The 144179-nt window shown below is 40.7% G+C and overlaps 4 protein-coding genes across 4 annotated transcripts; 1 reads left to right on the top strand and 3 right to left on the bottom strand.

Moving 5' to 3' along the window:
- Positions 1–22738: 22738 nt before the first annotated feature.
- LOC123257603 lies at positions 22739–24505 on the bottom strand. The gene is made up of 2 exons (XM_044717348.1): positions 24410–24505; positions 22739–23923 (listed from the first exon to the last, which is right to left on the bottom strand). Exons 1-2 carry the CDS (start codon positions 24503–24505, stop codon positions 22739–22741), a joined length of 1281 nt encoding a protein of 426 aa, XP_044573283.1.
- A 41207-nt stretch (positions 24506–65712) lies between these two features.
- LOC123257602 (uncharacterized protein K02A2.6-like) lies at positions 65713–67834 on the top strand. The gene is made up of 4 exons (XM_044717347.1): positions 65713–65890; positions 66322–66466; positions 66551–67039; positions 67105–67834. Exons 1-4 carry the CDS (start codon positions 65713–65715, stop codon positions 67832–67834), a joined length of 1542 nt encoding a protein of 513 aa, XP_044573282.1.
- A 1522-nt stretch (positions 67835–69356) lies between these two features.
- On the bottom strand, positions 69357–121617 carry LOC123257601. The gene is made up of 5 exons (XM_044717346.1): positions 121510–121617; positions 120920–121434; positions 70684–70726; positions 70490–70597; positions 69357–69484 (listed from the first exon to the last, which is right to left on the bottom strand). Exons 2-5 carry the CDS (start codon positions 121364–121366, stop codon positions 69357–69359), a joined length of 726 nt encoding a protein of 241 aa, XP_044573281.1. The 5' UTR covers positions 121367–121434; positions 121510–121617.
- Positions 121618–134375: 12758 nt separating this feature from the next.
- LOC123257600 lies at positions 134376–143856 on the bottom strand. The gene is made up of 5 exons (XM_044717345.1): positions 143069–143856; positions 142765–142899; positions 140323–142671; positions 140048–140268; positions 134376–134500 (listed from the first exon to the last, which is right to left on the bottom strand). Exons 1-5 carry the CDS (start codon positions 143854–143856, stop codon positions 134376–134378), a joined length of 3618 nt encoding a protein of 1205 aa, XP_044573280.1.
- Between the last annotated feature and the right edge of the window lie 323 nt (positions 143857–144179).

Below are 144179 nucleotides of genomic sequence, written 5' to 3'. Positions count from 1 at the left end.
ATAGAAATGGGTCGTCCCTTTTGGGAAAGCACAGCGCCAATGCCGTACGCTGAGGCATCTGTCGTTAGATCAAATGGCAATTTATAATCGGGGTATCTGAGGATGACGTCCTCAGAGGCCAGGATGTTCCGAAGCTTTTCGAAGGCCTGCCGTTGTGGCTCGGTAAACTGTACCTGGATGTTTCTGGATCTGTATCTGCTGACATTTCCATGTTCCCCTTTTAGGATACTCGAAATGGGCCTAGCTATTGATGCAAAATCTTTAATAAAGCACCTATAGTAGCCAGCCAAGCCCATGAATGACCTTACTTCAAATACGTTTTTAGGCTCCGGGAATTCCTTGATGGCCCGGACCTTTTCTGGGTCTGTTCTAGTCCCTTCACTGGTGACTATAAACCCCAAAAAATTAACGCTTTCTTTGAAGAAGACCGATTTCTGCGCCGACACTCTCATGTTGGCGTCGTGCAGGCTCTTTAGTACCCAGTCTACGTGCCGTATGTGGGCGTTTTCGTCCTCTGAGAAGACGATGACATCATCGACATAGACATAGCAAAATTTGCCAATCTGCTCTCGCAGTATGTCGTCGATGGTTCTTTGGAAGATGCTGGCAGCATTCCTCAACCCGAATGGCAGTCGGCAGAACTCGTATTTTCCCCCGTTTACGGAAAAGGAAGTTTTTTCACGGTCACGTTCCGCCAGTGTAATCTGGTGGTAGCCAGACTTCAAATCGAGCGTTGTAAAGTACTTAGCCTTGCCCAAATTGCCTAGTATCATGGAGATAATTGGCATGGGGTAGCGATCCGGTATTGTCCTCTCGTTTAACTTTCGAAAGTCTAACACCAGCCGCATTTTACGGCTGCCAGACTCGTCGGTGCCCTTTTTGTCTACTACCCATATTGGGTTATTGTAGGGGGATCTCGACTTCTGGATTATGCCGTTTTTTAGGAGGTCTTGAATTTCGCCATTTACGAAATCGGCTGCCCCCATCGGGTATGGGTAGGGTCTGGCATAAATGGGCTCCTCATCAACTGTTCTAATGGTCGCAACCACTGAAGTGTTGTAAGGTAACGCCTCATTTGGGTTAGCGAAGGCATTTTTCCTGTCGCTTAGCATTTTTGAAAATGCTTTTCTGACTGAAGGTGGTGCACTGGAGCAGTCCACTTCAGTAAAATTTACGTTGGGGCATGCTTGGAATTCTAGCTTTTCTATTTCGGAACCCCATTTGAGGTGTCCGGAGGCTAGGCAAAGCGATGCCCCTGCCTGTTTTAACAGGTCAAGGCCGATGATGGCATCAAAGGAGGACAAATCTGGTAAAATGAAGAACGTGGCCTTCAAGTTGAATAGGGATATGAAGCATTTCTTTGTGATCGTGGTAACGCCATGGATAGAATGTATCGCAAATGGTGAATCCACTGGGCGAACGCCTTTCAATCCCTCGTATGGACGGATGAAATTTTTTGACGCGCCCGTGTCTATTAGAAGCTTCATTTCCAGCCCCGCTACTCTTCGTCTGATGACGGGTAGCAGGGACTTTCCCCTAAAAAATTAATGACGTCAGAGTCGTATTCCCTAATGGCGTCGTCGTCAATCTCTTGAGTCGCGACTGAAGCTGTAGCGGAATATTTCCCCTCGGATTCACTTGTGACCTGCGCGACATGGTTGACCCTCTGCCTTTTGTGTGGGCCCGATCGATCGGACTCTACCGGCTTCCTGTTTTGGTATGCCGGGGCTAGGGACGGCTTGAGCATCCTGGAAAGCGATGGGTCAATGTCCATGGGTTCAGGTGTGCTTCCGCTGTGTGGGGCAGAGTGCACTTGTGCTTTGTGCTGCTCCTTTTTGTAGTAAGGATTTTTGCCAGTATTTGTCTGGGCATTCGCCGGCGGAGGAGCCTGACGGTGGTCTTGTGTTTTTGGATAGTGTTTTTTATCCTTGTCCTCCTGGCTTCTGGCAAACGAAGCCGCGAAGGAGTACCTCTCGTGGTTAGCTTCTATTTCCTGTGCCAAAGCGAGGGCTGAAGGCATATCTTTTGGCTTTGCCGAAAAGAGGACATCCGTAAGACTACGCTTAAGTCCCGAGATAAATACTCGGAGTGCGTCGTCCCGGAATTTGTCGCATAAAACCTTTGCCGCCGGGGCTTCGTACGACATGGTGGCTTTGTTGGTAAGTAAGGTCAGTTTTTTCTCGACCTCGTCGTAGTACTGCAGTAGGGTCATATTTCCCTGCCTGAGAGTACCCATTTCTTGCTCGATAACGTGAATCTGGCGTTTATCACTGTACGTGAAGTCGAGTCGATTTATAATCGCGTCGAAATTCAGCACAGTGCCAAACGAGGATAGCACGGCATCGGCAGGGCCTCTTATTTTACTCCTAATAATTATAACTGCCTGGTAATGCCGAGAGCTATTTACATAGTTCCTAAAAATATAATATGCGGCTACCGCCGCTTGCCGCCAGGAAACGTATGCTTCCTGCGTTCCCGTAAATTCGGGCAGGCACTTGACGGCATCTAGGGGCTCGTCACATTTTACGTTGTCTCTAATTTGTATGGGTTCATATACTTTGATTACGGGGGCTTCCGCTTGCGCGGGGGTGACTTGTACTGCGTTGACTTGTTCGGTCAGCCGCTGTATAGCCAGGCGAAGTTCATTTTCCCTACGCTGGCTCTCAATATTGGCTTCTTGGACGGCATGTTGAACGGCTGCCTGTATGGTGGCTGTCATTTGTTCCATGCTGAAAGCCATTTTTGCGTGTCGTAGTGCTCTAGCGTTCTTTGGTGTGGAAGATCTGGCCGGTCTTTCGGACTCTGACTCAGAATCACTGGAGAATTGTCTTACGCTTCTATATCGTCGGAAGGGATTGCTCATGTGGAGCTGTAGCTACATATGTATAGAACCCGAGAAAAAAAAATGTTCATGCTCGAATTGCATGCCCACAGAGGCGATTGGTAGGGTGAGGGGGCTCGCGAGGGCTGAGCCGTTGTTTTAGTTGCATATGTGTGCGGGCTCGTTGAGCTGCACTATTGCTTTGCCAAGTAGGGGCAAGGTGAGGGGTATGCGGGGACGGAGCCTCCGCTATGACACAAAGATAAGAGAAGAAAAAAAAATAAACAAAAATAACAAAATGCCACTGACTGCATGCGCGGCCGTATCGTATTCCCAAGAATGGAGTGGGGAAACAAAACAGAAAGGGAAAATAAATAACCAAGACTGTGCAGCTAATACCAAGAATTTTTGTGTAACAAAAGAGACATATAAAAGCTGAATTAAATGCACACAATTATATGAATTATTTTGAATGAAAATTAAATTTGGAGCTGGTGACTTTTTTTTTTATCTTGGTTAAGAATTTTCTATTCTTCAACCTTTGTTGTTGCATAAAAACATTTATTTATTTAATTATACAGAAAAATAATAAATGCAAACAAATATTGGGCGATAGATATCCCAAAAGAAAATGGTTCATATAATAATTTGTAAAAAAATTGTATTGTTTTAAGAAATTTGTACAAAAATGCAACGCTAAACCGTCAGCCAATTTTATTTAGGAATTTATTTATTTATTTTATTTTATTTTTTAAAAAAAAGGTTAACGGAGTGCAGTTTTTAGTTATGAGTGTAACACATTTTCACTATTACTACCAATGCAGACTTGTTGAAAGGGTTGCGAATGAAAATGTCCACTTACATGTTTTCACGATGGGCGCCAATTAATTAAATTAAGGAGGTGATAGTTATTTATTCTCCGCTGTAGAGGGTGTCTTCAGTGATGATTATTTATTCTCCGCTGTAGAGGGTGTCTTCAGTGATGAGGATATTTCCAGTGTAGAATGGTTTGGTATTCCTGGCGGTTGCCGAGGGTTCTTCCTTCTGAGGAGAGTTTATGTTGGGAGTTACTAACCCGTTATTACTGCCTTGAGGCTGAGTAACCAAGCAAGAGCAAATGAATTGAATATTACGGCTTGTGCCGGAGTTAAGTGAAAGAGTTCTTTATTCTGAGAGACTCAAGTACAAACTGAAACTTAAAGCTAACAAAAAGTATTTCATAGCGGCCACGCAAATATGCAGTGTTCGCCGGCTATGCACGAGCATCCGGCCAGACGCTGTGTCAGCAGTTTGGCCAGAGCGAGTTCTTAAGCAACCGGACATTGCCGTCGCGCGGTTAACTTCAGTTAACTTATACTCGACCCAATGAACAATTCCTACTATGTCACTTCAAAAGTTCATTCACTTTGTCATTTTTGTAACACTGTGTTATTGATGAATAGAGGAAAAGAAAAGTAAAAAAAATGGGGAGCTATTACTGAGACTAAGCGGTCAATAGTCAGCTGCTAGCAGCTAAGTGACTGATTCCAATTCTAATGTCTCAGGTAGCCCACCACTTTTTTTCTCCACCAGTCGTCACTTTCGAACCGAAATGTCACTGGACAGGATATCCGCCTAAGGCTGAGCTTCCTGTGCTCCAAATGACGATCCAGAAACAAAAATGACAAAAGACGTGCAAGAAACTAGATAGTTGTCAATAAAGTTAGTGATGGTAACTCTACTGACAACTGACCCAATTAATCGTTTAGGAGAAAAATAAATAAATTTAGGTTATAGAAAGAGACAGTTACGGTTTAAATTGTAGTAAGTTTCCTAGACTTAATATCCTTTCAAATTTTTCAAATAAAATAAAAAAATAAATAATAAGATCTTACTAATAATTAATTATTACTGCATTGGGCAACGAACTAGCAGGCTGGATGTTGATCTCCCGCTATAGCCCGCACGTTTGATGGTTCAAGCTCTGGCTCGTCGGTGGCGTGGTGTTAGGGGGTTTGGCCAATCACGGGTGCCTTGTGAGGACTTATTATTATTTAATTTAAATAAACGTGCGAAAAACATGATGAAATAAGCTACAGGATGAGCTATGACCGAAAACTGTGCAATTTACAAAAAGAAAGGAAAGAAAAGGAGAAGAAAAATTCGAAGGATCGGTCAATATATCACTCTTTGATGTTCTAGGAGCTAACGATGCCCTCCCTTCCTTGTCCGTGGCTTTTCAGAGTAACTAAAAATTTCCTACGATCCCTTTGTTGGCAAGCGCTACTGAGGCGGGTTTAGGAAACCATCTTTCACGTTTCTTTACATCTAAGATTTTGAGTAAAATTAAGTAAAAAGGAAAAATAATATATATGTATAAATATGTGGTGTAAGGATGGTTTAGATATATAAAAATTGGTTTTCAAAAGCAAAACAAAATTCGTTAAAAATAGAATATATCATTAATTAAAGGGTATAGATGGTAAAAATGGTAAAAAGTGAAAGCTTATCATAGAAATATGAAAAATTTATCAATTGAGTTACTTCAATGTAGAATCATTGAGGTTTCAAGCAAACTCACTCTTTTTCTGCGTCCACCGTCGAAAGCTTTCGCTGGTTGCTGCGCTGTGAAAAATATCGCACAAAAAAAAAAAAAGGTAAACAAGAAAGGAAAGCGAACTTCATTCAGGCGGAACCGAAGTTTATATCGAAGTTATGGCGCCACGCATCTTATATTATTAGATATGTACATAAAAAATCGTATATAGTTGGCCGATCCTTATTGAATTTGGCATATCGACTTATTTTGCCCAAAGAGGAATCCAATAAAACTCCCATCCTTGAAACTCCAACTTGAAAAACAACGAAATTATGGGATTTCCGATCAATCAGGTATATGGCAGCTATAGGATATAGTCGACCGATCCTGGCTGTTCCGACTTATATACTACCTGCAAATAAAAGAAGGAAGTGGAAGGATCTACTCGATAGCTTTAAAACTGAGAGACTAGTTCGCGTAGAAATAGACATACATATATATACTTTATAGGGTCGAAGATGTCTCCTTCACTGCGTTGCACACTTTTGACCAGAATCATAATACCCTCTGCAAGGGTATATAAGCTCATTACAATTTTTTCATGACTTCTTATGCTATCCCTCTCATTTCTCTCACTAGAGTTAAATGAACCATCTGGGGAACATTTGGGAGGTATGCTCTATCGCACCTTCACTACCGAGATGATACCCCGCGTGCACCTTTTTGGCTTTAGTGACCAAAACTGCCACGTGGCTCCCTCACCGACTCCGTCCGTCTCGCTTACTCCTTCATCCCAACGTGGCCTGAACTTGGAGCTTTTTCTCGTCTGTCTCGTTCACCAATATCGCACTAATAACAGATGATTATTTTGCAGATGTAGCGGAGTGCAGGGATTTTTATGGAGGGATTTTTTTTTAATTTGAAACTGATTTATAACAATTTATAACTACTTAGTTACTAAATAGCCAAGGTGTCACCTAACTAACCAATTTTTCTGAGCTAGGTCGGGGAGAGGTTAGGTTTACTTAGGGGCCACATATTCACACCTAACCCTCTAGCAAAGATTTTCTTTCTATGCTGACTTAAAGAAGTTTTCTTATTAAAACGACACTGAAGTCTCCTTGCGCCGAGGACCTCCCTGCAACCGCACCAAGGGTTTCGCCAAAATTCCATCGCGACTTCGATGATTGTGGGCCGCGGACTGATCTGGTCCCTGAGCTTTGCCTCTTTCGCTTAGGTATTCTGCACTTGGGAGCGATGGTGTTGCAGGCCAGAGTCAGTGCCAACTGATTAAGTTTCAAATTTTCACACTTTATCTGCTTCCCACTTTTATATGAAGTTAAGTTTTTCAACTTTAAACTGCACTGGTCTGAGTCTCGATGTGAAAAGAAAAGAAAGCCGAATGATACGAGGAACCCAGGGCCAGCTATTTGGGAGTTTTTGCAGAGTTTACCCGGTTATAAATTTCTCCACCCATTTCTCTCGCTGAGTAAGAGCGCTGCCACTAACAGCCCCTAATCCTAGCCGTTTCTTCACGACCGTTTTAGAGCCAGTCGCTTCAAAACCGCATAAGCAATCCATCCGAAACAAGCCTTCACATTTTAGACAAACGATAGTTTTGTCATAATTACTCTTGGTGACCTGGAATGCCTTGATAGTTCCTAAGGCTTCACTTTCAATTAAATGATTAAATTTCTCGATAACAGGAATGTTCACATCTCTGTGTACTAAGGACTTGAAAAGACTTATAAAATTTTTGAACTCCGAATAATTTCCGCTGAATTCTGGTGAAACTAGGAAGTTGGGCTCAAGTTGGGGCAGCAGAAATTGCAGTAGCTGGACGGGAGCCTTCAGCTGGAATGGCATTACATAAGGACAAATCCTTGCCTTGGTTGTTATTGCTAATTTTTCCAACTTGGCTCCAAATTCATCCATTTCGTCTAATTGCTCGATCTGGCCTTGCAACTCATTTGCTTTAAAAATTGTCTCATTTAAAACCTGAAGCCTGCATTCTAGCTCGGTCTTTTCTAGAGAAAGTGATGCAGCTCCCAAACGTTCCTCTAACCAGCGAATGCTTTTTCCTTTAACATTTAATGTTCTTTTTAAATCATTAAGGGTCGTGGAATTAAGTTTCGGTTTATTACTCTCCATTCTATACAAATTATTTCTTTTCTAAAAATAAACGAAATCGATCAAAATTTCAATATTTAAAAATTATTTATTTAAAAATATTTTTTTTAATTAATAAAATTAAATACATTTTAATTTCGATACAAAAACGAAAACAATAATAATTACTGTTGGGAATAATGTTCGTATATTCCAGTAACAGAAGTGGTTAGGTGCATCCAAGTGATTTGATAGAACTAAAAACTCAAGTTAACATGTTTATGCTTATAAATATGTATGTTCATAAGGGAGTAGAAGATTTATAGCTCGCTCACTCTGAGTAGATATAGGTTGCCAGATTGGTATATTATAATTACTAACATAATTCAACACTTTTGCTTAATCATAATATAATAATCTGAATATTGAAATTTTTAATATAGACCAAGTTGTCTAACGAATTCGCAGTGTTTCTGTTTACATAAATTCTTTGTTAGTAAGTCTGCGACATTCATTTCAGTATTTACATATTTCAAAGATATTTCATTAAACTTGACTTTTTCTCTGATGTAATGGTATTTAATATCTATGTGTTTAGTACGTTTATGTTGGACAGGATTTGTTGCGATATGCTGCGCACTGGTGTTGTCACAATTTATAGTCATGGGATATATATTTGGCCACTCAAGTTCTGTCAGTAGCTTCTGGAGATATGCAGCTTCCCTAGCTGCCGTTGCCATTGCAATATATTCAGCCTCTGTGCTGCTCAAGGCGACTACGCTCTGCTTTGCTGACGCCCAAGAAAATACGCCTCCAGCCATGAAAAATGTGTACCCTGAGTATGATTTCCTGTCCAGCTTGTCATTTGCCCAATCAGCGTCGGTAAAGCCATCGACTGAGCCATCGGATTTGCAGTAGTGAAGACTCAGATCTACGGTTCCAGAAAGGTAGCGTAATACGTGCTTCGCTGCAGATTCATGTTCCACGTGTGGGTCTGTGTTTCTTTGCGACAATTTGCTTATAGAGTGCAAAATGTCTGGTCGGCTTGTAACTGCCAAATACATAAGCGAACCAATTAGTGATTGATAAGTTTTTATATTTACCTTTTTACAACTTTCGTTCGGGCATTGAGTTTGGAAACCAGAGTCAAGCGGAGTTGACGCGGTTCGGCAATTTTCCATACCAAATTTTTCCAAAAGTGCTAGAATGTATTTTTTTTGATTTAGCCGTATTTCGCCCTGCTTGCCATCTCGCTCTATTTCCATTCCAAGAAAATAGATTAATGGTCCTCCGTCTTTCATATCGAATTTAAGGGAAATCAGCTTTTTAATTTCTTCAATTTGATCCTCACTTGGACAAATTATGATGAGATCATCTACATAGACTGCAATGTAACTGTACTCCTTTTGCTGCTTTCGTGTGTATAGGCATGCTTCGTTTTTACAGCGTTGGAAACCAATAGCTTTTAATGCCTCATTTAGAGTGTCATTCCAGGCCCGTCCGGACTGTTTGAGTCCATAAATTGCTTTTTGCAGTTTCAAAACTTTTTGGGGATTGTTCTTGTTGACAAAATTTTGTGGTTGTGTTAAGTAGACATCTTCATCTAGCTTGCTGTTAGGGTATGCATTAGAGACATCTATTTGGTGCATGAATAATTGTTTTTCCACGGCGATAGCTAATAACATGCGAATTGTCTCGTACCTTATAACTGGAGAGTATGTTTCTTAGTAATTCACACCAAATTGTTGCCCACAGCCTTTGGCAACCAAGCGGGATTTAAATCTCTCTATTTCGCCTTCTCTGTTTCTCTTGATGCGAAAAACCCATTTTGAGCCGATTGGCTTTATACCATGAGGGGGATCCACCAATGTCCACGTTTTATTAGCGATTAGAGCGTCATATTCAGATTGCATCGATTTTTGCCAGTCCCTTTTGTATTCGCTGTCGAGGGCTTGCGTTACGGATTTCGGTGTTTCGAAATCTTCAAAAGAGTTTAGATTGTTTAATACCTGATACTCTTTTCTAGGTCTTCCAGGCTGCCCATTTCTTACGATTTTTGGTCTGCCAGGGCATCTTCGACCTTGTTCGCTCACATCTTCTTCATCAGATTCTGGTTCACTTGCGCTTACAAATCTCTCTCCATCATCGGTGTTGTCCAAACTGCTGCTACTGCTAATGCTATAATGATCGGGCTCCTCCACGTCATCTTCAGGCTCATCAGGTTCATCAGTCATAGCTATTTCATTTTCTGCTGGTTTGGACTCAAAACGAATGATGTTTGTTGCGAAGTCATTAGTATTATGATTTTCAGGTTGTTTATTGGAAAACTCACCTTCAACGAATTGTACATCTCTTCTCTCCACTATTGTGCGTTTATCTTTGTCATATAGGCGGTATGCCTTTGCTGTATGAGAGTAGCCAACAAAAACGTATTCTTTGCCCCTAGCCTGGAGTTTATTTTTTACAGTTTTATCTAAGGCAAAAACCTTAGATCCGAAGATTCGAAAATGCTTTACTGATGGCTTGCGTTTGTACCATATTTCGAATGGAGTACAACCATCTAAAGCTCTCGTTGGACATCTATTTCTAATATATGCGGCTGTTTGCACCGCTTCTGCCCATAAAAATTCTCAGATTTTTGCATGAGTTATTAGGCTTCTTGCCATTTCAATAATTGTACGGTTTGCGCGTTCAGCAACACCGTTTTGCTGGGGTGTATAAGGGATAGTTAATTGTCTTTTAATTCCGCATTCATTTAAATAATTTTCAAAATCTCTATTTATGTATTCTCGACCATTGTCACTTTGCAAGCATTTTATTCGTTTGTTCGTTTGGCATTCTACGTAAGTTTTAAATAACTTGAACTTATTAAAAACTTCATTTTTCGTATGCATAAAATAAATGTGTATTTTTCGCGAATAGTCATCTATAAATGTAACAAAATAGCGATTACCTCCTAATGATTTGGAGTTCATTGGTCCACATACGTCGGTATGGATTAATTCGAGTAATTCTTTGGTCGATCGATTCGCTTTTTGTGGAAATGGTTTTGCACATATCTTAGCTTTGTTACATGTATCGCAATTTATATTTACGCTAATGTTTTTGATATTCATTCCAGTCACTTGTTTATCATTTTCTAATTTTTGTAGGCTTTGAAAATTTAAGTGTCCAAACCTATTATGCCATTTTATTACATTTTCGTTCAACATATAAACCGCATTGCTTTGCATTTTTGTTTTGAACGTGTATAAATTTTTGTCTCGAACAGCGATTAGCATTGTTTTTCCATGTTTGTTCTTTACTACAGCTTCGTTGTGCCCAAATGTTATAAAGTTCTCCCATTCAGCTGCTTTGCACACTGACAAAAAATTCATTTGCAAATCTGGAACATACAGCACATCTCGGAGTTCAATATCTATACCTTTAATTTTGAACGTTACTGTGCCAATACCTGGTGACTCTATATATTTTTTATCTGCTAACATAATAATTGATTTTTTGCTTTTGAGAGTTTTAAACATGCTTTGTACACAACACATATGAGAGGTAGCTCCACTGTCAACACACCATGTATCAAATTTTTGGCTGACAACGCCGCTTTGAGAGTGCATTAGACAATTATTTGATTGCTGCTCTTTATCTCTCTCATTCTTTGGTTTGCTTCGACACTCGCTGGCACGGTGGCCATATTTCTTGCAATTGTAGCACTTGCCCTCAAACGGTATTCTGGCGTGATCTCGGTCGTCACCCTTATCTGTATTCTTTTTGCGGTTTTTTTGGATTTTGTCTCTTCTATCAATTTTTCTTTGATCTTCATGATTTTTTGCATGCACATGTGAGTAAACCGTTTCGTTTGTTCGATCTCGTTCATCTCTTTCTTCTCTTCGCGCCCCTTCTTCTAGAAGTTTCAGTTTTACGTTTTCAAATGATGGTAATTTGTCACGTGTTTCGATTGCCACAACAAAGTTTTCAAAATTATTTGGCAAACTAGTCAACATCATTATAACTTTCAACTCGTCATTGATATTAATATCTAATTCGGCCAATTTGTCTGTGATTTCAACAAATGAGTTTACATATTCAGCCACATTACCACCTTGGCTCATGTTCAGACGCAAAAGTTTTTGGTAGAGTTGAACTTTTCTCACTGGACCAACGGGCATGTAAATTTCTTTGAGTTTAAGCCACGCTTCAGAGGACGTTCTGCAAGATTTAACATGCATCAGCTGAGACGGTTTTATATTCAGTATAATTGAAGCTAACGCTTTTTGGTCAATATTATACCACACCGCAGAGTCCGTTGAGTCTGTTGGTCTTTTAAGTTTACCACTGACAATGTCCCATAGATCAGAGGTTATTAACACACTGCGCATGACCATACGCCACATATCATAGTTATTATCACCGAGTTTCTCAATTTGCAGAGACACACTCATTTTGGTAAATTCAACAATTTTTATACTTTGAGCTCCTTTAGAAAATTTATATTTCAGTTTAAATTTCGCCAATTCACTTCACTCCGAATGACCGGCGCTTCTGGGCCCATAACCTTTTGTTGGGAATAATGTTCGTATATTCCAGTAACAGAAGTGGTTAGGTGCATCCAAGTGATTTGATAGAACTAAAAACTCAAGTTAACATGTTTATGCTTATAAATATGTATGTTCATAAGAGAGTAGAAGATTTATAGCTCGCTCTCTCTGAGTAGATATAGGTTGCAAGATTGGTATATTATAATTACTAACATAATTCAACAATTACAATTTCTGAAAAGCTTTACTAAACCAGCTGAACCTGCAATAGATACGTTTTAAACATAGAAACAGTTTTAGATAGCCATGACTTCTTAAAAATATGAGATTAAAAACTCCAATTTAATTGACGAAAATATTGTTTAACCACCTATAATAAATTCAATAAAATTATTTCGAGTTTTCCATTAAATCTAAAATTAAACAAAAAAGGAAAGCTAACTTCGGGCGGAGCCGAAGTTGATATACCCTTGCAGTTGAGTCGCAGTCCGCTAGGTGGCGCCACGCATCTTATATTATTAGATATATAGCGGATCGTATATAGTTGGCCGATCCTTATGAAATTTGGCATATCGAATTATTTTGCCAAAAGAGGAATCCATTGAAACTCCCATGCTTCTAACTTGAAAAACAACGAAGTTATAGCATTTCTGATCAATCAGTTATATGACAGCTATAGGATATAGTTGGCCGATCCTTATGAAATTCAAATCAGATTTTTTTCCCCAAAATAGAATCAGTACCATATCCCATCTTTCTAACTTAAAAAACACCAAAGATATGCCAATTTCGATCGTTCTATGACAGCTATAGGATATAGTCGGCCGATCCTTATGAAATTTTGTACATAAGATATTTTGGTCAAACATAACATGTGTGGAAAGTCCCAACCCTCTAACTTAAAAAACACCAAAGTTATGGCATTTGCGATCAATCAGTTATATGGCAGCTATAGGATATAGTCGACCGATCCCGGCCGTTCCGACTTATATACTGCCTGCAAAGGAAAGAAGGGTGTGTGCAAAGTTTCAACTCGATAGCTTTAAAACTGAGAGACTAGTTTGCGTAGAAACGGACAGACGGACATGCTTATATCGACTCAGGAGGTGATCCTGATCAAGAATATATATACTTTATAGGGTCGGAGATGTCTCCTTCACTGCGTTGCACACTTTTGACCAAAATTATAATACCCTCTGCAAGGGTATAAACATGGTATGATCTACTGATTTCAATAAGAAAATAAAAATCTTTCATAGGAAAATGTTTGGGAAAAAATCATAGAAGACCAAAAATTAATGTAGAAAATCCGAGATTTCAACTTTGGATGAGTATTCCAAAGATATGGTAACTGCTAGATACCATTTTTTAATTTTAGTTGGTACACATGCATTTCAAAAATCATATTTACTAGAAACAATGATGGTCATCGCCATTACACGGCCTACATAATTCAATATATGGTAAAATTTGATCAATTTCTTCTCTTAGGTGTACTGCGGGATCTATGGGTGATAGAGCCTATGTTTGTTCTGGACTTTGGTTCAGGGGGGCTTAAAGGTTATGGAGCAGGTGAAATTATGCGTGGAGATTTTGTGCTGTGTAATTAAATAATTTAATAAATATTACTTTTTTTTAAATTTTTATTTTTAAAATTATTTTATAAAAAATAATTTATTAATTTTCAACCAACGAAAATAATTAATTAATTAATTGATGGTCGAACAAATCGATAGTCGAGGCGCTGAGTATTTAAATATTTGGTCGACAGTGATACCGAACACAATATACCCAACCAAATTGTAGGGTATCGCGTCACTTGGCGTTCCGTTGAACAAAAGGTGCCAAAATGCATATAGGTGCATACATACACGATAAGTTTACCTCTGCATCTATTTGTATGTACACCAAATAATTTAGGCACAAAATATGTAAAATAATTTTTGGCTGCACTTTAACTATTTATTCGGCAAATATTTTTAAGGACGTATGCTCGACTATTTTTAAAGTACGTGTGCGCCAAGAATTGAAAAGAGGGTGCACTATTCGAACACAAGACTGATTTTATTTGTCTTTTCTCGACTTTCAATTTTTGGCACAAATACCTGCGGTTCTTATTTCGGATCCTTTAATTCTGCTACCACTTTCCTTGTACAATCGATGCAGGTGCAGGGCACCTGGGGATGATGTTTTCCTTTTTTTGTTTGTGGTCGGATCGAATTCACAAGAGAGAGCAACTGAGTTTTCTTTCGCTCCCGCTTCGCCCTATGCTACGAGAACCCACCAGAACAACAGAGCCCTTCAGGAAAAGGATGGATGCAGAGATGGCAACCGGAGGATCGAAGCCAAATGAGGCAGCAACAGCCGAACCAACATTGAGCGGTAGACCCAAGTCTGCGACAGCCGAATCAGCAAAGGGCAGCGACGCCTAGGCAAGGACAGATAGAAAACCCAGCGCAGGCATGCAACAGGTGCGGGGGCATGGGCCATTAGGCGAGTGGATGCAGGAACACCAGAATTTTGTGCAGGATGTGTGGCGTAATAGGGGTAAGGAGCAAAGAGTGCAGCCCTATAGAGAAAGGCAGAGATCGCAAGATGTTGCCTCTCAAAACTAGTTGGTAAAGCCGGCCAATGGGAGCCACCAAAATGAAGCGGATGCCAGGAGGATAGGCTGTCGATAGCAATAACTGGATCCTCGAAGGTATGGGAGAGCGAGCGGAACAAAAGGTTCATTAAGGAGGATCTAGTGGCGTTCGCAAAGCAGAAGAGTTGTTCGAACGTGACGCAGCACAAGATCAATGCAGGGGGAGATCAATGCAAAGGTGGAAGAGCTGCTTGAGAAGGGATGTAACGAGCCTTCAAATAGCGTTCATAGATCACCCATCGCGTGAAATGCGCGTGGACTTCCGAAAAATAAACGCAAAATCGATCTTAAATCAGCAGCCTCGACCTTAAAGACGGCTATTTGCATATCCATGGAGGAGGAAAGAAGGAAATACACGGCCTTTACGGTACCAGGGAAAGGTCTGTACCAGTGGAAGGTGATGCCGATCGGTTTGCATTCAGCTTCGGCAACGTTCCGAAGGGCTTTGGACCAGGTTATAGGCCCGGATATGGCTCCGCACGCATTTGCATATCAAGATGACATCATTGTGATCGGACGCACAAGGAAGGAGCATAAGGCAAACTTGAATGAAGTATTCCGTGGATTGAAGCGGCAAACTTAAGGATAAACACGGACAAGTGTCATTTCTTCAGCGAAGAGCTATTTTACCCGGGCCACCGGATAACGAGTCAAGGAATTGGTATGAATCCTGAGCTGAAACCCTCAAAAACCGTGAAGAGGGTACGCCAGTTCATTGGGATGGTGTCGTGGTATCGGCGATTCGTCCCAGAATTCGCAAGGGTCGCAAAACCAATAATCGACCTCCTACGGAAAGGGACAAGAGTGGATGGGTAGACACCAAGAGGCGTTTGATAATCTGAAGTCGCGGTTGGCAGACAATCCAGTGTTGGCATGCCCGGATTTCTCCCCGGATTTCGCCCGGAAATTTTTGCTTCAAACAGACGCCAGCAACTACGGCGTGGGTGTAGTTCTGACGCAGGACACTGATGAGGGAGTATGAGTGGTCGCTTAAGCGGAGTAAAGAAAAATTACTCGGCGACTGAGAAAGAGTGCCTAGCAATAATATGGGCAAATCGGCAGATGAGACCATACCTGGAGGGGTACCAGTTCGACGTGATCCCCGACCATATGGTAATGAAATTGCTGAGTAATATAGAGAGCCCACTGAAATGGATTGCGAGATGGGTCTTGGAGCTGCAAAAATACGACTATGTTATCAGCTACAGGAAAGGTAAGGTGAATGTGGTTGCAGATGCACTTTTCCCCCAGCCGATAATAGAAAAGTTAAGAAGTGGCACAGCGCACTGAAGAGGAAAATACGAGAAAACCCACAAAAATGTCCAGAGTACATAGAAGAGGCAGGCTGATTGATATGATTGATATGGGACAGCAGGTGCTGAACAGTGGAGATTTGGCCACGGAGATGGTCAAGGAAACGGCCCAGCGATGGAGATCAAAAGTGGCGGTGGATCGCGCAGCGATGCTGAGAAAGGCGGCACGCCGGAGATGCCAGCAGGGCCACCCGTCGGATCCGGTGGGCCGGAGGTGGTAGATGCCCGAATCAGGAGGATGACAGGGCCACGAAAGTGGGTGCGATGTTTTCGGGTGCGTGGGGAATTCAGCGGGGTACGCGACACCCTGATATATTAAATTAAAAACAAGAAACGAAAGCTAACTTCGGCAGAGCCGAAGTTGATATACCCTTGCAGTTCAGTCGCAGTCCGCTAGGTGGCGCCACGCATCTTATATTATTAGATATATAGCGGATCGTATATAGGCGGCCGATCCTTATGAAAATTGGCAGATCAAATTGTTTTTCCCAAAATAGAATCTGTACCAAATCCCATCTTTCTAACTTAAAAAACACCAAAGTTATGCCAATTTCGATCGTTCTATGACAGCTATAGGATATAGTCGGCCGATCCTTATGAAATTTTGTACATAAGATATTTGCAACATAACATGTGTGGAAAGTCCCAACCCTCTAACTTAAAAAACACCAAAGTTATGGCATTTGCGATCAATCAGTTATATGGCAGCTATAGGATATAGTCGACCGATCCCGGCCGTTCCGACTTATATATTGCCTGAAAAGGAAAGAAGAGTGTGTGCAAAGTTTCAACTCGATAGCTTTAAAACTGAGAGACTAGTTTGCGTAGAAACGGACAGACGGACATGCTCATATCGACTCAGGAGGTGATCCTGATCAAGAATATATATACTTTATAGGGTCGGAGATGTCTCCTTCACTGCGTTGCGTCATACCGTCCCATTAGTCTGCTGACAATATTCTCGAAAGTGTTTGACAAAATACTCCTGAAGAGAATGTTGCCAATTTTGGACGAACATTCCATCCAGGAGAGGCCACAATACTGCACAGCTGCATTTCTTGACGTTTAACAAGCGTTTGATCGAGTCTGGCAGAAAGGTTTATTGTACAAGATAAAAAAATTGCTACCTGCTCCGTATTACTCAATAATCAAATCATATCTTAATAAAAGATGCTTTAACGTGCAGCAGAAAAACGATTCATCAACGTAACTTCTCATTAATGCAGGCGTCCCACAAGGAAGTGTATTGGGACCAATCCTCTACACTCTATATACGGCGGATATGCCAGTCACAAACAACTGCACTGTTGCAACATACGCTGATAATACAGCCGTTTTGGCCACAAGCTCATCTAGAAATGAAGCTTCTGAACTTCTGCAGCGTGAGATAAGTCTAATTGAAGACTGGTTCCTTCGATGGAAAATTAGAATTAACTCCCTAAAATCTGTCCAAATAACCTTTTCATTGAGACCAGGTAATTGCTCAAATGTGTTACTTAACGGCTCGCCAATTCCACAAAGTACTTGTGTCAAGTATCTGGGCTTGCATCTCGACCGCAGATTAAAGTGTTAAAAAGTTAAATCGTCAAATGTCAGCAACTCAGACTTAAAACAGGTAAAGTTAGGTAAAGACAGGTTAACCAAAAACATTGTGCACCGATTGGTGTTAAATTAAATGTAATATACTGTATTTGTTATAAATTTAAATGAAAATAATAAATCCGAAAAAATTTTTATTTTATACCTATTGATTTCTGCTTAATATGAAGTGTAAGAACATTTTACTACCACGTACACAACAACGTACTACCCCTTCGAATCTCAGTCCAGTGAATTTGTATATCAACATCAACATTTTTGTCTTTGTTTGTAGTAGTAGAAAGTCAAATAAGGAGATCACTATATTTTTTTACAAATACCATATGTGTGAAGAAGTCACAGCAACGCGGGTCCGGGTCAGCTAGTCTTAATATATAAGTTAACACGCGCAGGCAGAATTTAGGAAAAGTGCCAAGTTGCACACCGGATCCGGTGGCCCGCACGCGAAACGAGAGAGGTGCTGACCACGCATTCCAAGGGCAACTGTCCGCGGACCGGCTCGGGCACTTGCGCAACAAGTGATCGTTGCTGGCCGGATACGGAATGCTGACACTGCAACTGGGCAGCTGCGCCGCAGCCCAACGAAGGCTTCGAAGTAAAGCTCGGGTAGTATTCTAATTTAGTCTTAAGTAGAACTCCTCAGCCTTAGCTCGCGTTATATTCTTTGTCAGTAGCACTAGCCCTAACGGGCTTGTGTGAAACAAATGAATCAATAAATTAAATATTATAAAATCCAACAATAAAAAATATTATTAACTTATATTTGTCAGTAGCATTTACCCTAACGGGCTTGTGCGAAACAGATGAATAAATAAAATAATATAAAAAACTACACCACAACACTACATATAAACAAAGTGTAAAATTCGGTTACAAGAAAAAAGTAGTCGATAATAAAAGAAATAAACAAGTGAAAAAAAAAGAAGCCGAAAAGAAAATCAAACCCTCGAACACGTAAACAAAGATAGGACTCATAAAACTTACCAAGTGGGCGATTAGGTTTTCCTGAAAGCAAACAAACGCCTGGGGAATAAGCTTACACCACTGTGCTCAGAAGAGGTTATTGATGCAGACCTGGGGACCACGGTCCTTATTAAAGGGAGAGTGGTCCACAAGGACAATCTACGTTAATCGTCCTCACAAAATTTTGACCTACCCCCTTGTTCTTTCTTTATTCTTTCTAGGTTACAGAAATATTTCTTAATTTTCATACTAATGGCTGTTAAGAGGACGCGACATTAAAACTAAACGATTACACGAGCGCGGACTATATCCCGATAGAGGACAATGACATTGTAATCTGGGAAAATTACGGATACCTACAGCACGCAACGAACATGACTACCTACGAGGACTACGCAGACCAGACAGAAGCAATGACGAAGACAACGGACCTTAGACATATTCGCAAGTTGGTGACCACCCTTAAGTTCCACCATAGGGCTTCTAGAAGTATCAATCTAATTGGTACAGCTCTCAAGGTTATTGCAGGTACGCCTGACTTTAATGATTGGGAGCAGGTAAGATTTATTCAGGACAGGTTAATGAGGGCAGATGAAGGTCAGACAGAATTAAATATTAATTAATTAATTATTAAATTTCAAGAACGTCTAAATGAGCTCGCTAACGCAATGAATCAGATTCAGAAATACGAAACAAATAAAGAAACACACTTGTTGGAAATCATTTTAGCCAAGAATAGAATCATCATTACAGACCTAGAAAACATCCATTGCTAGGGCCTAACCCTAGCAAAATTAAATATTGTAAGCCCAGCTATTCTAGATGGTGCCGATGTAAGCGAATTCAGAGACAAACAGCCTATTAATATTAATATTAGTTTGGTAGAAATATTAGAAGTATCTAGCATAAGTGTTTTTCAAAATTTTGACATTCTGCACTTTCTCATTAAATTTCCTAATCCTAAGCTCGTATGTAAGAAAATAACAATCTACCCGGTTCAACGCCATAATAGAATCCTGAACTTCGAGAGCGGGAATTTAGTTGCCGAATGCCCAACACGAAACCTCAATATCGGCGACTGCAAGACAACGGTAGGTGCCGCCTTCTGCAAGGAACTAAAGAACGGCACATGTGCTCAACAGATAGTCTCTGGGGCCACCGCGCACTGCTCCACGCTCCCAGGTCATCTAGATCCAATCACCATTGTGGACCACGGAACCCTCATCATCAACGATGCGAACGTAACGGTGACCGATGACCAAGGCCGGGAACAAAAGGTGTCCGGAACCTACCTGTTAGCGTACTCCAACAAGGTGGCGCTCAACGGAACCTCGTTCATAAACCAGCTGGGCAGCTCACTGAAAAATCCTGTCGTATCGGCTATGACAATAGTAAACGTCACTGCTCACTACAATCGGCTCAGCCTCCCGTTTCTTCATGAGCTTAGCTAAGTAACCTACACCACATCGGGGCCCTCAGAGAAAGACTGTCATCGGGAACCCGTCTTAACATTTGCCTTATTCTACTGGCTGCCCATTCCCTATGCTCAATCCTGTGGATCGCAAAATATCACCTGAAGGCCAATCGCCGCAGGAAATCCTAGTAGATTTCCTCGGGACGACGACCATTTAAAGGAGGGAGGAGTTAACACGCGCAGGCAGAATTTAGGAAAAGTGCCAAATTGCACACCGGATCCAGTGGCCCGCACGCGTAACGAGAGAGGTGCTGACCACGCATTCCAAGGGCAACTGTCCGCGGACCGGCTCGGGCACTGCGCAACAAGTGATCGTTGCTGGCCGGATACGGAATGCTGACACTGCAACTGCGCCGCAGCCCAACGAAGGCTTCGAAGTACAGCCCGGGTAGTATTCTAATTTAGTCTTAAGTAGAACTCCGCAGCCTTAGCTCGCGTTATATTCTTTGTCAGTAGCACTAGCCCTAACGGGCTTGTGTGAAACAAATGAATCAATAAATTAAATATTATAAAATCTAACAATTAAAAATATTATTAACTTATATTTGTCAGTAGCACTTACCCTAACGGGCTTGTGCGAAACAGATGAATCAATAAATTAAATAATATAAAAAACTACACCACAACTCTTATTACTAACTTATATAAATCTCGTGTCACAATGTTTGTCCTCAATGGACTCCTAAACCACTTGATCCCCAACCGTTAAGACGAATGAGCTGTGGACTGTAGAGTTATATGTTCTTGTCAGTTTCGCTGTCTAATTGGTACTAAGAAAATTTACATTTGTGGAACTTAACGATAGGTGTGTGTGTGCAGGTAGTTGGTATAGAAAATATAAAGATGACAATATGGGATAACTTATAAACTATGTATCGATAGTCCATTCCTAAACATCCCGGGCCACCCTGAAACATGGTTTCTGAACTGAGTAGTTTCGCAATTTTCGTTATTGGCCGGGTTTTGAGCCGGATGATCCTGACTGCTCGAACCATATTGTCCTTTCCTTGGAAAGTGTCGATCACCTTCGCTAGTTGCCATGATGCTGGTGGTGTGTTGGACTCCTTGACGAGCACAACGCTGCCGATCGAAATGTTAGGGGTTGTCGTGGTCCACTTAGGACGCTGCTGATGCTTCGCCTCTGCTGACAACTGCAAATGTTGGATTCGTCCATCCACTCTTAGCAGGTTGTCCTTGTCGATGATTGGTGAGAGCTTGACCAATTGAGATTGGTTCCCTAGAGCCTTGGTTGCGCGTAATAACAGGAACTCCTGTTAAAAACCAGCTTGAGCGTGTTGCAGCCATCTAATCCTTGCTGCCTTGATCTCATCGAATGTTAGAGAGTTCGATGTTTGTTTCGAAGATGGGTGCTTCATGCGATGAATGAAGCGCAAAACGTAAGCAAGTGTGTATATAAGCTTCAGCCAAGATGAGTTGCGATTGAGAAGCTTATCCCATGGGTTGTCCGTCGTGACATTCGTCTGCGCAGCTAGGCAGGTAGTTTTGACTTCGTCTTGTATGCGTTTGTCTGAAAGAGAAGTACAGTTATGAGTATTGTTCAACCTTTCCAAGAATTGTTCCTTGTCCCTCAGCCATGAAGGACCCTTCCACCATAATTGGAAGTCAATGAGCTCGGATACTCCCAAGCCACGGGATGCGCAATCCGCTGGGTTCGATTTTGATTCTACATGCCGCCATGCATGCTTCGGGATGGTTTCGAGGATTTCTGAAGTGCGGTTCCCAACAAACGTCTTGAGTTGGGCTGGTAAATACGATAACCATGACAGGACTATCGTCGAATCACTCCATGCGTAGATCGTTACGTCGTTGTTCATTAGTCCAGCTTTTATGGATTGCAGAAGTTGACTCAATAGAAGTGCGCCACATAGTTCCAGGCGCGGCAAAGACTTCTGCTTCAAAGGTGCCACTCTTGTTTTTGCTGCAAGTATGGCGACCGAAATGGTTCCATCGTCGTTAACCTCTCGGCTAGGATATTTCGATAGGTTTACATTGTACGACAATGTGTCCTCTCCAGGGTGCCAATGCAGCACTAGCACTTTGACTGGTGATTGTGAGGAATCCGTGTTATCCTCCGATTCGATGCGTTTGGTATTCGATACCCATTTCCCGAGCTTTAGGTTAGCACAGGACATCAGTTGGACGAGTTCGTCCCTGTTGCGTAGCAGCTCATCCTCACTATTTGCTCCAGTGAGCACGTCGTCGACATAGAAATCTTCCAACACGATTTTTGCTGCATTCGGAAACTTGTGCATATGGTCAGCAGCTAGTTGCTCTAGCACTCTGACTGCTAGAAATGGTGCGCAAGATGTTCCATACGTCACCGTGCATAGTTGGAAGTGCTTGATAGGATCTGAGGGATCCTCTCTCCATACGATTCTCTGATAGTCTCTATGTTTTTCGCTCACCCAGATTTGACGGAACATCTTGACTATGTCCGCTGAAAAGACGTATTTGTACATACGGAATCACAAGCACACAGCAAATAGGTCTCGCTGAATACTCGGTCCGATCGAGAGCGTGTCGTTTAACGCCATGCCTTTGGCGTCTTGATATGAGCCGTCGAAAACCACTCGAAGTTTCCAACCCAATACGGGATGATGTGGCAGGTAGAAATTCCTACCCTTGGGGATTTCGCTCGGTGGGATTGCTCGTATATGACCTAGCTCCTGGTATTCCCTCACGAACTTTACTTTAGAATACTTTACTTTACTTACTAACTTTAGAATAACCCATCCGAAAATTTATGATATAGCAATGAGCTTTCCTTTGTCGTCGTAGATCTTTCTCCCAGTTATAACACTCCAAACGTGTTCGCTGCCCAAAAGAATGTCAATTGGGGCATTCGTGCTAAATTGCGAATCTGCCAATTGCAGATCGTTGTAAACTCGAAGTGCAGACTCGTCGATGGCCTGCCTTTCCAATGATGATGTAATCTTTCCAAGCACATGAGGCTGGACTACCAGCTGATCTTGTGAAATACGGGATTGGATGCTTATAGTGCTGCATCCCCTTGTAGTGTCTGCTTTGGTTGATGAAATTCCCGTAATCAGTATGCGTGATGGCGTACGAGCCAAACTAAGTGTTTGTATACAGCGTTCAGATATGTACGACAGTTCTGAACCCGTGTCCAATAGGAGTCGGCATGTTACCAAATCTCCATTTGCGTTGCGAACGTTGACCATGGCCGTAGGCAAGGTGCTCCTGTTCCATCCAGTTGATTGTTGTGTATTTGCACTGCCTTGTGCACATACAATTGCTGCAGAACCTTCTGCTTGTGCGATGTGACTCGTAGTCACCGTTGAGATGTGTGCGCTAGGATCCTCCTGATCCTCACCAGTTTGAGTGATTGTTCCAATAGCCTGTTGCGTGCGTTGCAGGTGCAACAGTGAGTGATGCTGACCTTTACATTGTCTGCACTTGAACGTCGATTTGCATTTCCTGACCCCATGACCAGGTTTTAGACAATTGTAGCATAGAGCTTTGTCCTTGGCAAACGAAACCCTCTGTCCTGCTGACATATCCAAGAATTGTTTGCATCCATACAGACGATGCTCTGTAGAATGACATTTGCTGCACTTCTTTCCTTTAAGTACAACCAGCGAATGTGTGACCTTCCTTGTCTTGTCACCGATTGAGGCTGTAGTCTTGCCTCCGATTGTTTCACGCTTGCTGAGCTCTAGTTCCTCGCAACGTGCATCCAAAAATTTGAAGAATTCCTCCAGTGTGGGTGAGTCTGTCTCCACACTGCGCTCGATCCACCTGCGTCGAGTATCTGCATCCAGCTTCTCCAGCGTCAAGTAGATGATCCAACAATCTCGTCCTGTTTCCTCTATGGCATCCAGACCACGCACTATTTCATTTGCGCCGTCTGACATCTTCCGTAATGTTGTTGTATCCGACCTGGTTGTTGTTGGCAGCTTCATAAACTGCTCCAATAGTGAATTCACGATATGCCGTGGACGATTATATCTTTCATTAAGTCGCTCCCACGCAGTGTTGTAAGCTGAATCCGTAATAGCCATATGTCGTACCAGATTCGCAGCCTCGTCGATCAGAAGAGATTTGAAATGATGATATTTGTGCGTATTTTTCAAATTCGCCTTGTTGTGAATTGTGCTCTCATATATGTCTTTGAAAGCTGGCCACTCTGAATAATTGCCAGCGAACCGTTTAATTTGAATTTTAGGCAATTCGCTTTAAGCTGATGCCCCTACCATTTGAGCACTACCTGAATTCGCCGCGTAGGCGTCTCCTCCTTCAGGTCTCGACATGTTTGCAGTGGCTCGATTTGCCGCCAACTGCTCGAAGAGTTGTTGTTGTTGTTGTAGCAAACTTATTATTGCGTCGTTGTTTTGCAGCACGCCGCTGCCGTTTTCACTGTTCCCAATTGATGGACTAGGTCTTGTACCTACCATCGCCGAAAGTAATGCATCTGCCCTTAGATATTTTTCCTCGTAGAATATGTTGTCATGCTCCGGATCCACATAGCCATCTACTTCGTCGCGCATTTCATCACCAAATCTATTGAATTCTTTCCATGTTGTGTCGAGATGCTTCAGCCGCGAAGACACCTCTGCCCGTGTGGCGTTCGAATGTTGCGCGTCCTCAGCTCAAGCCAAGCTCCGTGTGATATTGGCCTTGAGTCTGGCGCGCCCTTTTGTCAATGCTTTTAATTGCTCCATGCCGAGAAACAATTACAAATGAGAACCAATGCACAGAAAACTACAAAACAAATCCGGATGCGAAGGACCAAACAATGATCCCCAACCGTTAAGACGAATGAACAGTGGACCAGAGCAGTGGAGCAGAGTTATATGTTCTTGTCAGTTTCGCTGTCTAATTGGTACTAAGAAAATTTACATTTGTGGAACTTAACGATAGGTGTGTGTGTGCATACATGTTGTGGATTGTAAAGCTAGTTGGTATAGAAAATATCCCCAACCGTTAAGACGAATGAGCAGTGGACCAGAGCAGTGGAGCAGAGTTATATGTTCTTGTCAGTTTCGCTGTCTAATTGGTACTAAGAAAATTTACATTTGTGGAACTTAACGATAGGTGTGTGTGTGCATACATGTTGTGGATTGTAAAGCTAGTTGGTATAGAAAATAACTTATAACTTATAACTTATAAACTATGTATCGATAGTCCATTCCTAAACACCACTTAACCGATTATAATAAAATTCTCACACCATGTGCAGTTCGATCCAACTTGAGAGATATGATAGTTTAAATCTCAAATTGTAGTCGCAACTCCAAATGATTCTAACAGATGGCGTTCGCAGCTCCGAAAAGCTGACTCTGTGAATAGTGAACGAAATACCGTATGATCCTAACAGATGGCGTTCGCAGCTCCGAAAAGCTGACTCGGTGAATAGTGAACGAAATACCGTTTAAATTTTTGGTGTCATATGTTACTTAGACTGAAGTGTAAATTAAATTGAAGATAATACAGTGAATATGCCACCGAAAAAATAGAACCTCAACAACGCGAGCAGCAGAGGTTCACGACGCAAACGTGTTGAAAGAGCTCAGCAATTACCACAACAAATCGAAACAATGAATGCAGCTCAAAGAATCAGGACTGCAGAAAGTCGTGAACAAGAATCTCAAGAACACCGTGACGAACGTCTGCAACAGAATATTACGAGAATAAGAGCGGCACGAGAACGAAACATAGGTACAGTACGAGTACTAGATCTTCGAAGGCAACGGATCAGCCGCTCATTAACACGTGCATCATTCGTTCGGCTTGCCTTTGAATATACACCAGATATTAACTACTCAACGCATTCAAAAATAGCTATCGGTGGAATGGATAAAGTATGTCAGGCATTGAAATTTCGGAATGAAGCAGCCGGCAAGTGCTGCGCATCAGGCAAAGTTGTGCTGTCACCTCTACCCGCTCCGCCGGAGCCTTTATTATCCCTTCTTACTGGCAATTCAGATGATTCCAAATTATTTTTGCGTAAGATACGCAAATTTAATTCTTGCTTTCAAATGACGTCATTTGGGGCAACTAAAATTTTTGATCGTGCATCCGATGGACGTAATTTTGAAACTACATTCAAAATTCAAGGCCAGGTGTACCATAAAATCGGTTCACTGATGCCAATGCCTGATAACAATCCGAAATTTCTTCAAATTTATTTTATGGGCGATTGTGAAGAGCGCGTGACGACTCGGTGCCTGTATAATTTTATTGAACAAGCAGAGGAAAGAGATATTGTGATATTATTAGAAAATTTTTTAGAAGATCGCAATCAACAAATTCAGTTGATGAAAAGAGTTTCGCCACGACTGCGAAATGACAATTATCAAATCGTCATAAAAGCCGACAAAGTACCATTAGGTGAACATGCTGGTAGATTCAACGCTCCAACTGTTGATGAGGTTGCTGTTATCATGGTTGGTGATCCAGTTGACAAAAGATCTAAAAAAATTACACGGCGAGACAACACTGTCAGTATGATTTCAGATTTACACCGTTCATATGACGCACTACAATATCCATTGATATTTTGGCAAGGACAAGATGAATATCACCTTAATATAAAACAGTATGATCCAAATACCGGTAAATTTGACAATTATCTTTTTACTTTCTTACTGTATGTATACATTTTAATTTCGTATTGCATTTAATTTTTTATTTTCTTAGGTGATTACAGAAATAAGAAAGTTAGCTCAATGAACTACTACGCACACCGAATAATGGTTAGACAACGTCAAGACAATTATATCCTTCGATATCGTCAGCTGTTCCATCAATACATTGTTGATATGTATGCTAAGGTCGAAAGCGAACGCTTGCGATTCCTTCGATTCAACCAGGCAAAACTAAGATCGGAAGAATATATTCACTTACGAGATGCTGTTGCTCGAAACATCGATGGAAATTTAAATCCCAATGACATCGGTAATGCTTTCATTTTACCTTCAAGCTACATCGGCAGTCCTCGGAACATGCTTGATGACTTACGTACGTCATTACGGCCGACCGGATTTATTTATTACATTCACATGTAATCCGAATTGGGAAGAGGTACAAACTTTACTATTGCCAGGACAACAATGAATGGCTTCATCGTTATGATTTAACTGCACGGGTGTTTAAACAAAAATTGAAATCAATAATTGATTTTATTGTTAAATATTAAATTTTTGGTATCACACGTTGTTGGCTGTATACGGTAGAGTGGCAAAAGCGAGGTTTGCCTCATGCCCACCTTTTGTGTGTGGCTTAAAGATAGAATCCGTCCTGAAAAAAATCGATCAAATAATTTCAGCCGAAATTCCAGACCCATTAATTGATCAATAATTATTTGATATTTTCACCAAACACATGATCTATGGGCCATGCAGTGCTTTCAACATGACGTCACCGTGCATGGAAAATGGAAAATGTAAAAAAACTTCCCAAAGCCGCATATGAATGCACGATCACGGACATTGATGGTATCCCCGCAGAAGTACTGAGAATGGTGGCCACACATTTACAATGCGACTGCCGAACTTTCCAAATCAAGTTGACTTTGATAATCAGTGGGTGGTACCATACTCACCACTAATTTCAAAAACTTACAAAGCTCATATCAATGTTGAGCTTTGCAGTTCTGTTAAATCAATTAAGTATATTTGTAAATATGTAAACAAAGGCAGTGATTTGGCCATATTTTAAGTACAAAACATGAATAAAAATGACGAAATAGCACGATACCAAATGGGCAGCAATGAAGCTATTTGGCATATTCTCAGCTTTCCCATCCACGAAAGAGATCCTGCTGTCCAACATCTGGCAATACATCTTGAAAACTGTCATCGTGTATACTTCACTGAAGAAAATGTTCTCCAAAGAGCGTTCGAAGCTCCGAAAACGACTCTAACTGAATTTTTTACATTGTGTCAAAAACCTGATGTTTTTGGCCAATTTGCGAAGACGTTGGTGTATGGTGATGTTCCACGTTATTTCACATGGAACAAATCCAGTAAAAAATGGGAGCCACGGAAACAAGGAAAACCACATCCTTCCATTACAGGCATATTCAAAGCAAAGACATTGGGAAGACTTTACACGGTACATCCAAAGCAACGTGAGTGCTTCTATTTACGTTTGTTATTGGTGAATGTTCCCGGACCAACGTCTTTTGAATTTTTACGAACAGGTAATGGTCGAGTATTCAATACGTACCAGGATGCATGTCGTGAACTGCGATTGCTAGAAGACGATAACCACTGGGACTTAACGCTTGCTGATTCTGCGTTGACATCGACACCGAATAATATTCGTCAGTTGTTTGCAATTATTTTGACGACATGTATTCCTCGCAAGCATAAACTTTGTGGGAAAAATATAAAAATTTTATGACAGAAGTCATCTTCCATCGAATAAGACAAACAAATCGATGCCAAAATATAGATTATACACCACAGATGTACAATGAAGCATTGGTCTTGATCAAGGATTTATGTGTTCTTATTTCAAATTTACCACTTAATCATTATGGTATACCATCAGCTAATCGTCCAGCCACCGACTTAGTCAATACCGATTTACAACGGGAAAATCAATATGACCATGGAAGTTTTGCAACAATTATCATTAACAGTGAACCATTACTGACAGCAGAACAAAAAATTATTTATGATCGGATTATGCTGGCTGTTGCTGCTGAACAAGGCGGTTTTTTTTTCTTGGATGCACCCGGTGGAACCGGTAAGACATTTTTAATATCGTTGATTCTTGCCAAAATACGGTCGCAACAAACAGTACGGGCGAACAGCACATTCAACATTCAAGCTGCCATTGGACGTTTATAATAAACCAGATGCAATGTGCAACATCAAAAAGAATAGTGGAATAGCTACAGTGTTGCGGAAGAGTTCTATAATAATTTGGGATGAGTGCACAATGGCACCCAAATATTCACTTGAAGCATTAAACAGAACTATGCAAGATTTAAACAGCAATAATAAACTTTTCGGTGGTTCTATCTTACTTTTGTCTGGTGACTTCCAACAGACCTTACCGGTTATACCTCGCTCTACTTTTGCGGATGAGATTAATGCATGTTTGAAACAATCTTTCTTATGGCGAAGTGTTGAAACATGGGAATGGGATTTGGTACAGATTCTATTTTGGGAAAAACAATCTGATTTGTCGAATTTCATAAGGATCGGCCGACTATATCCTATAGCTGCCATATAACTGATTGATCGGAAATCCTATAACTTCGTTGTTTTTCAAGTTAGAAGGATGGGAGTTTCAATGGATTCCTCTTTTGTCAAAATAATTCGATATTCCAAATTTCAAAGGATCGGCCAACTATATACGATCCGCTATATACCTAATAATATAAGATGCGTGGCGTTATCTAGCGGACTGCGACTCAACTGCAAGGGTATATATAAGGGTTTTCCTTTCTGGTTTTTATTATATTTGCCTTCTGCACGTTGCAGAAGGGACTCTCCGAGGTCCTGGGCAATCGTTTGGGCAGGTCCTTTCCTTTTTTGGTAGCGGCTTGGGAGATGGAGATTTTATTATTTGATTTACTATTTTTTATTTTTGAGTGAGCTGGAGTTATTTGTTTTATTTTTTGTAAGCTTGTTTTCAAGAAGTTGAGTCCTTCTTGTAATTTTTGGGCAGTTGCCCGAAAAGGCGGTTTCCGTTCCTAAAGAGAAAAGAAAAAATTTTAGCTGGTTTCAAAACGAAGTCGAACGCACACACATAAAACAGTGTATGTGAATGTGTGAGCACGCATATATATAAAGTTCAGTTTAACCGCGGAAAAACCTTCTTAATGATGCGCTTTTCTGCGAATGAACAACCAAAACAGTTCACATAATGAACAACATAATGAGAAGTCTATATGTTGCAGGACTAGTGGTGTGAGTTAATGGGATTAGCTTAACTTTTATTTGAATACACGTCCTTCTTCTCTTTTTAAGAGAACAGTTAGATGGTTGGTTATATTCGCTTATTTCTTAAAAAATCTTTTATAATAGCTTGTAATTCTAAAAATGACCGAAGTGTTTTTGGTATCGGAAGTTTTTAATTTCCTTGATTTTTTCGATGTTAGATTAGCTCGTTAATTTTATATTTTACATCCCAGGAAATTTTACTCTTTTTGAAAGGAGAAAGGAGATTTCTCCGACCCTTTATATTCTTGATCAGGATCACCCCCTGAGTCGATATAAGCATGTCCGTCTGTCTGTCTGTTTCTATGTAAATTAGACTCTCAGTTTTAAAGCTATCGACTTGAAACTTTGAACACATCCCTGTTTGCAGGCAGTATATAAGTCGGAACGGCCGGGATCGGTCAACTATATCCTATAGGTGCCACTCATTAATCGGAAATGCCATAACTTTGTTGGTTTTTGACTTTTGGAAAATATGAGATTAAAAACTCCAATTTAATTGACGAAAATATTGTTTAACCACCTATAATAAATTCAATAAAATTATTTCGTGTTTTTCCTTAAATCCAAAATTAAAACATGTTATGATCAACTGATTTTAATAAGAAAATAAAAATCTTCCATAGAAAAATGTCTGGGGAAAAATCATAGAAGACCAAAAATTAATGTAGAAAATCTGAGGTTTCATATATGAATAGACCCCATAGTAACAAAATCGCTGGAAAACGATCACTGAGCAATGCAAACATACAAAACACAAATAAAATGCAATGCCAATTTAATGTACAATCAGAGGTGGATGAAGAACAGGAATATTTTCAGACAGCGAAAGGGAATGGAATAAATGAAAGGAGAAAGAGGTTTTAAGGCAGTTTAAATTTTCAATATTTATTAGGGGTTCAATTTAACTTGGCCCAACATCCTCCCCCAATCGAAGGATGGTCCTTCAATAACAAATCTGAAAGGGCAGCAGTCACAACATAACAATGGTTATTCTGTGGATTGAGTAGCTCTAGGTATCGTGTCCAGATACTACCCAGCCAAATCGCGTATTCTGAGCAATGAGGAGCCCGAGGCCTAACTGGATTAGGCCATCTGACAACAGGTCAAAGAATAAGCTGGCTCCAATCAGTCGGGATCAGCCAGATCTATGTTGCCTTCCACCTCGACACATCTATATTAAGGCTTGGTTGTCAGTCCGTAATGTGTAAAGCTACAACAGCCTAAACATTCACAAAATACGTGCTAAGGCGGGACTTCACGCATATATTAAGAGCATATATTAAACTTAGCGTTGCAGAACATTTAAAGCAGCAAAGCTGAAGTTGACTTGCCAGCCGTGACGATATGACTTGTGAATGCACTTTATGCACTTGTGAACCGGAATCCAATATCACTCGGCAAAGCAGGAAGGCTCCAGATCGACCACGAACGAGTACATTGGTGGTTGGCAGAAGCACTAGCTCAGCATTACGATTCTGGGTCACGCGGGTAGAGGTGACAGCACAACTTTGCCTGATGCGCAGCACTTGCCGGCTGCTTCATTCCGAAATTTCAATGCCTGACAATATTGACATACTTTATCCATTCCACCGATAGCTATTTTTGAATGCGTTGAGTAGTTAATATCTGGTGCATATTCGGGCAAGCCGAACGAATGATGCACGTGTTAATGAGCGGCTGATCCGATGCCTTCGAAGATCTAGTACTCGTACTGTACCTATGTTTCGTTCTCGTGCCGCTCTTATTCTCGTAATATTCTGTTGCAGACGTTCGTCACGGTGTTCTTGAGATTCTTGTGCACGACTTTCTGCAGTCCTGATTCTTTGAGCTGCATTCATTGTTTCGATTTGTTGTGGTAATTGCTGAGCTCTTTCAACACGTTTGCGTCGTGAACCTCTGCTGCTCGCGTTGTTGAGGTTCTATTTTTTCGGTGGCATATTCACTGTATTATCTTCAATTTAATTTACACTTCAGTCTAAGTAACATATGACACCAAAAATTTAAACGGTATTTCGTTCACTATTCACCGAGTCAGCTTTTCGGAGCTGCGAACGCCATCTGTTAGAATCATTTGGAGTTAACAAATAATTGTGACTGTCAAATAATAACAGACAAATAATTAGCAATTAATTAAAATTGCGACTACAATTTGAGATTTAAACTATCCTATCTCTCAAGTTGGATCGAACTGCACATGTTCCCCAGGGGGGTACCACTTATATGGGTGAGTCGACCCTCCAAAGTTAGTGGGTCGTTCATACATTTGGACTCGATTGGGGTACTCTAAATGGGTCAAAACAGGATTTTTCCTACACGTTAAAACAAGGGACATCAGAATTCATTTTAGAGGTATGGTCTCTTGAGCAAAGTTTCTTATTTTGATCCCTAGAATCCAAAAATCATATGTGCCTAAGAGATTTTTCAATCGACCCACCCTAATAATTAGCTTTACGTGTAATAATTAATAAATGGAAATAATAAAAAAATCAAAAAAATACGACTATAGTCGAGTTTCTTGACTAATGATAATCGCTACTCATATTTTCAACCCAAACCCTATAAAGTATATCTTCCCCAAAAAAAATAATTTGGGGAATTTGGGGATAATTAATTTTGTATGTTGTGCATTTTATGTTTTGAAAAAAATAACTCAAACCATCCAGTGGCATAGCAGAATGAAAAGAATCTGTTATTTAAATTATGCACTGGAATAATTTGGAAATACAAGTTTTGCAAAAAAACATTTTTGGTTAAAATTTTTTAGAGGCGAAGAGGCATGCCACTCAATTTCATAAAGTCTCTGATATCCACGTGTGAAAAAATATAGCAAGCTAATAATATATTAAGTATCACAATATACATTTTTACAACTCCACTAAAAACTTCTCTAAAGATAAAATTGGTTTTCCAGATATAAATTAGCTATTAAAATAGTTCGGCATCAAAACTGTTCCTGAACTAACGGAACAGAAATATGCAATTTGTGACGACGGTAAGGGGCATAGCAAAAATTTTAAGCAAACTTGATCTGCGTGGGTATGATAAAAATGCACATACAATATATTAGGCTCTATATAGTCTCTGAGATCCACGCGTTCAAACAACCAGACGAACAGACACATAGACAGTAAGGCGAATATGTATACCATATTACATAAATTACATGAATACAATATACAATGTACTCTACGAGAACGGGGTATAATAATAATAACAGCTCAACTGCCCCACAACTTCAAGGGTATATAAACATTGGCAACGCCCATGTTTTGCAATCCTTCATTAATTTTTCTTTTGGATCCATAGTTTCACCCTTGAGGGAACAAAAAAAGCTTCCTTTATTAAAGGGTTGCTGATGTTTGGTATAAATTTAAAAGTATAATTTTTAGTGTCTGCTGTAATTTGACTCATAAAATATTCACTTTTAAGTTTTGACTATAAAAAAGGTTGTGTGTATAAAGTGCCATTGATTTTACACAGAAATGTTTTTTCCTCCATCACATAAAGACGTTCGAAAAAGCCTCCGCTTACCACCTCAATGTTCGTGGTTAAAGATAAATGGCTCATGGCCCTTATCAAAACAAAAATGTGATGGATTTTATTCGCGACACACTCTTTTACAAATGGCTTACACAGTTTGGGCGTGGTACGTCATAGCATCCGTTGGAGTTACAATTTGTTATCAGACGGGCTTTTTAATGACACATCTTTCTGATATTATAATGACTACGGAAAACTGCTGTACTACATTCATGGGAGCTCTAAACTTTATAAGGCTTATTCATTTACGCCTAAATCAAACAAAGTTTCGAAATCTTATTGGAAGTTTTTACCACGATATTTGGATTCCAAAGTAAGTAATCGAAGATATATATTTTTCCATCAATTGAATAAAATTGTTAATGAATGACAAGATAGGACGGCTAAAGTCGAGTTCTTTCTCCCATCTTTCACCAAATGTTGGGTGGTAGGGGGCACGTTGCAAAAATTTCTTGACCTGCGTTTCATTCACAGCAGTCTTCGTTCCTACCTCTCATACTCTCTCTTATACTAGAGCTCTACCTCTTATAGTCTATGAGATCCACGCGCTCAAATGACATACGGGCATGGCTCTTTCGACTCGGCTGTTGATGCTGATCAAGAATATATACTTCATGGGGTCAGAGATGGTTTCATGTCATTGTTACATTTATTCACACGAATACAATATACCTTTGTACTCTACGAGTTCAGAGAATTTCAAAGAGCATAAGAATTTCTATATTATTCTTTACCATACCATTAAAGAAATGAAAGAAAATACGACCACTTTCACTCGCCTTTGCAAGGGTATAAATAGGATGGGCCAAGTCGGAACAAAAGGCATACTACTTTCAAACGAAAATATCCATTCATTATTAGGCATTGGAAAAAATCCTTTAAAAAAATTAAACGTAACTATGAATCCGTATTACCATTTCTGGCCAATATAAATATAGTATCCTTTGAGTCGCTCAATCATCTTCGTCATACACCTGTGAGCTAAATTTACTGGAACATACAATTCACATAATTGCAATAAATGTAAACAAACTGATGATTCTAAAATAGAGTTATCTGTTTTGATTAGATCTACTTTGACCTCGAAAATCATTTTATTGTGCTAAATTAACTGGACTACCATGCTTAAGGAGTAGAGGACACAAGTTTCTAATATCTAATTCCTCAAGTCACACGTGAAGTATCAGACAGACCAAAGATGTAAAGTTTTTGTTATGTAGGTGTCATTTTATTCTTTTGACTCATTTGCAATTTAAGCACAATCTTTGCTTTATTAACCAGTGTAGATATGTGGTCTGAAAATATAAGATTCAAATTGAATAGGACACCCAGATCGTTAACCTGGGTTAATCGTTCTAAACCTTGTATACCAAGTCGGATACGTTAAAGCGGACGGATAAAAAATGTATTAACAGTGCTATTTCAAGTACTAATTTTAGGAGAAGGCTTTCGGTCAATTACACTGTGTGACAAAATTTAACAAAATCTTTGTTTAAGTTACTTTTTTGATTGTTTTCGGTTAAGGTGCATAAATTATACACAAAAATATCTATTCCAATTTATGATAAAAAAACGCGAGATTTTGCATATTTCACAGCCTTAAACTCACATATTGGGAAGATATTTTTTTACCGTTATAAGCTTTTATGCAAGTTCAACATCTATTATTTATAATGTATTAAGCAAGTATACCGTTAGGCTTTTATCACAATACTTTAAATTTTTTTTCTCCCAGCTCTATACAAAACAAGAAAGGAAAGCTAACTTCGTGCGGAGCCGAAGTTGATATACCCTTGCAGTTCAGTCGCAGTCCGCTAGGTGGCGCCACGCATCTTATATTATTAGATATATAGCGGATCGTATATAGGCGGCCGATCCTTATGAAATTTGGCAAATCAGATTATTTTGTCCAAAATAGAATCTGTACCAAGTCCCATCTTTCTAACTTAAAAAACACCAAAGTTCTGCCAATTCCGATCGTTGTATGACAGCTATAGGATATAGTCGGCCGATCCTTATGAAATTTTGTACATAAGATATGTTGATCAAATATAACATGTGTGGAAAGTCCCAACCCTCTATCTTAAAAAACAACGAAGTTATGGCATTTCCGATCAATCAGTTATATGGCAGCTATAGAATATAGTCGACCGATCCCGGCCGTTCCGACTTATGTACTGCCTGCAACAGAAAGAAGGGTGTGTGCAAAGTTTCAACTCGATAGCTTTAAAACTGAGAGACTAGTTTGCGTAGAAACAGACAGACAGACAGACAGACAGACAGACGGGCAGACGGACATGCTCATATCGACTCAGGAGGTGATCCTGATCAAGAATATATATACTTTATGGGGTCGGAGATGTCTCCTTCACTGCGTTGCACACTTTTGACCAAAATTATAATACCCTCTGCAAGGGTATAAAAAGCGACTATGGAACTTGCTACGCGAGGATACCTCTTAAAAAACCAAAAAAAAATCAGGAAAAAAATTTACTTTTAAAAAATAATAGTTTTTTGTCGCACAGTGTTATAGTATTGGTTTCGATTAATACCCTTTGACTGGGATGATATGGTTCTTCAGGATTAGAAAAGGGCAATGTTTTGGAAAGAATAATTCCATCAGGATCTGAAACACATGTCCAGCAGCCAATCCAAAAAGTTTCTAACGTGTTTAATGTGACATATAACATGTGTGTAAAACATGTTCGCGGGGACGTCGTAGTGCGTGTTCAGCAATAAAGACTGTAAACTATTCACATTAGACCACTTGCGTTCCGGCATATTAAAGTCACCCCGAGCTTACAGTTAAACAAAATCAGAAAAAAAATTAGAAATGAATCGAATAGCGAACAAGTGCTTCCAGTATGTAGGTGATTCGGTCAAAGGTGGTAAAAAGGAAAAAAAAAGTTATGTAAGAACATGTAACGTATCAAGATTAACCTGACAAGATGACTTAAATGCAAAGATATTCTATGCATATATCAAACTCTCGTGATTTGACTTCTTCAGATGTGAGTCTACAGAAATTAACATTCTTCCTTCCCTTCGCAGAGGTCCATCATGTCTTAAAGTGGTGCACTTACTGGGAAAAATTTCGGAGCTAAAAATCTCCGATGTTCCGAAGCGTGCTTTAGTCCCTATAGCCCTTATAGCTCCTATTTTGTGTGGTTGGCTACCTTCCCCAACTATATGACCCCGGTAGTCTACCTGTTAAATGCAATATTGGCCTTTGTTTGTGTTCAAAGAAAGGCCTGGCTTACGTATTTGGGTGGCCACTTCGGATTATAAAATAAGTGAGATACAACACTATTAGAAAGAATCAACAGATCATCTTAATAAACAAAATCAGCTTGATGTAGTATGGAACTTTCAGATTAATTAACCTGCTCATCGCTTGGGATGCGTGCGAAACCTGTTTTTATTCAAGAACTTTTTTGAAAGCATATTGCCAAAATGAGTTATTAATGTCAATCTTAGATATGCAGTAAATCGGTGGAAGATGTCTTAGGAGTCCTGCCATATTGAGAATAGAAATGGCATTGTTCGTCCGTAGAGCGTTATGCGGCAACTACGTCAAACTTGAACTCACGGGAGTAACGGTAGGTCCCGGAGTCGTAGTCAAAGACCGTAAATAGTCTTGACTAAATTTACCTGGATTCTGCAAGGGACTGTTCGGGTTGGCCAGACGCTTGCGGTGATCAGGCTGGAGTTGATGTGCTTGAAGTCCTGGGGTGGTTTTCCTCAAGTACCGGTGGTATGGTGGTTCGGCTGATTCCTTATCGGCCGGTCCTACTGGCGGTCCATTTCACGGGAGCAACACTCGAAGTAGGTTAGATAGCGCGGGGTCTGCTGGTGGTCCGTTTCACGGGAGCAACACTCGAGCTAGACTGGTATGCCGCGGGGTTTCCTCGTGGTCCGTTTCACGGGAGCAACACTTGGAGTAGTTAGGTAACGCGGGGTCTACTGGGGGTCCGTTTCACGGGAGCAACACTCGAAGTAGACTGGTATGCCGCGGGATCAACTCGTGGTCCGTTTCACGGGAGCAACACTAGATGTAATGAGGTGATGCGGGGTCTACTTGTGGTCCGTTTCACGGGAGCAACACTAGAAGTAGTCTGGTATGCCGCGGATTTTTCTTGTGAACCGTTTTACACAGGATCACTCGAAGTAGGTTGATTTTAAGTGCCGTGGTTCAGACACTAAGTAACGAGACGATTGACTCTGATTTCGGAACTGTCTTTATTTCAGAAGAATAACTCTTATATAAGATGCTAAATTATACATCATTAAATCTAAGAAAGGTCAAAGTTCTGGACGTGCTAAAACTAAGGTTAATGCCAGGGTCACCCACCTCTGAGTCTGCTGACTCAGGAGTTGTTTGTTCACGTACTGCTTTCCACACGCATTTCGGCTTCGCTGGCTGGTTTCGGCTTGCCTCGGTCAGTCGGTCATTCTTCCCGCTGATCACGCTGATTCTGCTTCCGGAGCCATCGACTATGGCGAGTTAGTAGGTTGGGTATTGGCTTATGCTTATATTATTAATAGGCTAGTGGGTCTGATGCTTGTATATCGTGACCAGCTGATGCATCTTGATTAGGTAGTAGGTCTTGGCACTAGGTGCCAACAGGCATCTCTCGTTAATTTTTTGTAACCGCACCTCTCTACCTATTTCGTAAAAAACATTTATATGATAAATTTAAGTTTTATTTTTCTAAGCTTATAATTTATTTTTACTTTATCTTTTTGGATAACTTAAGTACCACGTATATAAAAATTACATAGCCCAAAAACGGATTTTTAGGGTTGGGTAACGTGGAATAGTCGAAAGGGCGTTATGCTCTATCTTTCCTGAAGGGCCGCCTTTTTGGAGTTCGACAACCAAGTTTTTAAGTCATGAGTACTTAATATTAAGTTACAAAAACATAACACATAATAAGCAAAATACTAGCATATAAGTTAACACCTAAAATGTCAAATACTAGATTATACTAATAAACGCTAAGTCCAGCCACACGCGCATAAGTTCTTAATAACAACTGCAAAATAGCAGTTGCAAATTCTAAGCCGACTAAAAATACCATAATCAGGATAAAGTATAGCCAAAACAATATGAGACAGGAGATACAATTCAGGTAAAAATCGACAAAAGACTAGGTACCAAACTTACTCCACGCTATAAAAAAGAAACAGTGTAAGAAAATAATATCACTACAATAAAAACTCAATCCGGGAAAATATTACACAAGAATAACGTCAGAAACTAACTTTCAGACTATTCATACCAACTTGCCTCAGCCTGTCTACAGTCCTTGATTATTCAAATTCACAAGTGATCTCACAAGTGATCACTTGAGACTGGACTTGCGGCCAAACAAGAGGGAACATTCAAAATCATCCATACATTCGACCTAAAAGAATACGACAATACATTTGACGAACTTAACAAAGGACTAAACAGCCTCACACCATCACACCATCTATACCCCTACCTGTCTTACGAATTAAATCAGATAAAACAAAATCTTCTCAAACTAAAAACAAGCAATAGACAAAAAAGAGCAATAGAAATCGGCAGGAACACCGGACCGCCATGATCATGAAATACTAAAGAACAAAATAAACGGACAATTAGAAAATAATAATAAGCAGGTTATAATAAATAAAAAATTAAGTGAGAAAATTAATCAAATAAGTAACGTAACGAATGCCATTTTAAAAATAACTAAAAATTCAAACGAAATAATTAATGAAGCGGCAATTATCCTCAGATATAGAATTCAAATAGTAAAAGAAGAAATATCTAATATACTACACGCAATAACTTGGGCCAAAACAAATATTAGAAACTCTTTTATATTCTCAACAATAGAAACCAATATTTTAGAACAAATTTTTAATAAAGGAAATAATCTGTTTATTAATATGGAAGAATTACTAGAATTTTCAAAAGTCAAACTTGCATCGAATAATAAAGCTCTTCTGTATATCATAAGTATCCCAATAATAAGTAATGAAATCTGTAGAACATGTGCCTAATTTTGAGGAATTACTACCAGGAACACTGATGCTGAACGACTTTAACGGAATGGTGTCTGTGGACGGAAAGAACCTTAATCTTCAAGGATCCTTCATCATCCAGCACAGGAACTCCACGGTACAGATCGGCGAAAACATCTATAGAACGGAAGAGGTCACTGTGGTAGACCCCGAACCTCCGCTTTTCCAACTGTCAGCGGTAAACTGCTGTACTCAAAATCGAAAATTAATATTATCATTGACCAAGAATGAGCAGCTCAAGAGTAACTGTATTCGTTAAGTCTCTTCATGGAGATTTCATACAGCGTATAAAAGCATGCGTTCTTCCCCACATTATTGCTGAGCAGCTGACCACTTACTCATCGTAATTTGGAAATATACAATGGCCGTCCATTAAAAGATCCCCATTTCGATAAGCCTGGAAGGATAGATCTTTTTATCGGCACCTATTACTCGCTACTCCTTCCAGATCATCAGAAAGTCGGAAGAGATGGTGAAAGTTTACATGTGCCATATGGAGTCTGCGTCGGTGAAGAAACTGATGCATTTATTGAACGGTTTTGGAAGTTGGGCGATTTGGAAAATCGAAAGAAATATCAATCTTCGTGAAACATATATTGTAAAATGTAAACAAAACAGACAAAATAAGATGGTACTCTTACTTTACACACTCCAAGATGTAAATGAGGTGACCCCAGCCCACCCTACCATGGCCAGTTCTCTGTGCCCAGTTCCCAGTGCGATCCTGCATCAGATCCCTTTGCATTGTTGAACCAACAATTGTATGATCTCTTCCATTGTATGTTTGGAATTCATATCGTGTTCAATGCTTGAACAGTAGGTATTATTAGGATTGGGATTTGGATTAGGATTTACTAATATTAATATTTATTAATCGAAATTACGAATATTTATTGCTAGCAATTTATTTTGATTATCTTCATACTTCATTGTTCAAACTTTTTTATGTACTGCAATTGTTTATTTTACTTATTCATTTACTTTCTTTTTATTTTTTTTAGGACTTAAGTTTATTTTCATCATTATAATTTCATGATCAAATTTCGGTTCTGAGTCGATCGTCTCGACTATATATGCAAAAAGGGTAATTGTTAAGAGGAGCCCCGTAAATACTGGTGTTACTCCAATGAGTTCCGTTTAAAAACTGTTTTTATTTCTTACAATTCTCTTACAATCATACATGAAAATCTTTAATCAATTTAAAACTACTTATCAACGGACTGCACGCTGACATGGTATGTGCTTCAAGTGCATCACATAAATATTTGGTAAGACTGCAGGAGATCGTCTTTCAAACCATGTTGTTAATCACTTATTCCCATGGGTCCGATCTCCTACATTCTATGTTAAAATTCTTATCGTGTTCAATGCTTGAACAGTAACACTTAGGTAGACTTTGGCTCACGTGCGATATTCCAACGATTAAAGTGCTTTCAAATGTTGGGGGTGTCGTTAAAAAAGTTTGTAAGCAAATTCAAGCCCAAGGCGACTTGCAAAAACTACCTAAACAGCACATACATATGTACACCAGCACATTAAAGTCGCTTTTTTCTATTCGAGCTTCTTGCTCGTTTGTAATATAAACTTTTTTTCTAATTCACTTCAAATTTTTTCTGTTTATATTTGTATTGGGGACCGAAGACGGTTCAAGATATATCAGCCAAAATATTCAAATTTGTCAAATTAGAGCAAAAGTTTGGTGGCCTGACAAAAGCTGAATAATTTTCAATCGATATTTGACCAAGCTTACGTAGCTAATCGATTGCTAACGTTTACGTGAAATAGTGTTGGTAAGCGTGGGTGCAAGATCAGCTGATCAATTAAAAATTTTTCTCGTTAGCCGGCACACATTTTTTTTGGGTTCCGGATTTCCAAATTCTTTTCGAATTAGAACAAGGAACCAGAAGGACGTGCTTAGTCAGTGGAGTCATAGTCAGAGGACATAACCGCAACCACGGGAGCAAATTACACGGACGGACAAAGGAGAATTTTGAGAGCCTAAATTTGGCAAGTCCGTGATGTTGCAGTTTGCATTTAAGTTAGCTAAATCTTTGCAAAGTGGCTTGTAGGGAAAGGATTAATGTGTTTTATTTAGATACGAGGAAAGAAAGTCTGTGGCTGTTCTGACTGTTCGTGTATAACCCAACAAATCTCCTTTGCCGAATTTCTGGTGGGGAAAATTAAAGTGAGGGAAAGTCGCAAGCAGCAAAAGCGAAGGCAACAACCCCCACACCAACACACAACAAACCCCACGCCAACACACACACACACCCACACCCGCACCTATTCCTGCGCGGGAAATATTATAAGTCGCAGATCCTCTGCCGCAAGTGAATTATATTTTTAAAAAAAAATTCTGTAACATCCGCTGCTAAACATGTGCTAGGGAAGGTAAGTGATCCGAGATCGGATTTAAACTTATTTTTGTGTGTATATAAGGTATACACATTGTGTGTACATATCATATAGCTGCCATATAACTGAACGATCGGAATTGGCATAACTTTGCTGTTTTTTAAGTTAGAGATGTGACTTGGTACAGATTCCATTCCAGACAGCAATACACAATAATCAGACCCACCTATTGGCACACCTAGTAATTCTTAACAATAAGCACAAAAAAATATCCAACCCAATAACCCAGCACTAGTAGACGACGCCAGAAGCGGAAATCAGCGGGAAGAATGAACGATTAACCGAAGCAAGCAAAGCCAGCTAGATAAGCCGAAATGCATGAACAAGCAATCTGAGTCAGCAGACTCAGAGATGGGTGACTCTGGCATTAAGATTGGCATTAACACGTTCATAACATTGACCTTTCCTAGACTTAGTTATGTATAATTTAGCATCTTATATAAGAATTGTTCTTCTAAAATAAAGATAGTTTCGAAATCTGAGTGAATCGTCTCATTACTCAGTGTCAAGGTACGGCACTTAAAACCAACCTACTTCGAGTGATCTTGTGTAAAACGAACCACAAGTAGGACTTTCTTAAAACAACCCTAGTTCGAGTGTTGCTTCAGTGTAAGCCGGACCACAAGTAGGACTCTCTTAAAACTATCTACTTCGAGTGGCTCCAGTGTAAACGGACCAAAAGTAGAACTTTCGTCGTAGAACCTACTTCGAGTGGCTCCTGTGTAAAACGGACCATAAGAAGACCTTCGGTATTTAATCTACTTCGAGTGTTGCTCCCATAAAACGGACCACAAATAGAACCCGCGTTACCTAAACTACCGTGAAACGTACCTCAAGTAGGAACCGCGTTATCCAACCTACTTCGAGTGTTGCTCCCGTGAAACGAACCACAAGTAGAGTCGGCCGATAGGGAATCAGCTGAAACCCCGTACCATCTGTACTTATCTCACATCAACTGTAGCCTGATCACAGCAAGCGTCTGGTCAACTCGATCAGTCCCTTGCAGAATCCAGGTACATTTAGTCAGAACTTTTATACGTTCTTTGACTACGACTCCGGGACCTACCGTTATGCCCGCGAGTTCAAATTCGATGGCACAACGCTCTACGGACGAACACCCTTAGCCATCACCGGGAGAAACCTTAATATATGTATTATTCAATTGAAACACTCCGACGTTTACGTCTTGTAGAACATTGCTGTCTGTTAACAATTATTAATTTCTCTGTTTTGAACAATCATATGGCACTAAGAAAATATCACCGCAAACTAATCGACGAGCTTTGGCCCATGATGACTTTTTCTCTTCGCTCGAAGATTTACAGAGACGGTATGATGGATTCCACAGACCTCTTGGGGCAGAAATTACCCTTCCTATGATGGCCTCTTCCGGCTCCAAAGCTGGAGTACTCGGCAATGACTTATAAAAACTGCCGTCCCCTATAAAAAAAAAAACTTCTGCGTGAAGGCCTATTCATCCGTACTGCACTACACACACTTACCCATAATCGTTTGGTAACACTCTGAATTGGACCAAAATCTAAGATTTGGATGGGTTCACTCTTACTTAACGGGTTCACTTTTATTGCAGCAGCTTAGGCTGCGTAAATTTTTGTGTGGCAAGCTCTATACTTGTGGGTGATTCTTATCTTGTTATAACCTTTCTCGTGTATCTTCGTCAGAAATACATCCGCGCAGTGCAGGGCATCGCACTGGATGTAGAAGGGCTTAGTAAAATCTAGGTTTGTAAGGACGGGCGCAGTGCAAAACATGCGTTTATCCATACTTTGTCCATGAGCCGTGAAATTGTTTGTCCGGCATTACACAAGCTCAACGGCATTACCTTAAATTGGTAAAGTGGGCGACCTGGAATCGTAAACGCCGTCTTATCCATGGATACTGGATCTAGCGGAATTCGCCAGAATGCATTAAGTCGGGACTGTATCGTCAGGAGTCGGGAGAACACCGTCTATTTGTGAAAGCGGATACACATCCTTTACGGTCATCTAGAAGTAATCAGGAAGAAAGCAGCTGAAACATTGGGAAAACAGCATGAGAGGAATGAACGACATTACAACCTTAGGGCGCGAGAAGTATCGTACAAGGTTGGCCAGGAAGTATATCGGAGGAATTTTAAACAGAGCTGTTTCCAAGCAGGTTACAATGCTAAGCTGGCTCCCTTATTTGTAAAGGCTAGAGTGAGAAGGAAAATAGCGGGCTCAATTTACGAACTAGAAGATTTGAATGGAAAGCTTGTCGGTCGGTACCATGGCAAAGATATTCGTCAGGCTTAGCTACAAGCGATCAGCCTTGTGGGTTGAGAAGTTAAAATGCAACCCCAAGTCTGATTTTGGTCGGGGGGGATTTTGTAAAAGGCTTGTAGCAAATAGTTTTGCTTAGGAGGTTTTGCTTAGGACTTATTGTCAAACTGTCGCAAAGAACCGGGCTAGTTTTTAGTGGCAGCGCTGCTCCCCAGCGAGAGAAATGGAGAAATTTAGAACCGGGTAAACTCGTTAGAATCTCCCGAATAGCGGGCCCTGGGTTCCTAGTAGCTCTCGGCTGAAAGCTCTTTCTTTTCCCATCGGATCCCATCCCATCCCATTCTTTTCCCATCCCATTCCCAAAAAAAGGAAGAAAAAGTATAAAGGTAAAATTATATTACCTAGTGCAATGTAATAGAAATTTGTGTGGTTGGCGCAGTCTCGGCAGGTAAGCGTTCGGGGGTTAGCTGAGGAAATATAAGAGAGGAGGATTTTAATTCCGCGTTCTTTGGCTAGGTTGGAGTGAACACCGCTCCCAAAGTCAGGAACCCTAGGCGAAGAAGCAAAGCTCCGGGACTGGATCAGTTCGCAATTTTAAGGCAACGGAGTCGGCGTGAGCCCGGGAGTGAAGTGGTCCCTGGTGCGGGTTCAGGGAGTTCTGCCTCGGCGCGAAAGATTATCGGAGAAAGAAAAAAAAAACAATTTTATTTTTTTCGACTAAGCTAATTAAAAAAAAAAAAAACACAAAAAAAACGGTCTATAAATAGTGGAATTTGTGACCCTCAACCAGCCTAATCGGTCCCCAACGTAGTGTTAGAATATAAATTTAGAGAATTTCTAGTTTAAGTCGTGTAATTCAAATAGTTTATGAATGTAACCGCTGTCTATAAACCCCCCTCACCGCTCGATCCAGCTCCAAACGCACCTTGCCAAAAAGAGAAGCGAAAAAGCTCCAAAAGTCTCATGTAATGTTCCACGATTAAGTAAAGGAGTAATGGAGACCGGCAGAGGTAGCGAGGGAGCCGTTGCGGTTTTGCGGGAAAAAGCGAATATGCTATAACACGCGATGGAGAATCACCGAGGAGAAGGAGTGACAGGGCATAGCTCCCCAATGCTCCCCAGGGTTCATTGAACCCTTGTTAGAGTGGTGAAAGGGATAGGCATAAGAATTTGCAAAACAGCTGTATTGAGCTTATGTTAAGTTAAAATGTTATTTTTTTTAAAAAGAAAAGAAATATTGTCAATTTAGGGATTAATTGTAATTATGGTGGAGTGAGATAAAAAACCAGAAAGCAACAAAAAATTTCCCTAAGTCAGGAATTCGCGGTTACAAAGTTATGTTTAATTTAGAGAAATATCATTTTTGTGCGATAAACATTTTTTCACAGCGCAGCAGCCAGCGAAAGCTTTCGACGGTGGATGCAGAAAGTGAGTGAGTTTGTTTAACCAACAATAATTCCAAACATTTTTATATTTATAATTCTAAATTGAGATAACCCCATTAAACCCTTTAAATATTACCTTAACCCTTTAAATATTACCTGGCAAGCGATCACTTTTACCATTTTTACCTTTTAAACCCTATATTTGAGGATGAACCATAATTTTTACGATTTTTCTTTGAATTGAAAACCTAGTTATAAACGTTTGCATATTCATACTTCCTCACTTTTTCTTAAAGCGAACGGACGTGTTTTTTTTGTGCGCACTGCGTTTTGAAAAATCTTTATTTATTATAATAATTATAAACAATCCGGTGTTTATTTTTATTTATTTACATAAACCCGATTCTTTTCATCCCAAACATCCGATTCGCTTCGCGTGTGCAGTGATATATTTGGAGGTAAAATAATAAATTTATTAATATTCTTCCAAACATAGCACTGCTCTGCTTCTTCATCCTTTACGGTGTTGCTTCTTTTGTCTCACACTAGATTCTTATCTATATTCTTTGCTCTTATACTAACTCTCACTAATCGCCCTCTTTATTCTCCCTTTTTCGACTCTTTGGCACAGTGGTTCACGGTACGTCAATAATAAAAATAATATATTCATAATGGAATTTAAACTTGTCTGTGGTTTGAAGTCTTGTAATAAGACAATCTCTTCATCCCAGCCTACCATCCACTGCTGGCTATGTGAAAACGTTTTACACGCTAAGTGTGCCGGGTTCACGGCCTCAGTTTCGGATGCCATCTCACGTAGGTCTGGTCTCCACTTTTGCTGTGACGGTTGTCGTGCTGTTCAGGACGAAATGAGATCGTTCATGAGACAGACTAAAAGTGGATTTAAAGAGCTGGTTAGCGGTTTTCGTAAAATCAACGACCAACTCTGTGCGCTAGATACACAGTTTAGTAGTCTTCAACTACTAAATGAGTCTCCAAAGCGTAAGAAATCTGCTTTTAGTGATGTGCCCGTGGCGAAAAGTCTTCAGCCTATTCAGCCGACAACTATGCAGCCGCTCATATCTCTGGCCACCCCAAGGGCCGGACCTGGGAAAAATTCGGTTTCCGAATATCTCAGCATAAACGAGCAATTTTCCGATATGTCCTCTGTGGCATCGCTTCAAGTGATACCACCAGACCCAATAATTGAAACCCCCTTAAAAGTCACCGAACAGGGCAATCAAGCTTCCGGACCCCCGGTACGAACTGATGCTGCCATACTCGTTACGGCGGCACCAAAACCCTTGCAGGTGATCCCACCATCGAAACACATATTTGTTTCCCGGCTTGCCCCTGATACTTCTGAGATTGATCTCTCGGCTTACATCAAAGCCAAATCAAAAGCCGACATAAAGGTGGCAGATATAACTAAATTTAAATATAACTACACCAGGCATACGTCATCTTTCAAAATACGTGTGCCCGCGCAGATGTTCAAGACGATTTGTTCCGCCAGTTTCTGGCCAGAGAACATTTTCGTCCAAGAACATCAGCCAAGTACGGTGAAGAAAAAAATGACCAAACCTGTGGGAGTGAAACTCCCACATGTTAGAGCCACTGACCAACCTTCCACGTCAGCTTCAAAAAACTAATGCCTTCACTAACACTTACCTATCAGAATACTAGAGGGTTACGAAGTAAGCTTCCCAAACTGTATTCTGATAGTTCTTTCTTTGCATCTCACATTATAGTCTTTACAGAAACTTGGTTAAAGCCGGAGATCTTAAGCTCCGAAGTTTTTCCAAGTAAGTACACCACTTTTAGACGTGATAGAACTCTGCGAAGGGGAGGAGGAGTGTTAATTTCTGTAGAATCCAATTTCGCTTCTGAAGAGATTAAATCACAAGAGTTTGGTGACATAGAATTTCTTTGCATTAAAATCATATTGTCCGATAAATCATTATACGTTACGTGCTCCTACGTACCCCCTTCGTCCGAACCGCCCACATACTGGCAACATTTAGACGCTATTAGGTTTGTTTTTGATCGTCTGTCTGATGGTGACCAGCTAGTAGCTCTGGGTGACTTCAAAATCCCAGAACTCAGGTGGTCCAATGTTAAAAATTCACCGTCTTTATTGCTGAATTCGCACCATGACTTCCCGGCGGGCATGTTCGACATGTCACTCGGGCAAATTAACCACGTTAGAAATTCTTTAGGTCGGCTGCTGGACTTGTGTTTCGTTTCTGATCCTGATGGAATTACTCTTTCCAGAACTTTACCACTTTCCAACCCAGAGGATCCATATCATCCCACTCTTGAGGTTTTAATAGAAAACAATAACGTAATTGGCCTTAAGCCTACACTTAAATCTCATAAAGTTCGTTTCTTTCGTAAGGCTGACTTTATGAAATTAAATAAGTTAATTTTGGAATTTGATTGGTCCAATCTACTGGCATGTGAAGATGTAAACATTGCCTTAATTAAATTTTATTATACTTTGAATAAATTTTTCGACGTTTGCGTGCCATGGAAATATCCGTCCGTTTCAATTAATCCGCCTTGGTATACAAGGCACCTAGGAAATTTAAAGATCGTTATGAATAGACTTTTAAATAAACATAAAATATCTGGCTGTACAGTTAGTTATTCAAGATACTTAGTAGCTCGGTCCAATTTCACCGTGCATAACGCTGAATGTTATAGGAGTTATATACGCCGCTGCCGGATTCAGTTTACTCAGGATCCGAAGCAGTTTTATAACTTTGTAAACACTAAGCGCAAACATGTATCTTCTCCTCCTATGCTTATGTTTGAGAACTCATATGCGAACACTGATCAGGCAATGGCCGATCTCTTTGCACAGTTTTTTCAAACAACATACTCACCTAGCACCAGTACAGGTCAGCCTTACACTTATAATATCCAATCAGCCAACCTTATATTTTGCCCTTCTTTTGATCAAAGTGGTGTGTTATTGGGTCTTCTTAAAGTCAAGCCCGTGTATTCGCCAGGCCCCGATGGAGTACCAGGCTGTGTTCTGAAGAACTGCGCCGAGGCTCTGTGCAAACCGCTCCTTAAACTCTTTAATCTTTCGCTGGAGACTTCGATCTTTCCCCTTATGTGGAAGGAATCTTACATTATTCCTCTTCATAAAAAAGGGAAAAAATCCGACGCTGCCAATTATAGGGGCATTTCTAAATTGTCAGCAATTCCGAAGCTTTTTGAAAAACTTATCACTCCACATTTGCAACACCTATGTAGTTCAATAATATCTCCATGCCAGTATGGCTTCATGAAGCGCCGCTCCACCACTACCAACTTACTGGAGCTAACATCTTTTATCACGGATGGGTTCCGGAATGGCTTACAAACAGATGTCATTTACACTGACTTCAGTAAAGCATTTGACTCTGTCGACCATTCGCTTCTTATAAGTAAACTCAGTCTTTTGGGATTCCCAACTGACCTCCTTATCTGGATTTCGAGCTACTTATCTGGAAGAACCCAACGTGTCTTCTTTAAAGATGTTACCTCGCGTCTAGTCCGCGTCACATCTGGGGTGCCTCAAGGAAGCCATCTTGGACCCTTACTTTTTACACTTTTTATTAATGACTTGCCCCTTGCCTTAACTGATTCACTCGTACTTATGTACGCTGATGACGTTAAGCTTTGTCTTCAGTATAAATTCACTAGTGCCCAATCTAGACTTCAATCCGATTTGGATAAATTTCAAAATTGGTGTTTTGCAAATAACCTAAAGCTTAATGGATCGAAATGTAAACTCATGTCCTTTTATCGAACTAGTCCTCACCAGGCTATGTACTTTCTCTATGGGAACGCTTTAGAATGATTAACTCAGGTTAACGATCTGGGAGTCCTTTTAGATTTGAAACTTAAATTTACCGACCATATATCTACCATGGTTAATAAAGCTATGGGTGTGCTTGGCTTTATTAAAAGATGGTCAAAAGAATTTAATGACCCGTACATAACAAAAACGTTATATACATCATTGGTTCGTCCGATTCTTGAGTATGGATCGTGTGTCTGGAGTCCTCAATATGGAGTACACCGAGATCACATTGAATCTGTACAAAAAAACTTCCTGATTTTCGCCCTTAGGGGACTTAATTGGGATGCAAATCTTCACCTTCCCACTTATCATAGTAGACTTTTATTAATCAACTTACCATCATTAACAAATCGTAGAACGATGCTGGGTGTTATGTTTCTATATAATCTTATATATGGTAATGTAGACAGTCAGCATTTACTAACACGCTTAAATTTTAACGTTCCTAGTAGAAGGACTAGAAACTTCCATCCTCTACTCCTTAGCCATTGTAATTCGACATATGCCCAACACGATCCGTTCAGGGTATTATGTTCGGACTACAATGGTCTCTACCACACCTTGCCACTTTGCTCCACTAACAATCTTAAATCCTTTATACTAAACGCCTTATCTATGCAACACTCTTCCTCGTAATATCTTACCCCTACTCTTCTCCTAAACGTTCTCGGATCTATCCCCGCGATTCGAGCCGTACGTTATGCGGCAGCGTCCCTCGGTCGGTTGGACGGGAGGTGGGCTGTACGTATGCAGTGGGAACCGCGCGAAAAAAAAAAAAAAAAAAAAAAAAAACCATTTTATTAATTTAAATTTTGCCATGCGAAGAAGCTTAAATACCCTCAACATTTTAATATGTCCATTTTAATAGTAATAAATTATTTTACAATGTCTGCTTAAAACCCAATTTTTTTGATTTCCTAAACCCGCCTCAGTAGCGCTTGCCAAACAAGGGATCGTGGAAAAACCCTTAAGAATGCGGAAAAGCCATGATCACGGAAGGGAGGCATAGTTAGCTCCTAAAACATCAAGGAGTGATTCGGACCTACAAATTTGTGTCTGCTGTTTTTTTTTTGTCCTTCTTGTAGTATGTCTCAGTTTACGGTCTTAGCTCATCCGGTAGCTTATTTTTTGCGCGGTTCCCACTGCATACGTACAGCCCACCTCCCGTCCAACCGACCGAGGGACGCTACCGCGAAACGTACGGCTCGAATCGCGGGAATAGATCCGAGATATATAAGCGAGGATTAGGAGAAAGATATTACGAGGAAGAGTGTTGCACAGATAAGGCGGTTAATATAAGCGATTTAAGATTGTTAGTAGGGCAAAGTGACAAGATGTGGTAGAGACCATTGTAGTCCGAACATAATACCCTGAACGGATCGTGTTGGGCATATGTCGAACTACAATGGATGAGGAGGAGAGGACGAAAGTTTCTGGTCCTTCTACTAGGAATGTTAAAATTTAAGCGTGTTAGTAAATGCTGGCTGTCTATATTTCCATAAATAAGATTATATAAAAACATGACACCCAGCATCGTTCTACGATTTGTTAATGATGGTAAGTTGATTAGTAAAAGTCTACTATTTCGTCCTATTTTGTTCGCACGTTTGTTTAATTAAATAATAATAATTCCCGACAAGGCACCCGATATTGGCCAAACCCCCTAACACCACGCCACCGACGAGCCAGAGCCGGAACCACGTAACGTGCGGGTCATATCGGGAGAGCAACATCCAGCCTGTTAGTCGTTACCCATTACAGTAATGAATTATAATTAAAAAGATATTATTATTATTTTGGCGCCCAATCGTGAAGCTAAATTTTTTTTTGGAAAAGTTATAAAGAATATTAAGTCTAGGAAACTCACTAAAATTTAGACCGTAACTGTTTCTTGCTATAATCAAAATTTAACTAACTTTATTTTCTCCTCAATGACTAAATTGGGTCAGTTGTCAAAAGTTAGGTGGGGGAGACATCACCTTACTTGGCGGCAACTATCTAGTTCCTGCAAGTTCTTTTGTCATTTTTTGTTCCTGGATCGTCATTTGGAATACAGGATGATCAGCCTCAGGCAGATATCCTGTCCAGTGACATGTGGGTTCAAAAGGGACGATTGGAGGAGAAAAAGTAGTCGGCTAACTGAGACATAGGATTGGGATTCATTTGCTAAGCTGCTAGCAGTTGGCTACTGACCACTTAGTCTCAGTAATAGCTCCCCATTTCTTTGTTTATTATTCTTTTCCTCTTTTTCTCTTTTCACCATTAATCTTTGGTTATTCTTGAAGAACTATATAAGCCGCTTGGAATGCACGTTGACTTTACTTCAAAGTAGAGCTCGTGACCACGGATAAAAGCTCTGTTGAAAACCAATTCTTTAAGTAAAAACGAGCGATTGATTTGCATGGAGAACATGAGGAGTCATATTACACATATGTTTTCATGTCCACAAATCATTGTTTGTTTCCAGTCTACGTTCTTATTTTATTTACATTTTTGTGAAGATGGTCGATAGCTGGCAGCGTTTCAGAGTGCGTAGGTTGAAGGAAATCAAAATTACGTTTAAATTACAAGTATCCAAAATTTTAATCATATTAAACTCATATTATTTTATTTATTTATTTAATTAATTATTATTTATTTTATTTATTTACCTTATATTATTATTTACCCTTTTATTATTACCTCATTCATTTTTGGTAGAAGTTGGAATTTAAAATAAGTAAACGTAGACATTAATGGGTCTAGATCGATCGCCTCAAAAAGAGGGACATCCTCCTAGTTCTGAGTGTAAATTGTGTAGCTCTGAGATCAGGGCAGCTGATAGCTACAAAACCAAGTGTCAGCATGTATTCCATAAAGCGTGCCTGAGGACACACTTAGCAGTCAAAAGAACTTGTCCGATTTGTGAGTCAATCTGTATCGACCAACGTATTTCGCAACCTCCGACTTCAGCAATTCAAACTAGGCAGCGTACAAGGCTCGAAACAATTTCGCGCAGTTGGACTTATCAGATTCAACTACCCAGGAGCGGTCTAGGCAGGATCACAACGCAGGCGATAATACACCAGCAGAAGAAATGAGTCAAATAACCGCAGAAATTTCTGCAGCCGTAAAGGCAATGCAAAACGAGCTACTAACACAGCTCACTGAAAGGATGGCCAACCTAATACAAACTGTTGAGATTCGAGTTTTTATTCAGAAGAAGTTAATCATATGCTTACAAGCTCTTATTGATGAAGAAGAAGAAGAAGAAGCTTAATTACAATCGTTATCGATAAGGTCTAATTCACAATAGCTTATTATAATATTATATACTATACGGAATATCTAATTTACACTAGCTTAAATATAAGTAACTCTAGATTATTATATTTATACAATTCAACACGCCTCCTTAAATTTATAATCTAGAATACCTTTTTTTACTTCATTTGTACTTCATTTGATTACCATTAGCTTTGTCACAGTTTGACTTATAATATTTTACAAGTTGTTACAATAGTTTTAGCGATTGTCTATTATTAAAAAATTTAGTTTTACATAGGCTTTTGGTTAATATATCTGCTAAATTTTTATCTGAATCTACTTTTACAATATCGATTAAGCCTTTATTATAGCTCTCATTTATGTAGTGATACTGAACTTCAATGTGTTTCGAATTTTTTGTAAAGTTCCCGAATTTAGCTATAGCGATTGCTCCTGTATTATCTTCGTAAATTTTTATGGGTTGACTGAATTTTTCTTTAAATGAATCCATTAATAAATTTCTAGTAAATAATATTTCAGTTACAGCTTCTGACATAGCAGTATATTCAGCAAAAGTTGAACATTTTACAATTGAATTTTGTTTTCTTGTCTTCCAGAAGATTGGGTTTCCTTGGAACCTTATAACAAAACCCGTTGTTGATTTTCTATCAATACAATCTCCTGCGAAATCAGAATCTACCATACAGTCTAGAATATCATTATTTAAATTATCACAATAAGTCAGTTTTAAGTCTTTTGTCCTATATAAATATTTCAATACTCTTAAAGCATATTTAAAATGAGTTTCGTTATAACAGTTTTGGAATCTGCTGAGATAATTCACACTATATGTTATGTCCGGTCTTGTGCCTGTACTTATGTAGAGTAATTCTCCTATTAAGTTTCTATATTTTATATGTTCAGTTGAGACAGATGCTTGTTCTAACTTTAAATTTGTTTCCATGGGTGTATCGTATAATCTTGAATTTTCTAACATGTATTTTTCCGCTAAAGACTCTATATATTTTGTTTGACATAGTGTCATTTTAGTTCTATCATTATTATAGTCTACATCTATGCCAATATAGCTTGAAATTTTGCCTAAGTCTTTCATAGAGAACCTTTTCTTTAAACTAGCTTTTACTTCTTCGATTTTGGAAAAATTTTTGCAACAAATTAACAAGTCATCTACAAAAACTAGTAAGTGAATTGGATCCTTTTTTGCAATATCTACATATAAACAATAATCGTACTTACTTCTTATAAATCCTAGGCCTGTTAAGAATTCATTTATCGTATCATACCAAGCTCTTGGGCTTTCTCTAAGACCGTACAGTGCCTTTTGTAATTTATATACTTTGTCTTCACTCATTTCATACCCTAGCGGCATGTTTATATAGACTTCGGTTTTTACTTTGCCATTTAGGAAAGCTGTTTCTACGTCCATTTGTTCTATATATAAATTGTTTACACAGCTGTATGATAATAGTGTTTTTAAAGTTTGCATTTTTCCTACTGGCGAATATACATTATCAATATCCTCTTTTTGTTGAAAACCTCGAACTACTAGTCTCGCCTTGAAAGTGCCATCACCTTTTCTTTTGAAAACCCACTTCACATCAATGACTTCTTTATTTTTAGGTCTATCGACAGCTATCCAAGTTTCGTTCTTATTCAGACTTTGAATTTCGCAATCCATTGCTCTAATCCAGTCTTCATTATTCTTAGAGCTTATCGCCTCGTGGAATGTATTTGGAACATTCGCATCAATATGATTTACATATATGTAATGGGTTGTTGGACTACCATATCTATCTACCGGAATTTTTTTCCTACTTGATTTTCTCAATGTTTGAATATTATCTAAGTAATTGTATTGACTCTGATTCAGATTTTTGTTTTCTAACTTTGCTTCTTTTTCAGATTGCTCCTCTTCACATATTTCAGATTCTGTCTCACTAAGAACCTTATCTTTACCATTGCTATATACTTCCTCGTATTCTCCTAAGCAGATTAATTCCGTTTTGTCTTCGATTATATCGACATGTCTAACATTAATAACTTTATTGTTCATTAGTACTCGATAACCGTTTTGATTGTAACCTACAAGAATTCCGACCTTAGCTTTGTCATCCCATTTGCTTTTTCTTAAAACTTCTGGTATTCTAGCAAATACTCTGCTGCCGTAGATTTTTAAATTCTTAACATTTGGCTTAATGCTGAAGAATATTTCGAAAGGTGTTTTGTTTTCTTGTGTGTTGGCTATTGATCTGTTCTTTAAATATGCTACTGCTTTCATAATTTCGGGCCAGTACTGCCTATTTACTTTAGCTTCCCGCATAAGACATCTGCCCATGTCCATAGCTGACCTGTTATATCTTTCTGCTACGCCATTTAGTTCATGTACATATGGAGGACAAGTTAGTATCTCTATTCCTTTATCTCTTATGAAAGTGTAAATGTCTTTGTTTAAATACTCCTTTCCGTTGTCACACTGTAATTTTTTCACACATTTGTTAAATTTATTTTCTACGAAGTTAATATAATCTTTGAAACAATTTACCGTGTCTGATTTATTTTTGATACAATAAAGTCTAGTGCACTTACTATAATCATCTACGAATGTTAGAAAATATTTTTCTCCACCATAGCCTGTAGTATGCGGTCCATTTAAGTCTGTATGAATTGTTTCGAGAATTTCTTTAGATTTTATTCTATTGTTTTCAAATGGTTTATTGGACATTTTAGACTGTAAGCAGTTCGCACACTTCATCTCAGTTTTTTCTAGCTTATCTGGCAAACCTTCTAATAATTTTTCCGAAACTAATTTATCTAAATATTTAAAGTTTATATGGCCAAGTGCCCTATGCCATTTTTCTTTATTTGTTAGTTTTAACACATTTGTATAGACTTCTTTAATACTACCAGTTTCTTTTGCAATACCTTTTATCACATACAAGTTGTTTACTTTATTAGCTACGACTACTAATTCATTATGCTGATCATATATTTTTGCATTACTGTTTTTTGCAACAATGATATTGTTTTTCGTTATTCTTGATACGCTTAATAAATTCTCCTGAATTCCATTTACATAGTAAACATTTTTTAACTCTACAGTTTTGTTTTTATAGTAGGTTTTAAAAGTTAGTTTGATATTACCAATTTTGGTAGCTTTTAAAGTTTTGCCATCTGGCAGCTTAACGTCGACAGCAATTTTTAGATCCTGATAACTCACGAAATATTTGTCGCTTTTGATTATATGGTCCGTACAGCCGCTGTCCAAGATCCACTTTAATTGATAAGCATTTTCGCTTGGGTCCTTGAAGTCACATCCACTTGGTCCATTAGCTGCAGGATGATGTAACTCGACAGACCATGCTGCGCTCGATTCGTTGCCTGAAGTCTCGTTCACGTATCCTCGGTGAGATCCCCTGCCTCTGCTGTATGAGCCTCGTGATCTGCCATGGAAATTTCCCCGTTTTCCTCTTCCCAGGTTGTGAGAAAAACCTCTGTTTTGTCCAGTTTGAATAGCAATTTGGCTTGCTTGATTTCCTTGATTGAGATAGCAGTTTTTTTTCTGGTGTCCATATTTGCCACAACTGAAACAGACTCCTTTAGCATTTGCGTTGAATGTACTCACGCTTGATCTTTTAGACGTCTCGCTTTTGTTGAAATTTTTCTCTTTTATTTTGCTTTTTACATATTCAACTGTTCTTTGTTGCTCTGGTACAATATCTATAAAATCACCAATATAGCTGTAGTTCGGCGGCAATGATTTTATAAGATATCTCATTTTTTCTGGTTCTTCCAAAACTCCACCTGCTGCTTTAAAATCATTTATTGACTTTTCAAAATCAACAAAGAAGTCGTCCACTTCTGTATAGTTGCTGAGTTTTATTTCTTCTATTTTGCCTCTTTGTATGATCTGGAGCGCCGTTGATTTCGTTGTGTAAATACTATCAAACTTTTTCATCATCTCATAGGCTGATTTGCATTCACCTATGTATTCCAACTGTCTGTCAGTGACTGTACTCATAATCATCATCCTCGCTTTTAGATCTCTCTTAGTCCAGTCCGCTTCAGCTTCCTTATCGGTCTTCATGCTTGTTGCTTGTTGTTTGCATTCTTTGTATTCCAGCAGAACCATCAATCTCAGTTTCCAACTTGTGAAGTTTGTTCCATCGAAGACGGGTATTAGGGTGTCTTCAATTCTTGCTTGAGCAGCCATAGTTATTGCCTTTTTAATTTCTGTATTGTTTTCGTCTATGTCTTTTTCAATTTTTATAGCAACACCTTGCATTGATCAGTTTTTTGAATTCAGTGTAGAATTCCTAAAGCACTTTTAAAGCTGTTCTGTTTTCTTTTATTGTCTTTTATATTTCTTTCGCTTTTAGTTGTAGTTCTTCACTTGGTCTTTGTCACGTTTTTTGTTTCAAAATTTTTAATCTGTTCGCATCCACGTGTTCCTTTGTAATGTATGTGAGTATTTGCTTACTATGATGATCGATTTAATTAAATGCCTTCAAACACGCTTCACTTTAATGCAGATGTTCTTATTTTTGGTATATGTATTTTTTTCTTTAAATTTGAATCTTTTCGTTCGTCGTGCCACTTTTTCGTAGATTTGTGTGTATGAGTTCGCAAGCTCTTTACTTGGACTAAAACTTTTCTTTTAACTGTTTATTTTTATTTTATACCAAAACTATTCACTTTTCCTTTACTTGTTTAATAAACCATGTTTAATCAACCTTGTTCAATTAACCTTGTTCTGCTACCATGTTGAGATTCGAGTTTTTATTTGGGAAAAGTTGATCTTATGCTTACAAGCTCTTTCTAATGAAGAAGAAGAAAAAGAAGCTTAATTACAATCGTTATCGATAAGGTCTAATTCACAATAGCTTATTATAATATTATATACTATACGGAATATCTAATTTACACTAGCTTAAATATAAGTAACTCTAGATTATTATATTTATACAATTCAACACAAACAAATGTAGAAGCGCAAATGAGCAATATAGATCAACAAAGGGCAACGATCAATCCTAATACAAGTAGGAATTCCTCCCTAGAGCAGGTTTTGGGTATTAACGTACCACATACATTGCATTATACGGTTCATCAGAGACCCACTAGCTCCAGATCCCTAAGCTCGGATTTGGCACAAAGACCCGACAAAGTGGGGCACATATTATCGAACTGGAAATTAAGGTTCTCGGGATCGGGAGACACAATAGGAGTAGATAGTTTCATCTACAGAGTCGAGGCTCTGACACATCAGACATAGGGGGATTAGAGGGGAATTTCTCACTCTTTTGCGGGAATGCAAATATGCTATTCGAAGGAAAGGCCTCTGATTTCTTTTGGCGTCATCTTAAGACCGTAGGAGTGGTGCGATGGCAGGAGCTTTGTGCAGCCTTAAGGAAGCAATTCCGGGATTCAAGAACTGATGTCGATATTCGTCAAATGATAAGGGACAGAAAGCAGAGGAATAAGGAATCATTTGAAAGCTTTTATGATTCCATTTTAAAGCTTACTGACAGACTTAGCAAGCCCATATCCGACGAAACTCTAGTGGAAATAGTGCGGCGTAATTTACGTCCAGAAATCCAGCATGAGATTCTGAATTGAAACTTCGATTCTATGGAGAATTTGACGGATACGGTTAGGTTAGGTTAGGTTAGGGCGGTGATGCAAGGGGGTCATAGAATACCCCCTCGCTTCCACTTGAGCCGCTAGGGCTCCCCCCCCCCTTCCTGTCTACCAGGGTGCATATATATGCCTAGACTACCTATGGCGGCCCATGGTCCCAGCCTGCTTTTTTAATGAAGGCAACCAATCCGCGTGGAGAGATCTCTGAGAGATCGCTAAGGTCCGAGAGTTCTTCGGACCCGAAGTGTTTGAGTCTGCTGCGTCCGAGTGCCGGGCAGTGGCATAAGAGGTGCGATACCGATTCTACCTCCTCTTCATCCCTGCAGCTCCTGCAGAAATCATTGTGGGGGACTGCAAGCCTGGCCGCGTGTTCGCCTATCAGCCAGTGCCCAGTGATTGCCCCAATCGCTAGGCTGCATTCCGGTTTAGTCAGAGCAATAAGTCTCGCCGATCTTTTCTGAGAGCGTGTCGGCCAGATCAAACGTGATGTTCTACAGGTCTGGAGATTACTCCATTTCCTATTGGCTGACAGGTCGAATGCACTTTAGCCTGCAAGTAGCCAAGGGTATGCCTACAAGTTCTTTCTCCGGTAGGAGAAGGTTGGTAGTCCCTGCCCTAGCTAGTTCATCTGCAGCACAGTTTCCCTCGTGGTCCCTGTGACCGGGAACCCAGATGAGGTAGATGTCATGCTGTTCAGCCATCTCGTTGAGAGATCTGCGACAGTCATTGACTGTCCTGGAGTTGGATGAGAATCCGACAAAAGCCTTGAGCGCTGCTTGACTATCTGAGAAGATACATATTGTGCCCCGATTGCCCCTTAGAGCTGGGGATTCCAGTGCTTCCCTAATGGCTACTACTTAAGCCTGAAAAACACTGCAGTTGTCAGGGAGTCTGAAGGACTCCTTTAGGCTCAGATGCTCGCAAAAGTAACCGCCTCCCACCTGGCCGTTAAGTTTTGATCCATCTGTGTAGATATGAATGGAGCCCTCCGGTCCCGGTATCCGGGCATCCCATTCCTCCCTCGAGGGGATTAAGACTTTGTAGTTAGTGGTGGGTTGGTCGACGGGCACACAGTAATCCTGGAGATTACTCCATTTCCTATTGGCTGCCAGGTCGAAAAACTCCCTGCACTTTAGCCTGCAAGTAGCCAAGGGTATGCCTACAAGTTCTTTCTCCGGTAGGAGAAGGTTGGTAGTCCCTGCCCTAGCTAGTTCATCTGCAGCACAGTTTCCCTCGTGGTCCCTGTGACCGGGAACCCAGATGAGGTAGATGTCATGCTGTTCAGCCATCTCGTTGAGAGATCTGCGACAGTCATTGACTGTCCTGGAGTTGGATGAGAATCCGACAAAAGCCTTGAGCGCTGCTTGACTATCTGAGAAGATACATATTGTGCCCCGATTGCCCCTTAGAGCTGGGGATTCAAGTGCTTCCTTAATGGCTACTACTTCAGCCTGGAAAACACTGCAGTGGTCGGGGAGTCTGAAGGGCTCCTTTAGGCTCAGATGCTCGCAAAAGTAACCGCCTCCCACCTGGCCGTTAAGTTTTGATCCATCTGTATAGATATGAATGGAGCCCTCCGGTCCCGGTATCCGGGCATCCCATTCCCCCCTCGAGGGGATTAAGACTTTGTAGTTAGTGGTGGGTTGGTCGACGGGCACACAGTAATCCGTACCCCCCTCAGGCATGAAATGGTGTAGGTCCAGTCTGGTATGACCGAAACTATTTTTGCTCCATAGATTTGCTTCCCGCAGTCTTATTGCGGCCAGAGTGGCTGTCTTTACCCCCATAAGTTCAACTGGTAGTAGGTCAAGTATAGTGTCTAGGGCATCACTAGACTGCCTGTTATACAGACTTCCGCCATGCGCTGCATCTTCCTGAACTTTTCCCTGCATGTGGAGTTGTCTAGGGCGTGCCACCAGACAACAACACCATAGAATAGAATTGGTCTGATGATCGCTGTGTATAGCCATCTGACCATCTTCGGGGACATTCCCCATTTCAGGCCTACCGCCTTGCGGCAGGTATAGAGTGCTATTGCCGCTTTCTTAGTCCTATCAGCGGTGTTCAGCTTCCAGTCCAGTTTCCTGTCTAGTGTGATACCTAGGTACTTCGCACTATCACTAAGAACTAGTGTTTCTCCTAGGAGCTCCGGAAGTCTTAGGTTAGGTATTTTGTACTTCCTGCTGAACAGCAAAAGCTCTGTCTTGGACGGGTTGACTTCCAGCCCGTTCTTTTGCGCCCAGGCGGACAGAACTTCGAGCTTCCCTGTCATTATGTCGCTTAGCGTCTGTGGGAATTTCCCCACGAAGTCAATAGCAACATCGTCCGCGTACGCAATGATCTTACATCCGCCATCCTCTAAGGATCGTAGTAGGCTGTTAACCGCCACGTTCCATAGTAGTGGTGAGAGTACACCTCCTTGTGGGATGCCCCTCTTGACGTATCTTCGAATAGTCGAACCTCCAAGTGCAGCCTCGACACTCCTGTTAACCAGGATCTGCCGTATTAGGTGAGTTGATCGATTGTCTATTCCAATTCCCGTCAGTGCGTCGATTATTGAGCACGGTAAGATGTTGTTGAAGGCCCCTTCTATGTCTAGAAAAGCCACAAGTGCGTATTCCTTGAAATTAATCGCTCGTTCGGCGATCATAGTGATATCGTGCAGGGCTGTTTCAGTTGATCGGCCCCTTTTGTAAGCATGCTGAGAGCATGAGATGTCATTTGGGTTAATGTTAAGTTGTAGATGGAGACTTAAGAGTCTTTCCATAGTCTCAAGGAGAAAGGAAGACAGACTTATAGGTCTGAAGTCCTTGGGGGTACAGTGGGATGGTTTCCCCGCCTTGGGTATGAATACAACCTTCGTGCACAGCCATGCCTTTGGTATCATACCAGTAGTGAAGACTGTGCTGAAGATTTTCTTAATCCATTTCCTTAGGTTAATACCGGCTCTGGATAACTGAGCTGGTAGAATACCGTCCGCTCCCGGAGATTTGAAGGGTTTAAAACTGTCTATTGCCCATTTAAGGTTTCTGTCACTAAGTAGGTAGTTGAGCGAGCCCTGGTGACCCTGGCTACGCATCACCTGGGTTGTTCCTTCCGATGAGCAACCCGGGAAGTGTGCGTTGATAAGGGTCTCCAGGGTTTCCAGGCTTGAGGTTGTCCAGCACCCCTCCGTGTTCTTAATGTAACCTGCGATGGGGGCTGTAGTAGAGAGAATCTTTCTTAGGCGGGCGGCCTCTGATGTCTCCTGAATGTTGGTGCAGAAATTGGCCCAGGCAACCCTCTTTGCCTTGCGCAATTCTTTGTTATATTGCCTAAGTTCAGCTTTATAGGTTTCCCACGCCTCGTCTGTGTTGGTACGGTGCGCGTGGTTGAAGGCCCTACGTGCATTTGTTTTGTAGGGGGCTAAAGACGAGGTCCACCACGGAGGCTTCTTCGATCTGTTGCTACCTATTCTTTTCTTTTGGCAGGCCTTGTGGTAAACTTTTGCACTAGTCGCAATAAGCTTGTCTACCATGGCGTTGAGCCCCTCATAGGTCTCGATGGTCTCTGAAGGCGGTTCGCCTAAGGATCTATCTAGTATATTTTTATAGAGCTCCTAGTTTGCCTTTCTAGGATTTCGTACTGCTTGCTTGGTGAAGTTTTCAAAATTTACTACTATCTCAATATAGCGATGGTCTGAAAATGAGTGTTTGTCAAGGACTCTCCAGCTGGTGATTGCATCAGCCAGGGAGTGCGAGAATAATGTGACATCAAGAACCTCCCTTCTGTTCTTGACTACGAAGGTGGGTTCTGAACCTCTGTTACCCACTAGAAGCTTAGAGCTGAGGATAAAATCGAAGATTGACTCACCCCTCTCGTTTGTGTCAGTGCTTCCCCACTGATTGTGATGAGCGTTGGCATCGCATCCTATTATTAGGTCGATGTCCTTCCTTTCGCTGTCTTCCACAAGCCGCCTGAGTAGCGAATGGGGTGGAGGTCCTAGGTGGTCGTGACCCATATATGCCGAGCATATTCTTAGATGGCCGTCTGGGCCCTCTATCGATGCGGCTACGTGATCTTCATTGCTGAAATTTGGTAGCAAGAAGGTATTAAGGCTTTTCTTTGCGAGTATGCATGCTCGCTTTTTACCTGTTACATCGGCTGTGTACAGCCTGAAGTCCGACGCCCGAGAATCCTGTCTCCGTGGATCCAGGGTTCTTGGATGAGGGCCACGTCAGCTCCATCCTCTGCAAGATGGAGCAGGAGGGCAGCGGAAGCCATCTTACTGTGATGGAGGTTTATCTGCAGGAATGTCAGGGACATCCTTTAGATTCTCCACCACAGTAACCTCCGCCTCGGTGTCGGAGCCCAGCAATGAGTCCTCCTCCATGTCGACGCCACCAAGAATCCTCGCCAGGTCACTCTCCTCTGAGGTGTACCCTTCCAGAATGTCCTCCTCCACGTCTGACATTCCTTCTGGGCGGACCTCTTCGGTCGGTTCCCCCGAGTCTAGCTCTTGTGCGTCCATCTCCAAGTCGATGCCTCCAGGTTTACTCTTCGCATCCGACTTGTAGATCCTCACCGCAACGTGCTCGAACCCGTATTTGATACGGCTACCAGCACCCTCCAGGATCTTCGCAGTCTCCTCATTTAGAGTGAGGACAACCTGCCTTCTCAGTCCCACTGCTTCCTCCACCTTGGCGACTCTCCAGTCCGCCGTAGGGAGTGTGGGATTGCACATTTTGAGCATGGCCAGAATGGTGGCAGGGTCCGCCGGCTTCTCTGTCAGCCATACGCGGGCCCTCGGTTTGCTGGGGATCTTGTCCCAGTCCACCGCCTCCAGTCTGGCTCCTGGGTAGACCTCCCCAAGCGACGCAATCATTCGCTTGTAGAGACTTACAGACCTCGCATCTTGGCACGCTATCACCTTGATGCTACCCTGGTACCACCCTGCGTCTTCGCAGTCCGGTGGAGGTCCTCCGCTCTTGAGCATCTCCTCCATGAAGCGCCCATGCAGCTCATTCACCACCCTCCGCCAAAGCTCCTTGGGGATCAGGCCATCTTTGGAGCCATTATCAATGACCCCAATGATGGTCCTGCCCTTGGTAACTTCGGCGAAGGATCTGTTACTCTGTGTCTGCACCTTCTTCTTCTTAGCTAGGGGCGCTCTACCGTCGGTCGACCTCTGCCTTTTCGCACTCTGTGCACTCTCCTTGGCAGAGTCGCCTACTCCTGTCGGCTTCTTAGGATCCAATCTGGCTCCCGCTCTTGCTGGCTGAAAGTCAGGCAGGATTTCCCTCGCCCACTTTATTATTTCAGCCTGATCGGGATTGGACTCCGCCGATGGGTCTGCCCTCATCAGGATGAAGGCCGCTCTTCTCCTATCTTTATAGGAGCCCTTCCGCTGCAGGGGGCCAGCAGTCGTCGGACCGGGGCCTTCCTTAGGGGTGCCGCTCGAAAGGAGCTCGATTCAGGGATCTTACCCCCCACACCGTTCGGTGGTCCCATAGTGGGCCCCGTTTTGGGGGTCGGTGCCTTGGCATCTCCCCCTACACCGGCGCCGCTCGCCTCCGGATGTTGTCCTTCAGTGGGGAGCTTCGCCATCCCAGCATCTCTTTGGCCTCTATCTGCCTTGGAGATTGACGGATCCGAGATCCCATTTTCGGACTTTCTTACGGAGTTCCGTTCTCCACTGTTTTTTTTCCTTTTAATATTATTGTCGTTCATTTTTGGACCCACGAGTAGGCGGGAAGGGGTTCGTCTATCATGACATAGCCCGCTTGTCATGATAAGCCTGGTTAAAACTGAGGGGTCGGCCGGTCCCCCAGAGTCCGCATATTAACGTCCGTGCATCCCCCGGACATGCATCCCTCGGCATATGCTGTTCCACCTTGGATTGGGGTGATTTGAGGAAGGGAGTTTTCTTCTCCCCGCCCGACTACAATTCGCCAGCATCCTCGGCAGAGACATGACCTTACCGGGACCTGTTACCAGCCGCCCTCACGTGAAGAGTATAGTCACACTACCATCGGTGTACACAGTTACGGCACATGAGCTCATGCGTTTCTCCCCTTGTTGTACCCGATTGGCTGACGGCCCCAATCGGGGCCGTATCCAAGGGATACGGTTAGGAAAAGGGAATTCTTTATAGAAGAGATGCGTAAACACCACAGTTGCCAAAAACCACTCCCGTTAAGAAAACCTATTAGTGAACTTTGCGAAGAGGCGGAAGGCGACGATGCAGTAGAATTTGGGGAAAATGAGCTTCAAGAGGAGATAGGAGCATTTAGTTGGAGGCTTGGAGGACCAGCATTAGGTAGAGGGGAGGGAGCGCTTAGTGTAGAAAATCCACCTTCCGGAGATTTGGGATTGCAAGTCTGGCATACGAAGCTGGAAAAGTTCCGAACATTAAACTTGCCAATACTAAAGAACGAGGCTAGGTTTGTCTCGCGAAACAGTCGGCGTCAAAAAAATTACTGGAAGACAATAAAAGAAATTGCTAGTATTAGGAAAAATGTTGGCGACAATAGGCCTTACGCAGAGGTTACGTTGCTAGAAAAGAAAAGAAGAGGGTTGCTAGATACAGGCGCTGCTATATCGTGTATAGGTGGGCAGCTGGCTGAGGAGTATATATGCAGTAGAAAGCCTTTTAAAAAGGTTTTAGCTGGTGCATGTACTGCCGATGGAAACAAGCAACAAATAATAGGAAAATTTAAGACAGAGATAGAATATAAAGGAATTAAAAGGGAATTAGAATTTCATATAATCCCCTCTCTAAGGCAAGATATTTATTTAGGAATAGATTTTTGGACAGCTTTTGAGCTGTTGCCGCCGACCCTAGCTATCTCAGAGATTTCAGGAGATGCGGAGCAGCACTCGATATCGAGATGGCAGCAACTTAAATTAGAAAAAGTTATTAAAAGCTTTCCATCATTTGCTTTATCGGGACTGGGTAGGACCTCCGTTTTAAGCCATGCAATAGACACGGGGACAGCGAAGCCCATTAAGCAACGGCATTTCCCAGTATTGCCGGCCATTGAAAAATTGCTATATGCCGAGGTTGATAAGATGCTAAAACTTGGGGTTATTGAGGAGTCCGACAGTCCGTCTTCCCCAGTAGTACTGGTCCAAAAGCCAGGCAAAGTAAGAGTATGTCTCGATAGCAGAAAGGTTAACGCAGTGACGGAAAAGGATGCATATCCGCTTCCTCAGATCGATGGCATACTTAGCCGGTTACCTAAGGCAAATTTTATAAGTAGCCTTGACTTAAAAGACGCGTTTTGGCAAATCCCTTTGGACCCTCTATCGAAAGCGAAAACTGCATTTACTATACCTGGGCGGCCTTTGTATCATTATAAAGTTATGCCTTTTGGCCTCTGCAACGCTCCACAAACCATGACGAGGTTAATGGACAAGGTAATACCTGCATCACTCAGAAACGAAGTTTTTGTATACCTGGACGATTTACTGGTTATCTCCGATACGTTTAATAAGCATTTGGAAGTTTTGGAGACTGTAGCGAAACGGATCCAAGAAGCTAACTTAACCTTGAATGTGGAGAAGAGCAAGTTCTGTAGGAGAACCGTAAAATATTTGGGCCACATAAAAGGTGAGGGTGGTATTCGAACGGACCCTGACAAAGTCTCGGCCATTACAAATTTTCCGTTACCAACATCACTCAAGGCGTTAAGAAGCTTTTTGGGATTAGCCGGTTGGTACAGGAAATTTATAAACAATTTTGCATCAGTATCGGCTCCTTTGACCGATCTTTTACAAAACAAACGTAAATTTGTGATGACCCAAGAAGGTAAAGAGGCATTTGAGAAGTTGAAGGCTATGTTAGGAAGTTACAGACCCCAGACTTTGAGAGACCCTTTTTCATACATTGTGATGCTAGTAAGACTGGAGTAGGAGGGGTCCTAGTGCAGAAGTCTATTACTGGGGACGAATTACCTATAGCCTTTGTATTAAAGAAATTAAATAAAGCGCATAGGAATTACACAGTTACAGAGCAGGAGTGCCTTGCGGCTTTAGTAAGCATTAAAAAATTCCGAGCTTATGTCGAAGGACTAGAATTTACCGTCATCACGGATCACGCGTCCTTGAAGTGGCTGATGTCGCAGAACGATGTAAATACTAGATTGGCACGGTGGGCTTTAAAGTTACAAGGGTTTCGATTTGCAATCCAGCATCGAAAGGGCACGCTAAATGTTGTTCTCGATGCTTTGTCTAGAGTTGAGCATGAACAGATAGCGGCAATAGATTTTAAGAACGGGTTGCTGGTGGATATCGACTCACAACATTTTAAGTCCGCTGAGTATATGCAGTTAATGGAGGGAATTAAAAGTAATTTGGATAACTTTCCGGATCTTAGAATCGTGGATTCCTTGGTATATCGACGCACCGAATATTCGAAAGGCGAACTGCTCAATGATGCGTACGCGTGGAAATTGTGGATACCGAAGTCTATGATTCAGGAGGTGCTAAAGAAATCGCATGACGATCCATTAGCGTCTCACGGGGGTGTTCACAAAACGTTGGAGAGACGATATTATTTCTGGCCAGGAATGGTGAATGACGTGAAGGACTACATTTCAGCCTGTGAAAGTTGTAGGATGACTAAAGCACCGAATAGGGCGTTGAGGCCACCTATGGGAAAGGCAGTCGAGTCGCAGAGGTTTTTCCAGCGTCTCAACATTAATTTTTTAGGCCCCTATCCTAGGTCTCGTAGTGGGAATATAGGGATTTTTATTGTGTTGACCATTATTCCAAATTCGTTTTTCTTAGAGCCGTGAAGAAACTTACAGCGGATGTTGTACTAAAGTACTTAGAAGAGGATCTTTTTCACACCTTTGGTTTTCCTGAGAGCATTGTTTCCGATAATGGGTCGCAGTTTAGATCCGAGAAATTTCAAGGTATGCTTAGGAGTCATCGTATCACGCACACTTTAACTGCGGTGCACGCTCCTCAGGCTAATGCTTCGGAGCGGGTAAATCGCTCTGTGATTGCTGGCATTCGTGCTTATATTCGTAGCGACCAAAAGGACTGGGATGAAAATCTTAGTAAAATCAGCTGTGCGCTGAGGTCAGCAACTCACTCCGGTCTGGGATCCACAACTTACTATATGGTTTTTGGACAGCAGATGATTACATCTGGGGCAACATACTCCTTATTGAGGAAGTTGGCTATGCTAGAGGACAAAGCAGCTACTTTTAGCCGTGAGGACTCTCTAGAAGTAATCAGGAAGAAAGCAGCTGAAACATTGGGAAAACAGCATGAGAGGAATCAACGACATTACAACCTTAGGGCGCGAGAAGTATCGTACAAGGTTGGCCAGGAAGTATATCGGAGGAATTTTAAACAGAGCTGTTTCCAAGCAGGTTACAATGCTAAGCTGGCTCCCTTATTTGTAAAGGCTAGAGTGAGAAGGAAAATAGCGGGCTCAATTTACGAACTAGAAGATTTGAATGGAAAGCTTGTCGGTCGGTACCATGGCAAAGATATTCGTCAGGCTTAGCTACAAGCGATCAGCCTTGTGGGTTGAGAAGTTTAAATGCAACCCCAAGTCTAATTTTGGTCGGGGGGGATTTTGTAAAAGGCTTGTAGCAAATAGTTTTGCTTAGGAGGTTTTGCTTAGGACTTATTGTCAAACTGTCGCAAAGAACCGGGCTAGTTTTTAGTGGCAGCGCTGCTCCCCAGCGAGAGAAATGGAGAAATTTAGAACCGGGTAAACTCGTTAGAATCTCCCGAATAGCGGGCCCTGGGTTCCTAGTAGCTCTCGGCTGAAAGCTCTTTCTTTTCCCATCGGGACACCATCCAGAGAGGTACCTTCACCTAAGCCCAGGAAAAAGGGAAAAAAAGGTCTAGTGAAAAAGACAAGTTGTGAAACAGTTGCAATTTAAAAAAAAAAGGAAGAAAAAGTATAAAGGTAAAATTATATTACCTAGTGCAATGTAATAGAAATTTGTGTGGTTGGCGCAGTCTCGGCAGGTAAGCGTTCGGGGGTTAGCTGAGGAAATATAAGAGAGGAGGATTTTAATTCCGCGTTCTTTGGCTAGGTTGGAGTGAACACCGCTCCCAAAGTCAGGAACCCTAGGCGAAGAAGCAAAGCTCCGGGACTGGATCAGTTCGCAATTTTAAGGCAACGGAGTCGGCGTGAGCCCGGGAGTGAAGTGGTCCCTGGTGCGGGTTCAGGGAGAAAGAAAAAAAAAACAATTTTATTTTTTTCGATTAAGCTAATGAAAAAAAAAAACAAGAAAGGAAAGCTAACTTCGGGCGGAGCCGAAGTTGATATACCCTCGCAGTTCAGTCGCAGTTCGCTAGGTGGCGCCACGCATCTTATATTATTAAATATATAGCGGATCGTATATAGTCGGCCGATCTTTATGAAATTTCGCATATTGAATTATTTTGCCCAAAGAGTAATCTGTACCAAGTCCCATCTTTCTAACTTAAAAAACACCAAAGTTATGCCAATTCCGATCGTTGTATGACAGCTATAGGATATAGTCGGCCGATCCTTATGAAATTTTGTACATAAGATACTTTGGTCAAATATAACATGTGTGGAAAGTCCCAACCCTCTAACTTAAAAAAAACCAAAGTTATGGCATTTCCGATCAATCAGTTATATGGCAGCTATAGGATATAGTCGACCGATCCCGGCCGTTCCGACTTATATACTACCTACAAAGGAAAGAAGGGTGTGTGCAAAGTTTCAACTCGATAGCTTTAAAACTGAGAGACTAGTTTGCGTAGAAACCGACAGACAGACAGACAGACAGACGGACAGACGGACAGACGGACATGCTCATATCGACTCAGGAGGTGATCCTGATCAAGAATATATATACTTTATAGGGTCGGAGATGTCTCCTTCACTGCGTTGCACACTTTTGACCAAAATTATAATACCCTCTGCAAGGGTATAAAAAGCTCCAAAAGTCTCATGTAATGTTCCACGATTAAGTAAAGGAGTAATGGAGACCGGCAGAGGTAGCGAGGGAGCCGTTGCGGTTTTGCGGGAAAAAGCGAATATGCTATAACACGCGATGGAGAATCACCGAGGAGAAGGAGTGACAGAGCATAGCTCCCCATAGGTTCATTGAACCCTTGTTAGAGTGGTGAAAGGGATAGGCATAAGAATTTGCAAAACAGCTGTATTGAGCTTAAAAAGAAAAGAAATATTGTGAATTTAGGGATTAATTGTAATAATGGTGGAGTGAGATAAAAAACCAGAAAGCAACAAAAAATTTCCCTAAGTCAGGAATTCGCGGTTACAAAGTTATGTTCAATTTAGAGAAATATCATTTTTGTGCGATAAACATTTTTTCACAGCGCAGCAGCCAGCGAAAGCTTTCGATGGTGGATGCAGAAAATGAATGAGTTTGTTTAACCAACAATAATTCCAAACATTTTTATATTTATAATTCTAAATTGAGATAACCCCATTAAACCCTTTAAATATTACCTTAGCCCTTTAAATATTACCTGGCAAGCGATCACTTTTACCATTTTTACCTTTTAAACCCTATATTTGAGGATGAACCATAATTTTTACGATTTTTCTTTGAATTGAAAACCTAGTTATAAACGTTTGCATATTCATACCATTTTATTAATTTAAATTTTGCCATGCGAAGAAGCTTAAATACCCTCAACATTTTAATATGTCCATTTTAATAGTAATAAATTATTTTACAATGTCTGCTTAAAACCCAATTTTTTTGATTTCCTAAACCCGCCTCAGTAGCGCTTGCCAAACAAGGGATCGTGGAAAAACCCTTAAGAATGCGGAAAAGCCATGATCACGGAAGGGAGGCATAGTTAGCTCCTAAAACATCAAGGAGTGATTCGGACCGACTCTACAAATTTGTGTCTTCTGTTTTTTTTTGTCCTTCTTGTAGTATGTCTCAGTTTACGGTCTTAGCTCATCCGGTAGCTTATTTCGTCCCATTTTGTTCGCACGTTTGTTTAATTAAATAATAATAATTCCCGACAAGGTATTATTATTATATTGGCCAAACCCCCTAACACCACGCCACCGACGAGCCAGAGCCGGAACCACGTAACGTGCGGGTCATATCGGGAGAGCAACATCCAGCCTGTTAGTCGTTACCCATTACAGTCAAGGCATTTACTTTGCTGCTGTCGAGGCAAAGTCTGACCTTACCAGGTTTTTGCACCAGAACCACTGGAGAGCACCAGGCGCTGTCTGATTCTTCTTCAACCCCCAGTTCCAGCATTCGATCGACTTCACCATATAACAGCTTCTGAACAGCTGGAAATACGGGGAAATGTCGTTGCTTTATGGGATTGGCCTTGCCCACACCGATATGGTGCGACAAAAGATTTTTTTTTCCCAACCCAGCGGATGCAAAAGATGCTGGGAAAGATTGTGAGCACTGAGCTTCGAAATTTGAATATTTGGAGGTAATAAGTTTCCAAAAATCTACGCCTAGGTAGAGGTTCTGTAAACATTGTTAAAGACTCTGTGGATACGAACTTCTCTCCCCAGAATTTCCTGCGCAAGCTGACTCCCAATACAGCTCATAGATGCCCTAGTGTCCATAATCCCTTGGATATTCTGATCTAATATTTTTATCATTGTATATGGACGATCGGCATTATTGCTGCGGAGCGCACACAAATCCGTAGTGATTCTTCGGAAACTTGTTAATCTATTTGTAATTCGTGATTTATTTTTGGCTTCAGATTTCTTAAGATAAATTGGTTTATTGCCAATGTTCCTAAAAATATTTATGTTCTGATGCCATCCCTTTACAGGAACAATATCAGGTGTAAATGAGTCCTTGACAGGACTATTCTTAACGTAACTTATAGTTGCTCGTATTTGTCGACTGAGTCTGTTAAACACACCGAGAACGAGTTGTTTGGATGTTCAGCTGCTAGTTTTTTTGGCATCTTTGGCATGCCGGCATATAGGTGTTGCGTGCCCCACATCCATAGCAAAACACTTTACGAGGAGCCGTGCAATCGTGGTACCTGTGGCCGTTCCTAGAATTCCAGCGTATTAATGATATTGATTCGATGGACCTCTCCTCGTCTTCAAAGAATTCTGATTCAGACTCCTTATACTGATCTTGAAGAAGTTGTGAGACATGGCTTTAAAATGGAGTCGACTCGCTTTAAGATCGACTCCGTTTGGATAACTAAAATTTCGTGTCTGATCTCAGCTCGCAAATTTCGCCGTAAAATCTCTGTTGGGCCAAGCAGCCACCCAACAGAGATTGGGCAGCAAAATTGTTAGCACCCAACAAGCTGTAAAATGCATTTAAAATAATCATAAAATGCTTAGCTGTAGCTCATGTTATCAGCATGCATTCTTCTCTGTTTTGTCTCCCAGTTTCGCATGCGCTTTATTGTTATTTGTAGCGTATGCGCTTTGGGAACCTTTTTGGTTTTTGTTGTGATTTGGAATTGATTGGAGCAGCATAGATTAGGGTTAAATTAAGCCGAAATATTGAAAATCTGATTTGAAACGCGTATCTTTATTCGGCTTATACAATCTCCATTAAAGATTTTTCATTTAAGAGGCAGTCTAAGCTATCTGTTAATTTGAACCATGGCGTCATAAAACGAGTCGAAACTCTCTCTTTCCTTCTGTTTGCCATCTCTAATTAATTCTCGTATATCAACATCCATTTCAGTATCTCTGAATTGACGGTGAAGTGTGGCACACAATTCGGCCCACTTTAAAGATAGCAACGATTTATGATATTGCCAGTAAAAGTCATTGGCTTTGCCCTCAAAAAAAGCACTTTCGTTGCTTGACCGGTTAAAGCGTGTACCATATAAATGAAAAAATTAAACCGCTTTGCAGGTAGAGCAGTTTTCTTGCTTTTGTGATGTGTGCTCATACTCTTTCTATGAAACCCGTGCCCACATTTCGTCTTGTATTACTCTTTGCCAGGAATGCGCGAATTGCATAAAATACAAAAATGAGATGATCCTCCAGCTTCTTCATTATCTGATTGGCTTACACCCATAGCTTATTATTTTTCCCTGAAACTATAGTTAGTCAATTTATAGTCCTCAAGCTTAGCGCTCCGAGTTGAAGACATAATTTGGAATATTTAAAGATATAAGCTCATAAGCCACTTGATTATGTCCACAAAAAGAAATATGTTACTATAAAACAATTAACTCCATGCCTAGCCAAGAGCTCATTGTCGAAGCTCTTTCTTATGTTTCATAAACATTTTTATGTTACACATAAAGCAGCTACATAGGCTGCTCTACTATTAATAGTTATGTTTAGGATTGTACTTCCAAGTATTTCATACTCAAAATTCAATACTAAAAATTGACTATAGATCTACTTTCGAAATTGTGCCCAGACTTTTGCTCGCACGCATTAGCTCTGTCAACCTGCAATTTTGACTTGCTAGACCTTTAGCTACTTCACCTATTTTTCGCTAGGTCATGCGTGGTTAGCCAAATAACTATTTGATCGTAATTGGCCAAAATCCAAAGCGCTTAACTATTGTGGTTTAACACAAATGAAGGAGACAGCTTTATCAAATATTTTCTCGTGGTGAGTTTTTATTATTTCTGAAAATGTTACCACTGCATTCCAATGCGACAGAAAGTTGACACGGCTGACTAAATAAAATAAAAATAATACAAATGGAAATGAAAAGAGAAGTTTGTTTGTTTTGCTATTGAGTGAACTTCACTGTACAGTCAAGGCCCACGTTGAGCGCGATGATATTCAGATATTTCTTATTATTATTCATGTAACGAACAACGGGGAGCTTTGCAAACCTGCATGCATTAAATTCCGGATCTAGCTCGTCAGCGAATGGTGTGGTGTTCTGTAGCGGTTATAGCTTTTAGGTGCTCTTAGCTATCTGTAAATAATCAATTTGAATTGCGGGATAAGAGATAGCATAACAACGGACAAAATAAGATGGTACTCTTACTTTACACACCCCGAGATGTAAATGGAGTGACCCCAGCCCACCCTACCATGGTCAGGGCAATCCCTATGCGATCCTGCATCAGGCCCCTTTGCATTGTTGAACCAACGACGGATCTTGGGTCGACATAGAATTAAAACAGGGTCTTCTTCCCTGTCGAAAGAGATAGAATGAGATAGAAGAATTAGAATAAAGTCTAACATATTTTTTGTTTATCGCGTGTAGTGGTATACGCGTGTAGTGGTATACTTGGAGGTAAAATAATAATTTAATTAATTTTCTTTCGAACATAGCTCTGCTTTGCTTGTTTATTGGCTTCATACGGTGTTGCTTTACGGTGTTGCTCTACGCCTAGGTAGAGGTTCTGTAAACATTGTTAAAGACTCTGTGGATACGAACTTCTCTCCCCAGAATTTCCTGCGCAAGCTGACTCCCAATACAGCTCATAGATGCCCTAGTGTCCATAATCCCTTGGATATTCTGATCTAATATTTTTATCATTGTATATGGACGATCGGCATTATTGCTGCGGAGCGCACACAAATCCGTAGTGATTCTTCGGAAACTTGTTAATCTATTTGTAATTCGTGATTTATTTTTGGCTTCAGATTTCTTAAGATAAATTGGTTTATTGCCAATGTTCCTAAAAATATTTATGTTCTGATGCCATCCCTTTACAGGAACAATATCAGGTGTAAATGAGTCCTTGACAGGACTATTCTTAACGTAACTTATAGTTGCTCGTATTTGTCGACTGAGTCTGTTAAACACACCGAGAACGAGTTGTTTGGATGTTCAGCTGCTAGTTTTTTTGGCATCTTTGGCATGCCGGCATATAGGTGTTGCGTGCCCCACATCCATAGCAAAACACTTTACGAGGAGCCGTGCAATCGTGGTACCTGTGGCCGTTCCTAGAATTCCAGCGTATTAATGATATTGATTCGATGGACCTCTCCTCGTCTTCAAAGAATTCTGATTCAGACTCCTTATACTGATCTTGAAGAAGTTGTGAGACATGGCTTTAAAATGGAGTCGACTCGCTTTAAGATCGACTCCGTTTGGATAACTAAAATTTCGTGTCTGATCTCAGCTCGCAAATTTCGCCGTAAAATCTCTGTTGGGCCAAGCAGCCACCCAACAGAGATTGGGCAGCAAAATTGTTAGCACCCAACAAGCTGTAAAATGCATTTAAAATAATCATAAAATGCTTAGCTGTAGCTCATGTTATCAGCATGCATTCTTCTCTGTTTTGTCTCCCAGTTTCGCATGCGCTTTATTGTTATTTGTAGCGTATGCGCTTTGGGAACCTTTTTGGTTTTTGTTGTGATTTGGAATTGATTGGAGCAGCATAGATTAGGGTTAAATTAAGCCGAAATATTGAAAATCTGATTTGAAACGCGTATCTTTATTCGGCTGCTATTAAAAACTTTTAATAGCATAACAATCTCCATTAAAGATTTTTCATTTAAGAGGCAGTCTAAGCTATCTGTTAATTTGAACCATGGCGTCATAAAACGAGTCGAAACTCTCTCTTTCCTTCTGTTTGCCATCTCTAATTAATTCTCGTATATCAACATCCATTTCAGTATCTCTGAATTGACGGTGAAGTGTGGCACACAATTCGGCCCACTTTAAAGATAGCAACAATTTATGATATTGCCAGTAAAAGTCATTGGCTTTGCCCTCAAAAAAAGCACTTTCGTTGCTTGACCGGTTAAAGCGTGTACCATATAAATGAAAAAATTAAACCGCTTTGCAGGTAGAGCAGTTTTCTTGCTTTTGTGATGTGTGCTCATACTCTTTCTATGAAACCCGTGCCCACATTTCGTCTTGTATTACTCTTTGCCAGGAATGCGCGAATTGCATAAAATACAAAAATGAGATGATCCTCCAGCTTCTTCATTATCTGATTGGCTTACACCCATAGCTTATTATTTTTCCCTGAAACTATAGTTAGTCAATTTATAGTCCTCAAGCTTAGCGCTCCGAGTTGAAGACATAATTTGGAATATTTAAAGATATAAGCTCATAAGCCACTTGATTATGTCCACAAAAAGAAATATGTTACTATAAAACAATTAACTCCATGCCTAGCCAAGAGCTCATTGTCGAAGCTCTTTCTTATGTTTCATAAACATTTTTATGTTACACATAAAGCAGCTACATAGGCTGCTCTACTATTAATAGTTATGTTTAGGATTGTACTTCCAAGTATTTCATACTCAAAATTCAATACTAAAAATTGACTATAGATCTACTTTCGAAATTGTGCCCAGACTTTTGCTCGCACGCATTAGCTCTGTCAACCTGCAATTTTGACTTGCTAGACCTTTAGCTACTTCACCTATTTTTCGCTAGGTCATGCGTGGTTAGCCAAATAACTATTTGATCGTAATTGGCCAAAATCCAAAGCGCTTAACTATTGTGGTTTAACACAAATGAAGGAGACAGCTTTATCAAATATTTTCTCGTGGTGAGTTTTTATTATTTCTGAAAATGTTACCACTGCATTCCAATGCGACAGAAAGTTGACACGGCTGACTAAATAAAATAAAAATAATACAAATGGAAATGAAAAGAGAAGTTTGTTTGTTTTGCTATTGAGTGAACTTCACTGTACAGTCAAGGCCCACGTTGAGCGCGATGATATTCAGATATTTCTTATTATTATTCATGTAACGAACAACGGGGAGCTTTGCAAACCTGCATGCATTAAATTCCGGATCTAGCTCGTCAGCGAATGGTGTGGTGTTCTGTAGCGGTTATAGCTTTTAGGTGCTCTTAGCTATCTGTAAATAATCAATTTGAATTGCGGGATAAGAGATAGCATAACAACGGACAAAATAAGATGGTACTCTTACTTTACACACCCCGAGATGTAAATGGAGTGACCCCAGCCCACCCTACCATGGTCAGGGCAATCCCTATGCGATCCTGCATCAGGCCCCTTTGCATTGTTGAACCAACGACGGATCTTGGGTCGACATAGAATTAAAACAGGGTCTTCTTCCCTGTCGAAAGAGATAGAATGAGATAGAAGAATTAGAATAAAGTCTAACATATTTTTTGTTTATCGCGCGGTTCCCACTGCATACGTGCAGCTTACCTCCCGTCCAACCGAACGAAGAACGCTGCCGCATAACGTTCGGCTCGAATCGTGGGGATTGATTTGAGAAAGCTTAAGAGAAGAGTAGGAGTAAGATATCACGAGGAAGAGTGTTGCAGAGATAAGGCATTTAGTATAAGGGATTTAAGATTGATAGTGGAGCAAAGTGATAAGATGTGGTAGAGACCATTGTAGTCTGAACATAATTCCCTGAACGGATCGTGTTGGGCATATGTCGAACTACAATGGCTGAGGAGCAGAGGGCGAAAGTTTCTAGTCCTTCTACTAGGAACGTTAAAATACTAACCTAAAGCGATGCTGGCTGTCTACATTACCATATATATGATTATATAGAAACGTAACACCCAGCATCGTTCTACGGTTTGTTAATGATGGTAAGTCGATTAATAAAAGTCTTCTATGATAAGAGGGGAGGTGAAGATTTGCATCCCAATTAAGTCCCCTACGGGTGAAAGTCAGGAAATATTTTTGTACAGATTCTAGTGATCTAGGTTTACTCCGTATTGAGGACTCCAGACTCAAGAATCGGACGGACCAATGATGTATATAACGTTTTAGTTATGTTCGGGTCATTAAATTCTTTTGAACATCCTTTTATAAAACCAAGCCTACCCATAGCTTTATTAACCATAGTAGATATATGGTCGTTAAATTAAAGTTTCAAATCTAATAGGACACCCAGATCGTAAACTTGAGTTAATCGTTCTAAGGCGCTCCCATAGAGAAAGTACATAGCCTGATGAGGACTATATCGATAAAATGACATGAGTTTACATTTCGATCCATTAAGTTAAGGTTATTTGCTAAACACCAATTTTGAAATTTGTTCAAACCGGATTGAAGTCTAGATTGTGACAGATGTGACGCGAACTAAGCGCGAAGTAACATCTTAAAGAAGACACGTTGGGATTTTCCAGATAAGTAGCTTAAAATACAGATAAGGAGATCAGTTGGGAATCACAAAAGACTGAATTATTGTGTAAAACGTTTTTACTGAGCCGATAGTGAATATTAGGCTGGGATGAGGAGATTGTCTAATTACAAGACTTCAACGCACAGACAACTTTAAATTCAATTATCATGGATGGGGAGATTAAAGAGTGCGATTAGTGTAAGTTAATAAACTGCAAAGAATAGAGATAAGAACCTTTACTGAGCGACAATAGAAGCAACACCGTATGAAGCCAATAAACAAGCAGAGCAGAGCTATGTTCGAAAGAAAATTAATTAAATTATTATTTTACCTCCAAGTATACCACTACACGCGCGAAACGATACGGATATTTGAAATGTCAAAAATTGGTTTTATAAATATGAATAAATAAAAATAAACACCTGATTGTTTAAGGTTAATTAATTAAAGATTAAATAAAATTTCATTGCGGAAATTGCGGATTCGTTGAAGCGGAGAATATTTCCACGGCACGCAAGCGTCGAAAAATATATTCAAAGTGTAATAAAATGTAGTTTCACTGCCACAGGTTTAGTAATTTTTTTTCACCGTACTTGACTGATGTTCTTTATTTGAAAGATGACATGTGCCTGGTGTATGAGTATTTAAATTTTGTTATATCCACCACCTTTATATCAACTTTTGTTTTGGCTTTGATGTAAGCCGAGATAGCAATCTCAGAAGTATCAGGTAAGCCGGAACACAAAAATGTGTTTCTATGCTGGGATCACCTGCAAAGATTTTGGTGCCGCCGTAACTAATACTGCGGCATTAGTTCGTACCGGGGGTCCAGACGGTTTATTACTTTGTTCGGGGACTCTCAGGGGGCTTGAGTTATTGGGTCTGGTGGTATAACTTGAAGCGATGCCACAGAGGACATATCGGACAATTGCTCAATAAATCTATGATATACGGAAGCCGAATTTTTCTCCGAACATTTATAAATAAAAACAAATAAAAACAAAAAAGGAAAGCTAACTTCGGGCGAAGCCGAAGTTGATATACCCTTGCAGTTAAGATTGTGCCATTTCCGATCGTTCAGGTCTATGGTGGCTATATCGGTTAATCGTTATGCAATTTAGCAGAACAGATTAAATTGCCCAAAATGGAATCCGTAGAAAGTCCCATCATTCTAGCTTAAAAGACCAAAGTTATGCCAATTCCGATCGTTCAGTTATATGGAAGCTCCTCCGGAGACAGACGGACAGACAGACATGCTTATATCGACTCAGGAGGGTATATTTATTAATCAAAATTATGAATATTTATTGGTAGAAACTTATTTGGATTATCTCTATGCATCATTGCTTATTATCATTACTTATTCATATACTTTCTTTTCATTGTTTTTAGGCGTTTATTTATATGCAAAAAGGGTACTAAGTAGGTAGACTTTGGCTTACCGGGATATTCCAAAGATGAATGTGCTTCCAAATGTTGGGGGTGTCGCAAAAAAAGTCTTAAACAAATGCAAGCCCAAACCGATTCACAAAAACTACCTTATTAGCACATACCACCTCATCGAGACCGAATAGAAATTAACATTTAGGAGTTCTTACTCAAGTTCGCCTTTTTCTATTCGAGATTCTTGCTCGTTTTTAATATAAACCATTTTTATAATTCACTTCACATTTTTTATGTTTATTTTTCTTTTAACTTGTGTTTTAACTTTATCTGGTTTAACTTTGTTCAACTAGGTTTTGTGGGTTTACTAGGCATAGATTTTACTTCATGTATAGTTTTTGACTATTATATTATATATAATATATCTATAATATTACTATAATATTATATTAGACTATTACGACCTCATTTGCTCTACTGAAACTGGGCTGCATTTGTTTTATTAAATGTATCTGACTCATTTTATTAAGTGCACTCGTGTTTAACCTCTTAGTCATCATCGAAAGGTACCTTAATTTAGGTACTATTCAATTCAGACGCTCCGACGTGTACGTCTCGTAGAACATAGCAGTCTATTCACAACTATTCTTTTCTCTGTTTTGGTCTAAGAAAATATCACTGCAAACTAATCGACGAGCTTTGGCCCATGATGACTGTTGGGACTTGAGCCAGCATCAAATATTGTAATTATTACTAATTAGTTCTGTCAGTGCAACTAGCCGCAGCTGTTCACTAATTGCCCGTTATAAGCAGTTTCATATTCCTTGATTCTCTCAGATTCGCATGCGCTTTGTTGTTCTTTTGTAGCGCATGCACTTTGGGATCTTTGGTGAAGCTCTTAGTTTTATGCACTTGTTATTCGCCATTGTTTTGGATCGACCGCGGCATTTGTTTTGGAGCTAAATTGACCCATAATAGATTTTGAAAATATAAATTGAACCATGTCTTTTTAATTCGGCCGCTATCAAAACGCTGTAACAATGACTGATGGGGTTCTTTTTGCTCTTCGCATCAAGATTAACAGGGACAGTATGATCGATTCAGCAGCCCTCTTGGGGCAGAAATTACCGTTCCTATGCTCGCCTCTTTTGGCTCCAAAGCTAGGGTACTCGGCAATGACTTATAAAAACTGCCGTCCCCTATAATGAACTGAATGAAGGCATATTCATCCGTACTGCACTTCACTGACTTACCCATGATCGTTTCGTAACACACTGAATTGGGCCAAAATCTAGGATTTGGATTGGTTCACCCTTACTTAACGGGTTCACTTTTATTGTAGCAGCTTACGCTGCGTAAATGGCGCTTCAATATACTTACGAACAACGAACAACAAAAAGAAGCCTGGTTATGTGAGTACTTGCAAGTGCTCCAGAATCGGCACAAATGGAAGCATTTATATTAGGATAGCTTTTTCCAATTGAAAACCGTAGCACCATGGAAATAAGCTAATGCATCACTCTCAGAAACGTAGGTTACCTTTTAACATTGTTGGAACATTTAGACAGAAGATATGACCAAAACTCAAATGAATCCACCTGCAAATGGCTTACAACGGATGCAGAGTCTGATAACCAACGTACAATTGATGTTTGCCATAGAACAATCAGCCCAATTTTTATATCACCTATACAGCTACGAGACCAACTCGACTAAATTCGGGATACCTTCCGAGCAGATCTTTTCAGCCGCCTCCACTGATGGATCCACATGGCAGTACAACTGACACTTACGCAATCTTTCCAATAACAATACCACTTGTTAGAGTGTTCGAGTTTATTCTAGTTATGTACAGTGGGATTAAACTTATATGTTGTTTTTAAGATGTATAGATTATAAGGAATTTTTTTGTTGTAGCTATATTCATGGGATCTACTATTTCTTCTAAGGTTTTTTTGAGGAATTGCTGTCTCTGTTCAAGTTTGGTGTTTGCTATACGGAGTCCCATAAATAATATTTAATGTTATATACTATGTTAATGAGTTTGTAGTGTGTAGATGTGTTGTTCCAGGTTAAGTCATTTTGGGCTTACATGTGATTAAACCTGATAACCTTCCACTCTCTCCTTCGCAAAATCGCCATTATATGCAACAATAAACGCGGCTTCGTCCGAAAACATGCATTTATTTGTCGCCCTTACCACAGTTTTTCTCCCCCTAATCGGCCAATACTAAGAACGTATCATCGCAAATAACAATCGAGGTCCAGCGTGTAGGTTGGACTCATGAAAGCTAATGAATATGCTTCGCGTTACCGGATGGCTCCTTGGCACAAATATTGGTTGACGTTCATTGTAATTCAAGAATGAGTTCTTGAGTCGCCCGTCTACTCGAAGCAATCCAAACTGATCCAAAAAGAGGGATAACGAAGCCAACGAACTGGAGGAGGCAACCATTCCCTTTGTCTGCAACGTCCTTTTTCATCACCCAAATGAGCGCGCTGAACTGTTCACAAAAGCATGCGAGTCCCCGATTTGAGATCGTGAACGGTAAACAGAATCCGTCTGCCAAACCTGGAAACTATGTTCCGTAGGCTTCAATGCTGGCGTCACAGAAGCCATGAATCTTCAAAAGAGCTTTAGAAGTAAGAGCCTCAGGCAGATTTCCTGGCACTCCGTATAGAAAACCTGAGGCATGCTTTCATCCCAAGAAAACTGCTTCCAGCACAGCTTCTGCATGAATATTTTTGCTTTAGTAATGACTGGACCAACAAGGCTAAACGGATCGTACAACAGCGCTATTGAAGATAAGACCGAACGTGGGGTTGGCTTTGACGTTGACTGAAGAGCAGAAAAAAAAGCAGCAGCTGATCAGTAGAAGGATCCCAAGCCAGTCCTAACGTCTTCATAAAGTTTCTGCCGTCTTCAGAAGTTAAATAAGACTTCCGATCCTTTTCAGGCTAACCAGCCAATACGCTAGGGATATTGGAGCACCACTTCTGCAGCTGAAATTTTCCCAAAAATGTCAAAACCTTCTCCTTGGTATTGCCACCAGAAATAAGATCGTCAACGTAAAAATCCCAAGCAAGATTTCGAATCCCAATGGAAAGCCTTCGACTTCGTCCTTAACCAATTGGTGCATCACCTTCCATTGGCTAGCAGCACCTCATCACAGAATTGACTGCAGCTACCGATGAACGAGAAGCAGCGTCGTTGGGTACGGAAAGCTCGGGAGAGTGTTGTTGATTTTGAATACCAGCTGGCGAGCAGCCACCAAAATGCACAGACTATGATGCCTGCATTCACACGCACGGCAGCTAGAAACATTGCAATGTCGAGATAGGTAACCAAATCCAAGGCAGGAATTTTTTATTTTGGAATGGCCATCACAGATAATGTATGCGAGTTTGTAATCATAAATGCAGAGTTAACTGGATTAAAAGTTCTACGCCACCCTAACGCAGGATTTGGTGCATATGATGTCGTCGGAAAATCTTTTCTCTTCAGAGACCTGCATCTCTTCTCAAGGAAACTGGCGATAGACTCTCACGTTGGAATGGAATCCAAACAATCCGAGTCAGCCTGCATTTCCTTCTACTTAGAATGGGTGGTATCATCAACCTCTTTCAACATCACTTGGATAATGCAGCAATTTATCCGACATCTCGCGAAGCCTCGTCGTTGGATTCTATGGCTTCTATCTCATTAACATGAGCTTATAGCCGGCGATTACTAAATCTTTTGTTTAGGAGCTCCAAGGCGACGTCATAGTTTTTGTCCATCAGCTCCAACGATCGCACAGTCTTTAAGACAGACTCACGAAGGCAAGAGCGCAATCGCTGAAGCTATCCGACTTATAAATGGGGTTGTGTCCACCATTGCGTAACCTCCATTAAAAGTGGGAAGCTTCAGCGGCGGCAAAGCCTACAAAGTTCTGCCAAACGACGCATTAAAATTGGTGGTGGAAGTATATTTAAAAAAAGAATGGAAGTTATTATTAAGTGATGAATTTGACCAGAACTTAAAGGGTTAATGGATCTGTATATAAGTTTTGAGGCCAATGAATCTATTGATTTTTTCCATAAATTCGTACAGGGCGATACATTTTTTTTGTTTTATTTATCGATTATAACTTTGTGCTTATTGTTCGTCCGTAGAGCGTTATGCGGCAACTACGTCAAACTTGAACTCACGGGAGTAACGGTAGGTCCCGGAGTCGTAGTCAAAGACCGTAAATAGTCTTGACTAAATTTACCTGGATTCTGCAAGGGACTGCTCGGGTTGGCCAGACGCTTGCGGTGATCAGGCTGGAGTTGATGTGCTTGAAGTCCTGGGGTGGTTTTCCTCAAGTACCGGTGGTATGGTGGTTCGGCTGATTCCTTATCGGCCGGTCCTACTGGCGGTCCGTTTCACGGGAGCAACACTCGAAGTAGGTTAGATATCGCGGGGTCTGCTGGTGGTCCGTTTCACGGGAGCAACACTCGAGCTAGACTGGTATGCCGCGGTGGTTCCTCGTGGTCCATTTCACGGGAGCAACACTTGGAGTAGTTAGGTAACGCGGGGTCTACTGGCGGTCCGTTTCACGGGAGCAACACTAGAAGTAGACTGGTATGCCGCGGATTCTTCTTGTGAACCGTTTCACACAGGATCACTCGAAGTAGGTTGATTTTAATTGCCGTGGTTCAGACACGAGTAACGAGACGATTGACTCTGATTTCGGAACTATCTTTATTTCAGAAGAATAACTCTTATATAAGATGCTAAATTATACATAATTAAATCTAAGAAAGGTCAAAGTTCTGGACGTGCTAAACTAAGGTTAATGCCAGGGTCACCCACCTCTGAGTCTGCTGACTCAGGGGTTGTTTGTTCACGTACTGCTTTCCACACGCATTTCGGCTTGCCTCGGTCAGTCGGTCATTCTTCCCGCTGATCACGCTGATTCTGCTTCCGGAGCCATCGACTAGTGCCGAGTTAGTAGGTTGGGTATTGGATTATGCTTACATTATTAATAGGCTAGTAGGTCTGATGCTTGTATATCGTGACCTGCTGATGCATCTTGATTGGGCACTAGGTAGGTCTTGGCACTAGGTGCCAACACGGATGCATCTTGATTGGGTAGTAGGTCTTGGCACTAGGTGCCAACACTTATATAACGACACATGTTTTTCCAGGCTAATTATTCATTGGTTTTTAATATTTGTAGATCGGTGTCCCACCAGGCGACCTGTTTGGATGAGTTTGGGTGATAGCACAAAGATGGGCTTTGTGCATGGTTCGTTTCTTGGTTCATTTTTTGGTTGAGTGGTCTGTAGGCGCAAAATTTTTTACTTATTTTTTGATAGAGAGGCCTTTAGTTGGCTTTATCAATGGTGAACATAGGCTTAATGACGGCTGAATCAGCTGAATCATTTTCAAAAAGTTGAATTGAGATCGGGATGTGGTCACTACCTGAGAGGTGATAGACAATTATCCATCACTGTGGACGGAAGACCACGAGGTGACGACCACGAGGTGCCATGCCTTGGCGTGCGCGAGAAAACTCTATATATAGCCGAAGAATTAAAAATTTTCTGTAGGCAACCGATCTAAATGAATTATATACCAATCAAAAGATATTGTTTCAATTAGATAATTTTTGTCGAAACATATTCCAAAAGTTTGGGAGAAATTAGGGTGAAAGTAAAAAAAATTACACTAAAGTGGGGCTGGTGGACACATTTTAGTCCCCAGGTAGAATATAGATATATTATTCGCATGCTCGAGCAAAATACGCGTCAATCGACCCGATCCGACATTTCATTCAGAAGTTATTCGAAAAATTCGATTTTTTCTTCTTCTTCCAGTTTGCGTTGGTTTGTCTGTTTGCACTATTTTTTTCTTAACAATCCTGAAAAAAATTGGAAAAGTTTGTTACTATCATATGAGCAACTATTGTTCTACAACTTTTTGAAATACCTTAAGCTTAAAAAATTAAAAAAACTTTGTTAATTAAAAAATGCATAACTTTACAATTAAGAAAGATATTAAAAAGAGCTTTACACCGTTGAAAGGGTTTTTTAAATATCTATTTCACTTTCTTTGGGACCAAACGTCTATATAGTACACAAAAAATACACTGAAAATAAACTTTTTTTTACGGCTTAAAAAATTATTTTTCAAAATTTGCTCATTTGATCCTTTTTATATTGCACCTGGACGCAACTTTTGATATATCGCTCATATCTGGCAAAATTCGTTAACTCAAGATATAGTCCTGTAAGTGCAGGACTTTTGTCCGGCCTCCTGTGAAGCTTGCAGTTACTTATACATGTGTGGGTATTTGATTGGCAACTTTGCTTTTGGAAAGTGCATATATTTGGTCAATACCCTAAAAAATATGGATTATATCTTTTCAGATTTTAGTTTATTTATTTACAAATAAAATCCAAATAAAACAAGAAAGGAAAGCTAACTTCGGGCGGAGCCGAAGTTGATATACCCTTGCAGTCGTGCCATTTTTGATCGTATGGCGGCTATTGGATATAGTTGGCCGATCCCTATGAAATTTGGCGAATAAGATTATTTTGCTCAAAATGGAATCTGTACAAAGTCCCATCTTTCTAATTTAAAAAAAAGCAAAGTTATGCCAATTCCGATCGTTCAGTTATGTGGCAGCCATAGGATATAGTCCTTGCAGAGGGTATTATAATTTTGATCAAAAGTGTGCAACGCAGTGAAGGAGACATCTCCGACCCTATAAAGTATATATATTCTTGATCAGGATCACCTCCTGAGTCGATATAAGCATGTCCGTCTGTCCGTCTGACCGTCTGACCGTCTGTCCGTCTGTTTCTACGCAAACTAGTCTCTCAGTTTTAGAGCTATCGAGTTGAAACTTTGCACACATCCTTCTTTTTGCAGGCAGTATATAAGTCGGAATGGCCGGGATCGGTCGACTATATCCTATAGCTGCCATATTGATCTGATTGATCGGAAATGCCATAACTTTGGTGTTATTTAAGTTAGAGGGCTAGTTTTTCCACACATGTTATATTTGACCAACATATGTACAAAATTTTATAAGGATCGGCCGACTATATCCTATAGCTGTCATAGAACGATCGGAATGGCATAACTTTGGTGTTTTTAAGTAAGAAAGATGGGATTTGGTACAGATTCTATTTTGGGAAAAAAAATCTGATTTGTCGAGTTTCATAAGGATCGGCCGACTACATCCTATACCTGCCATATAACTGAACGATCGGAAATGGCACAACCTTGCTATTTTTAAAGATGCTTGGGGCTTCCCAATATTTTTATTAGACATTTTTTTTATGGTGAAATTCTCATAAGGATCGGACAACTATATACGATCCGATATATATAATAATAATATGAGCTTCTGCTTAACTGCAAGGTTATAAACTTCGACTCCTCTCGAAGTTCGCTTTCCTTTCTTATTTTTATACTCTTGCAGAGGCTATTATAATTTTGGTCAAAAGTGTGCAACGCAGTGAAGGAGACATCTCCGACCCTATAAAGTATATATTGTCATGTAAACCCACACATACCCTAACTTTAAGTTCATGTATGTACAGTTAGTACACGGAAGCTAAGCTTCCACTAAAAAGCTTGAAGCCTAGCTTATGCTAAGATTAGTAATTAAAGGGTTAGGTGGGTCTGGCGGAAAAAAAAAAATCGTTTTTTTTTTATTTTTTTATAAAATTCTCCAGAATCTTGAGAATATACTCCCAAATTTTCAAGTCGATTGGAATAAAAGTTTCGGAGATACAGTCCTGAAAAGGTGGACGCTCGAGGTCAGCTATAGGCAGAGCGCAAACTTTAAACGTGTTTTTCTCAAAACTGTGTTTTTGAAATCGGTTGTCAAGATTTCTCGGAAACTACTCAACCGATCTTGATAAAATTTTGCACAGGCCTTCGAGATACGATTATCTAGAACTTGAACGAAGGATTTTTATTTTCGTTGATTACAACTATTTAAAAACAAAAAATGTTCGAAAAATTTCACCAAAATTTGAATATTTTTGCAAAAAGGTGTCCCAAAAATCCAATTTTTGTTTGATTTTGTTTTTCTTCGTTCAGTTTCTAGTTTTAGGTCTGTACTAAAAGAAAATATTCGGTTTTTTTATTTCAGATGATTCTGTTAGGAATTGTGCTGTCAACGCGAAAGCACCTTTTTTGCCAGGAGTCATGGGAAACGACGTCTCAATGGCTAACTTTTAAATATTTTTTTCTCAAAATTTCAGAAATTCATCTTTAAATATGTATATTTAATAATCCTAAAAGTTCCAATAAAATATTTCATTCTTTAATTAAAAAAAAAAAATTTGTAAATAGGCCATTTTTTGGCCTCCCAGACCCACCTAACCCCTTAAGCAGACTTGGAACAGTACGCATGTACAAATAAATTAATTGTAAGACTAAACTGAAGTCTTTTTTTGTGAAACCTTTGTTACTCGACAAGGAAGTCGAAAGAGGTTTTTTATCGAATACTACGTCACTATCAGCCTATAACCGACTAAGAAGTCGTGGCTGAAGGCATCGATCTACAATTTTCATAGCTGAGACGAAGAGGTCCATAACCTTTAGGCTCCCCTGAACCAAAGTCCAGAACAAACATAGGTTCTATCACCCACCGTTTCCGCGGTACACCTAAGAGAAGAAATTGATCAAATTTTACCATATATTGAATTATGTAGGCCGTGTAATGGCGATGACCATCATTGTATCCAGTACATATCATTTTTGAAATGTATGTGTACCAACTAAAATTAAAAAATGGTATCTAGCAGTTTGAATGCTCGAGCAAAATACGCGTCAATCGACCCGATCCGACATTTCATTCAGAAGTTATTCGAAAAATTCGATTTTTTCTTCTTCTTCCAGTTTGCGTTGGTTTGTCTGTTTGCACTATTTTTTTCTTAACAATCCTGAAAAAAATTGGAAAAGTTTGTTACTATCATATGAGCAACTATTGTTCTACAACTTTTTGAAATACCTTAAGCTTAAAAAATTAAAAAACTTTGTTAATTAAAAAATGCATAACTTTACAATTAAGAAAGATATTAAAAAGAGCTTTACACCGTTGAAAGGGTTTTTTAAATATCTATTTCACTTTCTTTGGGACCAAACGTCTATATAGTACACAAAAAATACACTGAAAATAAACTTTTTTTTACGGCTTAAAAAATTATTTTTCAAAATTTGCTCATTTGATCCTTTTTATATTGCACCTGGACGCAACTTTTGATATATCGCTCATATCTGGCAAAATTCGTTAACTCAAGATATAGTCCTGTAAGTGCAGGACTTTTGTCCGGCCTCCTGTGAAGCTTGCAGTTACTTATACATGTGTGGGTATTTGATTGGCAACTTTGCTTTTGGAAAGTGCATATATTTGGTCAATACCCTAAAAAATATGGATTATATCTTTTCAGATTTTAGTTTATTTATTTACAAATAAAATCCAAATAAAACAAGAAAGGAAAGCTAACTTCGGGCGGAGCCGAAGTTGATATACCCTTGCAGTCGTGCCATTTTTGATCGTATGGCGGCTATTGGATATAGTTGGCCGATCCCTATGAAATTTGGCGAATAAGATTATTTTGCTCAAAATGGAATCTGTACAAAGTCCCATCTTTCTAATTTAAAAAAAAGCAAAGTTATGCCAATTCCGATCGTTCAGTTATGTGGCAGCCATAGGATATAGTCCTTGCAGAGGGTATTATAATTTTGATCAAAAGTGTGCAACGCAGTGAAGGAGACATCTCCGACCCTATAAAGTATATATATTCTTGATCAGGATCACCTCCTGAGTCGATATAAGCATGTCCGTCTGTCCGTCTGACCGTCTGACCGTCTGTCCGTCTGTTTCTACGCAAACTAGTCTCTCAGTTTTAGAGCTATCGAGTTGAAACTTTGCACACATCCTTCTTTTTGCAGGCAGTATATAAGTCGGAATGGCCGGGATCGGTCGACTATATCCTATAGCTGCCATATTGATCTGATTGATCGGAAATGCCATAACTTTGGTGTTATTTAAGTTAGAGGGCTAGTTTTTCCACACATGTTATATTTGACCAACATATGTACAAAATTTTATAAGGATCGGCCGACTATATCCTATAGCTGTCATAGAACGATCGGAATGGCATAACTTTGGTGTTTTTAAGTAAGAAAGATGGGATTTGGTACAGATTCTATTTTGGGAAAAAAAATCTGATTTGTCGAGTTTCATAAGGATCGGCCGACTACATCCTATACCTGCCATATAACTGAACGATCGGAAATGGCACAACCTTGCTATTTTTAAAGATGCTTGGGGCTTCCCAATATTTTTATTAGACATTTTTTTTATGGTGAAATTCTCATAAGGATCGGACAACTATATACGATCCGATATATATAATAATAATATGAGCTTCTGCTTAACTGCAAGGTTATAAACTTCGACTCCTCTCGAAGTTCGCTTTCCTTTCTTATTTTTATACTCTTGCAGAGGCTATTATAATTTTGGTCAAAAGTGTGCAACGCAGTGAAGGAGACATCTCCGACCCTATAAAGTATATATTGTCATGTAAACCCACACATACCCTAACTTTAAGTTCATGTATGTACAGTTAGTACACGGAAGCTAAGCTTCCACTAAAAAGCTTGAAGCCTAGCTTATGCTAAGATTAGTAATTAAAGGGTTAGGTGGGTCTGGCGGAAAAAAAAAAATCGTTTTTTTTTTTATTTTTTTATAAAATTCTCCAGAATCTTGAGAATATACTCCCAAATTTTCAAGTCGATTGGAATAAAAGTTTCGGAGATACAGTCCTGAAAAGGTGGACGCTCGAGGTCAGCTATAGGCAGAGCGCAAACTTTAAACGTGTTTTTCTCAAAACTGTGTTTTTGAAATCGGTTGTCAAGATTTCTCGGAAACTACTCAACCGATCTTGATAAAATTTTGCACAGGCCTTCGAGATACGATTATCTAGAACTTGAACGAAGGATTTTTATTTTCGTTGATTACAACTATTTAAAAACAAAAAATGTTCGAAAAATTTCACCAAAATTTGAATATTTTTGCAAAAAGGTGTCCCAAAAATCCAATTTTTGTTTGATTTTGTTTTTCTTCGTTCAGTTTCTAGTTTTAGGTCTGTACTAAAAGAAAATATTCGGTTTTTTTATTTCAGATGATTCTGTTAGGAATTGTGCTGTCAACGCGAAAGCACCTTTTTTGCCAGGAGTCATGGGAAACGACGTCTCAATGGCTAACTTTTAAATATTTTTTTCTCAAAATTTCAGAAATTCATCTTTAAATATGTATATTTAATAATCCTAAAAGTTCCAATAAAATATTTCATTCTTTAATTAAAAAAAAAAAATTTGTAAATAGGCCATTTTTTGGCCTCCCAGACCCACCTAACCCCTTAAGCAGACTTGGAACAGTACGCATGTACAAATAAATTAATTGTAAGACTAAACTGAAGTCTTTTTTTGTGAAACCTTTGTTACTCGACAAGGAAGTCGAAAGAGGTTTTTTATCGAATACTACGTCACTATCAGCCTATAACCGACTAAGAAGTCGTGGCTGAAGGCATCGATCTACAATTTTCATAGCTGAGACGAAGAGGTCCATAACCTTTAGGCTCCCCTGAACCAAAGTCCAGAACAAACATAGGTTCTATCACCCACCGTTTCCGCGGTACACCTAAGAGAAGAAATTGATCAAATTTTACCATATATTGAATTATGTAGGCCGTGTAATGGCGATGACCATCATTGTATCCAGTACATATCATTTTTGAAATGTATGTGTACCAACTAAAATTAAAAAATGGTATCTAGCAGTTACCATATCTTTGGAATACTCATCCAAAGTTGAAATCTCAGATTTTCTACGTTAATTTTTGGTCTTCTATGATTTTTCCCCAAACATTTTTCTATGGAAGATTTTTATTTTCTTATTGAAATCAGTAGATCATACCATGTTTTAATTTTGGATTTAAGGAAAAACTCGAAATAGTTTTATTGAATTTATTATAGGTGGTTAAACAATATTTTCTTCAATTAAATTGGAGTTTCTAATCTCATATTTTCAAAAAGTCATGGCTATCTACAACTTCTGTAAAGCTTTACTAAACAAGCTGAACCTGCAATAGATACGTTTTGAACAAAGAAACAGTTTTAGATAGCCATGACTTTTTAAAAATATGAGATTAAAAACTCCAATTTAATTGAAGAAAATATTGTTTAACCACCTATAATAAATTCAATAAAACTATTTCGAGTTTTTCCTTAAATCCAGAATTAAAACATGGTATGATCTACTGATTTCAATAAGAAAATAAAAATCTTCCATAGAAAAATGTTTGGGAAAAAATCATAGAAGACCAAAAATTAACGTAGAAAATCTGAGATTTCAACTTTGGATGAGTATTCCAAAGATATGGTAACTGCTAGATACCATTTTTTAATTTTAGTTGGTACACATACATTTCAAAAATGATATGTACTGGATACAATGATGGTCATCGCCATTACACGGCCTATATAATTCAATATATGGTAAAATTTGATCAATTTCTTCTCTTAGGTGTACCGCGGAAACGGTGGGTGATAGAACCTATGTTTGTTCTGGACTTTGGTTCAGGGGAGCCTAAAGGTTATGGAGCAGGTAAAATTATGCGTGGAGATTTTTTGCTGTTGGCCTGTGTAATATGAAAAAAAAAAAATAAAATAGAAAATATATATACATAAATAAATAATTATAAATAAAAATTTAAATGAATGAGAATAGCTTAGCCACATTTAAGTCAACAATAAATTGCATAAAATTAATTCAAAATTTTGATGGTACTGATACAAATGAACTACCAGATTTAATAGCACAAATAGAAACAGTTCTTCCAACGTTCAGTGTTTTCGACGCGCCTACCAAAAGCATTTTATTTGGCTTTATAAAAAACAAATTTATAGGACTATGCAGGCCAGTGCTTCATAGACATGGGAATAGGCGGTGATGCTAGGGGGTCATAGAAGACCCCCCCGCTTCCACTTGAGCCGCTAGGGCTCCTTGTGTTACCGCTGGGGCAAGGGTTTCACCTAAGTGTTGCGTTCTGTAATTATTGGTGGGTTGGACGATGGGCACGCAGTAGTCCGTGCCCCCCTCAGGTAGGTTCAGTCTGGTATGACCAAAACTATTCTTGCTCCATAGACTCGCCTCTCGCAGTCTTATTGCCGCCAGTGTGGCTATCTTTACCCCCATCAGTTGTACTGGTAGGTCAAGGATGATATCTAGGGCGTCGCTAGGCGTAGTGCGTAGACTGCCTGTTATACAGACTTCCGCCATGCGCTGCGTCTTCCTGAACCTATCCCTGTGTTGGCACCTAGTGCCAAGACCTACTACCCTATATGCACACTTAGTAATTTGATCCAATCAATATGCATCAGCATGTCGCAATATACAAACCCACTAACCGATTTTCTCACCTATAAACAATTAGTAATAAGCATAAAACTATATCCAACCTATTAACCCAGCACTAGTAGACGGCGCCAAAAGCAGAAGCAGCATATCAGCGGGAAGAATGACCGACTGACCGATGCAAGTAAAAACCAGCCAGCTAAGCCGAAATGCGCAAGCAGTACATGAACAAACAATCTGAGTCAGCAGACTCAGAGGTGGGTGACCCTGGCATTAACCTTAGTTTAGCACGTCCAGAACTTTGACCTTTCTTAGATTTAATGATGTATAATTTAGCATCTTATATAAGAGTTATTCTTCTGAAATAAAGACAGTTCCGAAATCAGAGTCAATCGTCTCGTTACTCAGTGTCCACGGCACTTAAAATCAACCTACTTCTAGTGATCCTGTGTAAAACGGTTCACAAGTAGAATCCGCGGCATACCAGTCTACTTCTAGTGTTGCTACCGTAAAACCGGACCACAAGTAGACCCCGCGTCATATCATTACTCCGAGTGTTGCTCCCTTGAAACGGACCACGAGGAGATCTCGCGGCATACCAGTCTAGCTCGAGTGTTGCTACCGTAAAACCGGACCACCAGCCGACCCCGCACTATCTAACCTACTTCGAGTGTTGCTCCCGTGAAACGGACCGCCAGTAGGACCGGCCGATAAGGAATCCGCCGAACCACCATCCCACCGGTACTTGAGGAAAACCACCCCAGGACTTCAAGCACGCCACATCAACTCATGCCTGATCACAGCAAGCGTCTGGCCAACCCGAGCAGTCCCTTGCAGAATCCAGGTAAATTTAGTCAGGACTATTTACGGTTTTGACTACGACTCCGGGACCTACCGTTACTCCCGTGAGTTCAGGTTTGACGTAGTTGCCGCATAACGCTCTACGGACGAACACCCTGCATAAGGAGTTGTCCAGGGCTGGCCACCAGACCACAACTCCAAAGAATAAGATTGGTCTGATGATCGCTGGGTATAGCCATCTGACCATCTTCGGGGACATTTCCCATTTCAGGCCTACCGCCTTGCGGCAGGTATAGAGTGCTATTGCCGCTTTCTTAGTCCTATCTGCGGTGTTTAGCTTCCAGTCCAGTTTCCTGTCTAGAGTGATGCCTAGGTACTTCGCACTATCGCTTAGAACTAGTGATTCCCCTAGAAGTTTCGGAAGCCTTAGATTTGGTATCTTGTACTTCCTGGTGAACAGCATGAGCTCTGTCTTGGACGGATTGACTCCCAGCCCGTTCCTTTGCGGCCAGGTCGACAGAACTTTGAGCTTCCCTGTCATTAGGTCGCATAGCGTTTGCGGGTATTTCCCTATGAAGGCGATAGCAACATCGTCCGCGTACGCAATGATCTTACAGCCGCCACCCTCCAAGGATCGTTGTAGGCTATTAACCGCCACGTTCCAGAGTAGTGGTGAGAGTAAACCTCCTTGCGGGGTGCCCCTCTTGACGTATCTTCGAATAGTCGAACCTCCAAGAGTAGCCTCGACACTCCTGTTGACCAGGATCTGCCGTATTAGGTGAGTTGATCGGTTGTCTATTTCAAGTCCCGTCAGTGCATCAATGATTGAGCACGGCAAGATGTTGTTGAAGGCCCCTTCTATGTCTAGGAAAGCAACAAGTGCGTATTCCTTAAAGTTGATCGCTCGCTCAGCGATCATAGTGATTTCGTGCAGGGCTGTTTCTGTTGATCGGCCCCTTTTGTAAGCATGCTGAGGCATGAGATGTCCCTTGGGTTAATGGTTAGTTGGAGATGGAGACTCAAAAGTCTTTCCATAGTCTTAAGGAGGAAGGATGAAAGACTTATAGGTCTGTGTGTGGTGATTGCATCAGCCAGGGAGTTCGAGAATAGTGTAATGTCAAAAATCTCTCTCCTGTTCTTGACGACGAAGGTGGGTTCTGAACCTCTGTTACCCACTAGAAGCTTAGAGCTGAGGATAAAATCGAAGATTGACTCACCCCTCTCATTTGTGTTCGTGCTTCCCCACTGACTATGATGAGCGTTGGCATCGCATCCTATTAGTAGGTCGATTTTTCTCCTCTCGCTGTCTTCCACTAGCCGCCTAAGTAGCAAGTGCGGTGGGGGTCCTGTTTGGTTATGACCCATATACGCCGAGCATATTCTTAGATGGCCGCCTTGGCCTTCTATCGATGCGGCTACATGATCTTCATTGCTGAAATTTGGTAGCAAGAAAATGTGAAGGCTCTTTTTTGCGAGAGTGCATGCTCGCCTTTTACCTGTTACATCGGCTGTGTACAGCCTTAAATCCGACGCCCCCAAACCGAGAATCCTGTCTCCATGGATCCAGGGTTCTTGGATGAGAGCCACGTCAGCTCCACTCTCTGCGAGATGGAGCAGGAGGGCGGCGGATGCCGCCTTACTGTGATTGAGATTTATTTGCAGGAATGTCAGACACATCCTTTAGATTTTCCACCACAATAACCTCAGCCTCGGTGTCGGAGCCTAGCAGTGAGTCCTCCTCCATGCCGACGCCCCCAAGAGCCCTTGCCAGGTCACTCTCCTCTGAGGTGTACCCTTCCAGAATGTCCTCCTCCACGTCTGACATTCCTTCTGGGCGGACCTCTTCGGTCGGTTCCCCCAAGTCTAGCTCTTGTGCGTCTGTCTCCAAGTCGATGCCTCCTGGCTTATTCTTCGCATCCGACTTGTAGATCCTCACTGCTACGTGCTCGAACCCGTACTTCATACGGCTACCGGCACCCTCCAGGATCCTAGCAGTCTCCTCATTTAGAGTGAGGACGACCTGCCTTCTTAGTCCCACTGCGTCCTCCACCTTGGCGACTCACCAGTCCGCCGTAGGGAGTGTGCGATTGCACATTTTGAGCATGGCCAGAATGGTGGCAGGGTCCGCCGGCTTCTCTGTCAGCCATACGCGGGCCCTCGGTTTGCTGGGGATCTTGTCCCAGTCCACCGGCTCCAGACTGACTCCTGGGTAAACCTCTTCAAGCGACGCAATCATGCGCTTGTAGAGGCTAACAGACCTCGCATCTTGGCATGCTATCACCTTGATGCTACCTTGGTACCACCCTGCGTCTTCGCAGTCCGGTGGAGGTCCTCCGTTCTTAAGCATCTCCTCCATGAAGCGCCCATGCAGCTCGTTCACCACCCTCCGCCAAAGCTTCTTGGGAATCAGGCCATCTTTGGAGCCGTTGTCAACGACCCCAATGATGGTCCTGCCCTTAGTAACTTCTGCGAAGGATCTGTTACTCTGTTGCGTCTGCACCTTTTTTTTCTTTGCTAGGTGCGCTCCACCGTCCGTCGACCTCTGCCTCTTCGCACTTTGTGCTCTATCCTTGGCAGAGTCGCCTACTTCTGTCGGCTTCTTCGGATCCAGTCTCATACCCGCTTTTGCTGGCTGAAAGTCAGGCAGAATTTCCCTCGCCCACTTTATGATCTCAGTCTGGTCGGGGTTGGATTCCGTCGATGGGTCTGCCCTCATAATAATGAAGGCCGCTCTCCTCCTATCCTTGTAGGAGCCCTTCCGCTGCAAGGGGCCAGCAGTCGCCGGACCGGGGCCTTCCTTAGGGATGCCACCGGTGCGAGAGGAGCTCGACCCTGAGGTCTTGCCCCCCACACCATTCGGTGGTCCCATAGTGGGACCCGTTTTGGGGGTCGGTGCCTTGGCATCTCCCCCTACACCGGCGCAGCTCGCCTCCGGACGTTGTCCTTCAGTGGGGAGCTTCGCCATCCCAGCGTCTCTTTGGCCTCTGTCTGCCTTGGAGATTGACGGATCCATGATCCCATTTCCGCACTTTCTTGGGGAGTCCCGTTCTCCACTATTTTTGTTTGTGTTTTTGTTTAGATTCATATTTGGACCCACGAGTAGGCGGGAAGAGGTTTATCCATCATGACATAGCCCGCTTATCATGATAAGCCTGATTGAAACTGAGAGGTCGGCCGGTCCCCCAGAGTCCGCATATTAACGTCCGAGCACCCCCGGACATGCATCCCTAGGCATATGCTGTTCCACCTTGGATTGGGGTGATTTGAGGAAGGGAGTGTTCTTCTCCCCGCCCGACTACGATTCGCCAGCGTCCTCGGCAGAGACATGACCTTACCGGGACCTGCTACCAGCCGCCCTCACGTGGAGAGTATAGTCGCGGTGTACACAGTTACGGCACATGAAATCATGCGTTTCTCCCCCTATAGTACCCGTTGGCTGACGGCCTTGGGAGCGGTTAAAGCATATAATTTTAAAACATTTTGGTGAAAAAGAAACTAGCGACGTTTTAATGGATACATTAACGTCCTAAAATAAGACACATTTTTAAAACAAGTGGTGATGAGGAAAATATGATAAGGTTCATGCAAGAAAAGTTGCCTGAAAAGGCCTAGTTGCTGTATTCTCAGAAAACCTAAGTTTATTTGCAAAATTTCAAGAAATTTATAGACAGTTTTTTTCAAATAATAGAAATTTAAGAATTCTCAAGTCGTGTATATGTACTATTAGAAGATATAAATGATAAAGAAAAAATTCTAAAGATATTTGAAAACGAACACATAATAAATAATCACAGAGAAACGAAGATACAAACGAAATATTTGTATCTATAAGAGAAAGTATTTTTCTGATATCAATTTTAGTGACGAAAATATGCCATATAGGTGTACAAAATTGCAAATAAAAAATATTCTTGTTCGGCACGTGCAATAAAAACAAAAAAAAAATCAGTCACTTGCCGAATTAGCAATGCAATTTTGTACACCTATATAGCATATTTTCGTCACTAAAATTGATATCAGATATTTTGGGTTTCGCATGCAGGTTTGTCCCCGGTACTTTACCTCGTCAAGAGGTTTTTTATATGATTTAGAGTATAGGGATAGTCCGAGGGAAGCTAAAGACAGGTCAATATGGGCACAGGTGTGGTGTGTAGTGAAATAGGTTGGGGACCCATTATTAGGTTTGGTAAGCAGGGATTGGTTTATAAATTTAATCAATAAGTTTCCTCGTAAGTTATTATTTTGTGATCCCCAACTTTTGCCCAATCGCCTGTTATTGGAAGAGGGTTGAGAATATTGTTGTAAGTGTCATTTTGTAAGAAATGATAGTGAATTGAATTTTAGATTGTACAGTTACGGCGATTGAGTGGGTTTGTTATTGTTGTAAGAAGTTGTGATGTAGGAGAGCTTCTATGCCATAAAGGTTGTTCGAGTTATTTATGTTGTAGAGAGTGAATTTAATTGAGATGGGGAATATTGGGAGAATAGAGGTGTGTGTCTTGAATGGATATTATTTTAGGGTTGTGTTTTTTTATGAGTATTTTTAGGTGGTTATACTTTTTGAGATAACCATTTACGTTTAATTGTAATATTTTTAGCATGTTAGGATAATAACATGAAATAATAAGCATGTTCGTCCGTAGAGCGTTTTGCGGCCACTACGTCGAACTGGAACTCGCAGGCATAACGGTAGGTCCCGGAGTCGTAGTCAAAGAACGTATAAAAGTTTTGACTAAATGTACCTGGGATCTTCAATGGTGTGCTCGGGTTGAACAGGCGCTTGCTGTGATCAGGCAGAGGTTGAGGTGAGATACTGGAAGTCCTGGTTGGTTGTCATCAAGTGCAGAGGTATGGGGTTTCGGCTGATTCCGTATCGGCAGGTCCTACTGGCGGTCCGTTGTACGGGAGCAACACTCAGTGATGGCTACGTATCGGCAGGTCCTACTTGTGGTCCGTTTCACGGAAACAATACTCGAAGTAGGTTATGTAACGAGGGTCCTACTTGTGGTCCGTTTGCACAGGAGCAACACTCGAAGTAGGTTCGACGACGACAGTTTTACTTGTGCTCCGTTTACACAGGAGCAACACTGGAAGTAAGTTGGTTAAGAAGGGTACTATTTACTTGTAGTCCGTTTCACGGGAGCAACACTCGAAGTAGGTTGGTTTTAAGTGCCGTTACTTGACATTGAGTAACGAACCGATTTACTCTGATCTGCAAGTGATTTTTTATAAGATCAAATAATTACATAAGTTGTAACTTAACTAAGGTTAGCTGGAAAGGTCAATGTTAACGGATGCTTTGTACTTGGTCTGGGTCTTCTGACTCAAATCATATGATATTGGGTTTCTGCTCTGCTCGCTGGTTTGCTTGCTCCGGTCAATCAGTCATTCGTACCGCTGATATTGCTGATTTCTATTTCTGGTGCCGTCTTTTAGAGCTGAGTTATTAGGTATTGGCACTAGTAAGTGACTAGAAGGAGGAGGATTTGAATTGGAGGTGACTTCATCTCCTAGAATTCCCTTGTTTACTGTGTGGGGGTCAAAGAGGTAGGAAGAAGAAGATCCAAGAAATTATTTTGTATCAGCCTTCACCAAGGATAGTCGGAAATACCGAATTCGAAATGTAGGGTACGGAGCGTAGCGACAAGTGCAATATAATCGTCCCGCTCTGGCACACGGAGACACCTTGGTATGCTCTCTTTCTGGCATACGCATGCGAGAGCGCTGAGAGACAGATACAAACGGAGATCAGAAATTGTCCCGTTATTGGAAGTTTTTGAGATTTTCACAGTTGCGTAGCAACGAATTTTAGCTTATTGTCAGGTCGTTCATTTGAATTGGCAATAGGAAGAGCACCAGACGTTCTAAAATTACTGACCAGCGTAAATTGAACAAAGGAAGCAACCACGTGCCAAAGCAGCTTTGAAATTTACCAAATTTCCCACAGGTCGTTCATCAGGATTAGTTGGGAATATTAACATTGCTGAAAGGTAAATATAGTGAATAGATAGTGAACAGCTTAGTGAGACATATTTGTGTTACAGTGAGAAAGCAACCTGTAGTGTGATTACCACCGACTGGTTAGCCTCGCGCACGTCACGTAGCGTTTTCGCGCTTTTCCATCGATGTGGCAAGTTGTCACTGGCTGAAACAAAGGCAACCGGTCGGGAAGTAAGGTGAAAAGGAGTGGAAAGAGATCCAGCGTAAGAAGCCGAGTACACGTGGCAACCTAACCTCGAACTGATGACGTAACAGAGCCATAAGCAGAGTCGGCTAAAGCAGCAGTTTACTAAAGCAGCCAAATTTGGTACTCACTTATCCTTGTGCCGGTGTCAAGGCCGTCGAGAAGCCATGTCGGGCCCCGGGGCATGGATTCCTCACGGTCCCTTTTTCATTTCATTTCATCCTATTCTTCCACTTCGCACGCTCCGCAGCGAACCGAGCAACCGAAAAGCAATCACGAACTAGAATGTGAGAAGTCTCAATGCGTTGGATTAATTGAAATTAGAATTGAGATTTTGTTAGAGACATTTTTTTAGGGTAATTTCTACTTCCATTTAGTGTAAATGTAACTGCACATGCACGACACAACCTCCACCTGCCTTCACTTGCAACGCTAGAAGCAACATTTTTACAGGAATCTGCACCTTCAATGGGCCTAACGAACCTGCATCGCCGAAAACAAGCGTAAGTCCGTAAAAAGAAAATATGTATCTATATATGAGTTTAGGTGTCCATTTATTGATCACCTGATGATGAGGAGTCGGGTCATATTCTTGTGACGTTGAAAATACAATTTATTGTGGAAGTAACTTATTGTAACAATTTATTTGGGAAAGTATTCTTAGGAATTCGGAGAAGTATCATCTTGGCGATTTGTTGGTCCAAAATAGACTGACTGCACTGAGTTCTGGCCCTCCGGTCGTTAGTTCAATATCGCCTGATCTCCCACTCCAACTCTGTGTGGTGCGGACACCACTGGTGTCCGGTGTGGTGTCAGCTTTCCGGTGCCAAGAGTCAGCGTAACACTCCGGGTGTGGTATTAACTTTCTTGCAACATTCTCGTTAGCGTAACATAGTTGCAATCTTGCAATATATCCGGCGTAGTTAAACCCATACCACATGAATATTGAATATTGCTTATGCTGTGGATTCTGGTTTAAGCAAGAGTTTGAGGCGTAGTCGGACAGGGGGCGCACAGTGCTGAGCAGGAAGGGGGCTTGGCAGTGCCGGGAGATAACTTATACATATATCTAATATATAAAATTCTCATGTCACGGTGTTAGTAGCTCTACTTCTCCGAAAGGGCTCGAGCGATTTTCATTAAATTTTGTGGGTATATTCGTTAGGGCTGAGGATTGGACAACATATATTTTTCATCCCCCTAAATGTTAAGGGTGGTTCACCCGTAATTTTTTTATACAAATCCGCTCAAATACGAGTATCAATCGATCAGTTATCCCCGCTTCAGTCGTCACTCCGTTCCCCTATCTTACGCACTATACATTTTCAGCCATTTTGTATTGTGAACAATCGTGTCAACCTGTGACGGTTATACGTATTACTTTCGCAATGCCAAGAAAAGGCAAAGGAGCCAATTTGAGTCGTCGGACGGTCAAATCCACAACCGCGCGAGATAGAAGGGCATGAAGATCAGGCGTACAAATTGAAGAAGATAATGCAAATGTGCGTGTGAACAAGGCGCAGTTGCCTCAATCAGAACCGCAAGAGGCACGAGATGAACGTAATCAAGAAAGACAACTGCAACGAAGAGAAGCACGCAGATTCATAGTTAATCGACTTAGAGGAATTGACCAACAAGTTCATCGAGCATTTACATCAGGAACATTTCTTCCATTAGCATTCCAGTACGAACCTGATGTTGAGTATTCTGCTCATTCCAAGGTGTTTATTGGTACTCTGGATAAGGAATGCCTGTATTGTCATGCACTTAAATTAAAAAATGAGCCACTTGGGATGTTTTGCTCATCAGGAAAAGTACAACTACCCGAAATTGAAACACCACCTGAACCATTGCGGGGTTTACTTCTACTGTTCCTGAAGTCAATTCGTACATTCAATTCATTCTTCCAAATGACATCGTTTGGAGCAATAGAAATAGTTAACAATATTGCTGGAAACGGTCAACAATTCCACGTTCAAAATCAAAGGCCAAGAGTATTACAAAGTGGGCTTATTGCTGCCAATGCTGAACGAATCTCATAAATTTTTACAAATCTACTTTATGGGTGGCGAGGACTCCACAACCATTTACAATTGAAGGTTGGAGCTCCGATCATTCTACTTCGTAACTTGAACCCACCACGGCTGTGTAATGGTACACGATTAGTAATTAATAAATTAATAAAAAATATCATTGAAGCCAGCATTTTGAATGGAAAGTTTCTAGGCGAAAATGTGTTATTGTCACGAATCCCTATGATTCCTACAGACTCAATTCCCAATTCAATTGGCATTCGCTATGATGGTCAATAAGTCACAAGGCCAAACATTATCTTTATGTGGCTTAGATTTGGAAACACCATGCTTTTCCCACGGACAACTTTATGTGGCATGTTCTCGCGTGGGAAAACCATCCAGTTTATTTATGCTGGCTAAAGACGGAGTAACCAAGAATATTGTCCACTCCATTGCGCTGAGAGAATAATCTTATTCTTATTAAACAAAAAAAAAATTTTCTAGAAAAAATATACATGGCGAAACAACGTTTGCCGAGTTTTCTAGTGTTTATATATAATATATTAGTGAATGCGGTGACAATTGGTAAATATGACATATAGGCTAAAATAACGTAAGATGAATTTTTAGCATCATTTTTTTGTTCTTTAATTTTGATTATGAGTTTCCATATTCTGACATGGTGCAAGGGCGTATGAAGTGTTTTTTAAATTAATTTAGTAAAGGTAAAGTATATGATAATGGAATTGAAGAGTATTATCTGAGTCTGGGGTTTATTGTGATGCAGTTTTCAGACAACTCCGAAATCGTTGTCTCCGTCGTGTCTGTACAGTACATTACTCTAGGGATACCAAATAGATTCACATGGAGGTATCAAGGCAGGGAGGGTAAAGACCACGGAAGCGAACAACATCTCGTAGAGTGGTGTTATGTAGGAAGCTAGGAAGAACCCACATCGTCCCGAAGAGCTTAGAACCGAGAAAAGCGAGAAGGGCACGCCCCCGAAACCTCCTACGTACCGTGGGTAACGACGACCCGTCGATCCCACGGTGAATACCGACATTAAGACCCTTCGCGGCAGCGTACGACTACTTGCTCTTACTAACTATACACTACAATTGTCCCTTACCCTCTGTGCTCTTCAGTCGTGAGTTAAAAAACTTGGGCTTGTGGTTCAGGGTCCGTCTGCGGCTCTCCTTGTTGATCCGCCATGAGCGGGGAATTCTGTAATCTTCCAGGATTTACTATTTGCTCTTTGCCGATGCAAAAAACTTTGTTCCGATGCGATTTCACCGCTACCCTTTCGTGGCTCGTTAGCTTCCGGTGCCAAAGCCGCCGTATTAAAGACGACTTGTTCTGCCTTGACATCAAGAGCTGATTCCGGTCGCACTGGCCCCATCACAATCACAATGGCTGTCCTTCTCCCAAATATGCCTGTTGTGGCCTCATAAGCTGGGAGACGAATTAGGCGCCCAACAACAGGTCAATATTCTGGGGCTGCGTAAATTCAGGAACGGCAAAGCACAACTGAGGTGAGATATTTCTTGGTGCTTGAATAGGGTGGGATGGTTGATTTCCATCGTTTCCGATAGTACTTACTCTCTTCCTTTACTTAATAGCGAACGGTCGTGATTATTTTTTGCGCTTGCGATAAATTCTATTTGAATGCCCCTGATACCTCGGAGATTGATATCTCGGCTTATATCAAAGCCAAAACCAAGGCCGTTATTAGAGTGGAAGACATTAGGAAATTTAAATACTCCTAATCGAGGCGCATGTCAGCCTTCATGATACGTGTGCCAGTGCCGATGTTTGTGACGCTATGTTCGCCTGGCTTCTGGCCAGAGGACATATTTGTACAAGAGCATCAGACGAGTAAGGTAAAGAAAAAAAAATTCGAAGCCTGCTGGAGTGAAGCTCCCAACATCTGTCCAATCCGACTCTTCAAAAAACTAACATCTTCTATCAATCTTACCTATCAGAATTGTCGGGGTCTACATAGCAAGCTCCCTAGACTCTATTCTGATAGTCTTTCCTTTGCGTCCCATACTATAGTCTTTACTGAAACTTGGTTAAAGCCGGAGATCTTCTGCTCCGAAGTTTTTCCAAGTAGGTACACCACTTTTAGACGTGACCGACCTCTGCGAAGAGGAGGAGGAGGCTTAATTTCTATTGACTCCAATTTCGTTTCTGAAGAGGTAAAGTTACCTGAGTTTGGTGATTTCGAATTCATTTGCGTTAAAGTCATATTGTCTGCTCAATCTTTGTTTATTACATGTTCTTACATTCCACCATACAGTGGAAACAGGCTATACAGTCTGTTTCCAATCTTATGTCAGATATTGACCTTCTGGTATTTCTTGGCGACTTTAATTTACCAGAACTCAATTGGTCAATTACTGAAAATTTAACATTCTAATCAGTTTCCACCCATCATGATTTCACAGCGGGCATCTTTGACTTGTCCCTAGGCCAGATCAACCATGTTAGAAATTCGTTAGGTCGGCTTCTTGACTTATGTTTTGTATCTGATCCAGATGGTACCACACTTTCCAGAGCTTTGCCCCTCTCAACCCCTGAAGATCCATACCACCCTACGCTTGAAGTTTCAATTGAAACCAATTCTGGTGTCAATAGGAAGCCTTCCTGCGTATCAAAGAAGATTCGTTGTTTTCGTAAGGCTGATTTTCGTAAACTTAATTTGTTAATCGATACTTTTGACTGGTCCGATATTCTGGCATGCACTGATATAAATATCATCCTACATAAATTTTATTTGACATTAAATTCAATTTTTGACTTAAGTGTGCCGTGAAAATATCCGTCCGCTACAAATATTCCTCCTTGGTTTCCAAGGTGCCGAACAAAATTAAAAACAGATAAAGACAGGTTTTAAATAAATATAAAAGAACCTGTAGCAGCATAGATTTCTCAAGATACTTAATAGCTCGGCTAAATTTCACCGTGCATAACGCCGAATGTTATAAAAATTATATTCGCCGCTGTCGGATTCAGTTCACTCAGGATCCAAAGCTGTTTTATAACTTTGTAAACATGAAACGTAAACATTTATTGTGTTCTTCCCTACTTACATATCAAAATTTATCAGCGACTTCGGATCAGGCCATTGCCGATTTATTCGCAAAATTTTTCCAAACAACGTATTTACCTCCTTAAACTTCAGATCAGCCATACGTTTACAACATTCAACCAACTAATCGTTGGTATTTGTTCCATTTCTTTCTGAAAACGATATATTATTGGATCTTCAAAAGGTAAAACCAGTTTATTCGCCAGGCCCCGACGGATTACCAGGCTGTGTGCTAAAATACTGTGCTAGGGCTCTGTGCAAACCTCTTCAAAAACTTTTCAACCTATCTTTGGAATCTTTGATTTTCCCCTTCAAATGGAAGGAATCTTTCATAATTCCTCTGCACAAAAAAAGGAAAAAATCCGATGCTGCTAACTACAGAGGCATCTCAAAATTATTAGCGATTCCAAAGTTATTCGAAAAATTAATAACTCCTCATTTGCAACACCTATGCTCATCAATAATTTCTCCATGTCAGCATGGTTTCATTAAGCGTCGCTCTACCACCACTAATTTATTGGAGTTGACATCATTTGTCTTAGATGGCTTCCAAAAGGGACTTCAAACTGATGTTATTTACACAGACTTTAGTAAAGAATTTGATTCAGTTAATCACTCACTCTTATTGGGTAAACTAAATCTTTTGGGATTCTCAACCGACCTCATTACGTGGATCTCCAGCTATTTAAATGGAAGAACTCAAAGAGTCTTTTTTAAAAATCAATACTCCCGCTTAGTCCGTACCACATCTGGAGTCCCTCAAGGAAGCCATCTTGGCCCATTTCTATGCACTCCTTTTATAAATGACTTGCCCCCATCCTTAACGAACGCGCTGGTACTAATGTACGCAGACGATGTTAAGCTTTGTCTGCAATATAACTTCCCGTCTGCCCAAAACAGACTGCAGTCCGATCTTGATAATTTTCAAAAATGGTGTTTAGCTAATGACTTAATACTTAATGGATCAAAATGCAAACTTATGTCTTTTTATCGTACTAGTCCTCACCAGGCTTCGTACTATCTCTCTGGGATTGCCTTAGAAAAATTAACTCAGGTTAATGATCTTGGTGTCCTTTTAGACATAAAACTTAAATTTTCCGACCATATTTCTTCAATGGTTAATAAGGCTAAAGGTGTTCTCGGTTGTATTAAAAGATGGGCTAAAGAATTTAACGACCCTTATATTACTAAAAGCTTATTTATATCCTTGGTCCGTCCGATACTGGAGTACGGTTCATGTGTCGGGTGTCCCCAATATGGTGTGCATCACGACCGCATAGAATCCGTACAAAAGAACTTCTTATTATTTGCTCTTAGAGGACTTAACTGGGACGCAAATCTTCACCTACCTTCGTATAATAGTAGACTCCTACTAATAAACTTACCCTCTTTAACAAATCGTAGAACAATGCTGGGTGTCGTTTTCCTACACAACCTTATTAATGGTGATGTAGATAGCCAGCACTTACTAATAGTATTCCGAATAGAAGGACCAGAAACTTTAGTCCTTTATTCTTAAGCCATTGTAGATCGACATATGCACAGCATGATCCCCTTAGGATTTTATGTTCGAACTATAATGATCTGTATCATATTATTTCTCTTTCATCCCTGTCAAATATGAAAACCTACATTTTAAATTACCTTCAAGAGCACACTAATTCTTCCTCGTTTTCTTTATAATCCTTCTATTTAAACTTTAAACTTATATTTACTAACTCGAATTTATTCCCGCGATTCGAGCCGTACGTTATGCACCAGGCGCCCCTCGGTCGGTTGGGCGGGAGGTGGGCTGTACGTATGCAGTGGGAACCGCGCGAAGTACAACTACGTTAATTTTTTTTGGAAATCAGTGGTTAATGATGATAGGGTCATCACAGCCCTTTTTCGTGATCTTTTAGTTGTTTCTCCCAGTGCAGCGATGTTTAGGGTTGATGACTCCAATCGGATTGTTGGGATTGTTACTTGACTATTTGCCTGACGCTCAATGTGGTCTAACATCTGCTTCAGAGATTGTCAATTGGTTGGATCGGTGATGGCTTGTTCTAGATATGACAGCGTGTGTGGGTCCAACCATTCCTCAATGATGTATCAAGATTGGCTCCCAGTTGTCTGTTGACTCTGTGATTGCGTTGAGAGTGGCGACTGTTCGGAGTCCGATATCATGTAAGCTGTGCATTTGTTCTGGGGTGTCCTAAAAACGCTTTTGGATCGCGGATTTAATCAACAGCCGTTCATTTTGGTATTGATTCTTTAGTCGTTGCCAGGCATCCTGGTAACTGGTCTGACGACCTGAAATCGATCGCTAGTATGTCCATTTATAGAAATTTTTAGGATCCAAATCAAGAAGGTGGCCGTCCACAATCCCTTTCCATTAATCTTTCATATGTTGCCTGGGGTAAATCGATACTGTCTTTTCTCCAATGCGATTACATAGAAATTTTTCAGAGCAATTGACGCATGTTTTCGGACTTTTACAGTAGGTGGAGGCATGTCCAAATCTCAGACAGTTTAAATCTCATTGGGTGTGAAATGTATGGTCGCATATTGACTACTTTGTATTCTATAGATAATACAAATATTGATATATATTGTAGCAGGATTGCTACATAATGTATATATATATAAACTATAAGTGAATGGCATAACTGTAAACTGTTAGTGTAAGTCGGTGTCGTTGCTTGTTGTCGGTTCTGGCTCTCTCTCCCTTGTGCTCTCATCGCTCTCATTGCTCTTTCAAAGAGTTATGAACGTGGATGCAGATCGCGCGATGAGAGCGGAGTCAGTCAAACACCAGCAGCGATCCGAAGCAGATCAAATCAAAAATAAGAAAGGAAAGCTAACTTCGGGCGGAGCCGAAGTTGATATACCCTTGCAGTTGAGTCGCAGTCCGCTAGGTGGCGCCACGCATCTTATAATATTAGATATATAGCGGATCGTATATAGTCGGCCGATCCTTATGAAATTTGGCTTATTGAATTATTTTGCCCAAAGAGTATTCTGTACCAAGTCCCATCTTTCTAACTTAAAAAAAACACCAAAGTTATGCCATTTCCGATCGTTCTATGACAGCTATAGGATATAGTCGGCCGATCCTTATGAAATTGTATACATAACATATTTTGGTCAAATATAACATGTGTGGAAAGTCCCAACCCTCTAACTTAAAAAACACCAAAGTTATGGCATTTCCGATCAATCAGTTATATGGCAGCTATAGGATATAGTCGACCGATCCCGGTCGTTCCGACTTATATACTACCTGCAAGGAAAAAACGGATGTGTGCAAAGTTTCAACTCGATAGCTCCAAAACTGAGAGACTAGTTTTCGTAGAAACCGACAGACAGACAGACTGACAGACAGACGGACAGACGGACATGCTCATGTCGACTCAGGAGGTGATCCTGATCAAGAATATATATACTTTATAGGGTCGAAAATGTCTCCTTCACTGCGTTGCACACTTTTGACCAAAATTATAATACCCTCTGCAAGGGTATAATAATAAAATTATTAAAAGCAAAGTGTTGGTGTTCTTCTTCAAGGGACATTTATTATATCCCTACAAAATCAGAAGTGGGCCGATCTCGTGCCAAATAAACAATTAACTAAAACGAAAATGGACGTTAGCAACGCATCAATTGCGCAATTAAAAAAGTGGTTAAGTGTGTTACGGCTACTTAACGTTTTACTTACTTAACGAAAAGGGAGTCAAAAACAACGACAAAGCTGGAGGCGAAGGAAACGACAAACACGGAGGTGAATCTAAAGAAAAAGATGGCGATAAAAATGAGAGCAAAAGTGGCGGCGATCGAAGCGAAAAAGACGGAGGCAAAAGGAATAGCAAAGATGGAAACGAGAGCAGCAAGAAAGACGGCGGCGAAAACAACAATGACGACGGCGGCGAGGGAGAAGACAAAGATGAAAATTATGCACGCAATGACAGGAATGAAGCCGGCAGCAGCGGCGCAAAAGCAGGCGCCAGTGAAGAAATGAAAAAGGCAACGTTGCTAAGTGGAAGATTCTGGAATTTCACAACCCAAGCATCGAAATTTTGTTGGGCATGGCAACACAGGTTGTGAGTGAATTCGAAACTTGCGCACGTAAATGGATTACGCAAATGAATAATATTGCAACCATTTATGGAATTAGCGGACAATACGTTAAGATGTTGATGATTAGTAAAATCAAAGGAAAAGCAAACGTGTGGCTGCATGCAAATCCTGAACGCATCATGCTACCGTTGGAGGAGTTAAACGCTGATAAGTCTGATAAGATGATAAGTCGCATCATTGAAGGAATTCCTAATCAAGGATGCGTGATCAAGAACATATTCAGTGTTTTGAAAATGTTGCACATATCAAACGTGCATTTGCGGAGGTGAAGTTGCCTAAATCTTATGGTGACACAAAGGATGCTAAAGGACATTGGGCGCAGGAGTGCAGGAAGCCAAGACGGGAGAAAGGATCGTGCTATGCATGTGGCGAAATGGGACATTTTGTGGCGAAGTGCCTGAAAAAAAAAATTAAGAGCGAGGTCAAGAACAATTATGTAAGATATTTTGAAATTTGCTTTACGAATAATACTAATACCAAGTTAATTACAGAATGCCTCATAGATACAGGAAGCCCAATTTCGTTTATTAAAAATTCTAAAGTACCCGAAAATGTTTGTAAAATGCCAGTTTTAAGTTCATATCATGGAATAAATGAAAGTTGTTTGGAAACTTATGGCAGAATATTACGTTATATAAAGAAAGAATTCAATAAAGTACATTTTTATTTAGTTGTTGTGGCAAACAAATCTATGAGTCATGATGTAGTCCTTGACACCATGAAGTTGGTTACGGTAGAAAAGTTAGAGAATGTTAAAAACAGTAATGATGTTAGTTGATGCTGAACAGAAAAGAATTAATGATGTTAATAAGGGTAGTGATGAAAGTCGGATAATAAGGAAAGAAGTAATAGTTAGTAATAAACAAAAGATTAGAAATGCAGTTAGGTTACAAGAAGCAATGGAAGTTGACATAAATGTAGTGGAAAAGGAACTGATGAATATTGATATTGAAGATGAATCTGTAGAGTACAAAATTGGTGAACAAGTGGATTATAAGGTTAGACAGCAATTTATTAAAATTATAGAAAATTTTTATGTTAATAAACAAAGACCAAAGGAAACAGAGGTTAAGTGTGAAATAATGCTGAGGTTGGATGACTCGAAACCTTCTAGCAGTTCTCCGAGACGGTTAGCTTATACAGAGAGAGAAAAGTTACAGAGCATATTAGACGAGTACTTAAAAGAGGAAATTATTAGGCCGAGCGAATCAGAATATGCATCTCCAATAGTGTTAGCTAAGAAAAAAACAGGTGATTTGCGATTTTGTTTGGATTACAGGAAGCTTAATAAGACAATGATTAAAGATAATTATCCATTATCTTTAATTGGACACATTAGTAAATAAGACTATATTCTCCAAATTAGACCTTAAACATGGATATTTTCATGTGTTGGTTGAGAATGAATCAATTAAATATACTTCATTTATGACGCCGCTAGGGCAGTTCGAATTCATGCGGATGCCAATGGGCCTAAATAACGCACTGGCGGTGTTTCAAAGATTTATCAATAAAATTTTTGCAGACATGAGAAGAGAAGGAAAAGTGATTATATACATGGACGATATTATGATCGCAAGTAATGAAATGGAAGAGCACTTGAGTGTACTTAAAGAAGTTTTTGAAAGATTAGCAAGAAACAAATTAGAACTAAGAATGGCTAAATGCGAGTTTCTACAAGCGAGTGTTCAATACTTAGGCTTTTTGGTGTCGAGTAAAGGAATACAAGCAAATGATAAAGGAATTGAAGCCATCAGAAATTTTCCAGTCCCCAACAAAGTGTATGGAGTTAGAAGCTTTTTAGGATTGTGTTCATATTTTAGAAGATTCATAAAGGATTTTTCGAGGATTGCAAAACCATTATATGTTTTGTTGAAAAAAGATTGCGAATTCGTGTTTGAAGAAAAAGAGTTTGAAGAAAAAAGTAGATTGTTTTGAAATGCTAAAAATGAAGCTCATAGAAGCACCGGTATTAGGTTTATATTATTATAAGGATGAGGTAGAACTACATACAGACGCAAGTGCACATGGTTTTGGTGCGGTATTATTACAGAGGAAAGAGGATAAGAAACTGCATCCTATATTTTTTTTTTCGAAAGCTACAACGAAAGATGAAGCAAAATATCATAGCTTTGAACTTCAAACGTTAGCCATTATTTATACGAAGGTTCCGAATTTATGTGCAAGGTAGACGGTTTAGAATTGTTATTGATTGTAATTCATTGACGTTGACGTTAAACAGAATAGAACTTAAGGGGGCAGGATGGTTTCAGAGGCTGAAAAAAGCAGATTTTTGCGATTTTTTTTCCATTTCTGAGTGAATATAATTATTAAATTTTTTTACACGATACATGGCTATATTTGGAGAGTATCAAGCAATTTTTTTGTTATGAAATAATTATTATTTATCCCGTGACGGGTAGTCGGCCGGAGTCGCTTCAAAAAATTATTATCTTGCGGTTCGTAAAGTCTGGCCTTACAGTGTTATCGAAAATAAAAAAATTGAGTTGATTTACTTAAAATATTAGTTTCTTGTGCGGATGAACGAAACCATTTTGAAAAATATACGATTTTGAATTTTTGGCGCGGTTGTAAAGTCGGAGGTACCATTTTTACATAAAAATTAGCAAGTTATTGCCCGTAAAAATGGTAAAAAAAAAATTTAAAAAAAAAGCGTTCGTTCATCCGCAAGTATTTATTGTATTAAAGATGTGTGAAAAATTTTATTTAGATCCGAGCATTGCTTTTTGAGTTACGTACCGACCTTGAAAAAGTTGTTTTGAGAAAAACGCGTCTAAAGTTTTAAAAGCAATTGAAAGTATATGGATAGAAAGAAACTAGAAAAGGATATTCCTGAGATATTGTGCTATTATATAAAAAATTTCTGAAAAAAAAAATTTTTTTAAGTCTCAAACCATTCTTTCCCTCTAACCCTCGTGTTGCGAGGTGGGCGTTAGAGTTACTCGAGTATGACTTTGAGTTAGTTCATAAATCGGGAAAGCTTATGCAACATGTAGATGCTTTAAGTAGGATATATTTTATTGAAGTAACAATTATCTGTTATTAATATATACAATTTTAAAATTAAAATTAAAATTAATTAATTATAATTAAGAATTAGGAAAATTATTCAAAAGAAAAACAAACAATTTAGATTTTATTACATCAAGGGATAATTCAGAGGAAAATAAATGGGACAATAGATTATAATTTTTACAAATTACATGAAAAGGATCATGGTCCGCAAAATTTGATCTACAAATTGGTAACCAAAGGGGTCGGAAGGACCTGGTTGACCTATTTGGAACAGAAAATTTGATTTTTTCAAGTAAAAGATTAGAGTCAACTTGACCAAGAATGAGTTTATGAAGGAGCATAGCCCCAGCACAAGTACGACGTACCTGCAATGGTGGCAGGTCTAATAACTTAAGCCGACAACGATAAGGTGGAAGAAGACCATCTGAGTCCCAGTTTAAATATTTTAAGGCAAATAAAAGAAACTGCTTTTGCACTGATTCAATACTTCTTTGATGAACCATATACTGCGGACTCCAAACGCATGAACAGTATTCAAGGATCGGACGAACCAAAGAGATATACAACGTTTTAGTGGTAAAGGGATCATCAAACTCTTTTGACCAGCGCTTGATAAATGCAAGTACTCCTCTGGCTTTATTAACTGTTAGAGAAATATGTTCATTAAACGACAGCTTGTGATCGAAAAGAACTCCAAGATCATTCATTAAGGAAACACGATCTAAAAAGTGATTCCCAAGTGAGTACGAGATGACATGAGGCGTGCTACGGTTAAACGTCATAACCTTGCATTTTGAGCAGTTTAGTGAGAGGAGATTATTAGAGCACCACACGAATACTTCGTCAAGGTCAAACTGTAGATGTCTATGAAGAAAGTGGTCAGAGTAAGAAAAACAGAGCTTCACATCATCAGCATACATAAGTGTAGTAGCATAGCTCACGACACTAGGCAAGTCGTTAACAAAGAAGATAAACAGAAGAGGTCCTAAGTGACTGCCTTGCGGAACACCCGATGTTACTTTTATAACTTGAGATGTGATGTTCTTGAACAAAACCCGCTGCGTACGATTAGATAGATATGAAGTCATCCACTTTATGATATTAGGAGGGAAACCCATAAGATAAAGTTTCTGGAGAAGGAGACGGTGATTAACAGAATCGAAAGCTTTGCTAAAATCGGTGTAAATAACATCGGTTTGCATTCGTTTGAAAAAACCATTATGGACGATTGAAGTGAATTCTAGCAAATTGGTTGATGTAGAACGATTTTTGACAAAACCATGCTGGGTGGAGGAAATTATGCTTTTGCAATGATGTTGCAGTTGCAATGTAACCATTTTCTCCAGCAGCTTGGGAATAGCAGAAAGTTTAGCAATACCACGGTAGTTATCAATAAGTATTTTAGAACTTTTCTTATGAAGTGGAATAATAAAAGATTCATTCCATCTCTTGGGAAGGCATGAAAGGTCCAAAGATAAATTGAATAGGGTAGTAAGAGGATATAGAATAGGCATAGGATATCGGAGCAGTACCTAAGAATACAGCTCGGGACGTTATCAGGACCAGCAGAAAAAGAGATATCCAAGGTTGAAAGAGCATTAGAAACATCAAGATGATTAAATTTAGACAAGTAGATATTGTTTATATACGGAATATGATAAGGATATGTAGAATTTAAATTATAAGAATCAGACGAATAAGTTGATTGAAAGAATGATGCAAAGAGATTTGCAATACCATGATCTGAGGAATCAGAAATATTTTTATAAGATAGGGAAGGAGGAAAAAGACTGGATTTACGTTTCATATTGACAAACGAATAAAAAGAGCTCGGATCATTTCGGAAGTTAGCCTTACAATTTACGATGTAACGCTTATAAAGTTGATTATTAAGAAGAATAAACTGGTTACCAATGTAAAGAAAGTTTGTTTGATGAAACAAAGATCCAGACTTAAGAAACATTTTGTAAGCTCTAGATTTCCTGCTCTTAAGACGAGAAAGGTGTTTGTTAAACCATGGCGGTTTCGTTTATGAAGACGATGATAGTACTGGAACAAATTTGTCCAACGCGTTGTGGATTACATCATAAAAAGAATCAGTAGCAGCATCAATAGAGTTAAAAGATGAAAGATATTCCCAGTCAATTCCAGCTAAATGATTGCGAAGAGCGTTGTAATCCGTTTTTCGGAAACATTTAGTACGATACTGAGCCTTATAGTTAGCATGTATATTAGGGACATCAATTAACACCGAAACCAATAGTGTGGGATGGTGTACATCTTCAGGAAGCGATAGTGGTGAAGAACGATTTACAGTGACAGAGGATATTCTATTACAGAAAATAAGGTCTAGGGACCTGCTAAGTGTGTTAAGGATGGGGTTAATTTGGGAAAGAGCAATTTCAATTAATTCATCAATGAAGTCGTTATGGCAACTAGAATGCAAGGAATTGTCATCTTCACACGGGATCCAGGAGATTTGGGGAAGTATGCTTTTTCATTGACTGATGATAAAACGTACTTGATAGCATTAAGGTGATGAAAATATACCGTATCATCAACCAATGGAGGTATATAAGAACAGGTCATGAAAATATGAGACGGACCAACAGTTATTTTTACTGCGATAAACTCGATTCCAAACTGATTCGGGAAAGTGATTAGTTCAGCCGAGTATTTAATACTAACAGCAATGAGGACACCACCACCGAAAGAAGGCCTATCCAATCGAAACACAGTGTAGTTTGGAACAAAAATTTCATAATCAGAGACAGAGGAATTAAGCCAGGTTTCAGTAAGTGCAATAGCATCAAATTCAAAAGAAGCACTCTTAGTAAAAAATTGGCTCAATTTACCCAGAATACTTCGAACGTTTTGGTAGCAGCAAGAAAAAACATTATTACTCAGATTTTTGGAGCTGAATCGGCAAAGTTGTGATTCAGAGGGTCTTTAGCTAAAAATTCGTGAATAATACTGTGCTCGGGCCAGGCTGACGGATCAAGTGCTTTTTCAAAGTAGGTTTCAGGAATTACAATTTTGAAAGAGGATATGCTACGCTTATGTTTAAAATTAAACTTAAAGACCGCTAAATCATTAGGAGCTACCTTAAGATGTTTTAAGAGGTGACTCCTGACATCATCCACAGTGGCATCCGGCATGAGGCGGGATACAGATATGGCTTTACGAGGTGCAACAGCTCTCAGCGAAAGCCCAGAGGATTTTAACTCAGGCGCCACACCAGTGATAGGCCTAGGTGACGGAGCCACAGGAACCTGGAGGTTTTCCAACGATGGAGGATCCAGGACAATAGGTGGAACAAGACTCATTGACGATTCCATTGGCAGACTTGGTGAATGGATCACTTCCACAGGAACAACAGGAGGCGATGAAGTATTAGGAGTTAAGAATTTATCCGAATGAATCACATGAGAAGCAGGAGTGGCCAATAGATTGACCGCCATCGGGTTATTATTCGGAATTTTTCTCCTTGGAGATTCACTTAGTAACTTGAGACCAAGAAATTGGGTCTCAAGAGTAAGGAATTGCTCATTAAGTGCAGGAAACTGCTTACGGACATCAAGAAAACCGTTTCTCGTCTGCTTCATGAAGGTCCGCATCTCAGACTCAATCTCTCTGCAGGCAATACAAGACCATGTCAGACCAATATTCTTAGTGATGAGATCGCTTATCCGTCCATTGTGCCCACCACCAGCACATTTAATATGTGAGCAGTTGTTGCAAAGCCAGCAGGACAGATACGAATCTCCAGTGATGGATCCTCCAAACTCGCATTTCTTAGCAGTGCAAATTAGACTCATTATTGACTGAGATTTGTCCACTGTAGTGAGAGCGAGAAGAGTTCAATGGTAGAGTTCAAAGAGTTCAGTGGTAGAGAGGCACGTTCGGATCAAGCACGTCGAAGAGAATACGTAACAAAAGAGATACGAATGTGACGAATAACCGCTTCAGAGTAACAATGATATAACGGGATTACTCGATCGGAGAATAGACTCAGGAATATATATATATGAATATTCGCAGAGCACGGCAGAAGTAATATTGAAGAATAATATTATTTTTAAAAAGTGTGTGGATAATGAACTATGTAAGTCAATTATCTCCGACAATGATACGCGGAAAGAGGAGTCTCGTATCAAAGATATATGTAGATATATGTAGGTAATAAGATGAGAGCAATCGCAAAAAACACGTCGGGATACGGCAAAGTCAGACGGAAGACTATATGAATACTAATACTAATACTGAAGACTATATGAATAGTAGGAATACTAACATATGTGTAGTAGAAACGGTGAGTTTTGAAGACAATTTAATAAAATGTCAAGCGAAAGATGAAAAGTTAAAGAATATTAGAATAAGGTTAGAAAAAGAAGATGACAAAATGTTTGAGATGAGAAATGGAGTAATTTATAGGAAAGCAAAATTGATGGAAAATTGTTGTTTTATGTTCCAGAAGAAATGGAAGACAAGATACTGTATAAATACCACAATGAGTTAGGTCACTTAGGTAGAGATAAGGTTATGAATGCAATTTTTAGGACGTATTGGTTTGCAAATATGAAAGAGAAAGTTGTTAGACATTTTGATAATTGTTTGAGGTGTGTAGCATTTTCACCAAAGTCAGGAAAGGAAAAAGGATTTTTACACAGCATTCCAAAAGCGAATGCACCATTCGAGATCATACATATTGATCACTACGGGCCAGTGGATAAGGAAAGGTCAAAAAAACATCTTTTTGTGGTCATAGACGGGTTAACAAAATATGTTAGGTTATATGCAACAAAAACAACAAACACTTATTATAGCATTGAAAGATTATTTTAGATCGTATTATAGACCGACTTATATCGTTTCGGAAAGGGGCAGTTGTTTTACATCTGAGGATTTTCAGAAATTTCTCGAAGATTATAATGTTAAGCACGTAAAAATAGCAACAGGGTCACCTCAAGCTAATGGTCAAGTGGAAAGAATTAATCGAATAATAGGACCGATGATAGCGAAATTGGCAGACTCCGAAAAGGGATTGCATTGGGATACAGTTATAGAAGATTTTGAGTTTTCGTTAAACAATACAAAGCAGAGAAGCATTGCGCAAATGCCGAGTAAAATGTTATTTGGAATCGCACAAAAATTATAGATGAATTAAGGCAAAAGTTAGAAGAATTAGATAATACTGATAATGTTAGGAATTTAGACTAAATTAGGAAAAAAGGAACAGAGTGTCAAACAAAGTTGCAGAAAGACAATGAAAAAAATTAAAATGAGAAAAAGAAAGCGAGTTCAGAATACAAGGTAGGTGACTATATTGTGGTTAAGAATTTTGATTGTACTGTTGGCGTTGCAAGAAAGTTAATACACAAACATAAGGGTCCATTCCAAATAGACAAAGTTTTAGGAAATGATAGGTATTTAATTAAAGATTTTGAAGGTTTTCAATTGTCACGTATTCCATATCAAGGTGCTTGGAGTAGTCAGAACATTAAACATTGGATAGGTAAACGAAGATGAAGCTCAAATATTATGTAATCTGTTGTAAATAAATAACTAATAGTATCTAATTCAAATAAATGTAAGAATCAATTGTGAAATATCACAAGATCAGGGGATCTTTAAATGTCAGGACGGCCGAATTGTAGCAGGATTGCTACATAATGTATATATATATTAACTGTAAGTGTATGGCATAACTGTAAACTGTTAGTGTAAGTCGGTGTCGTTGCTTGTTGTCGGTTCTGGCTCTCTCTCCCTTGTGCTCTCATCGCTCTCATTGCTCTTTCAAAGAGTTATGAACGTGGATGCAGATCGCGGGATGAGAGCGGAGCCAGTCTGACACCAGCAGCGATCCGAAACAGATCAAATCAGAAATAATAAAATTATAAAAAGCAAAGTGTTGGTGTTCTTCTTCAAGGGACATTTATTATATCCCTACAATATTTATATATTTAGAAGTTATATTCTATAGATAATATAACTTCTGTAAAGCTTTACTAAACAAGCTGAACCTGCAATAGATACGTTTTGAACAAAGAAACAGTTTTAGATAGCCATGACTTTTTAAAAATATGAGATTAAAAACTCCAATTTAATTGACGAAAATATTGTTTAACCACCTATAATAAATTCAATAAAATTATTTCGAGTTTTTCCTTAAACCCAAAATCATATAAAAGAACCTCTTGACGAGGTAAAGTACCGTTGACGAACCTGCATGCGAAACCCAAAATATGTGATATCAATTTTAGTGACGATAATATGCTATATAGGTGTACAAAATTGCATATAAAAAATATTCTTGTTCGGCACGTGACTGATTTTTTTGTTGTTTTTCTTGTAAAGAATTTTTTGATAGCTTCAGTGGCTCTGAAGTTATACGTATTTTTAATTTACAAAGGTTTTGGAATTTGGTTAGTGTTGCGCTATTAATAGTTGTTAATAGCGTCCAAATGAATTAAAATTCCAATGTTTAATTTCACTCCAAATTCAGTTTTTATTTTAAAGGGTTCAACTCTAACCCAACTTGCAGCTGTTCCAATCAATACAATAATACAAGTACCCAAGCTTAGCAATACGAACTTAGCAATACGAACGCACACAAATGCAAGATTTGCTGGTGTGCAGCAGCTCTCCAAAAAAGCTCCCCAAAGCGCATGCGCTACAAATACCAGCAAAGCGCATGCGAATGGGGAGAAGTAAACAAAAACCAGAACTGCCGATAACCCGCCGCTGCTACTCAGATTTATAACATATGTGACTTATTTAGCAGCTTCGCCCTTGTCTGCTTGGCTCAACATCCTCCCCCCGTTGAAGGCTGAATCTTCAACCGAATCCTTGACAGGCAGCAGACACAGCCGTGACACCGCACGCTTAGTCACTCCCACCGCTGTTTTGAGAACGGCCACACGGTGCACTCCGTCACGCCCAGGAACCAGCTCCAGTATCCTGGCCAGAGGCCACTTCATTGGGGGTAGATTTTCATCCTTCACCAGGACTATGTCTCCAACAGCAATTACGGGGCCAGGGGTGCGCCATTTGGAACGCTGCTGCAACAGCGTAAGGTACTCCTCCTTCCAACGAGCCCAGAAAACCTGCTGCAGGAAGGAGACTCTCTGCCACCCATCCAGCCGATTAAAGTTTAGCGCAGTAAGGTCCGGCTCGATGAATGTTGAAGGCGGTCCGCCATTTAAAAAATGAGCCGGCGTCAGGACATCTAGATCCGCAGGATTCTCTGAAATCGACACAAGGGGCCGAGAATTAATAATTGAGGCGATGCGGCACAACAAAGTCCTTAATTCTTCAAAGCCAAGAACTGCGGGACCAACTGCACGATGAAGATGGTGCTTAGCCGTTTTCACTGCTGCTTCCCATAGACCACCAAAATGAGGAGAGCGTGGAGGAATAAATCGCCACTCGATAGACTCAGACAGGCAAAAATCGTGCAGAGAAGCCTGGTGCTCCTGGCTGAGGAATCTTCGCTTCAACTCCACAAGCTCATTCTTGGCACCCACAAAATTGGTGGCATTATCCGACCATATCTGTCTGGGTTTACGTCGCGTACAAATAAACCGTTGGAGGGCGCTCAGAAACGAAGCGGTGGAAAGGTCCTTAACTAACTCCAAATGGATTGCCTTCGTACTGAAGCAGATGAATACGCTTACATAACATTTAATAGGGCCCTTATTCCGAGTCTCTGCCTTGTAGAAAAACGGTCCGCAAAAATCCACACCAGTGACATCAAAACATTGGAATCCTGCAACTCTCTCGGTCGGAAGATCGGCCATAACATGCTCCAGTAGACGAGGCTTTGCGCGAAAACAACGTACGCATTTGTTCACAACCCTTGAAACGGTCTTCCTCCCCCCAATGGGCCAGTATTGAGAACGGATTTTCGCCACTAGTGCCCGAGGACCAGAATGCAGGTTCTTCTCGTGAAAGTGAGTCACTATGGCCGAAGTGACGGGATGGCCTCTGGGAAGGATGATCGGATGACGTCCGTCAAAATCCAACGCAGAGTTCCGCAATCGCCCGTCAACACGAAGCAAACCATCATTATCCACAAAGGGAGCAAGCGAGGCCAGAGGGTTTGAGGGCGGAACCAATCTGCGTGACTTTAGTAAGCTTATCTCTTCCTTAAACTCGGCAAGCTGGACGGCGCGCAACAGTAGATGGGTTCCTCCTTTGAGATCCTGAACAGAAATCCCTTCGTGACGGATGCGACGGCAAAACTTGAAGACGTAGGCGAACACTCTCTGTAGGGAGGGAAACGAGTTGGCAAACTTTGACAATGCGGCGATATCCCTGGGTGGAGCCGTAGCCAATAAAGTCCTGGCGCGAAGTTCGATGGCTGCCTTTTCGGCCACAACAGCAATGGGCCAATCATCCTTGGAACCACGAAGAGGAGGTTCCAAAAGGAACCACGAATGGAGGGCCTTGGGACCAAAGCTGGGAGTTTAATAGCTCAGTGGGAAGAGAACCTCTGGACAGTAGATCGGCTGGGTTGATGGCAGTAGGAACATAAAGCCATTTCATTGCCTTGGTGAGCTCCTGAATGGAAGAAACGCGATTAGAAACAAACACGTTAAATCGAGCAGGTTCATCTTGAATCCAGGATAGGGCAACCAAGGAGTCACACCAACAATAATAATCTCCTTTATATGTCCCAAGATCAGCAACTTCAGCCATTAGTCTTGCTAGCAACTCAGCTCCACATAACTCTAGCTTCGGTATTGTCTGAGTTTTAATGGGTGCCACTCGACTCTTTGAGCATAACAGCCGACAATCAGAACCTGACAATACATACACGCACGCTCCATACGCATCTAAACTAGCGTCGCAAAATCCGTGGACCTCCAGCCTTTCTTGACAGGGAATGACTAACCGAGGAAACTTAATTCGCTGAATTTGGTCAAAACTGGAACAGAACTGCAACCACTCGGAGAGAAGGGATTGAGGAAGGCTTTCATCCCATGACAAATTTTCTCGGCACAGCTTCTGCAACAGGATCTTTGCCCTGGTGACTACAGGACCTACCAAGCCCATTGGGTCATAAAACCGAGCGACGGAAGATAGTATAGATCTCCTGGTGGGTTTGGCGGTGGGCTGAAGAGCTTCAAAGGAAAAAAGCAGCAGGTCAGCTGAAGGATCCCATGCTAATCCAAGAGTCTTTGTGAACGGACTGCCATCGTCAAATTTCAAGTAAGACTCTCTATCACTTTCGGGCACGCCTTCCAAAACCTCTGGGATGTTGGAGCACCATTTCCTTAATTGAAACTGACCCTTGTTCAACAGGCTCGATGTCTGAGCTATTATCTCAAGCGCTTCAGTCTTCGTTGGGGCACCAGATATAAGGTCGTCCACATAAAAATCCTGGAGGACAACACGAGAGCCAACGGGAAAACCGGCACCTTCATCCTTAGCCAGCTGGTGCATTGAGCGAATAGATAGAAAAGACGCTGGCTTGGTGCCATACGTCACGGTGTCGAGCTTAAAAACCTTCACGTCATCGTGGATAGAATCTCTCCAGAGGATGCACTGCAGCAAACTATCATCCGGAAAGACCCTTACGCAGCGGTACATCTTGCAAATGTCCCCAGTCAAAGCTACAAGGTGGGACCGAAACCGAAGCAATGTATGAAAAAGCTTAGGCTGAATCACGGGGCCGGACATCAGGACATCATTGAGGGAATAGCCGGAAGCCGTAGCAGCTGAACCATCGAACACAACTCTCAGCTTAGTGGTGGAACTTTCTTCCTTCAGGACGCAGTGGTGGGGAAGGAAATACTGGCACTTACCTCGCAATTCCTGAGGCACCAGAGACATGTGACCCAGATCCAAGTATTCCTTGATGAAAGACGAATATTGGGTCCTTAAATTCGGATGACGATCCAGCTTGCGCTCAAGTGAATGGAACCGCCGCAAAGCCTGTGCGTAGGATTCCCCTAACAGATCCACACTGTGCTTGATTGGCAGGCGAACGGAATAGGCACCTGATTCAAGGCGGACGTGGTGCATGACGAAGTGGGCCTCGCAATCGAGCTCCTCCTTAGTGGCCTGAACGATAGGCGCAGTGCAGGCATCCACTTCCCAGAATTGGCGGAGAAGATAATCGAGGCGATCGTCAAACGAGGTTGCTGAGTCAGCAGAAATCATCTTACATGATGCGGCCAAGCGAGGGTTTCCCGGGGTGCAACCTCCTCCAGAAACTACCCATCCAAAACGTGTCTTCTGCAACAGAGGCAGACCGTCTCCTAGCTGGATTTGCCCGACTGAGATCAGATCAAAAAACAGGCTTGCTCCAATCAGCAAATCCACACGTTGAGCTCTGTGGAAGTCCGGGTCAGCTAGCACCACATTGGCGGGAACCTTCCAATTGGACACATCTAAGTTCAGGCCAGGTTGACGCTCTATGATGTGAGACGCCACAATTGCCTCAATGTAAACGGAATACGTGGATAGGCGAGACTTCAGGCAAACGTTAACCGATGCCCGATCCGTAATAAACTCAGCGTCTCCAAGGCCAGTCACTGCTACAGAACATTTGGACCGATGAAGCTGAAGTTGGCTGGCCAGCCGGGATGTGATGAGATGAACTTGGGAGCCGGAGTCAAGTAGCGCTCGACAAGGAAGAAAGGCTCCTGATCTGCCACGGACGAGAATGTTGGCGGTGGGCAAGAACACTATTTCAGCGCTGCGATCCTGTGCAATAAGAGCATTAGCAGGATGAGCCTGAGAGGTCGCAACCCCTGCTACATTGGCCGGATTCGATCCAGAAGCAGGAACGGAAGTGGCGCAGGCTAAACGCTCGCAAGGATGCAATAGCGCATGGTGTCGGCGATGGCAAGTTGGGCAGCGGGAGGATGAGCATCCGCGGGCTAAATGATCAGACTTGAGGCACACAAAGCAGAGGGCAAGACGTCGAACCTCATCGTATCGTTCCTCAACTGACAAGGCGAGAAACCTTGGGCAAGAAGGCACAGCGTGTGCCAGGATGCCGCACAGGGCACACGAAGCAGGCGGAGCATTCAGGAGCATGCAGGATCGGTTGTTAAATGGCCTACGACGGCCCGCTTGATTCGCTGACAAATGCGGAGCTAAGGCCAAATCCACCGTCTCCAGGGTACGGCACCTTTGCTCCAGAAACCGAGCCATAGATTCCCAAGTTGGCAGGCTATCATCAGTGTTTCCTGCCAGCGAGTCTTCCCATTTGGCCTTTGTGGCAGGGTCCAGCTTTTGAAAGATGATCTGGATGAGGAGGCACCCTTGAATTTCAGCCGACGTCCCGGAACTCATAAGGGCCCGCATATGTCCATTAAATCGGTCGGATAATTCTCGAAGAGTAGCAACGGATCCTGGCTCAACCGCCCTTAACTGCAAGATCTCGTTGATGTGAGACTGGAAGATTAAGCGACGGTTGCTGAACCGGTTGCGCAAAAGGTCGAGGGCAACCTCATAGTTCGCGTCGGTAATCTCAAGCGCCCTCACCGTCTCCAGGGCTGAGTCCCGCAGGCAGGAAATGAGCCACCTGAGCTTCTCCATCTGTGTCAAGTGCGGGTGGCTGTCAATGGTGGTCCTAAATAGGGCGCAGAAATCCGGCCACTCGGCATAGCCACCGCTAAATGTTGGCATTGGCAACGGGGGCAATGAGGGAGCAGGCCTATATGGAGCGTTTGAAATCCCAGCACCACTGGTAGCATCCAAAAGTGTAGAGTGAGCAGCAACCCGCATAGAACGCTTGGCCACCTCCACCTGGATGTCAACGTGCACGTCCGTAGCCAGCTGAGAGAATCGCCAATATAAATCGCTCCCGATTTCGCTGTAGTTTAGCTCCTCCAATTCCTCCTGCAGCGTGGTGAAACGGTCGCGCAGACGTTTCTCCATAGACTCGAGGGTCAGAATAGTTGAATCCTCGGTCTGAATCGCAGCCTTGACCTTCCGATGCAGTACCTCCATTTCCTGGCATGTTACCTCTGCGCGTCTCCGCAGCATCCTCTCACGGCTTGACGCAGCAGATGCAGTAGCTTCAGCTCCAGATTCCATTATGCAATTAAATTAAAATGCAACTTGGGGACACAAAAACAACAACGGTGCTTTAGTGGCACTTTTAATGCTGATTACGACAATTGAACGGGATGCTAATCACGTCGGGGTCACCAAAATGTTGCGCTATTAATAGTTGTTAATAGCGTCCAAATGAATTAAAATTCCAATGTTTAATTTCACTCCAAATTCAGTTTTTATTTTAAAGGGTTCAACTCTAACCCAACTTGCAGCTGTTCCAATCAATACAATAATACAAGTACCCAAGCTTAGCAATACGAACTTAGCAATACGAACGCACACAAATGCAAGATTTGCTGGTGTGCAGCAGCTCTCCAAAAAAGCTCCCCAAAGCGCATGCGCTACAAATACCAGCAAAGCGCATGCGAATGGGGAGAAGTAAACAAAAACCAGAACTGCCGATAACCCGCCGCTGCTACTCAGATTTATAACATATGTGACTTATTTAGCAGCTTCGCCCTTGTCTGCTTGGCTCAACAGTTAGTTTAAAAATTTAAATTAAAAATTTGCCCAAAAATGTATTTAAAATCCAACATTTTTTCGTAGTTGTGGGAAATCAAATTATTTTAACAAATTAACAGATGAGAGGCCAGATGAGAGCTCCACTATATATTAAATTATACAAAAAAAACAAGAAAGGAAAGCTAACTTCAAGCGGAGCCGAAGTTGATATACCCTTGCAGTTAAGCAGAAGCTTATATTATTATTATACATATCAGATCCTATATAGTTGTCCGATCCTTATGAGAATTTCACCATCAACAAAATTTCTAATAAAAATATTGGAAACAGCCCCAAGCATCTTTAAAATAGAAAGGTTGTGCCATTTCTGATCGTTCAGTTATATGGCAGGTATAGGATATAGTTGGCCGATTCTTATGAACATAGGATTAGATTGCCCAAAACTAAACCGTAGACAGTCCCATCATTCTAGCTTCAAAAACAACAAAGTTAAGCCAATTATCCTAATAAAATTCCAAGATTCCAAAATGCAATCTGTACTAAGTCCCATCCTTCTAACTTATAAAAAAAACAAAGTTATGGCATATCCGATCAATCATATAATAAACATATATTATATCTAAAATAAATGCGCAAAGATAAAAAATTTAAAAAAACTGGAAATTACGTTTTTCCACTTTTTCTAGTTAAACCAATTAGTGAATGTAACAATTTATTTTGGGAGTGCGATATAAAATAATAAATATTAGAAAAGTATTGGCAGAGTTGGTTTGCCTGGTTTTTTTTTTAGCTTTTAACTCATGATTTGACCCAAAACGGTGGTGGCTGTAATTTAAGTAAAGCAGAGTTTTATTTACATGCATTATATGCTCAGTGGGGGCATATGCATATAAAGCTTTCTACTCATAAAATTTTGCATTCTTCTCATTAAGACATGAGACACCGAAACACAAAGCAGAATTACATCAAAAGTTGCCATCAAGCAACAAAGTTCGAGGTTAGCCGAGTGGAGAGTGTCGTGGTTCCTAACACGGAGGGCCTGGGTTCGAGTCCAAGTTGAGTCAATGTTTATGTTTTACTTTTTAAGCCCTTTTTTATTTGGATTTTATTTTTAAATAAATAAACTAAAATCTGAAAAGATATACTCCATATTTTTTAGGGTATTGACCAAATATATGCATACTCCAAAAAGCAAAGTTTCCAATCAAATACACACACATGTATAAGTAAATGCAAGCTTCACAGGAGGCTGCAAAAAATGGGAAGCTGCACTTACAGAACTATATCTTGAGTTAACGGATTTTGCCAGATATGAGCGATATATCAAAAGTTGCGTCATCTCAAAAGCTATCTCCACGTGCAATATAAAAAGGATCAATCGAGCAAATTTTGACAAATAATTTTTTTTTCTTAAAAAAAAAGTTTATTTTCAGTGTATTTTTTTTTGTGCACTATATAGACGTTTGGTCCCAAAAAAGGTGAAATAGATCTTTAAAAAACCCTTTCAACGATGTAAAGCTCTTTTTAATATCTTTCTTAACTATAAAGTTATGAATTTTTTCATTAACAAAGTTTTTTTAATTTTTTGACGTAAGCTTAAGGTATTTCAAAAAGTTGTAGATCAATAGTTGCTCATATGATAGTAACAAACATTTTCGCGCGGTTCCCACTGCATACGTACAGCCCACCTCCCGTCCAACCGACCGAGGGACGCTGCCGCATAACGTACGGCTCGAATCGCGGGGATAGATCCGAGAACGTTTAGGAGAAGAGTAGGGGTAAGATATTACGAGGAAGAGTGTTGCATAGATAAGGCGTTTAGTATAAGGGATTTAAGATTGTTAGTGGAGCAAAGTGGCAAGGTGTGGTAGAGACCATTGTAGTCCGAACATAATACCCTGAACGGATCGTGTTGGGCATATGTCGAATTACAATGGCTAAGGAGTAGAGGACGGAAGTTTCTAGTCCTTCTACTAGGAACGTTAAAATTTAAGCGTGTTAGTAAATGCTGACTGTCTACATTACCATATATAAGATTATATAGAAACATAACACCCAGCATCGTTCTACGATTTGTTAATGATGGTAAGTTGATTAATAAAAGTCTACTATGATAAGTGGGAAGGTGAAGATTTGCATCCCAATTAAGTCCCCTAAGGGCGAAAATCAGGAAGTTTTTTTGTACAGATTCTATGTGATCTCGGTGTACTCCATATTGAGGACTCCAGACACACGATCCATACTCAAGAATCGGACGAACCAATGATGTATATAACGTTTTTGTTATGTACGGGTCATTAAATTCTTTTGACCATCTTTTAATAAAGCCAAGCACACCCATAGCTTTATTAACCATGGTAGATATATGGTCGGTAAATTTAAGTTTCAAATCTAAAAGGACTCCAGATCGTTAACCTGAGTTAATCGTTCTAAGGCGTTCCCATAGAGAAAGTACATAGCCTGGTGAGGACTAGTTCGATAAAAGGACATGAGTTTACATTTCGATCCATTAAGCTTTAGGTTATTTGCAAAACACCAATTTTGAAATTTATCCAAATCGGATTGAAGTCTAGATTGGGCACTAGTGAATTTATACTGAAGACAAAGCTTAACGTCATCAGCGTACATAAGTACGAGTGAATCAGTTAAGGCAAGGGGCAAGTCATTAATAAAAAGTGTAAAAAGTAAGGGTCCAAGATGGCTTCCTTGAGGCACCCCAGATGTGACGCGGACTAGACGCGAGGTAACATCTTTAAAGAAGACACGTTGGGTTCTTCCAGATAAGTAGCTCGAAATCCAGATAAGGAGGTCAGTTGGGAATCCCAAAAGACTGAGTTTACTTATAAGAAGCGAATGGTCGACAGAGTCAAATGCTTTACTGAAGTCAGTGTAAATGACATCTGTTTGTAAGCCATTCCGGAACCCATCCGTGATAAAAGATGTTAGCTCCAGTAAGTTGGTAGTGGTGGAGCGGCGCTTCATGAAGCCATGCTGGCATGGAGATATTATTGAACTACATAGGTGTTGCAAATGTGGAGTGATAAGTTTTTCAAAAAGCTTCGGAATTGCTGACAATTTAGAAATGCCCCTATAATTGGCAGCGTCGGATTTTTTCCCTTTTTTATGAAGAGGAATAATGTAAGATTCCTTCCACATAAGGGGAAAGATCGAAGTCTCCAGCGAAAGATTAAAGAGTTTAAGGAGCGGTTTGCACAGAGCCTCGGCGCAGTTCTTCAGAACACAGCCTGGTACTCCATCGGGGCCTGGCGAATACACGGGCTTGACTTTAAGAAGACCCAATAACACACCACTTTGATCAAAAGAAGGGCAAAATATAAGGTTGGCTGATTGGATATTATAAGTGTAAGGCTGACCTGTACTGGTGCTAGGTAAGTATGTTGTTTGAAAAAACTGTGCAAAGAGATCGGCCATTGCCTGATCAGTGTTCGCATATGAGTTCTCAAACATAAGCATAGGAGGAGAAGATACATGTTTGCGCTTAGTGTTTACAAAGTTATAAAACTGCTTCGGATCCTGAGTAAACTGAATCCGGCAGCGGCGTATATAACTCCTATAACATTCAGCGTTATGCACGGTGAAATTGGACCGAGCTACTAAGTATCTTGAATAACTAACTGTACAGCCAGATATTTTATGTTTATTTAAAAGTCTATTCATAACGATCTTTAAATTTCCTAGGTGCCTTGTATACCAAGGCGGATTAATTGAAACGGACGGATATTTCCATGGCACGCAAACGTCGAAAAATTTATTCAAAGTATAATAAAATTTAATTAAGGCAATGTTTACATCTTCACATGCCAGTAGATTGGACCAATCAAATTCCAAAATTAACTTATTTAATTTCATAAAGTCAGCCTTACGAAAGAAACGAACTTTATGAGATTTAAGTGTAGGCTTAAGGCCAATTACGTTATTGTTTTCTATTAAAACCTCAAGAGTGGGATGATATGGATCCTCTGGGTTGGAAAGTGGTAAAGTTCTGGAAAGAGTAATTCCATCAGGATCAGAAACGAAACACAAGTCCAGCAGCCGACCTAAAGAATTTCTAACGTGGTTAATTTGCCCGAGTGACATGTCGAACATGCCCGCCGGGAAGTCATGGTGCGAATTCAGCAATAAAGACGGTGAATTTTTAACATTGGACCACCTGAGTTCTGGGATATTGAAGTCACCCAGAGCTACTAGCTGGATTTTCCAATTTTTTTTTAGGATTTTTAAGAAAAAAATAGTGCAAACAGAAAAACCGACAAACCGACAACTGGCTTCATTTTGAAGAGGAAGAAAAAATTGAATTTTTCGAATAACTTCTGAATGAAATGTCGGATCGGGTCGATTGAGGTACCAATCGACGCGTATTTAGCTCTAGAATCTGGGGACTTAAATAGGTCCACCAGCTCCACTTTAGTGATTAAAATTTTTTTTTACTTTCTCCCTAATTTCTCCCAAACCAAATAACTTTTGGAATAGGTTTCGACAAAAATTATCTAATTGAAACAATACCTTTCGATTAGTATATCATTCATTTAGATCGGTTGCCTACAGAAAATTTTTAATTCTTTGGCTATATATAGAGTTTCCTCGCGCACGCCTAGGCATGCAGGTCGTCACCTCGTGGACTTCCGTCCACAGTGATTAAAACATGGTATGATCTATTGATTTCAATAAGAAAATAAAAATCTTCCATAGAAAAATTTTTGGCGAAAAATCATAGAAGACCAAAAATTAATGTAGAAAATCTGAGGTTTCAACTTTGGATGAGTATTCCAAAGATATGGTAACTGCTAGATACCATTTTTTAATTTTAGTTGGTACACATACATTTTTAAAAAATTATATGTTCTAGAAACAATGATGGTCTTCGCCATTACACGGCCAACGTAATTCAATATATGGTAAAATTTGATCGATTTCTTCTCTTAGGTGTACGGCGGAAACTGTGGGTGATAGAACCTATGTTTGTTCTGGACAGGGCAGCTTAAAGGTTATAGAGCAGGTGAAATTATGCGTGGAGATTTTTTGCTGTTGGCATGTGTAATTTGTCGGGTAGGGTAATTTTTTAAAGGGTTAATACGATTAGGCCTGTTTATATCGTTTAGTTTATTTTATTTTTGTCGTTTTTAAGTATTTTCCGGACGTCCAAGACTTCTTTTTCGTCAATATTCCGATAATACTTTTGGAGGAGTTTAGCGTTATGTGTTCTCCAGCGCGGACCACAAAGTTTTGAAAAGATTGTACTTTGAGTAGTTGTACTTGTATATAGTTTTTATTTATGGCAAGAAAGGTACCAGATCTGGTTTTCTTACACGTTTTAACAGCTTTTTTTTTTATTTTAAAGGGTGATGTTTTTTTAAATGTTTCATTATTGGTTCTGCTAATTATCATTTATTTTGGTTCACGTTTTGGTTCGTGTTTTTCATTGTAAACTGTTGATCGGGTGTTCGAGACATTGCGGCGTTTTTGGCGCTATACAAATTTAGCATCACTTTTGTTGACCATGTGGACAGTAGGTGCGAATTCCAGTTATTCACTAAAAAGACTAGAACAGAATGTCAGAGTTATCCTGTGTACTCCATTTGCTCAATGGTTGCACAATTCGCTACGTCAATATAAGCAAGACTACTTTCGGCACTAATGAAATACGAGCTTCATTCAGATATTATATAAAAGTTCGCCATAAGAGCTCCTACCCATTCACCAAATACAACCGACACGGAATTAGAGGTTATACAAAGTTGGTTAGCCGATATAAAAGGACAAAATTAACAGTTGGTTAACATACCAACTGGACCATCAGACAACCATACGCAGCATTGACCATTTTCGTCATCATGCTGTTACTGTTAAGGGGTTAGGTGGGTCTGGGAGGCCAAAAAATGGCATATTTTCAAAAATTTTTTTTTTATATAAAGAATGAAATATTTTATTGGAACTTTTAGGATTATTAAATATACATATTTAAAGATGAATTTCTGAAATTTTGAGAAAAAAATATTTTACAGTTAGCCATTGAGACGTCATTTGCCATGACTCCTGGCAAAAAAGGTGCTTTCGCGTTGACAGCACAATTCCTAACAGAATCATCTAAAATGAAAAAACAAAATATTTTCCTTTAGTTCAGACCTAAAACTAGAAACTGAACAAAGGAAAACAAAATCAAGCAAAAATTGGATTTTTGGGACACCTTTTTGCAAAAAAATTCAAATTTTGGTGAAATTTTTCGAACATTTTTTTTTTTTTAAATAGTTGTAATCAACGAAAATAAAAATCCTAAAAAAAAATCGAAATAATCGTATCTCGAAGGCCTGTGCAAAATTTTATCAAGATCGGTTGAGTAGTTTCCGAGAAATCTTGACAACGGATTTCAAAAACACAGTTTTGAGAAAAACGCGTTTAAAGTTTGCGCTCTGCCTATAGCTGACCTCGAGCGTCCACCTTTTCAGGACTGTATCTCCGAAACTTTTATTCCAATCGACTTGAAAATTTGGGAGAATATTCTCAAGATTCTGGAGAATTTTATAAAAAAAATAAAAAAAAAACGATTTTTTTTTTGCCGCCAGACCCACCTAACCCCTTAAGCATTCTCATTCTGCGATTCAAACGGTTTTTTTTAACTCCAAAAAACTAAAGGCACTACAAGAGGGTCAAATATTTTAGTCAACTAGAACCTACACTAAGACAGTTAACTAAATTACTGGATGGCGGTTGAACACCTGTTCAATGGCCGGGAGAAGGTTAAGCCATGAACATTTAATATTAAGTTACAAGAACATAATAAATTAAAAAATTGATTAGGTAACTATAGAAAAACGGTGACGTTATGAACCAAACACTACAGTGACAAGAATCCGGAATGGCAACAAAAACGGCTGATGTTTTAATTTAATTCGACATGCAATCGACAAAATATTGTAAAACAATCCATACTTATTTAAATTTTGATTAATCATTTTTATGTCCTGCTATATTTACATTTATAAACCACCTATGCAATATCTATGTATTTAATTAGCTTTAAATATTGAACTTTTATATTAATAAAGTTAGTCGCGACAAACCTCTTCTGAACTCATTCCATTCTCCAGGTCCAATTTGTTCATCACTTAAAATGTTAAAATTTAATAGCTCTATTTCAAAAATACTGCATATATGGTATCTTAATACTTTTTGAATTGCAACCACGATAAATTGTGAATTAAGTCCACCCGTTTTTTATACACGAAGCAAGCGCATAGGAAGGTTGTGGTTTTACCTTTGGTATGTAGAAAAATCTTTAAAACAATACTCAACTCAACAGACAAATTGCAGAAAATTACGTTCTTTTATTGTCGTGAAAGAAATGATAATGTGCAGCATAAAAACGGAAGCGATGAACAGCAGCGTTCCAGTCATAAGAAAACGGGACCAGGCTCTCCTTTTCTCCTTTTCACGCACGGCTCCTGGTTTTCACAGTGCTGCTGGCGCTTATTTAGGGTGCTGCCTCTGCCTGCTCCGGAGCTACGTGGTGTTGACAGTTTTCTGGGCAAGAATTTAAATGAGGGGACATTTTGATTTGACAATTTTTAACCCACAAAAAAGATGAAATCCTGTACAAAAGTGTCACACTGTAAACTTTACAAAAAACATTCCCAGGAGCCTTCGTGCAAATCGTATATCTTTATTTCTTATAGTTACTGAGATCCACGCGTTCATAAAAAACAGAACATATGGCTATATCGACTTGGCTGTTAATGCTGATTGTTACCCTATTAATAGTTTTTAATAGTGGCAGAATAAATAGACGAGGTTCAGTTCAATTTTATTTTATTTTGGGGTTCAATTTAACCCTAAATCCGCTGCCGCTGCATGCCACTGCAGCAAACAATTTATCAATATTCTAATCGGCTTATCTGGTGGCTGATTATCCCAATATCCTCCCCCCTATTAAAGGGTGGCCTTTAATAATAATTCTGGAAGGGCAGCAGACACATCTTTGCAATAGATTATTCCACGGGTTACACAGTTGCATTAGTCGTCTTAATTAATTACTAACTAATTAGTATATTAGCGGCTTAATTAGCATTCGTCCCATCTAGGAATCGTGCAGAGCGAACAAGGCACACCAACTTTTTCCAAACCTTTGACCTTGCATTGCTCCCCCAATAGACCAATGTTGGAATCAAGTTCTCGTAACCAGTGCAGGGGCTCGAGAACTTTGATTCTTCTTTGCTTCTTCTTATGCATAGGGCAACCCAGCCTCCCCGCTTACATACGAACCAGGCGATTCATTGGCATCAGTTGAGGTGCACACTGCCAAGCTGTTTTCCCGCGGTTTCGTCCATTTCGTCCACAAACACAGTCAAATAGCGTATTTTGGACAATTGGACGGCAGTGACCTTAATGAATTTGGCGAACTGGCAAAAGGTTGAAAATTAGGCTGGCTCCAATAAGCAGGTCCACACTATCCGGTCTATGGAAGTTGGGATCAGCCAGAGCTACGTTGTGAGGAATCTTCCACTTCGAAATTTCGATTTTAAGGCTGGGCTGACAGTCTGCAATATGAGAAACTATAAAAGCTTCTAAGTTCGCCGAATATGTGGTTAGGCGTGACTTCACACACACATTAACGGAGGCTCCATCCATAGCAATCTCAGTGCCGCCGAAACCGGCAACCGCTCCACAGCATTTGGACCGACGAAGCTGACTTGCCAGCCGCTATGAGATAAGGTGAACTTGAGAACCGGAATTTAATAACACTCTGCAAGTCAAAAGGCACCTGATCGACCACGGATGAGGATATTGGCGGGTGGCAAAAGCACTTCAGTATAGCGAACCTGAGTTAAGATTGTGCTGACTGACTGAGAAGGTGGGGTAGAAACTGCAACACCATCGGTGGAAACCAATAATCGTACTGATTAGGCATTATTAGGGCTGGAAAGCTGCCTGCAATGGTGCAACAAGGAATGAAGTCGGCGATTGCATGTTGGGCAACGGGAAGCTTTACATCTGCTTGCAAAATGACCAATCTTCAATCATACAAAACAGAGGGTTGACCGTTGACTAATTGGGAAGGCAATAAATCTTGGACAAGAAGAAAGCGCGTGCGCCAAAATACCACACAGGGCGCATAGAGCTGGATGGGCATTAATAACCATGGGCGAAGATCGGTTATTCGAAGATCTATCTGGGTCCACTTGGTTAGCTGGTGGATACGCAGCCAAAAAAAAGTCAACGCTTTCGAGAGTCTGGCACCTTTGCTCTAAGAATCGGGCCATGGACTCCCAAGATGGAAGGCTGTCGTTGTTCCCGGCGAGAGTGTCTTCCAACATGACTTTTGTGACAGGATCCAACTTCTGGAGGATAATCTAGATGACCAATCATAATTAAATTGGCAGCTGATCCGGAACTCATGAGAGCTCGCATATGCCCATTGATCCGATCAGATAGCTCCCGCAAAGTACCAACAGACCCTGGCTTGACCACACAAAACTGCAGGATCACATTGATGTGAGACTGGAAAATTAAACGCAGATTACTAAAACGATTCCCCAATAGGTCAACGGCCACATCGTAGTTCGCGTCAGTAATTTCCAGCGCTTTCACCGTCTCCAAGGGTGACTCCCGCAGGCATAAAATGAGCATCCGGAGCTTTTCCATTTGTGTTAGGTAAGGATGGCTGTCAATCGTAGTCTTAAAAAGGCGCAAAAATCCGAATCCGGGCGAATGTTGGCATCGGCAATGATGGCAAGGAGGGGGCTGGCTTGTAGCATGGGTGAGACACTGGCACCGTCGAGAAGTGTGGAGTGGGCAGCGATTCTCATGGAGCGTTTGGCAACCTCCACTTGAATGTCTACATGCACATCAGTCGCCAGCTGCGAGAATCTCAATTACAGTTCACTCCCAATCTCGCTGAAATTAAGCTCCTCAACCTCCTCCTTAATCTCACGCAAACGCTTTTCCACTGACTTCAGCTTCATAATGGTGCAATCCTCATTCTGCGCCACATCCTTCAGCTTATGATGCAGCAGCTCCATCTCCTGGCAGGTCACATCTGCCCTTCTCCGCAGCATCTTTTTCCGGGTTGCGGCAGCAGCTCCAATAGTTTCCGCTCCAAACTCCATTATGCAATTAAAATGCAACTTTGTAACAAACACAACAACGGCGTTTTCGTGGTACTTTTAGTACTGATCACAATAATAAACCGGGATGAACCCCAAAATTTATTTTGTGGGTTCAATTCAACCCTAAAACCGCAGTTGCTCAAATCAATGCCAAAAATGCAAGTGCATTACAAAGAGCTTAGGCGCAGAAGCTCAACCAAAGCTCCCTAAAGCTCATGCGCTACAAATAAAAAAAAAACCCATGCGAAACTAGGAGACAGGCAGTCAAGAATAAACACTGATAACAAGCGCTGCAGCTAAACATATTATGATTATCTTTAAATTGTTTTGTTGGTGGCTGCTTGATCCAACAGCGCCAATTCGGGTGGGTAAACACATTTTTAGTTCACCCGCGCATAGGCATTGACAATGTCAAATCCCTTCTGGATGTGTTTCTTTAGCTCAGGGATGGCAGCCTCAAGCAGCTTCGTCTCGTAATCGATTTGGGTGAAACTTGCTTTTATATCTGAAAATTAGCCATAGATACAGTTTGGCATCAAAACTTATAAAACTGGCGCCATAGATGTATGCCTTAAGCCTCGGCGTGATTCAATGTGCCTACGCCTAGCAAACCTGGTTCAGGAGTCTTCTGACCGGAGCATATCGCAGTTGACCGTAGCATATCACGAGTCCCCCACCTGCTTACCGAATTTTATTGCATTCCGGTTCACAAGTTCACCTCATTTCGCCGCGGCTTTCGAGTAATCTTCAGCTTGGCCGCTCCAAATGTTCCACAACGGTGGCGTTTTAGTTATCCCTGCTTGATTTTTACATTACCTCACGAGCCAAGTCGTCTTGACCACTGTGGAGGCCACTGTGGTGAAGAAAATCGGGCATCCGTTACCAACACAAGCTCGTCTTAAAGCTTTCCGATCCCGATAACTGCGCCCCTTCGTGCAATGTCGTTATATGCGAATGATTGATGACCAAATTGGTAAAGAGATGGGAATTAGGTAAAATTACAGGATAGCGTCTGTCCGGTGGTAACATGGCAAACTGAAGGCAAACCTAACCAGTAAAATTTCTTGGCAGAGTCTTGGAGTTCCTCACAGCTTGAAGATCTGCTTCAAAAGGCTCCTTCTGAAGAATCCGTATGATGCAAAACAATGCACCTTTAAGCTTCGGTATGCTCAAGGCCTCTGCAGACACAAAACGTCGTACGTAGGCAACTACACGAACAGCTCGGCTATTTGTGGAGAACCACTCAATAAAGCTCGCAATTGGAGACGCATGATGAATCCTGAGCTTATCCGTCTTACCTTCTAGCGCTACACAGTGGTCCAGATGTTGCCATAAATAAAATTTTTCAATAGTCCTGGACCTAAAAATTTCTAATGCTTATCAATTCTTGAATAATTTAACTATAATTCCCCGAAGTATTAGCTAGTTTTAGTTCCATTTCCATGCTTTTTAACCTTAAAAGTGCAAAGTGGCAAAAATCCTATAAAAATATCATGTAATTTTTTTTTTAATTACGAACATTTTATCGATAACATTTTTTGTGTAGCAGTTCATTATTCCTGTAAACTATCTCATCAATAATAATTTTTATCAATATAAGTAGTAATAGTAGTAATAGTAGTAATATTAGTAATAGTAGTAATAGTAGTAATAGTAGTAATAGTAGTAATAGTAGTAATATTAGTAATAGTAGTAATATTAATAATAGTAGTAATAGTAGTAATAGTAGTAATAGTAGTAATAGTAGTAATAGTAGTAATAGTAGTAATAGTAGTAATAGTAGTAATAGTAGTAATAGTAGTAATAGTAGTAATAGTAGTAATAGTAGTAATAGTAGTAATAGTAGTAATAGTAGTAATAGTAGTAATAGTAGTAATAGTAGTAATAGTAGTAATAGTAGTAATAGTAGTAATAGTAGTAATAGTAGTAATAGTAGTAATAGTAGTAATAGTAGTAATAGTAGTAATAGTAGTAATAGTAGTAATAGTAGTAATAGTAGTAATAGTAGTAATAGTAGTAATAGTAGTAATAGTAATAGTAATAAGAGTATACAATACCCAATATAAAACTTTTGCGCAAAATTGCGCAAACGCAAATGCCAACATTTTTTCCACAACAAAATACATTTTTTTTTTGCTTAAACCACCTGTTTCCGAAATTAAGCACCAGCCTTATCAGCAGTGACAAAAGTTTATCTTTCCCTAGTTCTCCTTTGCGTTTATTTTTATTCTCACATGTGCCCATATGCATATGCAGTAACTTTAATTTGGGTAGCTGCACTGCTTTGTTTTAAGTATAATTTTTACAAGAATATTCTTTCATTCCAAATCAAGCGGTGACATTGGCAATTAGAGGAAGCGTACCCTATTAATCAATTGTTTAATATTTTAAGGTAAAAATTAAAATGAATTTGTTTGAATATTTTTAAGCGCCAGAACGCCACAAAAAAGGAAAAATAATTAAACTTATCCAATGTTAAATTGGATTATTTTATCTCAATAAAATTAAAAAGAACGGTCGCTGCGTATTATAACTTTCCAACACGACGAAAAATAAAATGCGTGCACTCGGCTATACGATATAATATCCCAGTCGGACTTTTCGGTGCTAGCAGCGTTTCGGTGCATTCCGGCAGGCATCTTTCGTACCTTGTTCTCACCCACCCCGAGTTGAGAGAGGGAATTTGTTCTCTCAACATAGATTTTGCTCTCAAAAAACTGGACTTAGAAAATTTTCGTCTCGCTTGGGACTTAGAATTTATGAGAAATTTTAGAAATTTATGCGTGGGACTTTTAACTTAGAAAAAATTATTTCATGAACAATTCAACGTATATTATTTAAGTTTACCAATTTATGTTCTATAATAATTTTATTGAAGTACAAAATTTAAACATAGCTCAATATTTAATGAAATGATGATTACACAGGCCAACAGCAAAAAATCTCCACGCATAATTTTACCTGCTCCATAACCTTTAGGCTCCCCTGAACCAAAGTCCAGAACAAACATAGGTTCTATCACCCACCGTTTCCGCGGTACACCTAAGAGAAGAAATTGATCAAATTTTACCATATATTGAATTATGTAGGCCGTGTAATGGCAATGACCATCATTGTATCCAGTACATATAATTTTTGAAATGTATGTGTACCAACTAAAATTAAAAAATGGTATCTAGCAGTTACCATATCTTTGGAATACTCATCCAAAGTTGAAATCTCAGATTTTCTACGTTAATTTTTGGTCTTCTATGATTTTTCCCCAAACATTTTTCTATGGAAGATTTTTATTTTCTTATTGAAATCAGTAGATCATACCATGTTTTAATTTTGGATTTAAGGAAAAACTCGAAATAATTTTATTGAATTTATTATAGGTGGTTAAACAATATTTTCTTCAATTAAATTGGAGTTTTTAATCTCATATTTTCAAAAAGTCATGGCTATCTACAACTTCTTTAGCTTTACTTTACTAAAGCTTTACTAAACAAGCTGAACCTGCAATAGATACTTTTTGAATATAGAAACAGTTGTAGATAGCCATGACTTTTTGAAAATATGAGATTAAAAACTCCAATTTAATTGAAGAAAATATTGTTTAACCACCTATAATAAATTCAATAAAATTATTTCGAGTTTTTCCTTAAATCCAAAATTAAAACATGGTATGATCTACTGATTTCAATAAGAAAATAAAAATCTTCCATAGAAAAATGTTTGGGGAAAAATCATAGAAGACCAAAAATTAACGTAGAAAATCTGAGATTTCAACTTTGGATGAGTATTCCAAAGATATGGTAACTGCTAGATACCATTTTTATACCCTTGCAGAGGGTATTATAATTTTGGTCAAAAGTGTGCAACGCAGTGAAGGAGACATCTCCGACCCTATAAAGTATATATATTCTTGATCAGGATCACCTCCTGAGTCGATATGAGCATGTCCGTCTGTCCGTCTGTCCGTCTGTCCGTTTCTACGCAAACTAGTCTCTCAGTTTTAAAGCTATCGAGTTGAAACTTTGCACACACCCTTCTTTCCTTTGCAGGCAGTATATAAGTCGGAACGGCCGGGATCGGTCGACTATATCCTATAGCTGCCATATAACTGATTGATCGGAAATGCCATAACTTTGGTGTTTTTTAAGTTAGAGGGTTGGGACTTTCCACACATGTTATATTTGACCAAAATATCTTGTGTGCAAAATTTCATAAGGATCGGCCGACTATATCCTATAGCTGTCATAGAACGATCGAAATTGGCATAACTTTGGTGTTTTTTAAGTTAGAAAGATGGGATTTGGTACAGATTATTCTTTTGGCAAAATAATTCGATATGCCAAATTTCATAAGGATCGGCCGACTATATACGATCCGCTATATATCTAATAATATAAGATGCGTGGCGCCACCTAGCGGACTGCGACTGAACTGCAAGGGTATATCAACTTCGGCTCCGCCCGAAGTTAGCTTTCCTTTCTTGTTTAATTTTAGTTGGTACACATACATTTCAAAAATGATATGTACTGGAAACAATGATGGTCATAGCCATTGCACGGCCTACATAATTCAATATATGGTAAAATTTGATCAATTTCTTCTCTTAGGTGTACCGCGGAAACGGTGGGTGATAGAACCTATGTTTGTTCTGGACTTTGGTTCAGGGGAGCCTAAAGGTTATGGAGCAGGTAAAATTATGCGTGGAGGAAAAAAAAAGTTGGAAATTGTCGGCCTGTGTTATTTATATAAGGCATTTTTTTTTTACATTAACTTAGGGCAGCAAAAAAATAATCCCGCGTAATTAGTGTGCGTTTTGTGCAGCGTTTTTATGCTAAATCAGCCCAAATCGAAACGGTCACATAGGGTTGTTGGTAGTCCGTCGCATTGGTTTATTATTGTGAAATGGTAAGTTAACTGCTCTGTTCATTCAATTATTCCTATTTTATTGTGTTGATAATGATGAATAAACGTTATTTTATTAAACAAATATTTTCAGTTCTGGCTGTACTAGAAATTTGGACGTCTCAATATCTTTATTTGTAAAAATCTTAAATAATTTTTTTTTCTTCTTAATTTATTTTCAGCTTTTTGTTATTTTTTTTTTTTATCTTTTCAGTTTTATGTATTAAGATTAATAAATAATAAATATAACGAATAATAAATAAATATGACAAACAACGCATTTCGAATTTAGTAAAAATCAATGGGCAGGTTGGGAAAAACAAAAACAAAAACCAAAAGCAAAGCAAAAAGCAAGGGAAATTTTTTTCAACCAGAATTTCCCTGGGTGAGATTTCACGCCGATCTCCCCTAGCCGGTAAGCTTGCGGGTAGGGGAGAACCACCTTCTTTTTCCGATCGCCAAGCATATTGATACTCGCTCCGCTGGGTGAGAAAAGCGGCCACGCCAATGTAAATCGGAATAATGGTTTTCCGCAGATGGGAGTGCGCCGCGCACTCCTATTTCGTACCGCGGGATGCGCGTTTGGCGAGCGCCAGGCACGACTGGGTAGCCCAGTCGTTTATTCATCATTATCAACACAATAAAATAGGAAAAGTTGAGTGAACAGAGCAGTAAACTTACCATTTCACAATAATAAACCAATGCGACGCACTATGAACAACCCTATGAGACCGTTTCGATTTGGGTTGATTTAGCTTAAAAACGCTGCACAAAACGCACACTAATTACGCGGGATTATTTTTTTGCTGCCATCAGTTAATGTAAAAAAAAAATTCCTTATTGTCGTCGCTCGTGTGGGAGATGCCTTCAACATATGTACGGCGGCGATGGGGCAACCCGCTTCCAAAACACAAGCCAGTGTGTATGCGTACAACGTATTTTTTATTCTATGGGGATACATGTTAGGGTAAGAAAGAATTATAAATTACAAAGCTTACCGCAGTTTAACCTCCCACACTCTATGACAACAATCACAACTTCACCACACGCGCCATTATTTTCTATCCTAGTGTGCCCAATCTCTTCACGAGTGCACAATAACAAAATTCTACTTAAATACTAACTATCGATAATCGATCCGCGACATCCCCACCTTCGTGAAGAACTTCTTCACTCAAATCCATAGCCGCCAACTTTGAAGCGGGGCGCATTATCCAGCGGGTCCGATCTCCATCCATGATCCTAACGCAGGCTCGTCTGACCTCACCATCCGTTCCAGCAAAGGTCTCCTCCACGACGCCTTTCCGCCAGTCTCGACGCGGAATGGCTGGATCGCAAACGAAGACAATGTCTCCTCGTTGAATCGGCTTCTCTCTGCGGCACCACTTCTCTCTCCGTGTCAGCGTGAGTACCTACTCCAAGACCCACCTCCTCCAGAATCGGTCTCTCAACATCCTTGCCACGCGCCACTGCTTCCGCGTAGCTCCTTCCTTGATGAGGCCTCCATCCAGGCCGGGGGTATCCGGTGGGCAAGCTGCTCCCTTGAGGAGATCGTTGGGCGTGAGAGGGGCTTCCTGGTCCCCACTCACTGGCAAATGGGTGAGTGGACGAGAGTTAACGACATTCTCCGCCTCTATCAGGAAACTCTCCAGGACGTGCTCCTTCGGCGCCACTTCCTTCACTGTGTGGCGTAGCACCCTCTTCACGCACTGCACCATTCGCTCCCAGACTCCACCCTCTGATGGGTTCGCTGGGCAGTTGAAGATCCATTCAATTCCCTTGCTTGACAGCTCCGACTGGATCCTCTCGGGTTCGAAGATCTCTGCAAATCTCTTGGCCTCTCTGTCTGCTCCAACGAAGTTCCTGCCATTGTCGCTGCGCAGTCTATGTACAGGCCCTCGACGGCAGATGAAATTCCTGATTGCAAGTATGCAGGAATCAGTCGACAGGTCATGTGCCAGTTCCAGATGAATCGCCCTGGTCGTCAGGCAGGTAAACAAGGCCACCCACCGTTTCTCTTGGTGCCGAGCAACGGTCACCAGCAGCGGCCCAAAGTAGTCGAGGCCTGTGCTCTTAAACGGCCAGCCATAGGCGTCCAAACGATCATGTGGCAGGGGTCCCATAATCGGCGGCATCGGCCGTGCTCTGTGCAGCTTACACTCGCTGCATCCCGAGATCACACTACGAAGCACTCTCCGCAGTCTCGTAATCCAGAACCTGGTCCGGATCTCCGCCATCGTAGCATCCACGTTTTGATGCTTTATCCTCACATGGGCGTCGCGCACAATCATCTCCGTAAGACCATGCCGGTGGGAGAGGATCACTGGCCTCCCGTCGCTGTAAGGTATACATAGCGCCGCATCGATCCTGCCATACGCTCGCAGGATTCCATTGCCATCTAGGTATGGCGCCAGTCCACATATGTCGCTTCCTTTAGCGACATCCAAGTCCTTCTCTGCGGCCTGCACCTCATCGGGGAACGCCTCACGTTGTGCTCTACGGAATAACAAGTCCTCAGCTGCTTCACACTCAGCTACATTGAGGCCGTAGTTCTCCAGCTCATCTCGTTGTCCACGGCATCGACGTATGAACCTTAGGACCCAGGCCGTAGTCCTCAGCAATCGCCTGTAGCTTGAGAATCTCTCCAGCGATATGAACGGGTCACTCGCTCCAACAAGAACAAACTCACTCGGCATCTCCTCTTCGTCTTCTGCATCCGCTTCGTCGGTGGGTGCAGTTCCTGGCCAGCTGCCCGCTGGTCTCCTCAGGAATGCCGGTCCTCTTAACCAGCGTGACTCCTCGCTTAGGTCCACGCTGCGTTGCGCTCGAGTTGCATCATCTGCAACGTTGTCGGCGGATGGTAGCCATCTCCATTGGGCCACCTTCGTCGACTCCAGAATCTCGGCTATTCTGTCCCCTACGAACTGCTTGTAGCGCCGGTGTGTGCTGCCAATCCAACGCAGCACTGTCTTCGAATCCGTCCATAGCACAGTCTCTGCAATGGCCACACTATGGTCCTGTCTGACTGTATCCATCAACCTCGTTCCTAGAACTGCTGCCTGCAGCTCCAACCGTGGAATCGTCATCGTTCGCATCGGTGCACACTTCGTCTTTGCGCACACGAACCTCACTTGCACGTCGCCGTCCTCGTACGTGATCCTCCAGTAGACCACTGATGCGAATGCCGACTGACTCGCATCCACAAATACGTGCATCTCGACAGTCTTCACCAGCCGGGATCCAAAGTAGTGACGTGGGCACCGAAAACGTTCCACTTTCTCCATCTCTTTTCGCCAATCCATAAAGGCGTTGTACATCTCAGCCGGTAGTGGTTCATCCCATGAGATCTTCCTCCTCCAGACCTCTCGCAGCAACAACTTCGCTGTTATCATTAAACAACACAGGAATCCCAAGGGGTCGAACGTTGACATGACCATACTCAAGAATTCCCTTTTCGTGGCAATCCTCTTCCCATCGGACACGAGGGGGGCGACTTTGTGGTACTTCACTCGAAACCTGAAGTCGTCCGTGGCTGGCTGCCACCGCATTCCCAAAATCTTTTGCTCTGCCTCACCCCATTCAATACTCTGGGCGTGATCACTGGGTCCAAGCATCCTCTCCACTGTAGGCGAACTGGACGAGAACTTGCAAAGTTCAAACCCGCCTTCTGCATGTATCTTCTTCAGTCTGCTAGATACTTCGATCGCTTCGCTCTCTGTAGCGAAGCTGTCCACATAATCATCCACGTAGTGGTAGTCCACGATGGCCTTGACTGCTCTGGGATCCGAATCCAGGAATCGCTTGGCATTCACTGTCTTCACATAATGCGCCGCACTCGGTCAGCATGCTGCTCCAAAGGTCATCACGCACATCTCGTAGACGTCGGGGTCCCGTTGGTCATTCCCATCTCTCCACAAAAATCGTTGCGCACATCTATCCTCGGGTCGGATCAGCACCTGGTGAAACATCTCCTTAATGTCGTTGCAGACTCCGACGGCACCTTCCCTAAAATGGAAGAGGATAGATGCCAAGGCCTTATAGTGTTGCGGCCCCTTGCTCAGCGCAGAATTCAGTGATACTCCTCCAACTCGTGCCGCTGCGTCGAATACTAATCGGATCTTCCCTGGCTTGTTGGGATTCTCCACTCCAAAATGTGGCAAGTACCATGTTCTACCGCTTCGAATCGATCTCCTGTCGTTCCAGACGCCGAGCGTATCCCTTGTCGACATAATCATTGACAATCCGTGAATATTCTTGGGCGAACTGCCCATCTCGCTTTATTTTCTTCTCGATGTTGACCAATCTATTGTACGCCATATCATAACTACGTGGCAGCACAACGTTATCCGTTTTCCACAATAATCCCGTCTGGTATCGGCGGCCAACTCGCACCGTAGTATCCTCCAAGATCTTCTGAGCCCTCACGTCGTCGCTGGCTGCGGCCGCTGGCGCCGCCTTCACACCGAAGTTCTCGATCTCGAAGTAGTCCTCGACGATTCGTTCCACGTTATCATCCAACGACGTGGCTAGCAGACAAGACCTCGGTGATGGCGTGTCTCGTCGTCCTTCTACAGGCCCAAAAACAACCCATCCTAGTTCGGTTGCGGCCGCGTACGGTCCCTCGCTGGCAAACCGTCTCGTTTTCAACGGCAATCCTAGATGCCCATGGTCCACACCAATAAGCAGCTTCGGCACTGCATTTACGTAGGGCTTCATTGGTAATCGAGCGTCCTTGTTCACGCTCCTAACATCCCTTCTGTGCAGGCTCTGCATCGGCAGACTCAAGTTCGAAATGGCATAGACGTTTCTCAGCACATGTCGGGAGGACTTGCCTGCTCCACTGATCTCCAGACGTACCACGTTAGTAGGCTCTCTTGTGGCCCTGCCTCCGAACCATTGAACGTTCAGCTGACGACGTACTCCTTGTACGCCTAGCTCTGCAACCAGCTCGTTGTCGACCATCGTCACCGAAGAACCTTCATCCAGAATCCACCTCCGTATAGCGTCACCGGCAATACACGGAACAGAAGTCGTTCTCGGTCCTCGTCGACACAGCTCAAATTTCGCTCCGGCGTCGCAGAAGCATCCACGGATGAGGCTGCTCCATCATTCCCTCGGACGCCTTCCCTCGGTCCGGCTGCCTGCCGGTTGTAGCTTCTCCAATTGCCGCCTCGCTGTGGCGGTCTCCTGAAGCCTTCATTGTTTGCCTCATGAAGAAGACGGTGATGCTTCCTCTTGCATCCATTCACGGGGCACTCAGTCATAAGCCCGCTTTGCAAGCACAT

The sequence above is a fragment of the Drosophila ananassae genome, chromosome XR, assembly GCF_017639315.1.
Source record: "Drosophila ananassae strain 14024-0371.13 chromosome XR, ASM1763931v2, whole genome shotgun sequence".
In the NCBI taxonomy this organism is placed as follows: Eukaryota; Metazoa; Arthropoda; class Insecta; order Diptera; family Drosophilidae; genus Drosophila; species Drosophila ananassae.
This window is presented reverse-complemented; position numbering and strand designations above follow the sequence as displayed.

What these genes read in the sequence shown, in the direction of transcription:
- LOC123257603 (XM_044717348.1), bottom strand. Translation starts at nt 24,505, where the DNA reads ATGCGCGACGAAGTAGATGGCTATGTGGATCCGGAGCATGACAACATA. An exon ending in ATGCATTACTTTCGGCGATG is followed by an intron (nt 23,924 to 24,409) that starts GTAGGTACAAGA and finishes CTATTGGAGCAG; the next exon opens with TTTATGAAGCTGCCAACAAC.
- LOC123257602 (XM_044717347.1), top strand. Translation starts at nt 65,713, where the DNA reads ATGACGAGGTTAATGGACAAGGTAATACCTGCATCACTCAGAAACGAA. An exon ending in TGTGGAGAAGAGCAAGTTCT is followed by an intron (nt 65,891 to 66,321) that starts GTAGGAGAACCG and finishes GGAATTACACAG; the next exon opens with TTACAGAGCAGGAGTGCCTT. An exon ending in TTTTTAGGCCCCTATCCTAG is followed by an intron (nt 67,040 to 67,104) that starts GTCTCGTAGTGG and finishes CGTTTTTCTTAG; the next exon opens with AGCCGTGAAGAAACTTACAG.
- LOC123257601 (XM_044717346.1), bottom strand. Translation starts at nt 121,366, where the DNA reads ATGCACCACGTCCGCCTTGAATCAGGTGCCTATTCCGTTCGCCTGCCA. An exon ending in TTTGCAAGATGTACCGCTGC is followed by an intron (nt 70,727 to 120,919) that starts GTAAGGGTCTTT and finishes CAAATTTCGAAG; the next exon opens with CTCAGTGCTCACAATCTTTC. An exon ending in GGTTCTGGTGCAAAAACCTG is followed by an intron (nt 69,485 to 70,489) that starts GTAAGGTCAGAC and finishes TTTCTTTTTAAG; the next exon opens with CTCAATACAGCTGTTTTGCA.
- LOC123257600 (XM_044717345.1), bottom strand. Translation starts at nt 143,856, where the DNA reads ATGGTCGACAACGAGCTGGTTGCAGAGCTAGGCGTACAAGGAGTACGT. An exon ending in AGAGACCGATTCTGGAGGAG is followed by an intron (nt 140,269 to 140,322) that starts GTGGGTCTTGGA and finishes GTGGTGCCGCAG; the next exon opens with AGAGAAGCCGATTCAACGAG. An exon ending in TGAAGAAGTTCTTCACGAAG is followed by an intron (nt 134,501 to 140,047) that starts GTGGGGATGTCG and finishes GCTAATTTTCAG; the next exon opens with ATATAAAAGCAAGTTTCACC.